Consider the following 144,179-nt stretch of genomic DNA (forward strand, 5'->3'; position numbering starts at 1 on the left):
CCCCTAAATTCAAAACAAAAAGAACTAACCCCCTATATAATTATGAGATATTTCTAAAAATGTAAATATATCTGAAAAAATTCATTGATTTGGGACCAAAAATGACATTTGATGAAAAATAAAGAAAATATCATAACAGAGACAAATCGAATCAAAATGGTCTAAAAATTGGATTGAGACATCTCAAATGTATCCCCAACTTGCAACGGGAATTTTAGAACTAAAATCAAAGTGGTTTAGGAGATATGATCAAATCTTTGAAAACATAGGGATGTAGGCTTCAAACCAATCTGCACAAGGGTTAGTCTTAAAACCAAAGTGAGAAACCTACAAAACCACTTGATTAGATCTAATATGCTACTGTAAAAAACTAAAAATGATAATTTAAGCAAAATCAAGCAATAAAATAGAGCTAGAAACTTGGTTCTAGCCCCACGGTGGATTCCAAAAATGTACACTTGAATCGTGTCACCCTCTAAACCCTTCTACCCAAGTAATTCCATGAGTTTAAAATGCTTGGATGCTAGCTTAGAGCTCCCTATCCATGGAGTTCAAGAGAATATGATTCAAATATGAAGGATCTTAGCTGAGCCTTAGGAATGCTCTTCTTGCTAGTAAATCATATAATGGAAGGTTCTCTTAGAGACAAGATGCAAGAGTGCAAATGTCTACAAAGAATGCCTCAATAATGCAAATACAAGTGTAAACTAAACTAGTATGAATATGAAAAATGCAGCTATGTTAAGTGTTAGTAAACAGTTTTGTCCTTCAAATAGAAATACAAAAGAATGACCCAATATGTTTCAAAACAAGAACAAAATATACTAACAATTGGATAGATTATCATTTCATTGATAATCTTCCTCCAAATTGAGAGGTACCTGTCCCTCATTTATAAATTTGCAATGAATTTAAATGATAAGATGTACCTTTAACCTGAAGGTACTTAAGGTTTTCTGACATTCATCCATAGACATGAAATGAATGTGATTTCAAGTTTTATATATTGAATAGAAAGAGAAAGAGAAATAAGCAACCACGAGACTACCTAAACAATCTTTCAAATTACTGAAAGGAGAGAGAGGAAGCTTAAAATATGTTTATGAAAAAATGTGAGTACATAATCGCAAGATTAAATACACCACATTCAATGTAGTAATATAGGATTTCATCTAAAATAGAAATAAAAGGACTCAATATCCTTCCAAATAAGAAATATAATTGTACAGATCATAAGACTAAGCACATGTATATTCCTCTTTATTTTAGAAACATGATAAAACAACAATAGTGTTGTCCCATCCCTCTATTACAATCAATATGAATAAAATAGAACTCCTTCTCCTATTACAAAATAGAATTATCTTCTCCCTGAAGCAATTGTAGAACTTGCAAACCAGAAAAGAACCTCGCTACAAATGATTTGCCCTCATTAAATAATTTTGCAACCACCATAACTTCTTGTCCCACTTCCTTTGTCTTCTCAAGCACGTTACTATAATAATTAATTCTTATTAAAGAATTAATTATTATGTTTACATTCTTTTTCAGTTTAACTTATTTCCAGGAATCTCTTCCCATACAAGTTTTTCATAAATGCCTCATCTCATAATAATAATTAATTCTTTTAAAGAATTAATTCTTTTGAATTATTTTTTCACTTTTATCTTACCTCCCTTATCTCTTTTCCCAATAAAATAATAATTAATCCTTATTGAATTAATTATTATTTAAATTCATTTGGTATTTGACTATTTTTTATTTGAATATTTTAATATTTAATTCTTTAAAGAATCAAATATTATATAGTGCAAAATAATAAATCAATTATCTTTAAAAGCTTACCTTTTATTATTATTTTTACATATTTTAATTGGAGGGAAATATTTAGGGTTTCTAATCCCTAGGTAACAATGGCTCTAATTGAGGGCTACTTTCTATGCTAGGATGCAGAGAACTCTAGAATCTTTGTTTGCTATTTTCTAGTGTTGTCCATTGGGTGTAGAGTCATCATTCCATTGTCATTCTAACTAAAATTATGCATTCTCTTGAAAGACAAAGTGCCAACCTTTGGTTTGTCTGCTTCCAATGTCTGCCTATTGGTCCATAGAGTCATCCTCTAATGCATTCTCATTTTATTACTATAGTTGAAAGACAAAACACCAATTTTCATTCTATGTCTTTGATACATATCTCGAGCAGCCAGATAAATTTAGGAACATGAGGATGATGGAATTTTCAAGTGTTTGTATCTTATATATGTCCTTGACTTCCACAAATAATCCATTATATTTTCATTCACAAGCATCTCTCAAACACCATTCTCCCGAGCTCCTCCTTTAGGAAATGAACCTGCAAACTATATTATTGGACAATAATGGATTTGAAATGTATATTGGATCTATCAAAGGATCAAATTGAGGTGCTTTTCATATCTAATCCTTTAGACAAGGGGTTTGAAAAATATTTAATAAATCCAAGAATCACTTCATGAGCCTTTTGATCCCTGATTCAGAGAGGAACATACCAAATGTTGGAAACATCATAGATGTGAGAATATGCCTGGCTTACACATAAAAAACTTGTGAAAGCTTGACTTCAATATTTTCTTCCAAATCATTTGCACTACAGCATACTGGAAAATGAGGTGTCAAACCCAATCCTTAGAATCTCAGACATTATGTTGTATTGGCTTTGTACAAGGCCAACACAATGAGAGAGCTAACACAAAGCCTCAACAAATGACATTGATTCAATTTAGAAAGATTCTAAGCCATTTTTCACTCAAGCCCAGTCTTCAAATAACAACTTTGACACTATCAGCAAGCTCTTGAACATTATGTAAACTTTTTGGGTTACTTTATCAGCTACTTTTGCACATGTATTCTATATTTGAATGGAAAGTTGCACAAATAGATTTCTAACCCTAGAATTATTTGAGTTCAATAATAGTCATTCATTTGTGACAGCATTTTCTATGCTTCATAATGCTAAAATTGGATACCATCCACCCCCCTAGTTTGGTGAGAATCAAATGTCTCAATATTATCCCTCAATCAAGAAATACCTTATTCACCAAACAACATACCTTCCATTGAAATCTCAATATTTTTAATCAGCATCTTCATACTGCACATGCTGACTCTAATGTTCCTAGACCCTCCTCCAAGTCCACAAAGAATGTTCAAAGCTTCAATGACTAGTGCAACCTCATCTATATTGGTTCATTGGAGACTTCTACCATCGAGAACCCTCTTTGATACTATAGTCTGGAAAAAAACTTAAGATTGTAGATAACTAAAATGATCATTACTACTAGCATCCATAACATGTGGCCTAATTACTACCCAAGGTAAATAAATGCATCTATCTTCATTGGAACTACACTCCACATGTTTCTCTAGCTTTAATTAAATCTCTTGAATATGCTACTAATGTTATATTAAAGTTGTATGTGTTCATATAAATAGAGGAGTACCTATCCATCTCTATTCCTTCACAACTTATGGAAATCCTTTAGGGAGCATTTGATAAGCCGATTGGAAGTGTTGTGTCCAGATGGGCACTTTTAGAACGAGAGTCATGACTGCATTCTCACCTTTCACAAACATCACCAACACCTGGTAATGAACATTTAATTCAGCCAGCTGTCTATTAGTCTTTGTCTAGCTGAATCATCATCATCAAATTATGTATTGTTGCATGAAGAGTTTTTTAGATAAACAACTCTTTGCATGGCATCGTTGCACTCTCCACCATATTTTATCTTCATCTCATACTTCATAAACCAAATTAGGGTTCTCATTTTTATGGTGACACCCTACTTTCAACATACATAGTAGCTCAACCTGTGCATTGCTTTGATCATTTGTAATATTGCTCATCATCAAGATAAGCTAAATTGTTTGAGTGAAACCAAATTTCCCATGATTTGCACCGGCAGGTAGGACAATAAAATCTTTTTATATAGACTTCCAGAGCCTTGATTATAAAAATGGTTGGGCACTCTTGTTTGAAAATACAAAAATGGTTGTCATCAAGTATAAATTGCAACCCTATAGTTCATGTTGAGCATACTTCACATTTATCATGGGCATTCTTGAATACATCTTCTTACCATGTGGGTCTATCATTGAATGACATGATTAAAAAAAAATGAAAAAATTCAATATCACTAATGGAGTTGTGTGCACCCACAATTTGGGATTCATTATGAGAGAATACAATGATATATCTGTAGTGCCAAGCTAACTACCAACCATCATTCCCCACCCATAACACTGTTGAGGCATACCCATGCAAGAACAAACAAGAATAGGCATTGCAGAAATATCATAAACAACTCCATTAATAACAACATCTAGATTCTTCTGCTCAATTTTTTGAAACCTTTGTGTTAGCAACAATTATCATCACAATATTCAACATTTTAGTCCCGCACCTTTATTCAACATTTTATCATCACCACTCCCAAATATTTTAACTCTATACAAGCTGCATTTACAAATACCTGATAAAGATGAAGAAGGCATAGTTGCTCCAAATTTTTACTTTGAACCACTCTCATATACTTTCAAATGAAAAAGGTAGGATGGTAACCAACTATAGGTAAAATCTGACACATGATCTTATACAGAATGTTTGCAAGTCTCCAACCAATAGAAATATTTTGTTTTCCAAACAATTGATTCTTTTTATTTTTTAAACATAGTCCAACACCAAATATTTGTCTACATATTTAGCCTTGTAGGGGAGTGAAACTATTGTGTGCAAAATATTGAATAAGGCCCTTGAATACTAATATTGAATATAAATATTAATGAAGGATCCACATATTCACCAACTTCAAAAGGCAAATGTAACTCTGCCATATAGGCTATCCACCATGAACAAAATCTGAAAAACCCTAACCTTTGAGAATACAATGCAAAAGGGAAACTCTAAAGCTTGTCCACTTATATGCCTATACACTCATCATACTCATATTGAACCTAAACTTGAATCTGAATCTTGAACTATGCATCTAAACTATCAAATTTTGAACTAAGTTTTGAAACTGCATGCTGAGATTTGAAATTGAAACTTGGATTTGAACTTGGACAATTTCAAAACATTAATTGACTCAAGGGAATGGAAAGTTGCAAAGATGATGCAAATTTATTGAAAGGAAACACCAACCCAAACAAAACAAAAAACAAACTCAAGCCTAAATTTGCATAATGGAAATGGTTATTTACAATGGAGGACAAAACCTAAAAACTAGATGTGACCATTTACAGGCTGGAAAAAGTATGAGCCTTTCTTAATCAATTCATGGTGATATGGAGGAAGAATAATAAGAAAGAACAATAGTATGTTTTTCATTTCATATACAAGAAATGTATGCAAAGGGGGGAAATGAATATAGATTCAAAAATTTCCTTGACATAATTCAATATCAATGTTTCCTTTCACAAATATAGGTAAAATATAAATAATTTTTATCATACCTTGAGTCCTTTGATTTTTGGATTGCCCATGTGATTTTTCCATTGTAATTTGCTGCACCAATTCTTCCAGAGGAAGAGAAGAGAAATGATTTATAAGACATTGAAAAAAATGTGAATCTTTTTCTTCCTCTTGATTGTTCATTGTGTCCTCTTCAAGAGCATTTTCTTGTCTATGCATCACTTTACCAATTTCTTTTTCTTCAAACATTTTGTCTTCCTTTTCTGCTTCTAGGAAATCATTTGATTCTTTAGGCTATAGTAGTGCTTTATTAGTCTCCAAGAGATCAAAGAAGAGAAATTCATAATCAACTTCATGCTCATAGGAAAAGCTATTCAAGCCTGCCCAAATAACATCATTTGGTGGAATTTCATCAAAAGTCTAAAATTCAAAAGAATTAAATTCTAAAGTTTGAAAATCTCATAATAAATTTTCATTTGATCTTTCACCCTCCGGGCTTTGTTCAATAGGAGATATATCAAGGCCAATCATTGAGTTAGCTAACTGTAAAGAGTATTCATCACCATAATCAACATGTAGATGGTAGGTTCTAGCTACACTACAGGGAGTGCTTTCATTCACAAGAGGGATTAGGTGATCTTCATCATTGAAAATTGTTAGATTCTAACAAAAAAAAATAGTGGGCACTGATTTTACTACTTTGAGAATAGGCCTTTTTTGTTTAGTCTTTACCTTCAAATACTGTTGCTACTCATAGAGACAAATTTTTGCCTAGGAAACTTCTTCACACTTAATTCTACTCGAGATCATGTCATCATCTAATCCAATAGCCTCCCTTTGTGCATCTTGCAATGTTTGTACTTTTAGATGAAGAAGCAAGAATTTAATTTATGTTCGCATGGCAGCAATGAAAATACACAATTGACTATTTTCGGTTGGTCGGATGGTTAGAGTTATCTTACCAATAGTTCTATTGAATCTATCAATGAAATCTCTCACGACTTCCCTTTTTTCCAACTTGATTCAAAAGAAATTAAATAAAAACTTAGCTACTTAGCTACATCAAGTGTGGGCATAAATCTCTAAAGAAATTTCACCTCAAGATCATTCCAATAGGTGATGCAACCGTCCAGTGAATTTTGAAACCATTCAACAGTATTTTTCACAAGGCGTTGAACAAATAGCTTGATGAATATATCTTCTTCCTACACACCAAGTACACCACATGCAACAATGACTTCTTTGATGTGGTCAGTTGGATCCTAAGTCTTGTCTTTGGAAAACTTGGGAAGGTATTCCCATGATCTTTTAGGCAGGGCTAAATACTAGACCAAGGAAAATGGTCCAATCCAAGCCCCCCATGGCTGAGTCGCAACCACATTTATAATATACACTAGACTTCTTCAATCAAATATAATTAGAGTCACCAACCTTCATCCTTGGGCAGCTACTTTCAAATGTCCATGAAAAGAAAAGCACTAGAACTTGCTTTCTTTCCCCAGTAGAGTTGCCAAAAACTGTTAGTAAACAGTTTTGTCCTTTAGATAGAAATGCAAAAAAAATGACTCAATATGTTTCAAAAGAAGAACAAAATATACTAACAATTGGATAGATTATCATTTCATTGATAATCTTCCTCTAAATTGAGAGGTACAGCTCCCTCATTTATAGATTTACAATGAATTTAAATGATAAGATGTACCTTTAACCTGAAGGTACTTAAGATTTTCTGACATTCATCCATAGACATGAAATGAATGCGATTTCAAGATTTATAAACTGAATAGAAAGTGAAAGATGAATAAGCAACCACAAGACTACCTAAACAATCTTTCAAATTATAGAAAGGAGAGAGATAAAGCTAAAAATATGTTTATGCAAAAACACGAGTACATAATCACAAGATTACATACAAAACATTCAATGTAGTAATATAGAACTGCATCTAAAATAGAAATAAAAGGACTCGGTATCCTTCCAAATAACAAATATAAATGTACAAATCAGAAGAATAAGCACATATATAGTCCTCTTTATTTTAGAAACATGATAAAACAACAACAATGTTGTCCTATCCCTCTATTACAATCAATATGCATAAATAAAACTCTTCCCCCTATTACAAAATAGAACTGTCTTCTCCTTGAAGCAGTTGTAGAACCTATAGACCAAAAAAGAAGAACCCCGCTACAAATGATTTGCCCTCATTAAATAATTTTACAACCACCATAACTTCTTACCCCACTTCCTTTGTCTTCTTGGGAACATTACTATAATAATTAATTCTTATTAAAGAATTAATTATTATTTTTACATTCTTTTTCAGTTTAGCTTATTTCCAAGAATCTCTTCTCGTTCAAGTTTTTCATAAATGCCTCGTCTCATAATAATAATTAATTCTTTTGAATTCTTTTTTCACTTTTATCTTACCTCCCTTATCTCTTTTCCCAATACAATAATAATTAATCCTTATTAAATTAATTATTATTTAAATTCATTTGGTGTTTGATTATTTTGCATTTGAATATTTTAATATTTAATTCTTTAAAGAATTAAATATTATATAATGAAAAATAATAAATAAATTATATTTAAAAGCTTACCTTTTATATTTTTTACATATTTGAACGGGAGGGAAATATTTAGGGTTTCCAATCCCTAGGTAACATTAAGCAAGGATGAGAGTGTTACCACCAACCTAGTTAAGATATGTGAGATAAATCATTGCAAAAGAGAAAATAAACTAACATGCAACATGATATTAAGCTAGAATGTGATGGAATGAGAGAATGAAGACAAGAAAATGGAAGTTCTCCACAAAGCTCCAAAGAAACCTGTTAGAAAACTTGCAGCATAACTATATTCAAAAGTTAGATGGATCCTTTGAGGTGCAAAGCTCTCTCTCTCTTTTAAAGTCATATGGATGCTAGAGATCAAGGAAAAGATGATGGAAGATCAATGGTGGAGTTCAAAAATAGAAGTGATCCATGTGCATAAGAATGTCCACCAATAAAATATTTTTTGACTTCCCATATAAGGCAAAAGTCACAAATCCTTTTCTTTTAATTTTTAAATTAGAAAAAGGACTTTATGTGTGCACTTTAAGTGGGTTAGAAGAATGGGTTCTTTTATTTAATTAAAAGGGGACATGTTCTTTCAATCAAATAATGAATTTAGGATAGCATAGTCAAACTATATGTTATAATCAAATTAATTGATTATTAGAAATTTGGTCTAGGTAAATGATTAATTAAATTAGCCAAAATGTTGAGAAGGGGTCTAATAGTCTAGATGACCATTTTTAGGTGATTACACTCCTTATTCTTGATTTCCCATGATGTTGATGTTTGGTAATAATATTGTCTAGTTATCATATTTGTTTGCTTATTTAAACCTTCACTTGGGCAATATGTATCTAATTAGTAACTATATCACTCAATTATCATTCGATTTAGCATTCATACTTCACTTGGTATCTTTCGATACTCAATGACTATATTCTGGCTTAATAACTGTGTTCATCAACCAATATTTCTAGCATTCACCAACTATTGTTTTTTCACTAATGACAACACTTGAATTCTTATAGAAGTAACATTCTCCCCCTTAGGCATTAGTGAAAAATATTTCTATATGTTGACTCAAAAAATGACATAGTAAAAAATTTGTATGTCTCCCCCTACCTCTGTACTCCTCGATTTACCTTGTATTTTTTAAAACCTTTTCCAATACTATTTTTGTGAATAATGTTTTGTGAATCCTTATAAATCCCATTGAATCCTTATATCATATCATATCATAGTCATATCAAGACCTATAGTCCCCCTATCAAAATAGATATATATCCCCCTTTTTTGATAGCGATGCCAAAAAGTAGTCTCAAAAATGAAAATTTTGTAGATAACATACTCACAACTTGTCAAATAAATGTTTTTGGGTCTTTTTGATATTGTTGAATGTGGAGTTATAGGCCTCTTTGAGAGCTTTTAGCTTATGTCTTTAGCATGTAGCTATGAAAAAAGACCTATCATTTATTCAATATTTGATAAATTAGGGGTAGCACTTAGATCTTGGGCCTTCTTCACATGCTTTCGCATAACCTCAATATGAGGTAGTAGCAAGGCTTAGAGTTCATTTAATTTTTATCTCTTCATGTCCTCTTCTTTTCTCAACTCGTGTTGAACATCTAGAAAGTATTTAGCCTTTGAATAGAAAACTTCAAAATAACTTGGGCCAACAACCAGACCATCTACACTATTCTTGAGATCTTCATACTTTTTTCTCATTTTTTCTTTGATATGCTCAGTAAAGTGTGAAAAATTACACAATTTCTAAAATGCAGTAAGTATTACCTTTGTAAGTTCCTCCATCTCAGTAACCAATGATGAGAAATGCACCTATTGGATAGCAATGGACTATCCAACCTTCTCCATTACCTTGTGTGCCAATTTATTTTTTTCTCGAGTAGAAGCAAGGAGTTGGGTCTCAATTCCACAGAAGTCCATGGATTGGGTACCCATTTTAGGCTCGACCACTTGATCCTAGATTTAAAAATGGGCACCCATTTTTTTTTAAATTGGGTACCCATTTTTTATTTTCAAAAAATAGGTACCGATTTTTGAAAACATAAAAAAAAGTGTATTTTTTAGAAATGGATACCCATTTCTTTAAAAAAAAATGTATTTTTTAGAAATGGGTACCCGTTTCTTTAAAAAAAATTAAAAATTTTGGGGGGATTTTGTATACCAATTTGACATTTTCAAAATGGGTACCTGTTTTTTTAATTTCAAATAATGGCTACCTGTTTCTTACAACATTGGGTGGGGTTTCTTTCTCCCACCTTGGATTTTGGTTTGGGATAGGCTTGGTGAGACCAAGCCTATGCCTTGACCTCTCAAGATTTGGCTAAGGCATTGAACTAACAAATTCAGGCCTTGCCATAAGTTGTAGAGGGTCTTCCAGATGAAATTTTTTTATGAAACAAAAACCCATTAGAGCTCTCATTGTCTTGATTTAAGAAATATAAATTTTATAGTGCTATAATTTTATTTACTATTTTTGCATTATATTTTAATGAAATGTGGTACCTAAAAGTAAAATAGTGAAGTTCACTAAAACTTTAATAACTTTTTTACTTTATAATTTTTCTTAAATTAATTTATATGTCATCAATCTACATACAATTCTTTTGAGGTTTAAAAAAATAATTTTTGAAAAAAGTGAAATTTTGATCAAATTATTGTGTTCGTACACGAGAGTTTTTAAAATTTACCTTTATAGCCAATTAATAATTAATAATAAAAAATTATTCTATAAAAAATTAAGAAAAAATGTTGTCATCAATCTTAGGTGTATTAGGTAACTCCCTTTAAAAGTATTTATGAAAATGCATTTATTTGTGTCAAATTATGGTGTCTGTACATGAGATTGGTATGGTCCTGAAACAAGCATTTTGAAAAAGTGGTTTTTAAGAGCTATACCAAAAACAAAATCTATCATATGGGTACATAAATAAATTACATATTCAAAAACTAGATTCTGAACACTAAAAATTTTACTTCTAAATTTTTTTAATATTCAATATCTAAATGCCTCAAATTTTGACATCAATTGACAAAAAATTTCAAAAATAGGAAAAACACTTCCATTTTTTTCCCAAAAGTGAGACCCAACTTCTTGCACTTACCCTCTCTCTCCATTAGTTTTTCTTATGCATCAATATTAGGTGCATCCACCTTCTCTACAAGTAATGTCAATTGATCTAGAATTCATGCTTTTTCATCCAAAGGTGAGTTAGGAATAATTTGTAGTAGAATATCCTTAATATCAATTAACACTTATTTGTTCTTAATGCCTTGTCTAAGTTTGTCTTGTTCAACTTCCCTTGTGCATAGCTCACTATATTCCTTCAAAGCTTTAGGATCAATGTGTGGGGGTTATAGTTAGGAATCACAATTGCTTCATCTAATGTGACTGGATTTTTCTAGTCTTCTTCTTCTTCTTATTATCTTATGAAGTATGGAAGATAACACTCAAGGACACTTTAGATGGAATCAGAGCCTTTTTCTCCTTATTTGTCTTTGTTTGCACATTCTTAGGAGATTGTTCCTCCTTCTAGTCTAAAATGTCTCTTCTACTCAAGGGCTTCATTTTGTGTGTTTTGCTCAGTTTGAACCTAGGTTGTTCCTTGGTTTTTCTTTTTCTTTCTCCTTCTCTCCTAGTTGATCTTTCTCCTTTGATCCCTCGGGATGATGTCCATGAGCATTTGGCCTTGTGCTTATGCTAATATCAGAAGTATCTATTGTATTTTCATTTTTATCTCCTTTATTTTGTAATGTTCCATCATTTCCTTTAGTAGGTTGCTCGATTTCTTTTATTTTCATCTTTTCTAGTATCACCTTGTTGCTTGGTTTGTTGATTTTCTATACTATCTGCATCCATAAGAATGACAATGGAAAAAGAATTAAAAGACTCATTTACATTCATATTACCTTTAGTATTTTATTTGGTGCTATAGGTGCTTTATAATCTTGGGCTTTCTCAATTATAAGTGCATATATGGGTATATTTATTGCGGTTGACTCAATATATGGCTAATCTTCATGAGTTTTCTCAGTACTAGCCATGACATCTTAATCTTTATTAACTTCATCATCTAGGTCTTTACCTTTCACATTTTCAACTAGCATTATCCCATTTGTGCCCTTTACCATGTTAGGTATACCATCAATAACATTTTGAAGTGATACACATTCAAAATCCCCTTCTCTAACAACTAGTTGTATATGGTGTATTAGCTTGGTATAATATACATGAATAGCCTCCTCAATATCCTTAATGTTGAATATTCTCTTCCATATTCGGTACCATCTTAATCAACTTCACAAATTCTTCTAGTTGATACCTTCAATTCTCTATGCTTTTTCTTGAATGTGTCGTGATATTTTTGCTTTGCTTCAATAATTTTTGGTACAATCAAGTTTGGCATAGTGATTGAAAGTACACTTTCTCTCAAAATTCTCTTAGTTTCTAATGCGCATATCAATTTGGTAATAATCATATTGTACAATTTTCTCGAATCATGTTAGCAAATTCACTGGGAACATACTTGAATCTATACATCACATCAATAGTAGCTTCTTAAAGTTTAAATTTATCTTCCTCATTCAATGTATGGTAATTGAAGTTTCTAAATGCATATAGTCCTCTAATTTCCCTTATTGAATCTGCAATCTCATCAATTATCTTAAGCACTTTATTCCTTGCCACTCTAAATTGACTTATGTAATCTGACTCAGTTTTTTCCTTATTATCCTCAACAATTAGCTTCCTTCTTCCCCTTTTTTTTTGGCTGGTGGGTGATTGACCGTCCTTTCTCTTCTAATAGGTTTTTTTTTAATTTCCCACATGTGAGAACTTTTACAACTTCTTTCTTAACATTTGGGGTAGAAATATTAGTATCTCTAGTCCTAGTATGCATAGCTATTAGACTCTAAGGTGTAACAATATTTTTTATTTTATCTTTATTTTCCATTGGTTCTTCCACCTCAACCTCTTTCTCTGCTTCTTCATCACTTCTTTATTTCTATTAGTTGCCACATCACCAACCTTCTTGTATCTTTTTTTCCACTGAATTGACCTTCAGCATATCAGTCATTTTCTTTGATTTCCTAGCAATCTTAGGTCCAAGAATTTACATCTTAATTCTTAGTTTGGATTCCTCATAAGTACCAAAATTTTTGCCTTTCAAATCCTCAGGTTATTTTAATAATCCTTAATCAACCTAATCCCTCAGTCCATATCCAATTCATACTCCATGGGCTTTAACTAGGTAGTTCTCAAGTCCACTACTTTAATCAATGTGGTGTATGTTTCTACCAAGAAACATTTATCATCCTTATATTGTTCAACTAACTTTTAAGGAATTTTATACCTTTTTTACATTCTTTCCTTGAATTGGTTAAATATTTATCCATTACCCTTTCAAAATTATCACCAAGGTTATTGTAGAATTAATTGATTTGATTAATAACTGGTCTCTTAATATTCCACTCAACATTTCCAATGGTGTGAAAATATTTTGAAGATAGAAAAATAAACATGCCAGTAGAGAACCAAATTTTCAAGTATTAGTATTTGCAACCTGAACCATTCTCATGTTCTCTTCCAACTACTTCAACAAGAACTCAACTAGATATAGCTTCAAGCCTTTTTGCACAATTATATAGGCTAGTTCCACTACTCCACATGGTATGTTATTCAGTCTACTAGATTGGAAAATCATGTAAGCCACAACATAGGCTCCAAACCTAGTCTCTGGATCATAAATAGTAGCCACCTTTAAACCGCTACCATCCCATTTAGCTCTAGTATTCTCTTCAATTTCCTTTATCAATGTTTCCCTAATGGCCCTATCTTTCTCAATTTTAGGGTAGCACGTCACCATATGAATTACATCCTTTGTGATTATTACTAGTTCATCTAGCCACATGATTGTCTCATGCACTCATCTAAATACTATTTGAATCCATTCAATTTTGAAAACATTGGGAATGTAGTATACAGGTTGAACCCTTGGTCTCTAGATGTTTATGATCTTCCTTCAATTTCTTATTCATGCATAGTTAATTATATGTCAATTGTAGCTCATAATCTCCAAACTCTCCAATTATGCAGTGTATATATGACTAAGTGTCACAAACTAGAAGGACCCTAGGGGGTATGGATGATATTACCTCTTTCTCATCATTTTACACTATGACTTCAAGATATAACTTGTAGTGCTGCTCCTTACAATCTCCTTCCTCACCAACTTGATCTTCTCAACATTATTTTCCTTAATTTGAATGAAGCTAGATGTAATTATAGGTGCAATATTGGTTTCCATTATTATTGTACAATTAGAGATTTTTAGGGTTTCACTTAACCTCACCTAGTATCTCATAAATCATTCAAAGAATTACTTAACATAAGTGAAAAATTAGTTGTTTGAGCATGTATTTATAGGTAAAGTCACTTACCATGGTAGGTAGGGTATAATAAATGCTTCATATCCCAAACTCACTTGGTATATCGACCACCATACACTTAACACGGTTACATCATAATACTCGATTTCTTTAACACTCATCACCAATTGACTACTCAACTTAGTTCACACTTCTTTTTAAATCAATAAATACCCAATTAGCCGAAGAGATTTATAATATTTATTAATTTATTATAATCACTAAATTTATCAACTCATATATTACAATTTTGTCTACAAAATAAAAAAAATTAAATAATTAAGAGATCTTTCCTTTTATGTTTAGATGCATTTTTTATGTAATTAAAATATTATGAGCTAAAAATGTGTGTGTGTGTGTGTGTGTGTGTGTGTGTGTGTGTGTGTGTGTGTGTGTGTGTGTGTGTGTGTGTGTGTGTGTGTGTGTGTGTGTGTGTGTGTTGTTGGAAATATTATGATAGGCTAGGTTACTAAGAGGGAAGGGGTGAATTAGTAACTTATAAAACTTAATCCTTAATTAGCAATTAATCCTTCATGTGTATTCTGATCTAATTGCATGCATGAGAAACTGAAAAAAATAAAACATTCATAACACTTTGAAACACAATTTGGTGACCCAGAAACCTTCCAAATAGAAATTAAAACTAGGGTGGAGATGATACCCACAAGCTTTAGTACTACAATATAAAGTTGGCTTGTTAAGGCTTACAATGATCACTTCTGATGATCTACCCTATTAGGAGCAATAAGGACTGCTAGGTCCACCTTGCAAAGGATTTACAAACATACAATGAAGTATGCACTCGGTAAAGAGATTTACACAAGACTGTTAGATCTACCTTGTTAAAAGATTTGATTGATCCACCTATTAGGATGAAATAGTAGCTAATCTCTTGTCTGTAGCTTGGTTTGCTAAATGGGATTCCTTTGAGTATAGTAATCACCTTTCTGTGATAGATAAATGTTTGATACTTCTTATACTATTATAGCCTTTGTAATTTTCTCTTCTCTATTCTTTTCTTGTTATATTACATCATACCATCATATTGGATGTGATACAATACATTACATATATACCAATTCAATCTACAACTTAAAAAGTCAACCACAATACAAGTTTACACTAAAATCACAAAGTCGGCCCAACTGTAGGAACTTAGGTTCTGAAGACTAGCTCGGTGAGGTTATGATACTTGGCATCCACTATCAATGCTCAAGATCATCATGCACTTAGTAGATGTAGAACCTCAGTCCATACTGATCACTTCTAAGTTTTTTTGAACTCAGTCTACACTGGTGACTTGGTGAATACTATGAAACTCAACATATAAACTAGATCACTTGATTCACACTGCATAGCTCAGTCAATGCTATCACTACAAGCTTGGTATAAACTAACTCACTTGGTTAATACTAAATACCTTGATTAACACTGGACTCTCATCACAATAACCGCAAACTCGGTAAGCACTACACACCTTGGTTTGCACTGATAAACTTGGCATACACTGTGATGCTCAGTTTACACTACTAATGAACAACCTTGTAGTAACTGCTCAGCACAAACTGAATATTGTCCAAGAGACTCGGTAGCAACTAAAATGCTTGGCTAACACTGTTAATTGTACAATATGCTCAGTAGATACTTACAATCTGAATAAGTATGTGTCACTAATAACAGACATGACTGAACTATCAACAATCTTCCCCTTTGGCATTAGTGAGGAAAACACGTATCATTCAAAACTAAATTCAAAATTTTCAAGAACACCTTTATCCATCACCTTATGTCTCCAACTTGGTAGAGTATGTTATTTTTGAGATTTTTCAAAATTGGTTTTGTAAGAGATGTATTTATGTACATGAATAATATAGTAATGTTCCCCCATACATAATATACAGTATACTTTACATCTTTTCACATCTAATATATACATTTTCTCTTCTTTTCTATACATCTTGTCCTTTTTCACAATACATCTATATACATCTTCTCCCCCATTATACAATATACATCTTTTCTATAATCTTCAATCTTCTCCCCCTTTTGACTAATGCCAAAGATTTATGCTATATATATTATACAGTAATGCCAAAATGTAACAAGAAATATGAATATACCTTTAAGATAAGTGCCAAAATCTTGCCCCAATTTTCTTGAAACACCTTGCATGTGTGTAATGTAATCTACACTTCTGCTAACAGTTATATTATATGTTTACAATGGAGAAGTTGTTGTCATGGATGAGTGTTTTAGCATGTGCAATGTATTTTTGCAATGCATCCATGTTTGGGAGAATCATATTTTGTATATCTATCAATGTAGCTCTTATTCTTGCCTCTTCTCTCAGCAATTCTACCTGCATATCAGTCAGGAATCTAATCTTGGTATAATGCGTAGAGCTATAGTTCGGGTCAAGTTGCAACTATTGTGCACTTGCCTTCAGATCCTCATCAATCTTTAATAGTTTATCTTTTATTTCCTTAGTGAAAATTGATATATCACAAACTTTACTGAATAGTAAAGACACATTGTTGCAAGAGGTCTCCAGTGAACCTAGAATAGTAGATAATTCTACTTGATGGATAGCAATTTGTTGAACAATAAGTTCCAAAACCTTATTCTCAAACTTCTTCTCAGCTCTCTGCAACAAATTTTCTTATCTATTCAAATTAGTATTGAACTTTTGGACTACCTCTACTAACTGGTTCAAAATTGGTTGAGAAGTATCAACCTCTACATTTAATGCCTCTGCAAGGATATTCTTTGCATCTTGTATTATTTGGAATTCCTTGTTCCTTTCTTTTCCAAGCCTTTGTTGCTTAGCTTTCTTCTAAAAAATTTCTCCAAAAACATGCATCTAATCAAGATTGAGATTTGAGATGTCCCAATTAGGAATAACAATCTCCTCATCAAGATATATGTCTTCTTTCTTCTCTTTTCCTTTACCCAAAAATCGTATGCTCAGTTGAGGCTTGGTTTCAACTATCTTTGCACTTATTAATTGCATGCTAGGAATGGAAACAATTGTAGAAGTGGTAGGAACGATTGAAAACATAGATATTGCACTTATTGCCAAAATATCAATAGTATAAATACTTGGAATTACCAAAACTGATGTAGAGGGAAGTGTTGGCTACTCAATAAATGAAGTGCTTGTCACTTTTGTCAATGGGGTGTTGAGACAGATGGGTGTTGATGGAGACACAACCCAACAACTAGAATAGACACAATAGAAAGGGGAAATATATTAACTGAGAAAATAAGCTGGTACAAGTAGTGCAGAGAAAATAAACTCAAAACATGCCCTGTGGGCTTACAATAGCATAAATCTGGAGAATATTTCTCCTTTTAGCACCGCCTCTCAAGCTCCAATCCGAACTGCCTTTTACAATGCCAAAAATCTCCTTAAATAGACCCCGGAGGGTTAAGGACTAGGAGTACATTCTAGAAAGTGCTAGTAGGCATCCACCGACAAAATAGAAGGTTTCGGAAGCTGTGTTAGAAGTCGGTGCAATTCTAGAAGAATCCAGAAATGGTAGTCGAACTTCCGGGAGGCATAACTTTTGAACCGTAACTCCGATTGACGAACCGTTTACATTTTCGGAAAGCTCTTGAAGCGCTCTATAGCCCTATGGACCAGCTTCGCTCGTCCCCCATTTTTTGACCTTTTTTGAGGTCATTTAATGCCCCAAACCTGACTTTGAAGCATTCTTAGGGAATCTCCGAAACCCAAAAAATTGCAATAACTTTCAAACCGTGGGGCCTTTTGACCTGATTCTTTTTCTGGAATGCTCTAAATCTCGATTACATTCATCTGGCCAAGTCACACCTTCTAGGTCACCAAAATGATGGTCAAATTGCATGCTCCTATTTTTTCGGGATTTTTAAATGCACTGATAGTTGAACTATGAGAGTTGGAACCTTTATTTGAGCCAAATGGGTATCCAAAAATGCAAAGACATAAAATAGAAACTAAGTCTAAGTACATTTTTTTGGGTGACATAGGATTGCCCTTATACCTCTGGATGCTCCTGCATCAGACACCCAGGGTAGATTGAAAAGTGACCCTATCACTTTATGGATGGTAGAGGAAATCCCAAATGGGAAACCTCAGCTGCTGAAATCCAAGTTGAGTCTTCGATCGATCGTCCTTTCCATTTGACCAAATACTCTTCATACTGCCTGTTTCTGGTACTCCTACCCACACGATGATCTAGAATGTCTTCTATCTCCTCCTTCTTAGAAGCAGGAATTGGACATGGCTCTAAAACCAGCTCCTCATCAGTACCATCATCATGATACTCTCTCAAATCTGCAATGTTGAAAATGGGAGAAATGTGAATACCATCTGGCAGCTCCACCTCATATGCATTTCCTGAGTTATGTTTCTTCAAAATTTTGCAAGGGCCAAATTTCTTCATTTTTAGCTTGTTGTAAGTACCAACTGGAAATCTTTCTTTTCGTAAGTGCACCATGACTAGATCCCCTACTTGGAATTCCTTATGTCTTCTCCTTGCATCAGCCCTAGCTTTATACTCTTGATTCATCTTGATAATGTGTGCTTGAACCTCCTCATGTAGACGCTTGATGTGTTCAACAAATTCCTCAGCTTCAACACTTGTTCTCTCCCCTTGTTCTATCTTCCTCAATTCTAGTGCAGTCCTTGGGCTATTCCCATATACAATTTGAAATGGTGATTTTCCAGTACTCCTATTTACAGAGTTATTATAAGCAAACTCTGCCTGTGGTAGAATCAAATCCCATCCCTTGGGCTTATCCCCAACTAAACATCTCAGCAAATTGCCCAAACTTCTATTTACCACTTCTGTTTGGCCATCAGTCTGTGGGTGATGCGTGGAACTGAATTTCAAGTCTGTTCTCAACTTCTTCCACAATGTCCTCCAGAAATACCCCACAAATTTAGTATCTCGGTCAGAAACTATACTTCTTGGAAGACCATGTAGTCTTACCACCTCTTTGAAAAACAAGTCTGCAATATGGACAACATCATGAGTTTTGTGGCATGGAATGAAATGTGCCATTTTGGAGAACCTATCAACCACCACGAATACTGAGTCATTACCCCTTTGGGTCCTTGGCAATCCAAGAACAAAATCCATACTTATGTCCTCCCATGGCCTTGATGGAACAGGCAATGGCTGATATAGGCCAGTATTTTGACTAAACCCCTTGGCCACTTGACAAACCTGGCAACTCTGTACAAACTTCTTCACATCCTGTGTAATTTGAGGCCAAAAATAATGTTCTCTAAGAATGGCAATGGTCTTATCCCGACCAAAATGTCCTGCCATCCCTCCACTATGTTTCTCCTTAATCAAATTTTCCCTCATGGAACTCCTTGGAATGCACAATTGACTACCTTTGAACAACATGCCATCCTGAATCAAATAGTCTAACCACTTGGTTCTATCTACAGCAACAGGTTCTTTACAAGCTTTCCATGCTTCAGCAAAATCAGGATCCTCAGGGTACAAATTCTTGAGTTCATCAAACCCAACTACTTCAACCTGCATTGTTGTAAGCAACAATTGTCTCCTACTTAGTGCATCTGCAACCCTGTTAGATTTTCCACTTCTATGCTTTAACACAAATGTATAACTCTGCAAGAATTCTACCCACTTCATATGCCTCTGATTCAATTTACCTTGGCTATTTAGGTACTGTAATGCCTGATGATCAGTATACAAAACAAATTCCTTTGGCAATAAATAATGCCTCCATTTCTTTAAGGCCTGAACTATTGCATAGAACTCTTGATCATAAACAGAATACTTCTTCTTTGCATCATTCAATTTTTCACTAAAATATGCAATAGGCTTACCTTCTTGGCTTAATACAGCCCCAATAGCACTACCACTAGCATCACAGTCCACCTGGAATACTTTTCTGAAATCTAGAAGTGCCAACACAGGCTGTTCAGTCACCTTCTTCTTCAGCAATTCAAAACTTCTCGCAGCTGATGCAGTCCATTTGAACTCTTTTCTATCCCCTCTTATTGTATCAGTTAGAGGTGCACATATGCCACTGAAATTCTTAATAAACTTTCTGTAAAAACTAACCAGACCATGAAATGATCTTACCTCAGTAGCAGACCTTGGAGTAGGCCATTCCAAGATGGCTTTTACCTTCTCTGGATCCATTTTGAGACCTTCAGGTGATATAACAAATCCCAAATAGACTAACTCCCTTTTTGCAAAGACACACTTTTTTAGATTAATTAACAGTTTCTCTTCCCTTAGCCTTTCAAGGACACTACGAATATGCAGTAAATGTTCTTCCAAAGTCTTCCTGAAAATTAAAATATCATCCAAATAGACAATAACAAATTTTCCCAAGAACTTCTTAAGTACCTCATTCATGAGCCGCATGAAGGTGCTTGGGGCATTCGTCAATCCAAAGGGCATGACTAACCACTCATAAAGACCCTCCTTGGTCTTGAAGGCTGTTTTCCACTCATCTCCTTCTCGTATCCGTATCTGATGATAGCCACTCTTCAGATCTATCTTTGTGAAGTACTGAGCTCCACTCAAGCAGTCCATAAGATCATCCATCCTTGGTAAAGGAAACCGGTACTTGATGGTTATCCTATTTATAGCTCGAGAATCTGTACACATCCTCCACTCTCCATCCTTCTTTGGTGCAAGTACTGCAGGTACTGCACATGGACTCAGGCTCTCTCGAATCAAGCCCTTCCTCAACAGCTCCTGAACCTGTCTATTTAGCTCCTCTATTTCAGTAGGAGTCATCCTATGAGCAGCCTTGTTAGGCAAACTAGCTCTTGGAATCAGATCTATCTGATGACTGATTTGCCTTACTGGTGGCAATCCATCTGGAACATTATCAGAGATAATATCTCCAAATTCTCCTAGTAAATCTGAAACTTCCAATGGTATTTCACTACTACCTTCTTTATCTTTCTTAGGAATCAAAGCATAGCACATACGCTGATGTTTCATGCCATCTAAAAACTTCCTTCCATCAACAAGACAAATCCTAGCACTGCTACATACCTTTTCACCTTCCTTTTTCATGGGCTTCAATTTGTGGCGAACTCCATCCTTTGTCAGAGAGTATGTGTTTGCATGTCCATCATGTATTGCATGTCTATCAAACTGCCATGGTCTACCCAACAATAGATGGCAAACATCCATCGAAATAACATCACAGAGGACTTCATCATGGTAACTACCAATTTTGAATTTTACTAAACATTGTTCACTTACCAGGACCTTATGATCATCTTTTACCCAAGAAATCCGATAGGGCTGGGGATGTTTCTCCCTCTTGAGCTTCAGCTTAGAGACCATCTCTTCGGATACCAAGTTATCAGTGCTACCACCATCAATGATCACATCACAACATTTATCCTCACACTTGCATCTGGTACGGAACAAACTCCTTCGTTGTCCTGGTTCATTTTCACCACTTAGTAGGACTCTTTCATTTACCAAGGTCTCTCCTCTTTCTGCATCCTCTGAATGTGATGATTGTGCATCCTCATCCACATGAGCAACCCTAGCTTGGCCCTCAGCTCTCCTATCTGTCCTTCCTTGTCGTTGAGGGCATTCAAAGGCACGATGACCTTCTTCATTGCAATGGAAACAGGTACCACGAAAGCCTCCTCTTCCTTGTCCACGTCCTCTACCTCTTCCTCTTTGATTTCCAAAGTCTTGATCACGGGAGCGGTTGAAACCCTCATTCCTCTGGTTCCTGCTAGTACCCTCATCTTCATTTTTCTTTTGAGTTTCATTGCGGCCTCCAGATGATCTACCGCTTCCCCTTCCTCCTTGACCGCGCCCTCTTTGTCTTCCTTCAAACCTTTTACTCAGCTTCTCTTCAACTCGTAGGGCAAACTGGTATGCTTCTTCAACACTGGTCATTCTTACTAGACTTAGTTCCTCCTGGATGCTAGGTCATAACCCACTGATATAATGAGCAACCTTCTCCTTATTTTCTTCTGCATGCCCTGCTCTAATCAGGAGTCGGTAAAACTCTTCTATATATTCTTGGACTGACCTTCCTGCTTACTTTAACCCATGCATCTTCTTAAACAGATCAAGCTCGTAGTCCACAGGGATGAACTGCTTCTTCAATTTGTCCACCATGCGATCCCATCTTGTGATCTTCTCCTTTCCTCTTCTAAGTCTTTCCAGTTGAACCTCTTGCCACCAGATTTTGGCATGGCCTTTTAGTTTGGCCTTTGCAAACTTAACCCTATCTGGGTCCCTTATATCCTCATACTCAAAGTATTCGTCCAGTTCATTGATCCAATTGATCAACTCATCTGGTTTCAAATTTCTCGAAAATATACCCACTTCAATTGTAGGTCTTTTCCCAAACCTAGAAATGGCCCTAAAAAGCCTTTCCTCTACAAGATTCAGAACTTCCCTGTCAACTTCCATTACTTCCTCTTCATTGTCATCCTCACTATTGTCATCTGCAGCAATATTTGCTCCTCTACGAAGCTCCTCTTGCAATGCTTGTACCTATCTCTGGAGGGCTCTAACCTCCTCAGGATCAATAGCTCTGGCCCTTCCACCAAGCTCTCTTCATGGAGGCATCTTCTAACTTGAACCCACAACCACACAGTCCTGGTGCAAACTGCCTCACAGTCGGCGCTCTGTCTGCACACTCAGGAAAACCCGCTCTGATACCACTTGATGGAGACACAACCCAACAACCAGAATAGACACAATAGAAAGGGGAAATATATTAACTGAGAAAATAAGCTGGTGCAAGTAGTGCAGAGAAAATAAACTCAAAACATGCCCTGCGGGCTTACAATAGCATAAATCTGGAGAATATTTCTCCTTTTAGCACCTCCTCTCAAGCTCCAATCCGAACTGCCTTTTACAATGCCAGAAATCTCCTTAAATAGACCCCGGAGGGTTAAGGACTAGGAGTACATTCTAGAAAGTGCTAGTAGGCATCCACCGACAAAATAGAAGGTTTCGGAAGCTGTGTTAGAAGTCGGTGCAATTCTAGAAGAATCCAGAAACGGTAGTCGAACTTCCGGGAGGCATAACTTTTGAACCGTAACTCCGATTGACGAACCGTTTACATTTTCGGAAAGCTCTCGAAGCGCTCTATAGCCCTATGGACAAGCTTTGCTCATCCCCCATTTTTTGACCCTTTTCGAGGTCATTTAATGCCCCAAACCTGACTTTGAAGCATTCTTAGGGGATCTCCGAAACCCGAAAAACTGCAATAACTTTCAAACCGTGGGGCCTTTTGACCTGATTCTTTTTCTGGAATGCTCTAAATCTTGATTACATTCATCTGGCCAAGTCACACCTTCTAGGTCACCAAAATGATGGTCAAATTGCATGCTCCTATTTTTTTGGGATTTTTAAATGCACTGATAGTTGAACTATGAGAGTTGGAACCTTTATTTGAGCCAAATGGGTATCCAAAAATGCAAAGACATAAAATAGAAACTAAGTCTAAGTACATTTTTTTGGGTGACACAGGATTGGCCTTATACCTCTGGATGCTCCTGCATCAGGTGTAGAAATTGATTGAGTGCTTGTGCTAATTGTGTTTGTCACAATTAATCCTAATGAAGCTTTCTCTGAGCTTGATGTTTTCCAAACTTTTCTTGGAGAATGAGGAAGTGAAGCTATGACTACTACAACAATTTTCATTGGGTCGGTCTCCTTAGTATCTTATGCATCTTCCTTAGTATCTTCTTGCCCCTGTTCCTCTTCATCATCATCTACATTATCAAAATGGGTAACTTCTTCAGCATCAATTTCTTCATCCTTTTCTAGTTCATCATCATCATCATCTTTGTCATTGACACTAACTACAAAATCACTCGACTTTTTAAGAAGATAAACATTATTCCATGTGTTTGTAGCATTCTTCACTACATGCTCAATGTCATTCAATAGTACAAGACAAGTGTTGAATCTCAAAGTAAGCTTTTCTTCATTTTTCTTCAGAGATTCATTTACCTTCTTGTCATCCAAATTTGGCATGGGTTGCCTTAGGGTCTACTCATATATGTCTTTTTTAGTCTTCATGGAATTCTTCCATCTTGGCTTCATCTTTCTCCATTAGAACATATGGAATCATCTGAGCAAGCTGGTCTAGGGAGTATTTCCACTTATCCATTTTAGTTATTAACATATCTTCTATTTTCTTTTGCTCTTTTGCAGTCCTAGACTCATACTTCAGTACCTTGAATTTTTTTATGCCAAATCCTTATCCTAATTCTTTCATCCTTTCCTCAAAAGTAGGTTGAGGCCTCTTTATTCTAATTGTCTTCTTTCCTTTGTTGACTACCTGAGGAAGTTTGATTTCAAGCTCAATTCTAGCCTTTGCCTCATCATAAGTGCCAAACTATGCAGCTTTAGGATCAACAAGCTCATTAATCAATGCTTCAATAATGTACTTGGTTTCATCAATGTTTACCTCATAACCAAGATATTTTACCCATACTATCCTTGGTCTTACTACCTAAATGTACACTTTTTCATTATCAACCATAAAAAAAATCATTTCTATAGTCTTCAACTAGTTTCTTAGGAATCCTAAATATATTATTTATCTTCTCTTTGAATGCATCAAAGTAGTTATCCATAATACTTGCATAGTTCTCTCCCATTTCAACAATATACTCATTAATATGATAAAGAACATGTACATCTTTTCTCCAAACTACTGTACTTTTGGATGGGAAAAACTTTTGAACATAGAAAAATAAACAAGTCAAAAGTGAACCAAACTTACATGGATTATTCTTGGAAATTCTTATACTTTCCATGTTCTTGTTGAACTGGTTCAACATCAACTCAGCAAGGTCAAGTGACAGGTTATTTTTGACCACCATGTATGCCAAATCCATTATTTCACATGATATGTTATTTAATCTGCTCAAACTATAAATCTTGTGAGCAATGACATGTATCCCAAACTTGAGTTCCATATCAGTAACACAACTGATCTTCATTCCCCTTCCATCCCACTCGACAAGAATTTTCTTTTCCAGTTCAATCGGACTTAGGGTTTTAGTCATTTTTTCTTTTGTCAACATGGGAAGACCAGTGATCTTGTGGATCATCTTCTTAGTTATCTTCTTATGAAAAAGCGTCTACATGAGGAGGTTCAAGCACACATTACCAAGATGAATTAAGAGTATAAAGCTAGGGCTGATCAAAGGAGAAGACATAAGGAATTCCAAGTAGGGGATCTAGTCATGGTGCACTTACGAAAAGAAATATTTCCAGTCAGTACTTACAACAAGCTGAAAATGAAGAAATTTGGCCCCTGCAAAATTCTGAAGAAACATGACTCAGGAAATGCATATGAGGTGGAGCTGCTAGATGATATTCACATTTCTCCTATTTTCAACATTGCAGATTTAACAAAGTATCATGATGATGGTGCAGATGACGAGCCAGTGTTAGAACCATGTCCAATTCCTGCTTCTAAGAAGGAGGAGATAGAAGACATTCTAGATCATCATGTGGGTAGGAGTACCAGAAATAGGCAATATGAAGAGTATTTGGTCAAATGGAAAGGACGATCGATTGAGGACTCAACTTGGATTTCAGCAGCTGAGGTTTCCCATTTGGGATTTCCTCTACCATTCATAAAGTAACAGGGTCACTTTTCAATCTACCCTAGGTGTCACCCAAAAAAATGTACTTAGACTTAGTTTCTGTTTCATGTGTTTTCATTTTTGGATACCCATTTGGGCCAAATAAAGGTTCCAACTCTCACAGTTCCACTATCAGTGAGCTAAAAAATCCCAAAAAAATAGGAGCATGCAATTTGGCCATCATTTTGGTGACCTAGAAGGTGTGAATTGGCTAGATGAATGTAATTGTGATTTAGAGCATTCCAAAAAAAGAATCAGGTCAAAAGGCCCCACGGTTTGAAAGTTATCGCAGTTTTTTGGGTTTTGGAGACCTCCTAAGAATGCTTCAAAGTCAGGTTAGGGGCATTAAATGACCTTGAAAAGGGCCAAAAAATGGGGGACGAGAAAAGCTAATCCATAGGGCTATAGAGTACTGCAAGAGCTTTCTGAAAATGTAAACGGTTCGTCAATCGGAGCTACGGTTCAAAAGTTATGTCTCCCAGAAGTTTGGTTATCATTTTTGGATTCTTCTAAATTTGCACCGACTTCTAATGCAGCTTCTGGAACCTTCTATTTGGTCGGTGGATGCCTACTAGCACTTTTTAGAATTTACTCCTAGTCCTTAACCCTCCGAGGTCTATTTAAGGAGATTTCTAGCATTGTAAAAGGCAGTTCGGAGTGGAGTTTGAGAGGAGGTACTGAAAGGAGAAATTATCTCCAGATTTATGCTATTGTAAGCCCTTAGGGCATGTTTTGAAGTTTACTTTCTCTGTACTATTTGTACTAGCTTATTTTCTTAGTTAATACAATTTCCCTTTTCTGTTGTGTCCATTTTGTTCTTGGGTTGTGTCTCCATCAAGTGGTATCAGAGCTGGTTTTCCTGAGTGTGTAGACAAAGCGCCGACTATGAGACAGTTTGCACCAGGACTGTGTGGTTGTGGGTTTGAATTAAGAAGATGCCTCCATGAAGAGAGCGTGGTGGAAGGGCTAGACCTTTTAATCTTGAGGAGGTTAGAGCCCTCCAAAGGAAAGTCCAGGCATTGCAAGAGGAGCTCCGTAGAGGAGCAAATGTTGTCGCAGGTGATGACAGTGAGGATAACAATGAAGAAGAAGTAATGGAACCAGAAGGGGAATTTGATGGGGAAGTTCTGAATCATGCAGAGGAAAGGCTTTTTAGGGCCATTACTAAGTTTGGGAAAAGACCTACAATTGAAGTGGGTGTATTTTCAAGAAATCTGAAACCAGATGAGTTGATCGATTGGATCAATGAACTGGAAGAATACTTTGAGTATGAGGATATCAGGGACCCAGATAGGGTTAAGTTTGCAAAGGCCAAACTGAAAGGCCATGCCAAAATCTAGTGGCAAGAGGTTTAATTGGAAAGAAATAGAAGAGGAAAGGAGAAGATCACAAGATGGGATCACATGGTGGACAAATTGAACAAGCAGTTCATTCCTGTCGACTACGAGCTTGATTTGTTTAAGAAGATGCATGGATTAAAGCAAGCAGGAAGATCAGTCCAAGAATATATAGAGGAATTTTACTGACTCTTGATTAGAGCAAGGCATGTAGAAGCAAATAAGGAGAAGGTTGCTCGTTATATCAGTAGGTTATGACCTAGCATCCAAGAGGAATTAAGTCTGGTAAGAATGACCAGCGTTGAAGAGGCATACCAGTTTTCCCTATGAGTTGAAGAGAAGCTGAATAAAAGGTTTGAAGGAAGACAAAGAGGGCACAGTCAAGGAGGAAGGGGAAGTGGTAGATCATCTGGAGGCCGCAATGAAACCCAAAAGAAAAATTAAGATGTGGATACTAGCAAGAACCAGAGGAATGAGGGTTCCAACCGCTCCCATGATCAAGACTTTGGAAATTAGAGAGGAAGAGGTAGAGGATCTAGACAAGGAAGAGGAGGCTTTCATGGTACCTATTTCCATTTCAATGAAGAAGGTCATCGTGCCTTTGAATGCCCTCAATGACAAGGAAGGACAGATAGGAGAGCTGAGGGTCAAGCAAGGGTTGCTCATGTGGATGAGGATGCACAATCATCACATTCAGAGGATGCAGAAAGAGGAGAGACCTTGGTAAATGAAAGAGTCTTACTAAGTGGTGAGATTGAACTAGGACAACGGAGCAATTTGTTTCGTACCAGATGCAAGTGTGAGGATAAATGTTGTGACGTGATCATTGATGGTGGTAGCACTAATAACTTGGTATCAGAAGAGATGGTCTCTAAGCTGAAGCTCAAGAGGGAGAAACATCCCCAGCCCTATCGGATTGCTTGGGTAAAAGATGATCATAAGGTCCTGGTAAGTGAAAAATGTTTAGTAAAATTCAAATTTGGGATTTACCATGATGAAGTTCTTTGTGATGTTATTTCGATGGATGTTTTCCATCTATTGTTGGGTAGACCATGGCAGTTTGATAGACATGCAGTGCATGATGGACATGCAAACAAATACTCTCTAACAAAGGATGGAGTTCACCACAAATTGAAGCCCATGAAAAAGGAAGGTAAAAAGGTATGTAGCAGTGCTAGGATTTGTCTTGTTGATGGAAGGAAGTTTTTAGATGGCATGAAACATCAGCATATGTGCTATGCTTTGATTCCTAGGAAAGATAAAGAAGGTAGTAGTGAAATACCAGTTGAAGTTTTAGATTTACTAGGAGAATTTGGAGATATTATCTCTGATATTGTTCCAGATGGATTGCCACTAGTAAGGTAAATTAGTCATCAGATAGATCTGATTCCAGGAGCTAGTTTACCTAACAAGGCTGCTCACAGGATGACTCCTACTGAGACAGAGGAGTTAAATAGATAGGTTCAGGAGCTATTGAGGAAGGGCTTGATTCGAGAGAGCCTGAGTCCATGTGTAGTACCTGCAGTACTTGCACCAAAGAAGGATGGAGAGTGGAGGATGTGTATAGATTCTTGAGCTATAAATAGGATAACCATCAAGTACCAGTTTCCTTTGCCAAGGATGGATGATCTTATGGACTGCTTGAGTGGAGCTCAGTACTTCACAAAGATAGATCTCAAGAGTGGCTATCATCAGATACGGATTCGAGAAGGAGATGAGTTGAAAATAGCCTTCAAGACCAAGGAGGGTCTTTATGAGTGGTTAGTCATGCCCTTTGGATTGACGAATGCCCCAAGCACCTTCATGTGGCTCATGAATGAGGTACTTAAGAAGTTCTTAGAAAAATTTGTTATTGTCTATTTGGATGATATTTTAATTTTCAGCAAAATTTTGGAAGAGCATTTACTGCATATTCGTAGTGTCCTTGAAAGGCTAAGGGAAGAGAAACTATTAATTAATCTGAAGAAGTGTAACTTTGCAAAAAGGGAGTTAGTCTATTTGGGGTTTGTTATATCACCTGAAGGTCTCAAAATGGATCCGGAGAAGGTAAAAGCCATCTTGGAATGGCCTACTCCAAGGACTACTATTGAGGTAAGATCATTTCATGGTTTGGTTAGTTTTTACAGGAAGTTTATTAAGAATTTCAGTAGCATATGTGTACCCCTAATTGATACAATAAGAGGGGATAGAAAAGAGTTCAAATGGACTACAGCAGCTACGAGAAGTTTTGAATTGCTGAAGAAGAAGGTGACAGAACAGCCTGTGTTGGCACTTCTAGATTTTAGAAAAGTGTTCCAGGTGGATTGTGATGCTAGTGGTAGTGCTATTGGGGCTGTATTAAGCCAAGAAGGTAAGCCTATTGCATATTTTAGTGAAAAATTGAATGATGCAAAGAAGAAGTATTCTGTTTATGATCAAGAGTTCTATGCAATAGTTCAAGCCTTAAAGAAATGGAGGCATTATTTATTGCCAAAGGAATTTTTTATGTATACTGATCATTAGGCATTACAGTACCTAAATAGTCAAGGTAAATTGAATCAGAGGCATATGAAGTGGGTAGAGTTCTTGCAACGCTATACATTTGTGTTGAAGCATAGAAGTGGAAAATCTAACAAGGTTGCAGATGCACTAAGTAGGAGACAGTTGTTGCTTACAACAATGCAAGTTGAAGTAGTTGGGTTTGATGAACTCAAGAATTTGTACCTCGAGGATCCTAGTTTTGCTAAAGCATGGAAAGCTTGTAAAGAACCTGTTGTTGTAGATAGAACCAAGTGGTTAGACTATTTGATTCAGGATGGCATGTTGTTCAAGGGTAGTCAATTGTGCATTCCAAGGAGTTCCATGAGGGAAAATTTGATTAAGGAGAAACACAGTGGACGGATGGCAGGACATTTTGGTCGAGATAAGACCATTTCCATTCTTAGAGAACATTATTTTTGGCCTCAAATTTCACAGGATATGAAGAAGTTCGTACAGAGTTGCCAAGTTTGTCAAGTTGCCAAGGGGTTTAGTCACAATACTGGCCTATATCAGCCATTGCCTATTCCATCAAGGCCATGGGAGGACATAAGTATGGATTTTGTTCTTGGATTGCCAAGGACACAAAGGGGTAATGACTCAATATTCATGGTGGTTAATAGGTTCTCCAAAATGGCACATTTCATTCCATGCCACAAAACTCATGATGTTGTCCATATTGTAGACTTTTTCTTCAGAGAGGTGGTAAGACTACATGGTCTTCTAAGGAGTATAGTTTCTAATAGAGATATTAAATTTGTGAGGTATTTCTGGAGGACATTGTGGAAAAAGTTGAGAACAGACTTGAAATTCAGTTCCACGCATCACCCACAAACTGATGGCCAAACAGAAGTGGTATACAGAAGTCTAGGCAATTTGCTAAGATGTTTAGTTGGGGATAAGCCCAAGGGATGGGATTTGATTCTACCACAAGCAGAGTTTGCTTACCATAACTCTATAAATAGGAATACTAGAAAATCACCATTCCAAATTGTATATGGGAGTAGCCCAAGGACTACACCAGAATTGAGGAAGATAGAACAAGGGGAGAGGACAAGTGCTGAAGCTGAGGAATTTGCTAAACATATCAAGCATCTACATGAGGAGGTTCAAGCACACATTACCAAGATGAATCAAGAGTATAAAGCTAGGGCTGATCAAAGGAGAAGACATAAGGAATTCCAAGTAGGGGATCTAGTCATGGTGCACTTACAAAAAGAAAGATTTCTAGTCGGTACTTACAACAAGCTGAAAATGAAGAAATTTGGCCCCTGCAAAATTTTGAAGAAACATGACTCAGGAAATGCATATGAGGTGGAGCTACCAGATGATATTCACATTTCTCCTAGTTTCAACATTGCAGATTTAATAGAGTATCATGATGATGGTGCAGATGACGAGCCAGTGTTAGAGCCATGTCCAATTCCTGCTTCTAAGAAGGAGGAGATAGAAGACATTCTAGATCATCATGTGGGTAGGAGTACCAAAAATAGGCAGTATGAAGAGTATTTGGTCAAATGGAAAGGACGATCGATCGAGGACTCAACTTGGATTTCAGCAGCCGAGGTTTCCCATTTGGGATTTCCTCTACCATTCATAAAGTGACAGGGTCACTTTTCAATCTACCTTGGATGTCTGATGCGGGAGCATCCAAAGGTATAAGGGCAATCCTTTGTCACCAAAAAAAATGTACTTAGACTTAGTTTCTGTTTCATGTGTTTTCATTTTTGGATACCCATTTGGGCCAAATAAAGGTTCCAACTCTCACAGTTCCACTATCAGTGAACTAGAAAATCTTGAAAAAATAGGAGCATCTAATTTGGCCATCATTTTGGTGACCTAGAAGGTGCAAATTTTTCAGATGAATTTAGTTGTGATTTAGAGCATTCCAGAAAAAGAATCAAGTCAAAAGGCCCCACGGTTTGAAAGTTATCGCAGTTTTTTGAGTTTTGGAGACCTCCTAAGAATGCTTCAAAGTCAGGTTAGGGGGATTAAATGACCTCAAAAAGGGCCAAAAAATGGGGGACGAGTGAAGCTAGTCCATAGGGCTATAGAGCACTTCGAGAGCTTTCTGAAAATGTAAACAGTTCGTCAATCAGAGCTACGGTTCAAAAGTTATGCCTCCCGGAAGTTCGGTTACCGTTTCTGGATTCTTCTAGATTTGCACCGACTTCTAACGTAGCTTCTGGAACCTTCTATTTGGTCGGTGGACACCTACTAGCACTTTCTAGAATGTACTCCTAGTCCTTAACCCTCTAGGGTCTATTTAAGGAGATTTCTGGCATTGTAAAAGGCAGTTCGGAGTGGAGTTTGAGAGGAGGTACTGAAAGGAGAATTTAACTCCAAATTTATGCTATTATAAGCCCTTAGGGCATGTTTTGAAGTTTACTTTCTCTGTATTGTTTGTACTAGCTTATTTTCTTAGTTAATACAATTTCCCTTTTCTATTGTGTCCATTCTGTTCTTGGGTTGTGTCTCCATCACCTCTTCAATCTTTGAATGTTTCATCCTTTAACTCATTGTGGAAAATTAGTTATATAGCCTGAAATAGACACCAAATTCTAAGACCATGCTGAGCAACTAAAGACCATGTCGAGCTCCAAAGACCATGCCAAGGTCCCAAGACCATGCCGAGGTCGCAAGACCATGCTGAGCTACATAGATCATGTCGAGCTCCCTAGACCATGTCGAGCTCCCTAGACCATGTCGAGCTCCATAGACCATGTCAAGCTCCAATTCTTCTTCGATCGAGTACCAGTCCAAACACCCTACAAAGAAACTACTGAGCCTCCTCCCATGAACTCCAAAGTAGTCACCAAGTAAATCCAAGATGCTCCTGCATCAGACTCCCCAAGTAAATAGAAAAGTGTGTCCCACACTTTGATGCCCAAAGAAAGAGCAACAACCAACTTCATCTTCACCAAAGGATTCCACTCCAACAGGGATAAGAAAACCAATCTACACATCATCCACATCCCTATCATTCAGTCAAACACTAGAATCTCATCCAACCAATCATCATGCTCACTCCTAGGAACAAACTAAACATAATGCTTTATCAAAAAACCCTCATCCATATCAACAACTAGTGAATCCATACCAACAACAACCAACTCCACATCAGTGACAATATGAAGATCTCCATCAACACATGCCAAACTCTCAACACCAACAATCTCATTGCTCACAACAAGATGCTCTGCAACACACAACTCACCACCAACAGCAACCAAATCATCCACGACCAAGCACTCTGCAATTTCCATGTTAGACTCAACCAACTGATCATGAAAACCAACCTCTATCTTAGCATCAACAAGGTTAGGAATATATTTAGCAACAACTTCCAACTATTCTGCAGGTTCTGTATCAAACTCCACAAACTGATCAAAAAAACCAAACTCTTCCACCTCGACCTTGTTATGTCATCTTCTCTCACAAAAAAGTCTCCTAAATGGCCAAACGACTCTCTTCCATATCGGTAGACTCCAACTCCACAAATAGCTATAGAATTCCTTCCTTATCCCATCCTTAACATGATCAGCCAAGCTAGCTTCAAATCGAGTAGTCATCTCAGAAAACCTCCTCTCCACCACATCAAACCTCCTCTCCACCACATCATGGAGATTTGCAAGCGTCTTAGGGTCCAATCCTCTCAAATCCATCTTCCAAGATCTTCAAAAACCATCTGCAACAAATCCTTCCCACGCTCCTTATGACAACCTTGAATTGTTTGAAAGTCAGATCACAAACTACCACCTTGCATGAACAATCAGGAACCACATCACAAGTCTAGGACCACAAATCCCATAATCCACAAACTCTCTATGACCATGCCTCAACAAGATCAAACTTCCATCTTCACATCCATCGATCAATTTGCATGTCCTCCCAAGGTCCTAGTGTAAATTGCCTCAGCTTCGATGATCTATCTACACACTCAGGAACAACCTTTGCTCTGATACCACCTGACGCAGTGCAAGGCAAGAGCATTCCCAAAGGAGATGTCCTAGCCCCCTACTATAAAACCACACAGAAAAAACACAATAACAAGAAGCAATAATACAATATCTGATACCAAATCACAATAATATATTCATAAAATATAACTAATTACATGCAATGTGTCGGGCTATAAGGCCTTCTCAGTTATGGCCAAATACAAAGCAAGTTATAGTTCTGCAAGATCCCTCAAGATCCAATCCCAAACCCTAGCTAGTCTAGATCCACACTCTGGTAGAAACCCACAAGGGAGATCTCAACTTGTGCTCACAAGCCCACCAAGCTATCTCCTTATTTTCCAAGCCACGGCTACTAGCTCTGCTCCAACTTCATCCAAGTGTAAACTGCCTCACATTCGGTGCTCTATTCATAGACTCAAGACAACTCACTCTTCAGCTACTTCTCACACCCACTCCTCTTTTGAGTGAATGAATAATGACTAAAGACTTCCCCACAACCTATACTTATAAAAATATAAGCCACAAGTCAGCCCAAAACACAAATTAAATGCAAATACATAAATTAAATGCTAAAGTCAGCCTCCTACAACAATTAAATTCCCAAAATTGATTTTTTAGTAAAATTGTGATATCTCCTAGCTCTAAATGAATTAGAACTTGAGCTTCAAACCATAGGTACAAGTCAAGGCCCTCTTCAATATTTGAAAGTTTCATCCTTTAACTCATTACAAAAAATTAGTTATACATCCTGAAATAGACACAAAATTCTTAAACCATATCGAGCAACCAAAGACCATGCTGAGCTCCATAGGTCATGCTTAGTTCCAAAGACCATGTCGAGCTCCCAAGACCATGCTAAGCTTCATAGACCATGCCAAGCTCCATAGACCATGTCGAGCTCCATAGACCATGCTAAGCTCCCAAGACCATGTCAAGCTTCATAGACCATGTCGAGCTCCCTACACCATGCCAAGCTCCAATTCTTCTTTGACCGAGTACCAATCCAAACACCCTCCAAAGAAACTACTGAGCCTCCTCCCATGAACTCCAAAGTATTCACCAAGTAAATCCAAGATTCTCCTGCATCACAAATATAGCTTTTACAATTTTCTCTATTGGGTTCAATATCTTAGTTTTACATTCTGATGACTTGTGCCCATGCTTCTTACAATTGTGACATTTTCCTTCAAATTTAGGTTTCTCTTTTCATTAATTTTCCCCTTATCCATACTAATTGCAATTGTAGCATTTTCCATCAAATTTTTCTTTCTTGTTGCTCCAACATTTTTTTGATGTATGACCTATCTTACCACAATGACTACAAGTGGGTCTTTGATTCTTTTGAGCTCCTTGCTTGGATGATTCACCTTCTTCAATATATCCAATTCTTGTTTTTCCCTTAGGTATGTAATGGTTGTGCTCATTCAACTAATTCTAGTACGCTTAAGATTTCATCATCCTCTCATTGGTTTTCTTTTGAATATTTAGATCATTCTGTAGTCTTTCATTCTCTAATCTTAAATTCATGATTTCTTCATTTGCATTGGTGAGTTGATCAATAAACTTTTTTTGTTGAAGGAATATGTGAGGCCTCACCAAGACCCATTGTAGCATAGTTGATACATTATTATTTTTATACTCATGACTCAATATGTCGAGACATTATCATTATGTTATTTCATGTTGTGTGATGTTTACTTTCAGATATTTGATTTCATCATTTAATGCTTTATGAACATGTATGTTGATGAAGTAAGTGAATGCAGAATTAACACTTTGATTATGCAATTTTAATGATTGAGAATATGAGTAGAACGAGTTAAACAACTGATTATTTGAAAGATGAATGTTTTAATTTATGAAATTTCTATAATACGTTATATAAATATGTGCATGTGATTTTCTTGAGCTACTGATGTGTGCAATGAGTGTGTAGGATATTTTAGCCAAGAAAATTTAATAGAGGAATGAAATAGAACCCTATGTGCCATTTGTGGAAACTCCATTGTTCATATTTTATTTGTATCGTGAGATGTATGAATGTATCATTCTGTAATCAGTAAATGTTAACATTTTGTAACAGTGTTTTTATAGTGTCGCTTGACACTCATGAATTGTTTATGCATTCCAGCATGATAGTTAGGGTTAACCATGTAACCTAAGATTTAAGTCGAACTACGTTAGTGACCTTATTGCTAATCAACTTATAATTGAGATTAATTACCCCTAATCTATATTAGTGTTTAATCTACTTTTTGAAGGTTGTTAGATAGTCCTAATTTTTCCTAGCATTGGTTAGGTCCCTAATTAATCCCTAAGGCCTAAAATCATGAAATCTAAGTACCCAAGGCATATGGGTATGGGTTGGGGACATTTTCTACCCCCCTAGCCCCTTTTTTTGACGTTTATGGTCACTCAAAAACCCAATTTTTTCTTTATTGCAAAAATTGATAGTTTTCATCATGAGTTGAATGACTTTAAATCCAACCTGAGGTTAGCCTTAGGTCTAGTTGTGTAATAAGCCTCTAGAACTTTTGGGCAAGTGGGGGAAGTTATTACTTTTAGAGGTGGTTGAGTTTAGGATCTTATTTAGAGGCAATTTTGAGAGGGTTTTGGGTGTTCACCCAACCTCTAGTTTTAGAGGGATTTTCAGAATTGAAGGAGGAGAGGAAAGAAAGCTCATCTCAAACTAGTTCATTTGCCATAACTTGATTCTTGAAGGTAGGAATACTTCACCTCATTTTGTTCATGTTGTGTTTCATGTTTTAGTTTTATTGCATATGTATGTATGTGTGTGTGTTGAGTATGTTTGGGAGGGAGGGGAAACTGGCTTTCTTAGATGTCTTTTCTTTGTGTTTTGTTTTGAATTTTCAAAGGGATTGTATGGGTGTATTGGCATTACTCACCCTTAGATAGGGCAGAAGTGGCCATTTACGAGGGAAGGTCTTCAGTTGGACTACACCAATGTAGAGTTTCTTCTCAGTACGAGAAGAGGGAGAGAGGGTAGGGTGTTATGGGCCCCTACTCATCAGCACAAACCACGTATGAGTTTTGGCATGTAAGAATGGGAAAATAGAAGTTATTGAGTTATAGCCTTGATAGGGCACCAGTTTTGGTGTTGTGTCTAACATCTCATGTTGGAAAAATCCACCTTCTCCCTAGTTTGGTTCAATGTTGAACTTCTTGTGTAAACTCGGATTGGGAGTGAATGTCTGATTTTTTCTTCATGACATGTTTGGTTGTCTCCCGGTCAATTTTTGTTCTCTCCACGATCACCATAATATATTGCAAAATTCAAAATGGATCCCTTGTTAAGGGCCAAGAAGGAAATTCAACTTGTTTTTGAAATTCAATTATGTTGAGGAGATTTCTCCTCAGGATTGCAAATCCTGTGTAAAATGTATTTTAAACTTATTGTTGAAGTGGCAACTGTCATGTCCCACCCCAACCATCATAGCACTATTGACATTTTGTTTCTTTTGGACTTTGATAGTTAGACTCTAGATGACACATTATTACCCCCTATGGACATTGATATTTTGATCCTTAGACTATTTGATTTCATGTTATGTTATTGGGACATTGATACCTATATCATTAGGCTATATGATGATTCCTTATGATGTTACTAGGACACTAATATTCTAAGTAGTTTTTATGATGTTATTCAGATATGCTTACTTACCTTCTTGATGATCCATATGTCATGATTAGAGCTTGTGTTATACTTAAGTGAATGTTTGATTTTTGAATTGTGGTCTCCATATGGTGCTAGATTATCATGTCTTAGCATATTTAGAGTAACATTAAGAATTCATGTATCATTTGAATAAACTAGAATTGTATACTTATATTATATTTGATGCATTGCTTAAGGTAGATTAATTCCATAATTTTTTGTAAGAATAAATGATCATAATGTTTTACTATCTAGATTAGAGAATTGCTACAAATGTGAAGTGTGTAATGTGATATGAATGGAAATACATATTTCATATTAGTTATGCTATTTATTGATGATAGAATCTATGTGATTTATATTTACGTTATCATTTTATCACCTTATTCTTGGACTACTGATATTTGTAATAAGTGTGCAGGAAAGAAGCCCATGGATTTATGGAGAACCTTGCTAGGTGTTTGGAAAAACCAAGGTTAACCCTAAGGAGGGTATAACCTTTTTACCCTTGTATTTTATTTGTAAAACCAATTTGTGTGTATTATTGTGATTCTATAAAAGTAAATTTGTTTTTCTTGATGGCTTGCCAAGTGTGTTGTGTGTATTGTGGTGTCACTTGACACATGTTCTCCTCTGTAGCATGCTTAGTGGGATGGTAGGTGGTTGAGTGAACCAAGGAGTGGTTTGGTAGGATTTATTTTCCCTAGGTGTATTTATGGGTCCAAGAGGGATTCTTTCCATGCTAGGTCGAATGCACACCTTTTGTGAATTTCTAGGAGGTTTACACCATCCCTAGGGGTAGTTTGAGGTCTTATTTTAAAGCCCATATGATATACCTAGGGGGTAGGGGCATTTTTAAGTATTATAAGCTTCCCTAGGCATTGAAAAGAGCACCCAAAAATTGTGGATTCCCAAGTTGGCCGAATTTGGAAACTTAAGCATCAAAAGAAAACATTCTTTAGAGGGAGTTGGTTGGAGAGTTCTTGGGGGGGAGAATTTTTGGATAGATCTGGAAAAAAAGAATCTAAGTGGGGTAAATTTTGGAAAAGGGAAAAAAAAAAAGGAGAAGAAGATAGCTTAGGAGGAGGATTGCTGGTAAAAAGAGAGGGAGCTCAAATTTTCTCGGAAACCAGGTTGGTAACCTTATGTACCCTTGCTATGAAAGCTTGTTGTTAAGTAGATTATTTTTATTGTGTTATGCATGTGAGTTTTTTGTAATGTAGTTGTAATATGGTGTGTTGTAATGTTGTGTTGTGTAAGGTTGAGGGATCATGTTTCAGTTTTGGTGTATGTGTGTATTGTGATTTACTTTGTGTTGTGAATTCATATGTTCTTGTTGCAATTTTCTGTTTTGGGTGTGACAAGGTGAGTCTCATCTCTTGGGAGGGAAAGAGAGCCTTGTGAGGGTAAGGGGTGCATAGGGAATGTGTTGGGTGAGAGTCTCTCCTAGTGTAGGAGAGGGATGCCATATGGGTGTTATGGTCCCCATATGCCACCTTGCTGGAGTTATAAGTATTGTAAAGATGCCATGTGAGGGCATGTATGTGGTGTTGGGTTGCCTTGTGAAGGCATGTGTATAAAATGTATAGCCTAATGAAGGCATAGTTGTAGGTGGAGTCTCCTCAACATTCATTTTCCACCCTTACCCCTTGAGATGGATCTACATGTGATCCTAAGTGGTCTACCTTGGTTGGGAATTTTTGTGGTTTTATTTGTCAACTATAAAATGTGTGAATAGTTTTGTAATGTGAGCATTGTGTTGTAAATGGTTGTTAGTAATGTATGTCCACCTAGTCAAGGTTCTCCCTACTCGGGGGTGGCCTTTAAAAGGCCTAAGATTGGGAGGAGAGTACCATGGGCTTGTTGGTGTGTGTTGTACTGCAAGTTGTGATCTATGGATTGAAGACTTGAAGAGAAGAAAGATGTTGTCTTATTTTCATGTGCAGCAAAAACATACTTCCAAGTGAATTCTTATTGTATTAGGGAGAGTCACCCTTGGGTAACTCCCAATCTTTTGTTTTATGACAGCTTGTAAGCTGGAAAATTGTATAAGTGGACTGTATAAGTGGACTATACTTGTTGATATGTTGCTACATTCAGTGAGTAAAGAAATTTATATATATCATGCACTATTCTATAGTATATAGAAATGAGTAAAGTTGTTATGTTTTTGTTTCTAAAATGATTCTAAGAGAAAATGTGTGTCTCCATTTGAAATTGATACATTTGGTTATAAAGACATTTTGTTAGAATTTCAAATAATGTTCTGGTTGGAAGGAACTAAAGTGGTTAGTGAAGTTAGTTAAATGTATCGCAGTAATGTACATCGCTACTGTAGATAAAGGAAAATAAATTAAAATAAATAAATTAAAATAAAAATTCTTTCATTGAAAAAGAAAAATATATTTATATTTGCTGGTTCCTTTGACTGTAATATTGGTGCACTACACTTGGTATCAGAGCCCAGGTTTCCAAAACTAGGACCTAAGCTCATTATGTTTCCAGTTTTAAGTATTTTGTTTGCTGAAAAAGAAAACTTAATATTTTTTTTAGTTTTGAGTATTTTGTTGGTTTGAAAAGGAAATTTAAGTAGTAGATCTTAAACTCTTTTCAACTGTATTCAAATACTAGACATTAGAAATATGAATATGTGATAACACAAAAAAATAAAAATATATATATAACCATGAATCCGAAAAACTACAGGTTATAATACAATAAGGAAGTTGTGTATATATGCATGTTGATATAGACCATTTTATGAAGGGATCAATGCATGGTTGTGCATAGCCCTTGATCTTGCCTTCAAAACCCAATTTTGAAATGAATAAAGATAATATGCTATAAACTAAAGAAAATGATGCTTTTATTAAAGACTTGTAACTCTGTGTGCGTTCAACTTTTGTGGATTTTGCTCATGAGAGACCTGAATAGACCCCTTCTGGAGAAAACTCAGAAAGTGTTTGGAAATATTTGATTTCATCTCTCTAAAAATGCTAACGCAATAAGACTGACTCTTAAATGACAGAATTTGTTTTTCTCTTGTGTGCTCATCACTAACTACAGGCAAGGCCAGGGACAACCCCCTCTCACACAAGAAATTAATAATAAAATTCTCATCTTTATATCCATGAAATTAAAAAAAAAACTTCCAACAAATTATGGGCATAATAATGCCATAGGATATATCAGAGAACTCACGCATGGCTGAACATGGATCCCTCTACAAATATTGAGCTCTATCCATCTCAAACATATATCCACAGAAGGATATGTGTGTGTATATCAAAGATAAACATATACACATCATTTATCCTCCATGGAAGCTTGCTTCCATCTCCAATAGCATTCAAGTACCTGTACAAAACAAAAACAAAAACAAGAAAAAACAGAAACATACACATAATAACAAGAGGGAAAAAAACAAAGAAATGCATAAGGGTTTGAAACCCTATGGAAGAAACATGAAAAATAACATAAGAAAGAGTGAAAAATAACTTTTATACTTTTTCATAGCCCTTATTTCGAATTAGGGTTAGGGTTGGAAGAGAAAGATAAATAAATGAATTTCAAATTGATAATAAGTTGAATTTTTGACCCAAATTCAAATGGGATCCCCCTTATTAAATGTTTTCTATTTCAAAACATGAAGTAAAAGAGGGAAAGTTGGTTAGTGGGGTGGGTGAAAAAGGTGGAATTCAAGAGGTCATGTGTTCAAATCCCACTCCCACCATGCCATCTTCCTCTTTTACACAAATTTAAAATGCACTTATTTTATTTGCCCACATGAGTTTTATTTTTTATTGAAACTACTTAAGAGATAATTATTTAAATAAGTTTGTGATAATGAAGCAACTAAGTGGTAATGTGTTAGTAATCATGAATAAGTGCTATTATAATTTGATGTCCATGAAGTTACCTATTAATGATAATTTAATAAAATAATAATAAGAAATAAATAAATAAATTTAAAAATATTAAAATAATAATAATAATAATAAATTTAAAAATGAATAAATAAATAAATATACATATATGCATATGCAATGGAAGATAACACTTTCATATATCTAACCAATGTGGGACATTGGCTAAGCAACTATGGTGGCAGGACACCCACCTTAAGTTGACTTTGGCCATGATTCCTCACCAAAAAAAGAAAAAAAGAAAAAAAAGAGGAATTACTTTGTCTTAGTTGTTTGAGACTCCAGTAATGAACTTTAAAGCTTCTTGACCCTGACTCTTAAACTCTCTTTTTTTGTGTAGGATGCCAGTGGTCACTCGTAACGCCCGCAGGTGTGGACAAGGTGGTAGACGTGCACGAGATGCACAGGTAGAGCAAGATGCCAGTGCAGAGCATGGTGCTAGTGTGGCACAAGAAGCTAGGGTTGGACTAGAGATAGAGATTGGATAGGGGGAATAGCCCCGGAACCCCAACTAGGACATTCTAGATGCTATCCAAAATCTTATTGGTGTAGTACAACAGAGGTTTCCTGCAACAGTAGCTCACCCTAGTCAACAAATGTCAGAGGAGCATAGGACTGTTATCAGAGAGAGGACGAGGAGTCCTCCACCTAGTCGTATTGGGAGTGATGCTAAGCTCGATGGGGAATTTGTCCACAGACTTGAGTCTCCAGTAGGGGTAGAACTTTGACCTATACCGAGAGCACCCCGGGATATAGGAGATGAGATTAAAGAATTGCTTCATCTTTAGACACCCCCTTTTCATGGGTCCATAGATGGTTCAGAGGCAGAATCCTTCTTGTTATGTTTCGAGAGATGTAATGGGTTGCGTCCTTTTGGGAGCAATGTAAGGGCCTATTTTGCTATACACCTTTTGCGAGGACCAGCCTCCAAATGGTGGGATGAGGAGAAGGCTATGGGGGATATTGATATGGAGACTCTCACTTGGGATACCTTCCTACAAAGGTTCAGAGAGAGATATTTATCAGAGCATTACAGGCAGCGAAAGATTGATGAGTTCCATGACTTACAGCAGAGGGGATTGACAGTAACACAGTATGAGAATAAGTTTTTAGAGCTCCTCCCTTATGTTGACTATATGAGAGATGAGAAGCTTCAGATTAATCATTTCATTAGAGGTCTTAATCCCTCGATTGCAGGACAAGTTCGCATGGCAGCACCAGTAGGCTTCAGAGCTACAGTGGAGAGGGCTCTTATTGCAGAGGATATACGCAATAAGGCTCGGGATACTCATGATAGATCTCAGCATCGGGGTACTACCCCCTTTCCACCTAGGTCATAGTGGAAGGGAAATTAGCGACACTCTTTAGGATCTTTTAGAGGCCCCCAGTCACAGCAGGATCAGAGGCAGAAGCCTCCACAGGGATACTAGGGCACTAAGCCCAAGCAGAGGCAGGCACAGGGTTCTCATCAGGATCATAGATCACAAGCTTCTCATATACCTCTAGCATGGACTCAGCAGCCCACTAGAGGTGGTTTTAGTGGATCTACTCAGACAGGGGAACACCAACAGCCCCGATCTACAGGTTTACAGACTTAGACCCGCAGACCTTGTTATTCTTGTGGTGGCATGGGTCACATTACTAGGGATTGTCCACATAGACAGAGGGTAGCTGCATCCAAACCAATAGTGGGTGACATGGGATGTTCTCATAGGGTATTTGCAGCAATAGATGACAGACAGGCTGAGCATCAGGCTATCGTGATAGAGGCTACAGGTATTATTGGTGGTAGTAGTATATCTATATTTTTTGATCTAGGAGCTACTGATTCTTTTGTATTACCCTTAGTTGTGGAGCATTGTAGGATGGTGGCAGTTAAGCAAGATGTTAGCTGGGATGTAGAGTTAGCCTTAGGTGCTAAGGTATTGGTTAGATCCATGGTCAAGAATTGTCCTATTCAGATTGGGGATATCACTACTTGTGCAGATCTACATATCACCCCCTTAGGATCATATGATGTAGTCCTTGGTATGGATTGGCTATGTGCTCACCATGCCAAGGTGGATTGTAGGAAGAAGGAGGTGGAGTGTAATGATGATCACACTACACCTATAGTGATTTTAGGCATTCAAAGACCTGTGTCCCTCCGCATGATCTCCGTTATGCAACTTAAGTGATGTATGAGAAAAGGGTGTCAATTGTATGCTATTACCATTAATGATCTTGAGGGAGAGGAGAATGGGCCATGTCTCAAGGATTACCCAATGTTACAAGAGTTTAGAGATGTATTTCCTTCTAAATTACCAGGTATGCCTCCACTCAGGACAGTGGATTTCCATATTGATTTTGTTCTAGGGGCCCAACCAGTATCTAGAGCTCCATATAGGATGACTACTAATGAGCTCAATGAGCTCAAGATTTAGCTAGAAGAACTCTTGGAGAAGGGGCACATTCGTCCTAGTGTCTCACCATGGGGAGCACCAGTTGTCTTTGTCAAGAAGAAGGATGGATCCTTGAGGTTGTGCATAGACTACCACCAACTTAATAAGCTAACCATTAAGAACCGTTATCCACTTCCTAGAATTGATGACTTATTTGACCAGCTTCAAGGTGCTCGACTATTTTCAAAGATTGATCTGAAGTTAGGATATCACTAGTTGAGGATTGTGGAGAGTGACATCCATAAGACTACTTTTCGCACAAGATATGGGCATTATGAGTTTACAGTGGTTCCTTTTGGTCTCACTAATGCCCCATCTGTATTCATGAGCCTTATGAATGGAGTATTTCATACATTCTTGGATAGATTTGTGGTGATATTCCTGGATGATATATTGGACTATTCACAAAATGAACAGGAGCATGAAGAATATTTGAGACAAGTCCTTCAGTGCTTGAGAGATAATCAATTATATGCCAATTTGCCGAAGTGTTCTTTCTTCTGCACAGAGATCAACTACCTAGGTCATGTGATATCAGGTGATGGGATCTCAGTTGACCCATCAAAGATTAGAGCCATTATAGACTGGCCAGCACCGATGACAGTTACAGAAGTTAGGAGCTTTATGGGGTTGGCTGGTTACTACAGGCATTTTGTGGAGGGTTTCTCAAGGATAGCACATCCTATTACTTCTCTCTAGAGAAAAGGGAAGAAATTTGAGTGGACAGAAAAATGTGAGAGAGCTTTTCAAGTGCTGAAGAAGGCCCTCACTAGTGCTCCTATTCTTGTAGTACTTGATCCCTCTGCAGACTTTGTAGTGTGTACTAACGTGTCATTGGATGCGTTAGGGGCAGTACTCATGCAGAATGGGTGAGTTATAGCCTATGATTCTAGGAAACTTAAGACTCATGAACATAATTATCCTACCCATGATCTTGAGCTCGTAGTAGTAGTACATGCCTTGGTTAGATGGTGCCACTTCCTTTTGGGACACCATTTTGAACTCCACTCAGATCATCATAGCCTTCAATATATTTTCTCTCAACCGAACCTTAATGCTTGGCAAAGGAGATGGATGGAGTTTTTATGTGAGTATGACTTTGATGTACACTACATCAAGGGGAAGGAGAATGTGGTTGCAGATGCCTTAAGTCAGAGACACCATGAGTTGTCATCCATGGTCACCAGCACAGATTTGAGGGGGAGAATAATGCAGCACTTACCAGAGGATGATTTTTATAGGGATGTGTGTCAGATGATTAGATCTTAGAGGCCTCTTCAAGGGAGGTTCTCCAACTATGTGTTAGAGTCTGATGGACTTCTACATCACCGAGGGTGCATTTATGTACCTTCTACTGGAGGATTGCATGATTTTATTGTGCTTGAGGCTCATAGGGCACCTTATGCAGCACATCCAAGGGTTAGGAAGTTGCATGCAGACTTAAGATGACTCTTTCATTGGCCCGGTATGAGGATGCATATTGCAGGGATAGTTGCTAGATGCCTAGAGTGCCAGAGAGTTAAGGCAGAACATGGACATCCTGGTGGGTTACTTTATCCTCATGAGATTCCAGAGTGGAAGTGGGATGTTATTTCTATAGATTTTTTTGTGGGTCTTCCTATGTCTTCTCATCATCATGATGCCATCATGGTGACAGTTGACACATTGACCAAGGCGGCCCACTTCTCACCTATACATACCACTTTCACTGCTCCTACAGTAGCACAAGTATTCATGAGAGACATTGTGAGACTCCATGGCATTCCTCACAAGATTATTTCTGATAGAGACTCTATATTTACCTCCTCCTTTTGGAGAGAGTTATAGGGAGCCCTAGGGACTAAGCTTAACTTGAGCACAATATACCACTCTCAGACAGATGGGCAGACTGAGAGAGTTAACCAGGTATTAGAGGACATGTTGCGCATGTATGTGATGGATAATCAAGTTAAATGGGAGGAGTATTTGCATCCAGTAGATTTTGCCTATAATAATGGGCACCATTCTTCTTTGGGCATGCCACCTTATCAGGCCCTATATGGCAGACCTTGCAGGACACCATTAAGTTGGGATAGGATTGAAGACAGGGTAACAGTTGGACCACAGATTGTCAAAGAGATGGAGCAGCAAGTCTTTTTTATTAGGCAACATCTCAGGGAAGCTCAAGACCAACAAAAGAAGTATGCTAATGCCCATAGGATAGATCGAGCCTTTATGGTGGGAGATAGAGTATTTTTGAGAGTGTGTCTGCACAAGAGTTGAATCCATTTTGGAAAGGGCTCTAGGCTTGCTCCTCGATTCGTTGGGCCATTTGAGATTTTGGAGAGGATAGGACCAGTTGCTTATTGCTTAGCCTTGCCACCTAGCCTATCACGCATCCACAATGTTTTTCATGTCTCTTCCTTCAGGAAGTATATTTATGATGCATCTCATGTTATAGATTGAGGCTCTATGTAGGTAGCACCAGATGGCCAGCTGTCCCTAGAGCCCATTCGCATATTGGCCCGCAGGACCCTTCAACTTTGAGGCAGAGAAGTGGACCAAGTTAAGGTCCAATGGGACTGCTATGATGAGGTCATAGCCACATGGGAGGACACGATGCAGATGAGACATAACTACCCCTATCTATTTGATGAACTCCAAGAGGAAGTTCATGCCTAGAGGGGGAGGATGTCATATCCCGCCCCGACCATCATAGCACTATTGAAATTTTGTTTCTTTTGGACTTTGATAGTTAGACTCTAGATGACACATTATTACCCCCTATGGACATTGATATTTTGATCCTTAGACTATTTGATTTCATGTTATGTTATTGGGACATTGATACCTATATCATTAGGCTATATGATGATTCCTTATGATGTTACTAGGACACTAATATTCTAAGTAGTTTTTATGATGTTATTCAAATATGCTTACTTACCTTCTTGATGATCCATATGTCATGATTAAAGCTTGTGTTATACTTAAGTGAATGTTTGATTTTTGAATTGTGGTCTCCATATGGTGCTAGATTATCATGTCTTAGCATATTTAGAGTAACATTAAGAATTCATGTATCATTTGAATAAACTAGAATTGTATACTTATATTATATTTGATGCATTGCTTAAGGTAGATTAATTCCATAATTTTCTGTAAGAATAAATGATCATAATGTTTTACTATCTAGATTAGAGAATTGCTACAAATGTGAAGTGTGTAATGTGATATGAATGGAAATACATATTTCATATTAGTTATGCTATTCATTGATGATAGAATCTATGTGATTTATATTTACGTTATCATTTTATCACCTTATTCTTGGACTACTGATATTTGCAATAAGTGTGCAGGAAAGAAGCCCATGGATTTATGGAGAACCTTGCTAGGTGTTTGGAAAAACCAAGGTTAACCCTAAGGAGGGTATAACCTTTTTACCCTTGTATTTTATTTGTAAAACCAATTTGTGTGTATTATTGTGATTCTATAAAAGTAAATTTGTTTTTCTTGATGGCTTGCCAAGTGTGTTGTGTGTATTGTGGTGTCACTTGACACATGTTCTCCTTTATAGCATGCTTAGTGGGATGGTAGGTGGTTGAGTGAACCAAGGAGTGGTTTGGTAGGATTTATTTTCCCTAGGTGTATTTATGGGTCCAAGAGGGATTCTTTCCATGCTAGGTCGAATGCACACCTTTTGTGAATTTTTAGGAGGTTTACACCATCCCTAGGGGTAGTTTGAGGTCTTATTTTAAAGCCCATATGATATACCTAGGGGGTAGGGGCATTTTTAAGTATTATAAGCTTCCCTAGGCATTGAAAAGAGCACCCAAAAATTGTGGATTCCCAAGTTGGCCGAATTTGGAAACTTAAGCATCAAAAGAAAACATTCTTTAGAGGGAGTTGGTTGGAGAGTTCTTGGGGGGGAGAATTTTTGGATAGATCTGGAAAAAAAGAATCTAAGAGGGGTAAATTTTGGAAAAGGGAAAAAAAAACAAGGAGAAGAAGATAGCTTAGGAGGAGGATTGCTGGTAAAAAGAGAGGGAGCTCAAATTTTCTTGGAAACCAGGTTGGTAACCTTATGTACCCTTGCTATGAAAGCTTGTTGTTAAGTAGATTATTTTTATTGTGTTATGCATGTGAGTTTTCTTTAATGTAGTTGTAATATGGTGTGTTGTAATGTTGTGTTGTGTAAGGTTGAGGGATCATGTTTCAGTTTTGGTGTATGTGTGTATTGTGATTTACTTTGTGTTGTGAATTCATATGTTCTTGTTGCAGTTTTCTGTTTTGGGTGTGACAAGGTGAGTCTCATCTCTTGGGAGGGAAAGAGAGCCTTGTGAGGGTAAGGGGTGCATAGGGAATGTGTTGGGTGAGAGTCTCTCCTAGTGTAGGAGAGGGATGCCATATGGGTGTTATGGTCCCCATATGCCACCTTGCTGGAGTTATAAGTATTGTAAAGATGTCATGTGAGGGCATGTATGTGGTGTTGGGTTGCCTTGTGAAGGCATGTGTATAAAATGTATAGCCTAATGAAGGCATAGTTGTAGGTGGAGTCTCCTCAACATTCATTTTCCACCCTTACCCCTTGGGATGGATCTACATGTGATCCTAAGTGGTCGACCTTGGTTGGGAATTTTTGTGGTTTTATTTGTCAACTGTAAAATGTGTGAAAAGTTTTGTAATGTGAGCATTGTGTTGTAAATGGTTGTTAGTAATGTATGTCCACCTATTCAAGGTTCTCCCTACTCGGGGGTGGCCTTTAAAAGGCCTAAGGTTGGGAGGAGAGTACCATGGGCTTGTTGGTGTGTGTTGTACTGCAAGTTGTGATCTATGGATTGAAGACTTGAAGAGAAGAAGGATTTGTTGTCTTATTTTCATGTGCATCAAAAACATACTTCCAAGTGAATTCTTATTGTATTAGGGAGAGTCACCCTTGGGTAACTCCCAATCTTGTGTTTTATGACAGCTTGTAAGCTGAAAAATTGTATAAGTGGATTGTACTTGTTGATATGTTGCTACATTCAGTGAGTAAAGAAATTTATATATATCATGCACTATTCTATAGTATATAGAAATGAGTAAAGTTGTTATGTTTTTGTTTCTAAAATGATTCTAAGAGAAAATGTGTGTCTCCATTTGAAATTGATACATTTGGTTATAAAGACATTTTGTTAGAATTTCAAATAATGTTCTGGTTGGAAAGAACTAAAGTGGTTAGTGAAGTTAGTTAAATGTATCGAAGTAATGTACATCGATACTGTAGATAAAGAAAAATAAATAAAAATAAATAAAGTAAAATAAAAATTCTTTCATTGAAAAAGAAAAATATATTTATATTTGTTGGTTCCTTTGACTGTAATATTGGTGCACTACAGCAACGAAGTCGAGTTTTCTTACCGGTTCTTTCCCGGCTCAGTCTTTGAACCAAGTGGGTTAATAGAAAAAGAGATTGACAAATATGCTTTTATTCGAGTCTTATAGCATTTCAATTTATGCACATGTGTATTGGATATTAGATAAAATGGTGACATGCAATTTATGCAATTTCTAAGTTCAATTATGTTTTAAAAAAATGGATATGGTTGAAATTTCATTTCAATTTCGTGCTTATTAGAAGATAAAATAAATCTTGCATTATCGTGAAACAAACTATTGGACTCTAAGTTATAAACTCATTTAGAAAAAAGAAATATGACCCTTGTTATAAAAATAAATTGTTTGGAAAATTCTATACTTAGACAAAATAAACTTAGAAAAAAATATATGTGTTTTCAAGAGAAAAAAGCCCTTTGGATTTTGTATGGTCAAATGTTTTAATCTTTTGGTAGCAACAAAGAATATTCCTCTATGATTCTTTTTTTTTTAAATCATTGTTAAATTTTTTTAAAAAACATAGTAATTAAATAAACAAAGAAAATGCATAAAGTAAATAAGCTAAATATCTTAAGTATCCTAGATTTTACCTAACTAACTTTTTAACATTAACACCTTACTCCTAAAATGGGCGCATGAAATTCTAAAGTAGGGAGTAAGTACCCATGCCTTGTCATGACTGACATATTTATTAGGATTGGAGGATAGATTTTGTATTAAACCCAAGTCAATGCAATGAATGGGGATAAAATCCTTGTACCCCCCATAGAATTCGCAGCCTCCTTAGTTGACCACGTGATTTGGCTTGGGATGACATGGTTTTAGGTGGGCATTAAAGCCAATGCATCCAAATATGTTTAAACCTTTTTTTTCCCATACTTTTTCCATCGCCTAGTTTGGGCTAGTGCATGTACGTGACTAAGGGAACTATACCTGCACTTTGGCAGTTTTGGTCAGCGCTTAGGTGTGATGGACAACATGTCTCATCTTTTAAAAAAAAGCTTGGGAAGTGCTGAAGTATGGGAGAGTTAGAGGTTAGTGGGGTGGGTTAGATTATAGGTTAGTTTTAAAATTTACTTAAGTTAGAATGTTAGTTTAGTTTATATGCTAGTTTAGTTTAAATGTTAGTTAGTTTGTATTAAAATTTAGTTTAGTGTATGTTTAAGTTAATTTAGGTATGGTTAGTGTTTTAGTTTTATTTTTGTTAAGTTTAGTTTTAGTTTTTTAAAATATTAATTAGTTTTCAATATGTTAGTGTTTTACTATTTTAATAAGTTAGCATTATTTTTTTTAAGTGATTTTTTAAAAAAATATTAGTTATTAGGATGTTTTTTTTATATTAAGTTTTTTTTAAAATTTAGGTGGTTTAAATTATTAAATAGCACTTGTTTAAGTAGATTAGGGTAATTTAGATTTAGTTAAGTATGTTTTTGTATTAGTATATAATTTTAAAAAGAAGTGACCATTTTGTTTTTTTTGAGAAAAATAGAAAGTTGATTATTATGATTTTAAAAATAAATTCTTTTTAGTATGTTTAGTTCAAATTTTAGTTTATTTAACTTTAGTTGTATTATTATTTTAGAATAGATCATAGATTCAAACAAAACTATTATTAGAATAAAGATTAAATAAAGTTTACTCAATTATATAAGAGACATTTTTTTAGTTAAGTAAGTCCTTTTAATTAAATGTTTCGAATAATTTAGTTTATATTATTTAATTGGACTTTCAAATCAATCGGTTATATTGTTAATTGATGATTGTCTAATAGATCAATAATTGATCAAAATTAATAGGACTTAAATTTATGGTAAATTATGTTTTAATATTGTTCTAAGGATGTAATACTTAAAGAGTATTTAAAAATATTAAAGTGTTAGATCTTTTAATTAATTAAAATTAGTTGGTTTAATTTAATTAATTGATTTAACAATAAACGTTTAAGATTAACAATCTATTCCTACATGATATTTTTCAACTAAGTTGTAATCCTTTAGTTTTCATAGGTAACTGCATTGTTGTCTAAATAATACCTATGTCTTAACTAATTTAAACTTATCAAACTTAGTAAACTTAATTATTATTACTTTTTTTTAAAAAATACGTATATTTTTGCCCCATATTTTGGGCATAACAGGGTAGGTGTTGAATTTCATTATTCTTTTCTTCTATCTCTTCTTTTATCTTGTTTCTCTCTTCCATGACTTCACACAACCTTTTTGATTGAATTTCTTGCTCTCTTCTTAGTTTTTTTACCTCTTCTTGAAGAGTACTATTCTTTTCAAATAGTTCTTTGATTATTTGATCAACTTCATCTGAATTGCTAAATAGATGTCTTCAATTCTTTCTTCAATGTAGAGTTGGTCATTCATTTGGATTGCAAGTTCTTTTCTTCTTTTCAAGGATTGAGAGAGTTGCTCTTTTTCTTTCTTTAGTTGTCCAATAGTCAATTCCAAATCTAGCTTCTCATTGTTAATAGCCTTGTGAAGTCTGAATACCTCCATAGCCTTTGATCTTTGCTCAAGTTGTTAGAGAACCACAAAGCTCTTGATACTAATTGTTGGAAATGTTATGGTATGCTAGGTTATTGAGAGGCAAGGGGTGAATTAGTAACTTATAGAACTTAATCCTTAATTAGAAATTGATCCTTCATGTGTATTCTAATTTAATTGCATGCATGAGAAACTGAAAATATTAAAACATTCACAACACTATGACACATAATTTGGTGACCTAGAAACCTTCCAAAAAGAAAGTAAAACTTGGGTGGGGATGATACCCACAAGCTTTAGTACTACAGTATAAATGTCATGCCCCAAATACAAGGGCAAAAACACACTTTTTTTTTTAATTTTTTAAAAGCCATAATAATTAAACTCATTAAGCTGATTAGTTTAATTCAGTTAAGACATAGGTACAATGCAAGACAACAACACAGTTCCCCTAACATTGTCCCGACATTTCCATTTAAGTTTAAAGTCAAAGTGTAGGAGTAGATCGTTAAATTTAAACTTTCATTTAACCAATTAATTAATTTAAACAATCAAAATTAAATTAATTAAAAGATCTAGCTCATTATTACTTTTATAAACCTTTAAAATGTTTCACTCATAAGACAATAGTATACTAAACCCAACACATAATACCAATCAATTATTTAAACCAATTACATCATCTAACATCTATCATATTTTAACACACAACTTGTCTACATTATTACATATAAATTTGAGTTTAGTTGTCTATTCAACACTCTGAGTTTAATCTAATAATCTAATTATTTTAAAATTAAATAAATTAACTAATCATAGCTTAACCTACATATTAAAACATGTCATAATTTTAACTTAACTTTATAACCACTACTAAACTCAAATGTTTTAAAAATAAGATAACACTAACTTACAATTTAGAACAATACGATCACTACATTCAAATAAACAAATTAATTAATCTCTACTATTAACTTTCATTAATTCTAAAATTCAAAATGACAAACACTAAAATAAATTCTAACATTAGCATATACTAATTAATTTATATTTAAAACGTATGGACTAAATTACTAAACATAAAACTAACTAATTTTAAAACTTTACTTAATACTAAAAAAACTAAAATTATTAAATACTAACAACACTTAATTTTAAAGCTACAAATAAATTATAATATTAAATTATGCTAATATTGTTTATATACAAATTAAATTACTCAAAACTAATTTAAATAAAAACTAACTAAAGAAATCCTAAACTAACATAATATTAATAACTTAAATTAATACTAACTACACAAAATAATAAAAGTAACTAACATCTAAAAAATTTTACTATCTTACTAACTAATTCTTTTACTAACTAAATTTCCCTCCCCTTCCCCTCATGGGCCCAAGGCAAAGTGGAAGAGAAAGCAATAAAGTTTAAAAGTATGTTAAGAAATAAATTGTAATACAAACCTGCACTTAATTTTCTCATTCAATTCCATGGTCATGTCACGTGGGTCAAAGACATTGTGCTAGGCAAAATTTGCCAAAATTTGGAGGCATGGTGGGGGGAAAAGTGGAATTTAATTCCATGTCACATCAATTTTTTTTTTAAACAAGACCCCACTTTTTTATCATAACCAAAATTTATGCAATTTTTTTAAAAACAAAATTAATGTCACTTTGTCAAGTCACATGGGCCTTTAGGCTACAAAATTTATGTGAATGCAGGGGTGATGCCATCCCCCTTAAATGCACATTTTGTCAAATTAGTGTGCCCCATCTCTAGAAAATAGGAGTAATGATAAAGTTTTGTTGTTGGGACTTTTAGGATATTTAGAAAATATCTTTTCCTTTTTTAGTTAATTTTAAGTTTTGAATTTAAATTTAAAAAGAGTATCAATCAGAGAATATTCCCTGTTACCAAAAGGAATTTAATTCTTTTTGCCCATACAAAATCTAGAGGGCTTTTTTGGTTTTTTTTGTTTTTTTTATCGATAAACGGCCAAGGCCTTGATGTATTTTATTAATTAGAATGAAATAAAGTACAAAGCTTATCTCCATTCAAATGGGCATTGGTAGGAAAGAACGGAGAAGAAAACCTCCAGTCTTGCCCGGGACAAAGGTCCTATATTTTTACATGTTAAAAGGGGCATACCCCAATGAGTTCTTTTATATAATTTTATATACAACAAAGAGGGGCATACCCCAGATAATTACATCTGTTTAATATCAATCAAACTCTTTGCTAGCATTGGAGCATCTACTAGTTGACGATTTGTCCTTGCAGAGAATTACCATCCAACAAGCTAATCACTTAGAGGTTAGTATTCATAAGCAAAAAACATTCAGCCCAATAGATCTAAGAGGTTAGGATACCAATCTTGATAACATAAGGTTAGTATAAACAAGCTGGTAATTTTGCAATAGAATAAAGAAATTTAAAATCACCCTAGAAAACAATGAGAAATGGCTACTAAAAGAGTACTATATCTAAATGAATAATACCACTAGAACCAAAATGCAGTTAAATAATTAATGTGGAAAACATTACTTAAACACTTAGCAAAAAAGAAACTCTAGGATAGGCTCACAAATGGGGCCTAGATATGAGGCCCGCTCCATGTGACCAAGCCAAGCCCACAAATCATAAGCAAATAAACAAAGCCATGCCAATTATTAACAATCCAGATTAGTATGGTACATGGAACATCAAGATCTTATAGACACAAAGCTAAATCTTGTATATTAATAAAGCAAATTGGCCTAACATAATACCAGTCACCATAAATTTAAATCGAATGACATCATTGTGGAATGAAAACTATACAACTTTATCAAAGCATTTGAAATCAGCAAATATCACAAACTAGTGGGTTCAGCAGCCTTCAAACTTAAAAAATTACCAATCCAGCTTGGCAAAACCATACCATTTATCCCAATATATCAAACCAACTTAAATGGTTCCAATTTGTAATGAAACCTTTTGTGTCCTTATCGAAAAGGCCAAAGAGATTTCCTAAATAAAGAATGCCATATACGAATTTGATAGAGTACAAAATCTAAACTGCCTACAAGGAAACTTTAAAATCCTCCTTTATGGTGATATCAATCCATAGCTAGCCCCAGACAAAATCCAAATTCCCAAACAAGAGCTATATAACCAAATTGTAAATAAACAGAGAATTTATGAGATTTAATTTACATATATTTTAGGGTCATAATGATGAAATTCTCGTACATTTATCATATGAAGAAAAAATAACAGTGCTACCTTAGCAGACCAGAAACAAAGGCATCCCAAAATATGCCATGAATCGAACCCTAAAATAATGCTTCAATACTAAATACTGATCGTAGCTAGAAAGGAACTATCTCAGCAAGCATCCCTCATTAGGAACATGAGGGTAAGAACCAAACCCTCGGGATAAGCATAATACAAACAATTGAATAGATCATAGTCAAATACCATACATTATATATAGATTCCAAATTATCCACATTATCAAAATAGATAATTCTAGGAGATTAAAACAATACTTAATAGAAATTATACGTGTATAATAAGTTGAGAGTCTAAAACAGAGCATCTTTAAGCATACTAACAAAATCGCTATATATGCATAACCATGAAACCCTAAGTTACTAATTCTAACATGCAGAAGCTGACAATTTCAAGCTGGACCTCTGCCTTCCTTCTAGAGAACCATGATCACATCCGTGATATCACTAAGCTGCTCCACATGATAATTGGGGGGGAACACAAAGTTAGATTTCTCTCTTCTTGTCTTTTCTGCATTTGGGGTGCAGAAATCCAAATCATCCAAATTGTCGAATGTCACTCCTAGCTTGATGTATGCACTAAAGAGGCGAAGGTAATTGGTGAACCACTCCACATTTTCCTCTGCTATGATTCCCCTCCAATGAAGGAGAAATTGCAAACTGGCCTCCATTTTAGGCCATTCATGATAGAATGCTATGTTCTCTCAGATGACTAGGGATTGGCGACGAGGAGCGGTGTCAAAATCTAGGTGGTCCAAAGGAAGATTCATGTACTTTTCAGGGAAGGGAATCCTAAATTTACTATCTATACTATATACTGCTTTTTCTAATCCCTTTCTTTAGCAAGGGACAAATAGATCACGAAAAAGCCTTACAATGTCATCTGCTCCCACTTTGGCTCTTACCAAGCAGCCAATAAACGACTCAATAATGTCACTGTTTGTTCTCCAAGTATATTGGTAGTCAAACACTCCCTCACTAAGAGATTTTTTAATAGCAAGTCAAGTCATGTCATCCACGAGGTATAAAATCCTATTCCATCTCTCTGGTTTCATTGCCCACAGAAGGCCATAGTACAATTCTCAAAGGCATGGAACAGAACAACATTGGACTCCATACTAAGTGGTGGCAATGAAAACAAAAGCCCCAAAAGATAACGCCCCTAAATAATGCAAGGAAACTTTTGGACTTGATCATGTAAACTATAGCCTCCAAATCGCAAAAGCAGGACAACAATTTTCGATTAAATGTGAAGTACCAAAGCTCATGAGATACCATGATGGAAGGCATGATTACAAGAAGCTCTGGGTGAGCTGAAATATGTGGCTAATGCATTAATAATGAGAAAGGTATCGATGCCATTTATCTAATATAAATAATGCATATATGTTAAATCGAAGGTGATCCTATTTAGAGATCATAAGATTTAGGAGCTATATGTGAGAGATCAAGCTAGATGCATGTGAAGTGACACAAAGGAAAACTCAAACTTGGAAACTACTATTCAAGAAAAGAAAGAAATTAAATAAAATAAAATAAATAAAGGATAATTGTAAAATTAAAGTGAAAGAGAGAAACCATTGTTTAATAATAGAGAGTTAACCCCATCTGCCCCTGCATTTACTAATTGATCTACAAGTTGATTGCCTTCCCTATAAATGTGACAAATACTATAATCGTCTAGCTTATCGATTAGGGAGAGAACCACTTCTATATGAGAGTTAAGGACCCAATTAGGAGTTGACCTTTTTCTAATAGCGTTTACAATAATTTAAGAATCACCTTCAATGATTACTTTAGGTAGATTAAGCTTATGACATAACTTGATCCCTTGACAAAGAGCCTCAAGTTCTACTAGATTGTTAGAGGTAGGATGAATTGAGATTGCTTCCTTGGAAATCAAAAGCCCATCCTCATTGTAGATTATGCATCCAATACCGGCTATACCTGGATTACCCCGAGCTGCTCCATCAAAATTTATTTTTACCCAACCAGTAGGTGGTGGCTCCCATTTTCAATTATTCCTAGCTTCTTTATTGAACTTTGAATAATATAAGGGTGGATTAATCAAATTAGGCAATAGTTTCTTCATGAGGCCATTCCAATTTGAGAATGAACCTTCCTCTAGTCTTGAGTTCCTTAAATGTGAGTTGATTATTTCAGGTTTGAGTTCCAAATCAGGAAAAATACGGTGATTGCTTCCCTTCTAGATTTCTCAGATCAGGATAGAAGGGGAGATATTCCAAAGTTTACTATAAACACCCTTAACGATATTCAAGGGCCATCCCAAAAGAAAATCAATCAAAGATTTTTGGAAGGGGGAAGACCATCCCAACATCTACCTAAGCCACTCCCAATAGCTTTGGGAGTAAGGACAGGGATACAAAAGATGATCCGCATTTTCAAAGCTTTGTTGACAAAGAACACATCTAGAGGGGCCCTAAATGCCAAGGATGTTTAATTTATCCATAGATAGAATCCTATTTTGTATAGCTATCCATAGAAAGAAACCAGCTTTCTGTAGGCAAGCAGAATCCCAGCAAAGCTTTAATGGGATATCCACTTATTTTAGTTTATTAGCTTCTAGAATGGCCCTATAACCACTTTTGACATTATATTTCCCATCATTAGATGCAGTCCAAATTAAAGTATCTCTTTTGTTTGACGGCTTAAGTTCCCTATTTTATAAAATCTTCTTGAAGAAATTAACTAACTTATCATCAAAACCTAAACCTCTGAGAGATTTCCATTTCCATACTGGAGGGCCTTCTAAATCCGTCAGAGTTTTATAATCCTTAACTTTGTTACCCCACAAATTAGTTAATCTATTTTTAAGTGTCAGAGGAACATTGTAGGAAGAAAGTGGGTGTTTTCCATCCCAGGAGTCTTCCTAGAATAGAGCCTCATCACCCAACCCAACAGCCCATGTTAGGAATTTACAAATCAAATTATGACATTTGATCATAAAGTTCCAACATTCTGAGCCTTTAGGAGGGGAGATAATTCTAAAGATCGAAAGTGGATCATCCACACTTAGATATTTATTATAGAGAATTTTAGCCCATTTATGGTTACTTTCATGGTATAGGCACCAAATGAGCTTTGCTCCTAGGGCTTCATTTTGCCACTGAAGGTTTTTAATCCCTAAGCCTCCTAATATTTTAGGTTTATAAATATTCTCCCACTTGATGAGAGTTGATTTATTGTCATCATCCTGATCATTCCACAGAAAATTTCTCATCTTGGATTCAAATTTTTTAAGATACTACTTAGAAAGAGGAAGGCACGAAGAGGGTAAGTCAGAATGGTTGATAGGACTACACGGATCTTAATGCATTTCCCAGCCTTTGTGAGCCATCTATCCTTCCAAGAACATAGCTTAGAATCCAATTTTTCAAGGGTATTTTCCCAAACCTTTCCTGATTTTAGACCTTTATCTAGAGTTATACCAAGATATTTGCAAGGTAAGAATACTTTCTTATAACCCATAATCCTACAAATTTGTTGTTCACTCTCTGACTTAGTGTTTATGAAGAAAATTGCAGACTTAAGATCATTAACCTTTTGACCTGAGGCTTCCATATAAGTGTTTATAATGCTTTTGAGAGAGCGAGCTTCTAAGGCCATACTTTTCCCAAGAAGAATAATGTCATCAACAAACTATTGGTGGGTGATGTTAGGCAGATTTTTAGAGACAGTGATGCCAAAAATTCTCTGATTGTTATATGTATCTTTCATGGCTCTCCCAAAGGCTTCAACCATGATGATGAAAAGAGAGGGGGATAAGGGTTCCCCCTACTAGATGCCTCTCAATATATCAAAAAATCCTTCTGGAGTACTATTGATGAGAACCGAGATTTTAGGTGTTGAGATAAATTTGAAGATTAGATTAATCCATTGATAAGTGAATCCAAAGGCTTCTAGCATCTTGCACAGAAACCTCCAATCAACCATATCATATGCTTTTTGGATGTCTAGTTTCATGAGAATACAGGCTTCCTTATTAAGACTTGCAGAGTGAATAGTCTCTTGAATGGTGATAATGCCATCAAGAATGGATTTGCTCGACATGAAGCTAGTTCATTCCTTAGAGATAATCTTTGGGAGGATCTCTTTTAGTTTGTTTGCTATAACTTTGGAGACTATTTTATAAACTGTATTACACAAGGATATCGGTCTATAGTCTCTAGGCAATTCAAGATCAGATTTCTTTTGAATCAAAGTGATAAAAGAATGATTAATTTCAGTAAGAAGAGAGCCTCCATTTTTGGATGCTTCAATCACTCTCCAAAGGTCAATATCTATAATGTCCCAGCATTTTTGGAAGAAGAAAGCCTAGAATCCATCTGGTCTAAGAGATTTATCTAGATTCATGTCGAAGACCACTTTCCTAACTTCTTATAAAGTGATGGGTTTGGTTAGTTTTTTGTTGTCTTCTTGAGTAACAACTTTAGGGATAACTTTCAGGAGATTGGATTATGTGGCATAATTTGAACCTTTAAGGTTGTTTAATATATACTAGAAATATTTAACAAAGGTGTCTACTAGTTCTCCTAGTTTTTTAGTTAAGATTCCTTGTTGATTTTTTATATGTGTGATTCTGCTCTTAGCTCTATTATAAAAGGTAGAGTAATGAAAAAAATTTGTATTGTGATCACCTTTTGTTAGCCATCTTTCTTTGGATTTCTATCTCCAGAATATCACTTCTTTGGAAAGAATATCTTCTTGCTTAGCGAGCAGTTCCTTTTCAAGAAGATGGCTCCTATTATCCATGCTCTTGTTGATAACATATGCGTTCAAATCTTTAAGTTGGTTTTCTATGTCTATTTTTTCTTTGAAGATGTTGTTAAATTGTTCTCTGTTCCACCTAAGGATATGTTCCTTAAGCATTCTTAATTTGTTAATGAAGACAAACATTTTGGACCCTTCACAACTATCTTGTGCCCACCAAAGTTTGATGTTATTAAGAAAGTTTGGGTCTTGGAACCACATCTTCTCACACTTAAATGGGTTTCCAACTATTTTGAGGGGTTTAATGAATTCAAATTTGACTAGGAAGTGATCAGATCCAACTATGGGTAAGATAGAACACTAAATATTTAAATTGTTGATATCCAGCTCACCCTTTATCATAAATTTGTCTAATTTTTTAGCAATGTAAGAAAAGTCATTTCTCCTATTGTTCCAAGTATAAATGCCATTATTGGTGGGTGTATCAATTAAATTATTCATAGAACACCACTCTTTAAAGTCTTTGGATGCTTTTGATAGCACCTAAGTACCTCCTACCTTTTCATTAATATCTAAAATAGTATTAAAATCACCTCCTAGTAGAAAAAAATCATTCTTTTGGCTATCCAAGAATTGACCAATTTCATTCCAGACTAATTTTTTATTAGTATTATTAACCGGGCCATACGCATTTATGACTATGAAATTAAGATCCGATTTTAGATTTTGAACTTTACCACTTATCTAATTATTAGAACTATTGAGAATATTAATACTAACCTTCATTGGATCCCAAAGGATGCCCAAACCTCTGGATGCTCATGAGGATTCCTAAAATGTAGAACACCATACTCCAAGCGACCTACTTAACTTATTTATTTCTAATGCATTTAGTTTAGATTCTTGGATTAAAACAACATCAGAATTATAAGATTTGAGGTTATGTTTTAATAAACATTTTTTTCTAGGGGCATTGAGGCCCCTAGCATTCCAATTAGTGAGCTTCATACCTGATCGGGAAGGCCCTTCCCCTTCCCATTGTAGAAAATTTGATCTATCTTTTTTTGTTCCTTACTGAGACCCTCTGCTTCTCTGAGTTCCTTTAGGGACTTCCTACCTCTTTTGCTTTTTATCTTTCCACAACATGGGGACTTAGGCCCTTCTTGAAACATGTAGATGCCTAGCTAACCTAGATTAACTTCTGTTGTCTGTACTATATCAATCTTTTTTGATAGAAAGTGTTCTTGAACCTCTAGATCAACTTCTGAAATAATTTTTTTAGCAAGATTAGATTGTTTGGAGAATGTTGAATCCATATCTTCCATCTGAATTTTTAATATATCTCTTCTAAGATCTTTACAAGAGTATTTTTCCCTCCAAATTGGATGACCCTCTGAATAAGTTCTTCCTTCTGAGCCACCGAAGATTCCTCAATATTGTCAAGACAGAATGCTTGGGCTAAATCATCAGCTAGTCGATCCATCTTCAATCTCTCTATCTCCGTCATATCTAGTTTGGCATTTAAAAGATCTAGTGAGCTATCCTTATTCAAAAAATCTTGAAATTCCTTGACTAGTAATTCAGTTGTTTGTACACTATCTTCGACTTCCTGTTGAAGCTTACTACATGGAGTGAATGTTGAACTATTGGTAGCAGTTGGAGTCTACCAAAACTTATTAAGTTTGATAGGGGAATCCACCATATTGTCTTCCACCCAAGGTAGATTTTATTGTGGAGAGATTGGGTCCTTATGAAGTACTATTTTTTTGCTTGTCCTACATGAAGTGAACAACATGAGGTTTTCAAGCTCCTCTAGTTGTCCTCCTTGATTATCCTCTGAAGAACCTGCTTGTTGAGGGGCTGGATGAGAATCTTCACTTGTTGGATATACTAAACTTTCTAAACCCTTCTCATAAGATGTTTCTACTGGTCTCTTTTGAGAGAGGGAATTGGCCTTTGGTGTTTCCTCCCTATTAGCAGAAGGCTCTTGGCCCTGAGATGTCTATATTGATTTGTCTCTATTTTTAGTTCTCTTATTTTTCCTTCCATTCTTAGTATCTTTCCTATTGTCCACAATGGTGCCCAATAACCTAGGCCTATTGGAAGAGCTATGATATTTATTACCCTGACTATCCTTATCCCTAGAAATAATATCTTGGGAAGAAATGTCCTTGATGCCCATTGGACTCTTATCCAAAGCGGAGAAGTTATCTACTTTATTTGTTGATTTTTTTGCTCTGCCTTTGTGGCCCTTTACTCTTTGTCTTGTCCTTTGCTTTTCCTTGAAGGGAGTCGAATCAAACAAATCTGTACCAATTCTTACGAAGCATTCCTTGGGTGTCTAATCTCCTTGAAGCATCTTGAGATGTTTGCTTCTGATTAGAGTAAGGGACTCACAAAGATCCATAGTTACATCCATCATATCGAAAGACTAACTTCTTTCATCATCCAATCTGATGATATCCAATATTTTTCCTTCATATTTGATAAATTTCAGATCATATTTTGATCTATTTGTAATGATTTTTAAATGTTTGGTCTTGGATTCATTTATTTGGCCACTAATTAGGAGTTTCACATTATTACATGTTTCATATGCTAAATCCACACCGATAAGGTTTCCTAAACATCTACCCATTCTTTTTAAAATGTTGATCTACTTTTCTGGGGGTAATGAGTGAACTACATACCATGTAAGAATTGTAAAATCTAAATTGCTTACGTTGAAGTTAGGAATCCAATCAAAAAAATGAACAACATGGCCTTTGAACATGCATTTAGAGGCATTAATGAAATCTTTCTTAACTAATTCATCATAGCAACAAATATAAATAATTCTATCAAAAAAATTAGAGATACATACCTGGGTGCCACAGAACTCATCAAGCCAATCAATCAATCTTTGTAAGTCCAAAGCAGGGTCATTCCAATAGGCGAAAATGCCTACCTCTTGACATTCTTCCCATTGTTCTTCACTGACTTGATCGTTGATGATGAGGACCACGTCATTGAGTTTTGTCGAGGAATGATGGATGGAAATTGAGAGTTTAGGGTTTAGATGGTAGTTTTTTTAGCTTTGCGATGCAGAGGGATGTAGGGTGGAGACGAAACCAAGTGGGAGCAGGTTGGTGAATGAGATGGCATGGCTAAATCAAGAGGATGGGAAGAACACTCAATCCCTGGGCAAGGCAAGATTTGGTTTATCTTGGCATACTTAGTTAGTTCAATATTTTGATTTGCTTGTCTAAGTCTGAGATGGAGAAGATTTTGGGAGGAATATCTCGACAAGTTTTTCTTGTCGTATGCTCCTCCTTCTCTAAATGCCAATCTGCCAAAGGTGCATAGAAGTTTGAAGTGTGAATCTTCTCTATGACATGGTAGCCGAGATCTCCTACCTTGCTTCGAGCCTGAAGGTTGAGTGAGGACTTGCCAGACCACTTTGATGTTTGATGGTAGCACCCTAAATATTTCCTAGTATTGATCGAAGTGAAGGGCTTAGGGTTTTTTGCCTGATGTCTTCTTTTTGCATTTTTCATAGTGTTTTTTTTGCTCACCATTTTTTAATGTCTACATGAAAAATTTTGACAAAATGTTCATGGAGAAAAATGCAATCCAGAGGGCTTTTTTACTCCTAGGATGTAACTCTTTTTTTTTTTCCAAGTTCATAATTTTTCTAAGTGTAGATTTTTAAGACAAGGAAGTATTTTTTTTTTTGTTCTTTATTTTTTTCTTTTAAGTGTTAAATTTGAAAGAAAAATATATTATCATGGCAAGGGGACTATTTGTGTGTGTGTGTGTGTGTGTGTGTGTGTGTGTGTGTGTGTGTGTGTGTGTGTGTGTGTGTGTGTGTGTGTGTGTGTGTGTGTGTGTGTGTGTGTGTGTGTGTGTGTGTGTATAAAGTCCTTTATTTTATTTTATTCAAACTATTAAATTATCTAATGTACTTAATTGGCCAAGGGGATATATTAATTTTCTTTCTAACGTTGATTATATTCATTGAGTTCAAATATTTTGTTTTAAACATTGACATAGGATTACTTGCTTTCTAATAATTAAAAAAATACAATGAAGTGCAAATTAAGCATCAAATTTTCTTTAACATACTTTAAATCTTAATTTGCATAATTGTATATCATCACATCTAATTTCAAGTAAACATATGCAAAATTGAAATATGAAAATTTCATATGCAAAAATATTACTCAATCATTTTTTTATTGACCACCTGATTCAAAGGTTCCATCAAAAAAGAACTAGGAAGAAAACCTGACATCATTTCCATTTCCACAATAAGTTAAAAATAACATTTTTACACAGCATTTCAATCCCAAGTAAAAATCTCCCAACATAACTGAATTTCAATAACCATTCTAAATTTCCTTCTTGGTCCTTAACAAGGGATCCATTACGAATTCTATAATACATCACGGTGATCATGGAGAGAATGAAAATTGACCAGGAGACAACCAATCATAACATGAAGACAAAATCAAACATTCACTCACATCCCAATTTTACACAACAAGTTTGACATTGAACTAGACTAGGGAGAAGGTGAATTTTTTTAACAGGAGATGTCAGACACAACACCAAAATAGGTTCCCTTTTGGGGCTATAAACTGAAGAACTTTTGTTCTTCCATTCTTACATTCCAAAACTCATATGTGGTTTATGCTGACGAGTAGGGGCACATAACACCCTACCCTCTCTCCCTCTTCTCATCCTAAGAAGAGACTCTACATTGTTGGAGTCCAACTAAAGACCTTCCCCCATACATGGCCACTTTTCCCTATCTGAGGGTGAGTAATTCCAATACACCCATAAAATCCTTTCAAAATTCAAAGCAAAACACAAAGGAAAGACATTTAAGAAAACTTGTTTCAATCCCTCCCAACATACTCAACACACACACAAACATACATAAGCAATAAAATTGAAACATGAAGCATAACATGAACAAAATGAGGTGAAGTGTTCCTACTTTGAAAATTGGGTTATGGCAATTGAACAAGTTTGAGATGAGCATTCCCTTCCTTCTCCTTCTCCTTCAATCCTGATTTTCAGTCTAAAACTAGAGTTTGGGTGAACACTCAAACCCTCTCAAATCTGTCTTTAAATAAGATCCTAAACTCAACCAACTCCCAAAATGCAATAACTCCCCCACTTGCCTAAAAGTTCTAGATTCTTCTAACTCAACTAGACATAAGGCTAACCTCTAGGTGGAGTTAAAGTTATCCAACTCATGATGAAACACTCAATTTTTGCAATAAAGCAAAAATGGGGTTTTTGAGTGGCCATAAAAGTCAACAAAAGTGGCTAGGGGGTGGAAAATTCCCCCAACCAATACCCATACCCCTTGAGTACTTAGATTTCATGATTTTAGGCCTTTAGGATTAATTAGGGACCTATCAAAAGCTACGAATTTTTAGGACTTTATAACAACTTTCAAAAATATAGATTACTCACTAATCCTAATTAGGGTAATTAACCTCAATTACTAGCTGATTAGCAAAAAGGTCACTAACTTAGTCTGACTTGGATCTTTAGGTTGCTCGATTAACCCTAACTATCATGCTAGAATGCATATACAATTCATGAGTGTTAAGCGACACTGAAAAATCACTGTTACAAAACATTAACACTTAATGATTACAAAATGATACATTCATTCAATCCACAACACAAATAAAATATGAACAATGGGGTTTGCGCCTTTTGTTAGACTCAACCCTAATTTTCACAGTTTGTACATAGGGTTCAGTTCCATTTCTTCGTTAGATTTTCCAACTAAAGTATCATGCACACTCATTGTACACATCAGTAGCTCAAGAAAATCACATCCATATATTTAAACCTTAGTTGGATAGTTGCATAAATCTTTCATTTAAATAACCCTTTCTAATTTTGGCACACACATTTAGTCATCAGTAATTACATAATCAATAAAACATAACTTTATTCATTAATTTTGATTAAAATACTAGAATAATCATCATTAAGCATGCATATAATTAAACATCATAAATATCATTAATAAGGCATACGAACTATTTGAAAGCATAAAACCTAATTATTGAGGTACCAAAATCAACACCCTCGTCATCAAGTGAAAACACCTCGTATCATTGTTAGTGAAATTTTAATGTTTAAACACTTGAGATGATGTAGTAGTTCTCGAATCATTGAGTATTAAAATATGGATGTATCAACTGATCTCAATTTCATTAGGACATTCACAACATAAAACATTACTTCATATCTGATTCAATCTCCTATAATGGTTTTAACAGAGGATTCATATATTATTAACCCTTAATAGAGTAACTTTTTTGGCTGGGCTTTCATGCTTATTATTAGCCTTTTTTTGTATTAACTATTGGGTTTCAAGTTCCCTGTAAAACCTGTTTATCTAATAAAAAATAGAGGATTCATATATGATAAGTACATACGAGGAGGGTCCTTACAATAAAGTTGGCCTATTAAGGTTTACAATGATCACTTATGATGATCTGCCCTATTAGGAGCAATAAGGACTACTAGGTCCACCTTGCAAAAGGATTTACAAACATACAATAAAGTATGCACTCAATAAAGAGATTTACAGAAGACTGTTAGGTCTACCTTGTTAAAGGATTTGATTGATCCACCTATTAGGATGAAATAGTAGCTAATCTCTAATCTGCAACTTGATTTGCTAACTGAGATTCCTTAGAGTATAGGAATCACATTATTGTGATAGATAAATCTTTGTTATTCCTTATACTGTTGTAGCCTTTGTAATTCACTCTACTCTCTTATTTGCTTGTTATATTACATCATACCATCATATTAGATGCGATACAATATGTTACATATATAACAATCCAATTTAGAAATTACAAAGTTGGCCATAATACAAGTTTACACAAAAATCATAAAGTTGGCCCAACTATAGGATCTCAGGTTCTGAAGACTAGCTCAGTGAGGTTCTAATACTCAACATCCATTGTCAATGCTCGGCATTATCATGCACTTAGTAGACATAGAAGCTCAGTCCATACTGATCACTTCCAAGTAGTCTTGAACGTAGTTTGTATTGGTGACTTGGTGAATACTGTGAAACTTAGCATATAAACTGAATCACTTGATTCACACTACATAGCTCGGTCAATGCTATCACTACAAGCTTGGTATAAACTGAGTCACTTGGTTAACACTGAGTAACTTAGTTAATACTAGACTCTTATAATAGTAACTATAAACTCAGTAAGCACTACATAACTCAGTTTGTACTGATAAACTTGGCATATAGTGTGATGCTTAGTTTACACTACTAATCAACAACTTTGTAGTAACTGCTCGATGCAAACTGAATATTGTCCAAGGGGCTCTGTAGCAACTAAAATGCTTGGTTAACACTATTAACTGTACAATATGCTTTATAGATACTTACAATCTGAATAAGTGTATGTCACTAATAACCAACATGACTAAAATGTAAACATATTTATGTATGTATATGTATAAATATATATATGAATATGTATATATCTATATATATATACATATAAATATACACATATAGTATATATAGTATATATACATGTATATGCTATACACACATATATACATGCATATGTATATACATATATGGATATATACATATACATATACAATGTACATATATATATACAAGTGTATATATACACACACAAAAAAATCTATAAATTAAGAATTATCTAGCTATTTATATAAAGAATATATTTTAAGCATATGTTAAAATTATATGTGCATGGTCTAATGGCTAGATATTTTATGTATATCTCCTAATCATAGTGAAATCATCATTATATATTAATATTTGTAATGTATTTAAGATTATAATACTTATCCAACTTAATTCTTTATCACACACTATATGACTAAGCAAATGGGGAGTTCATGAGATGAGTGATAGAGTATTTGGTCATAGTGAGAAGAAGGTTCCCAAAATGGGATTTATTCATGAGGGAGCCTCTTAGAGACTGATTTTGTGCCTCGGTCATGGTAATTATACGATCTGTCTTAGGATTAGTGGTTAGGAGATGAGTAATGAATTAAGGCTTAAGTATATATTGGAAGTTAATTATTATATATGATGATGATGAAGAGTTGGAGTTCTCTTAGAATGAAATAAATTTAATCTAAATATTAATTAGGAATTTTAAGAAAAGATTAAGATCGACCCTATTTCGGGTCATTACAAGTGGTATCAGAACATTATATTTCCATCCTGTAGGGAAAGTGTATATAAAAATAGGGAACAAAAATGAAAATGAAGATAAATTAATGATTATCCAAGTTTTAAAAATGTATAATTCAATTGAGGTTCAACATTTAACCACCATGTATGAAGATCTACATACCCCTAAGTCTTATAGTGAATAGGGAGTTTGTTAAGGGAGAGGGGAGTAATATGGTCACATTAAGGAAAGAAATTCTCTAGATAACATTTATTCATGAAGGAACCTCAAGTAAACTTTTTCAATGCAATAAATTGATATGTTGAGTAATTGATTATGTCAGGTTGTAACAATTTTCTACTTGTAGTGATGATGCTTTAATTGCTCTTAGTTAATAAAATTACTTTTATGATGTCATAGGGCTTGTCTTAGAAAGATGTTTATTATGTTCTTACGATGATGAGATATTCATGTTAGAATATGATGTTATTTATATTTAAGATTTACTATTATACTTACCCAATACTTTCATGTGTATCGTATGTGTGTGTGTATGTTTTATATTTATGTTTGACATGCCTGAGATGGTTGAGGGAGAGAGTCCTAGTCACCTACTAGTCAGGATCAACATGATGTGCCACTCTTCTCCATTATTTTTTTAGCTTAGATATATATGCACATGTACATGCTCATCTTTAATATATATTTGCAGGTCCCGACCATCAACTTCCCTAAATTACCAAGATGAGTGTGTCATATTACAATAACTCAATGATACGAATGAGGAGATAATGTTCAAGTCCAATCCCAGCCATCGCCTAATTACTTGTCTTGAGGAGGACATGTATCTAACTTTCCACACTTTTCAAACCCATGAGTTTATCTTTGCCTTTGTTGTTTAATTTTGAGTTTTGGTCAGTTTTGGTAATGTTATTTTTATGTGGATTTGGCTATGTCACTTATTTGGTAAATGGTTTAATTATAATATCTGGGTTGATCATATAATATTGAGAATGATTAAAATTTATTTGATTAAAAGGAAAATAGTAAAATATAAGAATATTTAATTAATTAAAAACTAATTAAATATGTGTTTTAATTGAAAAGACTTAATTTGGAAGTCTAATTTAGAAAACTAGTTAAAGAGAAATTAAAATATGATGATATTTAATTAATTAAATATGTGCTTTAGTTTAAAAGATTTAATTTAAAAGTTTAATTTGAAAAATTACATTAAAAAGGAATTAAAATATTAAAAGGTTAAAGATTTAATATTATTTTATTATAACTATTTATTTAATAATAATTAAATTAGAGCTTCATTTAAATATTGAATTTTAATTATTATTAATAATTTAAATAATAAACTATGTTTTAAATAGTGCTTGCACTATTTAATAAAGTGGAGGAAAATAAAATAAAATAAAATTTTAATTAAAAAGTTCTTTAAGTATGAATGAAAGGATTAAATAATTACAGTAATTATTATTTAATAAAGTTAGCGGTTTTTAAAATATTGGAGATTAGAAACCCTATTTAGGGTTATGGTACTTTATTTGGGTTGGTAGTTAATTTGAGGGGCACATAGGTTTTGGGAAGCAAATTTGGGAATTGGAGAAAAATAATTGTTGAAAGTCTCAAAGGGTTTGGATTTGCATGCATTTATAGATTGTCTCATATTTTAGTTGTTTTGAAGTAGGGTTTGAAAATCCATTGTAGAATTTTATTAAAAGATCTGTCTACTTTGCATCTTCTTGGATGCTTGCATAATGCTTATTAACTTATTGTATTTGTCTTTGGATAAAGAATTATGTTATAGGTTTTGAAAAGAAAAACTTATTGATCAAAAAAACTTGACTGAGGAAAATTGTAGAAAAATCTATAAAAAATTATCATGATTTTATTCTTTTAAAACCCTTTCAAATATTGAAAATATTAAAATATAGAAAATTGGAAGAACACAACAAATTGAATAGCTAGGGTTTCAACTTTAAATTTGTCATTAGAACCATGTGAATATCGTGAATTTTCTAAATAAAGATAAATATTCTCCTTATATCTAAAATAATTTGGTTACAAAATTTATTAGAAAAACAAAGGATTACTTGAGAGGAAAGCATGTTGTAACTAAACTTATACATGAATGTGAAAACAAATATATTAAAGATAGAAAACTAAGTATAATGTGGTTGCATGATGTGAGAGATCAAATGCATGTGAAAATACTAATTGCACATTTATTTTTATTTTATAGAAATATAATTTATTTTTTAGATTTATTTTTTTTAAATATAATTAAATATTAATCTCAAAAATTAAAAATTAATTTTAAAAAATTATTATTTATTTATTTTAGAAATTAAATAAATAAATACTACTTTTTTTTTATAAATGAGTTTTTAATATTAATTCTCTTTAAAACTCTTACTTTGTTATAACTAATTATATATTTTTTAAATGCAAGTGGAGTTACAATTTAATAAATATATAATTGTGATTTAGTTATATTTTAAGAGAAGTTATAGTGGAGTTTGTAATTACCTAAAAATGGTCATCTAGCATATTAGCCCCCCCTTCTCAACATTTTGGCTAAATTATTTAATCATTTATTTAGGCTAAATTGTTGAAAATCAATTTATTTAATTTTAACCTATAGTTTGACTATAATATCCTAAGTACACATTTGATTAAAAGAACATGTCCCATTTTTAATTAAATAAAAGACCCCATTCTTCCAACCCACTCTAATGTGCACACATAAAGTCTTTTCCTATTTACAAATTAAAAGAAAAGACTTTTGTAATACCCCTAAATTGGCACATTGTCATTCTAAACCAATTTCGGTCTATTGATCTTACTCAAAGTTCTATTATACTAGGCAATTCTAATTTCAACAATCTCTACTTGACCTAAGTGTCAAATGTAGAAAATCATTAATCTGCATTAATCACATACTTTATTTAATTCCTAAATCAAAATTGAATTAGCTAAGTTAAACCTATTGATTTAATTAATTTAATTACAAGTCCAAGTACTTTAATTAAATGGAATTCACCCCTTCAACTAATATACATGAGGAATTAAATGTATTTGATTAAATTAAATACCTTCATTTTAATTATTGAATTTAATTATTCAATTAATTAGATTATTCATTTATGAGGCCATATTTAACTTTTTAATCAAATATCTTCTCCAATATTCTCTCTTCAGTTTAGAATTAGAAATATTGAGTGGACTGAAATCAGAAAAGGAATTAAATCAGTTAATTCCTTATTACACTCAGAAGTGATCAGTTAACTTCCTTTTCATAACGGAATTTTCTATTCTAACTGAATCTCACTCTCAATCTTGACCATTCGTTCTATTTGATATTGGTCGTTGATCAATTTCTAGGATTCTATTTAAGAAACCCTCAATATCTCATTTGAAAGGTGCACATGAATAGTATCGAACTAATCCCAAATAGTTCACTCACATTTTTGCATTAATAGTTTATTTACTTTCATACTTGCTTTCTCATATAGATTAATCATGCATACATTTAAATTAATTTGTTTTTTATATTCTTAGAATAACTTGCATACATTTTAGCTTAACATTGCATATCATCTAGAACTAAAAATCCGTTGTACTAGTGGTTTGGTTAACGATCTTGCAAATCTGAGAGTGCATAGCAAAATCCAATTAGTTAGAAGGCAACAAATCGACTTGTTGGGTTATTTCAGATGGACAACCTCATGTGCATTCTGGGATGATTCTAACATATAATGATCATGTTGGAGTTTGGTTAATTAATAGGCCATTATTAGCACTCACATTTGATGCAGTGCAAGGTAGGAGAATCACCAAAGGAGATGTCATATCCCTTACCAAATAATCATACAACAAAGACAATAATAATGCAATATTTGATACCAAATTACAATAATTTATTCATAAAATAACTGTTACATGCAATGTGCCAAGCTATAAGGCCTTCCCAGTTACAACCAAATACAAAGCAATTAGAATAATAGTTTTGCAAGATTCCTCAAGATCCAACCCAATCGCTAGCTAGTCCACATCTACACTCTAGTAGAAACCTCCAAGGAAGATCTCAACTTGTGCTCGCAAGCCCACCAAGTAATCTCCTTGTTTTCCAAGTCGCAGCCCTAGCTTTGCTCCAACTTTATCCAAGATCCAAGTGTAAGCTACCTCACATTTAGCGCTCTATCCACACACTCACAACTTCATCACAATCTTGTTGTAAACTACCTCACATTTGGTGCTATGTCCACAGACTCTAGAAAACTTTCCCTTCAGCTGCTCCCATACCCACTCCTCCTCTGAATGAATGAATCATTCCCTAAATGAATGACTAAAAGACTCCACAAAGCCCCCTACTTATACCAATCTAAGACACAAGTCATCCTAGAATGCCAAAAACTAACATTAAATATTTGAAGAGCCACAAGTTGGCCTCCAACATAAATTAAATGTCTAAAAATTGATACACTAGCAAAATAATGATATCTCCTAGCTCCAATTGAATTAAAACTCATGCTTAAAACTAAAGGTAGTACTTTAGGTTCTCTACAACCCCTTAAGTTTTTCAAGGCTAATTCATTAAAGATATCTTCACATTCATCTTGGAAGTCGTAGACAGAAACTCATCATGCAAACTACCAAAAATTGATACCTTAGGAGAATTGCCATATCTCCCAACTTATAATGAATTACAACTAGTGACCTTAAAAAACGATAGTACTCTAGGCCCTCTTTCATCTCTAAACTTTATAGCCTCTAACTCATTTCATAAAATTAGTTATATCGCTCACAATAGGCACCTAGAAACCAAAAAACACAGTTCCAGCAACAAGGTAAAATGGCTCAAACTTCAACTCAATCCATTCAATCTTTATGCAATCATGAGGAAAGGTTCTCCAATGTGTCTCCAACACATGCCTAACCATGAAAATCATAACTCCACCAAATTCAAGCTCAATGCTCCTTCATCAAACTCCCTAGGTAAATAGAAAAGTATGTCTTATACTTTGATGCCCAAAGAAAGATTTGCAACCAACTTCATCTTTACCAAAGGTTTCCACTTCATTAAAATCAATAAAACAAATCTAAAAATCAACCATCTATGCTTCATCCACTGAAACATTAGAATCAAATACATATCAGCAACTCAATCAGCATGCTCACACCCAAGAACAAACTGAACATAATGCTTCATCAGCAAATCCTCATCCACATCAGCAACTAGTGAATCCACACTAGCAACAACAAACTCTACATCAGAAATAATACATAGATCTTCATCAGCACATGCCAAAATCACAACACCAATAATCTCATTGCTCACAACAAGATGCTTTGCAACATACAAGTCACCACCAAAAGAAACCAGATCATCCACGACCAAGTGCTCTACAATTTCCATGTCAGACTTAGCCAACTGATCATGAAAAGCAACCTCCATCCAACATCAACAAGGTTAGGAATATCCTTGGAAAAAACCTCAAGTTTATCTATAGGTTCTACATTAGACTCCACAAACTGATCATAAAAAGAAACCTCTTCCACCTCGACCTTGCCATGCCATCTTCTCTTATGAACAAGTCTCTAAACCGGCCAAACAACTCTCTTCTGGATCAATAGATTCTATCTCTACAAACATCTATAGAATGCCTTCCTCATTCTATCCTTATCTTTATTAGCCAAACTAGTTTCAAACTGAGCATCTACCTCCTTATCTCGATCAGCCAAACTAGCTTCAAACTGAGAAGACATCTCAGAAAACCTCCTCTCCACCACATCACAGAGATTCACAATCACCTTAGGGTCCAATCCTCTTGGAGCCATCTCCCAAGATCTTTGTAAACCCTCTGCGAAAAATCCTTCCTACATTCCTTGTGACGAAACCAAATTGTTTCCAAGTTAGATCACAACCTGCCACCTCACATGAAAAATAAAGAACCACATCACAAGTCTAGGACCACGGATCTGTAATCCACAAAATCTCTATGATCATGCCTCAACAAGATTAGTCTTCCATCATTGCGTCCATTGATCCATCTACAAGCCCTCTATAATTGCAAGCCAAAACCATGATTTTCCACCTCACAACCAAGAGATCTAAGACTCTAGAATGAAAATCCATCACCAGATCAAGATTAACTTGGATCTACTTCTCCAACCCAAGTCCTAGTGCAAAATACCACAACTTTGGTGATCTATCTACACACTCAAGAAAAACCCTCACTCTGATACCACCTAACATAGCACAAGGTAGGAGAATCCCCAAAGGAGATTTCCTAGCCCCCAACAAATAATCACACAGCGAACACAAAATAATAATGCAAGATCTGATACCAAATTACAATAATTTATTCATAAAATAACTGTTACCTACAATGTTTTGGGCTATAAGGCCTTCCTAGTTATGGCCAAATAAAAAGCAATTACAATAAAGGTTCTACAAGATCCCTCAAGATCCAACTCAAACACTAGCTAGCCTAGATCTGCACTCTGGTAGAAACCTCCAAGAAAGATCTCAACTTGTGCTCCCAAGCCCACCAAGAAATCTCCTTCTTTTCCAATCCATAGCCCTAGCTCTACTCAAACTTTATCCAAGATCCAACTATAAACTACCTCACATTCGGTGCTCTATTCACACACTCACAACTTCATCACAATCCTATTGTAAATTGCCTCACATTTGGCACTCTGTCCACAAACTCAGCAAAACTCACCCTTTAGCTACTCCCATACTCACTTCTCCTCTAAATGAATGAATGACTAAAATATGCCACAAGACCTCCTACTTATACCAATCTAAGCCAAAGTTGGCCTAGAATGCCAAAAACTAACATTAAATACTTGAAGAGCCACAAGTCAACCTCCAACATAAATTAAATGTCCAAAAATTAATACCTGAGAAATATTGCAATACCTCCTAGCTCTAATTGAATTATAACTCATGATTCAAAATAAAGGTATTACTTTAGGTCCTATACAACCCCTTAAGTTTTTCAAGGATGATTCATTAAGGATATCTTCACATTCATCATAGAAGTCACGCACAGAAACTTGTCGTGCAAACTGCCAGAAATTGATGCTCTAAGAGAATTGCCATATCTCCCAACTTATAATGAATTAGGACTAGTAAACTTAACTAGAGATTTTAATCTAGGCCCTTTTTCATCCTTGAACTTTATAACCTCTAACTCATTGCAGAAAATTATTTATATGGCTCACAATAGGCACCCAGAAACCAGAAAACACAATTCTAGCAACAAGGTAAAACGGCAAAAAACTTCAACTCAATCCATCGAATCTTTATACAATCATGAGGAAAGGTTCTCCAATGTGTCTCCAATACATCCCTAATCATGAAAATTATAAATCCACCAAAATCCAAGCTCGATTCTCCTACATCAACACTTATGGTGCCCACCATGGGCTGGAGAAATCAATTTTCTAGCCTCATTTGCTGATTATTTTTCAAAATTTTGATGTTTTGTTATTTCTATCCTTAAAATTCCTTGGTTTTTCACACAAAAATTCAATTCTCGGGCAAAGAAACTAAACTTTCACTTACAGTATTGCACTTTCTTGTGTGAAATAGTGTATAATTGCATGTTTTCTCATGTGGTACAGAGTATATTCTCGTGCATGTCTATGTGAAATATTGCGCAAAACTTGACACTAGTAAATGCAAATTTTAGTTTTCAAATTCTATTTTCATAATGTTATTTATTTTGACATTTGTTTATGAAACATTTGATTTTTGATTTTTGATTTTTGACAACCTAATAGTGGTGTGCAGATCATTTGTCAAAGATACCTTATCATAAACTCAAAAATAGTACTGATGATTTATTGTATGTGGTTTGGTCAAAGATTTGCATGTCAAACAATTTATTCAAACCCACTCAAACATTGTTTCTTTTTAATGCTTTCTTTCATACATAGTTTAATAGGGCTTGTGAACTTTGTAGGGCTCTAAACAAAGGAATAGGGGAGTATGCTCTTTGCTGCTTGGAGGCGATGCCCAAGAGTAAATTAGAAACCTAGACACCTTTGGAAGATGGTACCCAAGGGAGGCAAGAAAGTTAGTGGTTCTCTCATACAAATATTTTATTATGAAGGGATGATGACTTCCTTTTAGGAAGATCAAAATCTTGAGAAAAGATGCATTGGGATTGATAAAATAACTATGTGATGAACATGTTTTATGTATTTGGGTAACGTGACGAGGTAGAGGATTATGTTCTTTTCCCCTCAGGAAAATTAGAAATGTTGACCCTTAAATCTGAACCACCAGTTTGATTCAACCTTTAGAGGGCCTACTAGAGTGATCAAACCTCCAAGAACAACCCAAGTGAGCACACACCTTTTGTTGGTGATTCCAACTCACTATAATAAAGAAGCTTTGTAGAGCAAAAGACTCCAAAGACATGTTAATTTCTTCTTCTTGATCCTGATATCGCATATCAAGAAGAGGCTATATCTTTTGCACTAGGTGGCACCACCCCTAGTCTTTCTTGTTAAGTGTGTGCACTTTTAGATGTTGGTGTGGGTTGATAACCTCAACTTCATTCACAAAGCCACCAAAGATTAATGTGAACAGAAGCCAAGTAAAAACTTTTTAGATAGTTGCTAATCGGTTCACCTCTGAAAGGGGGCATAATCTTTGTGCAAGGAAGAGAAAGAATCTCTCCTATAGATCCTCACCATAGGCCTGCATGTACCTAGATGTTGGAAGGTGGTATATTCCCTTGACCACTACAAGGGTGCTTATTGAGTGTATATGTTATTGAGTCCTTGGAATACACCAAAAACATGGGTGCCCTCTAGTGGGATGGCATGGTTGAGTGAGGTGAACACATGCACATAAGTTGTGAGACAAAGGTTTTACTACCTCTATCATTTTTGGTTATAGGGATAAAGAGTGTCATTTTTGAGTCTATAAACTATCCAAGTCATCAAAATAAACAAAATTTCAAGACTCCCCTATCCTTTTGAGTTGCTTTGTCCTCAGTTTGATTGTTTGAGATTACTGCTTTTGTCCCTTGTCTAGAAAATAATTGTCTACTTTCAAACCAACATGATGTACAAAAAATTGAAAAAAATGCTCAGATCTACCTGAAACTTGTAAATATTTTGGTTCTTTGTTCAAAAACTGTCAAAATCACTGAAAATCTTCAAGTACAATCAAACCTGTCAGTTTGGTCCCTTTCTTGCATGCAGTTCTATAAATCTCTGTGTGAGAAAACTATCAATTTGCATTTCCTCGCAAGGTTCTCTCCAATTACTTACATAGTTGTTGACAAATCCTTGAATGAAGATTTGTCAATATGTTGCATTATTTAGTCAAAAACCTATCTTTTTTGGTCAAATTTTCCTTTCCTTGCATGGCTTTGTGCAAACTCTCATGCGAGAAAACAAGTCTAAAATTATTCTTCCAAATCTTCACTTGGTTCATTGTGTTCTCTTGCATAGTTCTCTATGAATCTTCATGTGAGCTTTTGTCCTAAAACTATCAACATTACTCTGCTAGAAGTGTTTTCTCACCTCATTGTCTACATTTCCTCTCCTAGGAGTCATTTTCTTGTGTGAGTTTGTCTAAATTTGTTCAAAATAGTGAGCTATTCTGAGCTCCCTTGTAAAAACTTGATCAAAGTCTAATCTTTCTCTGAAACATTTAGTCATTGTTCTATATACAACAACATCAAACTCTAATTTATTTCTTAGTTGACAACTTGTGATTTACACACAAACTAGTCTCCTTACTTGGTTGTCCTAGTATGTTCTCTTTTGCTCATTATACTTTACGTCACAATAGTCACAACTCTCGATTGTTTTAGCCATTTCTCTAACTATTCATAACTAGATATACAACACGCTCGCTCACTTTGAGACAATGTTCTAGTGTGATCCTTGTTTAAACTTGGCTTTTAGTCATTGTCCACGACTATTGCCACAAGGAGTGGAAACTTGTTTACTCCCTACAGACCATGACATGGTAAATCTAGAGGTAGGAATCACAGCAAGGGTCACTCCCAAGTTTACACATAGTATGAATTTAGTGAAGAGTCCTCACGATCTCTTTCAACTGTTAGTCCACCTAGTCTTCAAAGAACATTTTCCATAGACTTTCAGCAAACTAGGAATCCATTATATCAAGAGAATCCTAAAATTGACACAATACCTACATCTTCAAACAAAACTGATGAATTCTTGTTCAAAACAACTTTTCAATAGACACGCACTAAAATCTTCTACACTCCTAAAATGATAAATCAAGATCAAGAAATAGGAGACCATAGTAGAAGACAAGACTACCAAAGAAATGAAAGATTGAAAGAACCTTACAACTACACAAATGAGTATGAATATATTGAAGACATACCTCCCAAAGACATATAAAAATGTCATAAGGATAAAAAAATTCAAAAACTAATGGAGATCATACTCAATGAAGAGAAAGAGAAATACTTTCTCAAACTCACTCAAGAAGGAGCAAAAATACCTCAAAGCTTTAATGTTGAAATAATCGTCACACAAGAAGAAGAAACTAAAACATCCAAGTTACAAAAAAAATTGAAGGCCATGCAAGAAAAATTAGCCCAAATGATGTGTGACAAGGATAAACCAACAAAAACATACACCTTAGACACTCTTTGTCCATTTCCTTTTGACAAGAGTTTAGACATTCCTTCTTTTTCAAGAGGATTTGAGTTGCCCAAGTATGAAAAATACTTCAGAACATCTAATCCCCAAGATCATTTCAGGGTATTTGGTGCTTTGCCTATAGAATTAATATATGATCAAACATATCTCATGCATATATTCTCACAAAGTCTAGGTGGTCAAGCGATCGAATGGTTTTCAAGGTTGCCTACTCATATTAAAACATTTGATGAGATTGATAATTTGTTTTTTCAAAAATACTCACATAACATACAACATCTACTTAACATACGCAACCTATGTAACCTCAAACAAAAGGTTGGAGAACTTTTCCTCACATTTCTTCAAAGGTGGCAACAATTGTATACCAAGTATTCATGAAAAGTTCCTAAGACTGAGAAATAGAGAAACTTGTAATCTTCATGAATAATCTTTTATCTAACTTTGGGTATAAGATACAGCTTCAAGGTCCACACACCTTTGAAGATATGATTACACAAGCTATATGTATAGAGGAATTCATGGTCAAAAAGGGTAAAATAACCTTTCAAAAGGACATTAAACAAGGATCTACCTCTAGTAAGGATAAATACAAGTGTATGAACAAGAATCAAGAGGTAGTAAATGATGGAGTAGTTGATAACATCACTCCTAAACCTGATAAAGCAATTTTCAATCTCGTAGACAATATCAATGCATCTAAAAATGCTAACAAATCTCCTCCTGATAACAAAGCATTTGGAAACAAAACAAAGAACTCATATTGTGTTACACATCAAAAATGAGAATACACACCTCTTGGTGAACCCCTAGATGTGGTTTACAAGATCTTGCTTCAAAATAAAATCATTACTCCGCTAGACAATTCTCATCCTTAGGATCCACAACCATGATCCACATGGTGGAATGAGAATGCATTTTGCAAATACCATCAAAACAAGGGTCACAAAATGAATAGTTGTATCAACCTACATCATAAGGTCCAAGACTTGATTGACAATGATGAAATCATTGTAGATGGACATAACAAGAATTCAAACCACAAGGCCTTACAGAGCCATTTCTTCATTATGAGAAAAGAGAAAACTCTAAATAGAAAACCAATAACAAGGTCAATTATACATACACTAATAACGATAATGTGATCAACATGATTGATCCTATGGACTTTGACCATTGTGATGTTATCACAATCAAAGGAAAACATGACAACATGAAATCTAAAATTTCATTTGTCTTAAGAGGTGCTACATCTACTACATTTAACAAAGAACAATCACAATCTTGTGTCAATGTTGTTACGCATTCTCATACCAAGATAGTACTTTTAAACCCTACACCTTTTGTTCCTAAGGTAGAAAAAGATAAAGACAAACCTATTGCTGGTCCATCTAGCAAAGGTACAAAAATTGCAACATCTTTCGTGGCTACAAACTATAGTATTCTTGACCAATTGCAATGGACAAATGCTCAAAAAATGATCTTCAAATTACTTAAAGTCTCACCGGCTCATAGGAAAATTCTTGACAAGGCCCTCAATGAGGCAAGCATACCTTAAGATCTTGATCTTGATAGGTCCCAATCTATGGTGGGTCACCTAACCTTGCCTCACTATTTTTCCTTTTTTGAAGAGGACAATAATTCATTGAGTCGCACTCATAATCAACCATTGCACATTAAAGTTATGATACATGAAAAGTATGTCCATCGCATGCTCATTGACAATTGAGCAGATCTCAACATCTATTTTGCTACTTTTCTCAAGCAATTGGGTTATTCTGAAGAGTCTATTGACCCTCATCACAAAATTACCATCAAGATATATGATGAATTTGAGGGTAATTCCTTAGGTATTGTGGTATTGCCTCTTTGAGTTGGTCCAATAGAAAAAGATGTCACTTGTCAAGTCCTTGACATTCCATTAGCATACAATATCCTATTAGGGAGACCATGGATACACAAAATGCAAGTTGTGCCTTAAACTTACCATTAATGTGTCAAGTTTATATTCCAAGGCTCTGAAGTTACCATATCTTCTAATACTAGTTACACCTATAACATATGGAAATCTACTGAAAGCTTTGTACCTACTAATAGGGAATCTGCAGACCATCATGCTGATAAGCTGAAAGAAATGGAGAAGTCACTCAAGCTAACAAAAATTTGGATGGGAGAGTATCACATTGAACCTATTCTATCTTTGACATCTCTTCTTGAGTATTCCCATCATTATGGGAGGCCATCTAAAGTGAAGAGACCTTTTGTTGTCACCTCAGACTAAGTTCAATGGTACCTTTGTCAAAGCTATTGTACCTTTGGAAGAGGAAGATGAAGACAGAGCCATCACTGCATGCATATATAGAGAGAGGGAACTCCACTTGATCTCATAGAATAGTCTCATGAGATTACTTCTAAAAAGTTTGGTCCAGGTCTTAAGCTCGTGAAATGCTTTGGGTACAAAGGAAATGGTATAATTAGATGTAACAAAAATGGCTTGATTGATCTTGTTAAAGCAATATATTGACAGTCTCAAGATAGAATAGGTCTAGGTTTTAGGAAGATTCCCTTCCATTTAGGGATTAATAAATTCATACCATAATCTAAGAGTTCATCTGAACATGACTCACAAACTAAGTGAGATAATCATGAGGGTAGCTCTAATGATGAGAATACCTATCCTTATCAAATTCCTTTTGATCTTGCTAAGTTCTTTACAAAACCAAATGACTTTATACCACGTGTTAGCACTATGGATGTTGACAGTGATTCTTCTAACAATACTACTAATCCTCCTCATATTCAATAGGAACAAGAAGAGTCTATTCATAGTTGTTGAACACCTTTGTAAAAATCAAGATGATAATAAAAGTGGAGAATAGATTCCCACCATTGCTAGGAAATTCTATAGTATGTCTCTATATAGCTTAGATTATTGAGAGTGTGAATTTGACTTTCTCTTAGAAGAAACTATAGACAAGGATGTAGATCAAGTTCACACATATGAAAACCAAATTGAAATAGGTGGACCATCTAAGGTTAGGTATAATAAGTCTCCTCCTACTAGTTTTAATGAGTCTTTGATTAATGTTGTTAAAACTTAAAGGTATTTGAAAGCACCTTTGGACAAAGTTGCTCTAGGTCTTGACTTACTTTTTGAAGCATTTGATGAACATACCATGTATGCCATCCAACCTATCACATCTCTCTCACTCACCTATCTCGAGCTCATAGACTAGAATTCCAATACATCTAGTGAAGTCCCTACATTCTAGAATGACTATGCTCTTGCCTACTCTCTAAACACTGTCAAACTAGTAATGTCCTCCACCAATAAAAAGAGCATCAATATGGCTAAATTTGACATCAAATGTCTTAGTTGCACAATAAAAAAGAAAAGAAATAGGTCTTATGGTGAAAACCACATTGTGGCAATAGTAGAACCCAAAATAGTAAAAATAAAAGATGTATCCAAAGGTGAAAACCTCTCTAAGGCGCCTAAGGATGAGATATTTGATGTGCTTCCTAGTCATTTTCAAGAAAGATTATTAGTTTTGATAGAGCCAACACAACCAATCAACTTGAGAATAGGGGAAGAGCCTCATATGATACACATTGCACAATCCTTATCTATAGTAGTAAAAGAGGAATTTATTGCCTTCTTCCAAGAGAAAAAGATAAATTTTGCATGTACCTACTTGGATATGCCAGGCTTAGATCATGATCTCATTATGCATCATTTATCTATTGCATCAGGGGTAAAACTAGTCAAACAAAAGCTCAGGAAGATACACCCTCATTTGTCGTTACTTGTTAAAGCTAAATTGGAAAAGCTTCTAAAAGTTGGTTTTGTTTGTACTATCGACTATGTTGAATGGATTTCAAACATTGTTCTAGTCTCCAAACACGACAAATCTATCTGAGTTTCTATAGATTTCTGAGATCTGAACTTAGCATGTCCAAAGGATAATTTTCCACTCCCCAAAATTGATATAATAGTGGATATGATAGCAAGATATGAAATGTACTCACTAATGGATGGTTTTTATAATTATAATTAGATTAAAATTGCACCAAAAGACCAAGAGAAAACTTCTTTCATTTGTGCATGGGGAACCTTCTATTGGAATGTGATGCCATTTGGTCTGGAAAATGTTGGTGCCACTTATCAAAGAGCGGTTACAACAATCTTCCATGATCTAATGCATAAGATAATGGAGGACTATGTCAATGACATCTTGGTCAAGAGTACATAACACAACATTCATATGCAATATTTGGGTCCTATACTAGATTATATGAAGAAGTTCAGTCTCAGACTAAACCCCAAGAAATGTGCATTTGGTGTGGCTTCCAAGAAATTACTTGGTTGTATTTTCTCTGCAAAAGGAATCAAGGTGGATCTATAAATAGTTCAAGGAATTATGGAAATGCCTCCACCCCATAATATTAGTCAAATGAGGGGCTTGCAAGGGAGACTTTAATCTATTCGCAAGTTCATTTCACCGTTGGCAAATAGGTCACAACCTTTACAAAGACTCTACATAAAGGTATAAAATATGGCTGGAAAAAAGACTATGATGAGAGCTTAATGCACATAAAATATCTTGATAATCCACTAATTCTAATGCCACCTATTTTTGGGAAGCCTCTCATTCTGTATATCTCAGTAATAGATTCACCTCTCTATATCCTGCTAGCTCAAGAGGACAAGGATAACAAGGAACAAGCTATCTATTATCTCAGCCACATGTTGATTTCTTATGAAATGAACTACAGCATCATTGAAAAATCCTAATTGGTAGTTTTTTTACTTCTTAAAAGTTGAGACACTACATGCCCCCTCATACTATGCAACTATTTACCAAAATTGATCCACTAAAATACTTACTTAGCAAGGAAACTTTAACAAGAAGATTAGCTATGTGGGTCATGATACTGAGTGAGTTTGATATTGCATATGTTGAAATAAATGCTATCAAAGGACAAGTGATTATGGATCAATTAGCAGAAGTACAAATGCAAATTCTAATACCACTAAATATCAAATTCCTCAATGAATCGATCCTAATGCTAAAACATTAAACTTGGGTGATGTTCTTTGATGGTTCCTTCATACAATAAGGATCTAATGTTGGGCTCTTAATCATAACACCACAAAATTATTCATTTCCTAAGGTGTGCAAGATTGTATTTCCTTGTACAAACAATATTATAGAATATGAAGTCTTAATCAATGGCACAAAGATTGCAGTCAAATGAAGAGTAGATGAATTGAATATCTTTGGTGATTCTCAACTCGTAATCAACCAGGTCAATGATGTGTATCAAACAAAGGATGATAAATTAATACCTTATAAATGAATGGTGGATGATCTAAAGAAATAATTTTCTCATATCACTTTTCAAAAAATTCTTTGTGCATTCAACAAAGCAGTTGATGTAATGGCTACACTCGCCTCCATGCTCCAAATGCTTGAGAATGATTTTTTACATGAGTTCTTGGTGGAGACATTACTCTACCCTGCCTATAATTCCCTTGAATCCTAGATGATCTATTCTATTTTAGGATATGTCTCATCCCACTACCAACATATCTATTCTTACCTGCTTGACCAAACAATTCCAGACAATCTAACCCAAAATGAAAAACGTCACCTTATTCGTAGTGCTTCATGGTATGTTATTATTGTTGATGAATTTTTTAGGAGAGGTCTTGATGGAACACTTCTTAGGTGTCTAGAATTTGATGATTCCAAGTGTTCATTAATTGATGTACATAAGGGAATTTGTGGATCTCACTCTAACGGGTTGTCTTAGCTCGTAAACTTATCAGAGCTGGTTACTATTGGTCAAACATGGAGCAAGAGGCAATCAAATATGCCAAGTTCTACAAACAATGCCAACTCCATGGAAATATGATTCATGCCAAGGAGCTAATTCCACCTATCACACTATGGCCATTTCAACAATAGGCCTTTGATCTAGTGAGTCAGATTCATCCATCTTCTTCAAATGGACACAGTTTCATTATTACAACTATGGACTACTTCACTAAATGGGTAGAGGCAATCCCTCTCTTTGCAAAAAATAGCAAAATTGTAGCTTTGTTCATTATGAATTACATCATATGTAGGTATGGTGTACCACCCTCCATCATTACTAAAAATGGAGGATAGTTTAAAAACATGGATCGTAAAGAGTAGTGCAAAAAGTTCAGAATCACACAACATTGGTCTTCTATTTATTACACCTAGCGTAATGGTCAAGTGGAAGCACCCAAAAAGGCTATCCTTAAGATCTTACATTGCAAAATTAATAAATCAGGAAGGGACTAATACATTCAAATTAATCTAGCTTTATGGGCTTACAAAACAAGCATCAGAACTCCAATGAGAACAACGCCCTTTACTTTAGTATATAGAGTGGATATTGCACTTCCAATTGAGGTCCAGATTCCTACTTTGAGAATCTCTATGAAACACCTCATCACTGATGATGATTATAGAATATCTTGGCTTCAAGAGCTAGAATTGTTAGATGAACATTGACAAGTGGTGTATGATCATCTTCAAGCTTACCAAAAGCACATGTCTAAGAGCTACACTAAGAAAGTCAAGCCACATGACTTCCAAGTGGGTGATCTCATCTTGAGGGAGAACCCTAAGAATCAACAACAATAGGTACAAAAAGGGAAGTTTGAACCCAACTAGCTTGGTCCATACATAATTATTGTGGTGTTTAGATCTAGTGCTTACCAATTTTCAACAACTGAGGGAGAATCACTCAAGGAGCCAATCAAAACTCTTCATCTCAAGAGCTTCTATAGATGACATGCATTACAAAGATCTTTGTACATACTTAAAAGTCCTGAAAAAAATCATTATCTTGGTGAAAACCTAGCAATAGGCACCTTGGTAATACCAAAAAAAATGAAAAAAATCAAAAATACAAGAAAAAAGAGAAAAAAAGAAAAAGACCAAAAAAAATTGAAAAAGAAGAAAAGTGTCATTGATGAAAACCTGGCAAACAAGTATCATGGTAGCAAAAATAGAATGTCTTCCAAGAAGGTGGAAACCTATCAAACAAATGCCTCTACATCTTGCAGCGCATCTTCTGGCTCTTGTGTACTTGCTTTCCTACTTTAGTTTAATGCTTTTGCTCCTATAGCCATGGATTGAATATTATCAAAGTCTTAGGGGAAACATCCTATAGTGTCATAGAAAATCTCTTTCACATCAGTCACTAGTTGTTCTAAATGTGTTTTCCTACTGTCACTTGCTTCACCACAAAGATTCCTCTTGAAGAAGATATCTTAAGCTTCAATTACCAATTATTCTATTTGCATCTACCTACTGTTGCTTTCTTCACCACAAAGATTCCTCTCAAAGAAGATACCTTAAGCTTCAGTCACTAGTTGTTCTAATTGCATCTACCTATTGTTGCTTGTTTCACTACAGAAATTCCTCTTGAAGAAGATCTCTTTTGTGTTAGTCACCAATTCTTCTAATTTTATCTACCTATTGTCACTTAATTTCTTACTAAGATTCTTTTCTCTCAAGATCTCTCTATGATGTTAGCCATTTGTCCTAACTGAGTCTGTATGCTATCATCATCCTAATAAAGAGATTTCTTACACATATGTAATGAATATTGATACTTGACATCAATCCTATAACACAGAAAAATGAACTAAAAACATTGAATTTGTTGGAGATATGTTGAGCTTTTTCTTTGCTTTTTTTTCTTTTCTACTTTATCATTTCCCTTTGAGCAACTCAAGGATATCTCTTTTGACTAGAGAAGAGAGGACTAGGGGCATGAACTTTTCTTCACTTTCTTTTTGATAGTTTAGTTATAATGATCTAAAACATCCTATAAAAGGGGTGTCCACTATAAGAGCCTCTATCTAGTATTAGATGGTGTTGAGCTGTCATTTTGCATGATGCTTAATGGCAGGAATCCTTTTGAACTCTTGTCTTGAAAAGTTGATCTGGGATCAACTCCAAGGTTCTACATGATCTTGTGACCTACTGGAATCTACTCAGTTGAAGATAAATGTGAATGTTCATGAGGAGGCCTTTACTAGTTCAAATAACTTTGGATAAGATATAAAATCTATTCGTTGCTTCAAAATAATAAAACACACCAAAAAAAACTATGCTTTTGTATTTTCTATTTTAATGATGGATGCAATATAGCAATGCAACTATATGAATTCCTAGTTTAACCAAGGGGTTAGTAAAGCAAATAACGAAGATAGAGTGACAAGAAGTTTAAGCAAATAACATGAAAGGGAAATCCTAACAAACATAAGCTACAGAATCAATGTGTCTATGAGTTAAGTCTTTGAAGAAATTGGTAGGTAACCAATGAAATTAGGAGCAGCACTTTTTTAATTCCATTGGTCTAATCGTCGATGGGAATTTTAGCAACCATAAAATGTTTCACTTTTCATAAAATCACAAGGCCACAGAAAGTGCACTCATGTGAGACAAAAAATCATGCAGGAACAAAATGGATGATCTCTTCTTGAACTAGATACATCAATGGAATTTTTAGAACCATAGCAAACACCAGAATTAAAAGATTTGCACAACTAGAAATAACGCAATAAACTTTTGGCTCAATTACATTCCATGAATATACATTCACAAAACATAAAACACTTAGGCAAGAATCACTACACTCCAAATGTGAGCACCAAAAACATATATTATTGCAAAATAATGAAGGCACTGATTACATATTACAATCTTGTATTTATAAGAAATCATCTCCTCAATTTGTGTTGAGAGTGAGAGATATCTTCATGCAATCATATGCTTCTAAATTAATAAAACAAAAAAAATTATGTGCAAACTATCTATATAACTGGTGCTAAGTAGGACTCCATCTATTTCATATCATTAATTGGATACATGAGCCTTTACATGTCATAAAACAAAGAAATTATGAGAAAATAAGAAGATGAAAGCCTTCAATTGGTATAGAAGTGTCTGGATGTGCCAAAAATAGAAGCTCCATCTTTACTAGGTGTCTGTCAAAGTTAAACTATTGTTAGAATGTGTTTTCAATGCATGGAAAGCTCTAATTTTGGAACTAGCAGTTAACTGTCAGTGCACCTTAGAATTTAGCATACCTGGCGTAGTAGCACACCTCTAACTTCTTCAAAAAAAATCTAAAACACTTTTCAAAAAGCATAGAAACATACCTAGCACACTTGGCACAACAACACACCTCGGAGACCAAAAAATGCAAAATTTTACCAAGTGTCAAAATTTGAAATTCTAGCATCTAGGTTTTGTTCCCCTTATTCCAGAGCTATGTTTAGATTTTTGTCCTTGAATTTATCTATTATCTTGGTAACCTACACTACATCTATTAAGTCTAAGGTATTATATTTATCCTTCACCTTTTTCCTATAATTGTCCACCTCTATATAGGTTTTTGTAAAATCGTCGAGTTTCGTATCAATCTCTAGCAAAGTTTTCTCTGTCCTAAATGTCTGTTGGATGTCATCATCATTCAAAACTTCATCAAAATTTGTTTGGAATCTCTCACCTACAACCTATATTAGTATTAATTTCTCCCATGCATCATCCTCAAAAATGTCCACGCATGCATCACTGTACTGTTTCTTAGCTTCCAAAATTTGCTCTTGGGCTTTGTCCTTGATCTTGTGGATCTCTACATGTAATGATTCCATTACTTTATTACTATCCGCTATCTTCTCAATCCATTCATCTAATTTATCAAACTCCTCAATTGTATATACATCCATTAACATTCAATACCTTTGGCTTTCAATCGCCTGTAATTCTTATAGATCCTTTCCCTAGGTATGCACCTCATCCATTAAGCCAAAATCTTGATTCAAAATTGTTGCTAACTTATCCACATTATCCTTCATGACACGTAATAACTTTAAATTCCCGTGGATGATCAAAATTCCTTTCTCCTCAAAAATTTCTTGCATTGCTGACAGGCACTCAAAAATGGGTCTAATTGCACTACTCCCCTATCTATCCTTTGAATTATAGCATTTAGAGTCTCCTCGGGGTTAGCGGGATCCAGAGGGCCAAAAAATTTGCTCAAATATCCTTGTAGATCTTCATTCTATCACCAAAGTGTTATCAATTCTACCCCAAATGTTCTAGGCTTCTGAAAACCTCCTTCATCCCTATAGTAACCATTAGCTTTGTAGTTTCCAAGGTTGGTTTCCCAAGAAAAACTTCCTAGATCTAATAATCCCTAGGAGTCAGTTCTTCAACATATGATTCTAGAGAAAGGATAGCTACATGAGGAAAAAGGTCTTGACTCTAATCACTCATAATGAAGGCTAATGCTCTTGCATCCTTAGGAGGTGAATCAGGCTTCCTTAGTATTTCTATTAATTCCATCCTATCCTCCTTCTCAGTAGTGAACTATTGCTTCTTGTTTCTAATCACTTCTTTTTGAAGCCACCTTGGAACATGTTGCATTGAGCACTTTCCTTCAGAGGATGAAGGAGTTTTTTCAGCTATATCCGTGCCCTTATCGGTCCTCTTTGGGGTCTTCTCCCTTTCTGATGGCTCTTCATCCGCAGTCCCTATATCTGTGGAGCCCACAGTTCTCACCTCTATGTCCTAGGAAGTTTGTTGAGGTTGTTCACCTATTTGTCCTTCTCCTAACACTTCATCAATGGATACTTGTTGTGGCTCTTCTTCAAGTTCTATCTGGACCTATTCAATTTCTATATTAAGAGGTAGAGGGGTGGCCAATCCCTTGTCAACACACAATGTGACTTGTAGCTAAGATTGTAGAACTATCTTAGGTCCTTGTGATTCTGGGGGCATTTGACTCCATTCCTCTTATTGAGGTTGATTGGCTGGTGTATCTCTAATCTTATCCCCAACCAACTCATTACCCATGGGCATAAAGTCAAAATCTAACATCTTAAAGAAAGCAGTGCCCTCTACATATTGTTCATCTATCCATTGTTACATATCATCCTTTGATGTAGTGGTTTGTAGAGGCTCATCCGGGATAGATGGTGGTACAATTGTGGAGCTTCTTCTTCGTTCTTACTCTATAGCCCTGGCTAGCTGAGTCCTTTGACTCAAGGGTAGATTATCTTCTTCATCCTCTTCTTCAACTTCTTCTAGAATAGGTTCAAGAATTGATGGAAAAGGGATCACCTTTTGTCTTCTTTTCACAGGAGTCTTAATCTTTCTTCTTTTTGGCATTGAGGGGGAGGCTTGTTCTACTTGCCAAGGTGGGGAAACCTCTTGTATCTCAGTTTCTTCCTATATTTGGCTTGGTGCAACTAGTGGTACTTGAGGATCATCCTGGGCTTGTACGGCTACAGTATTCTCTAACACTTGAATGTTTTCTTCTCCTTTTTGTGGAGGTATCAAAATTTCTCCTTCTTCAGGCTCAACTCTTTGAGGAGAACTTCTTTTCCTCTTACCCCTTCATTTTCCCTTCTGAGCTCTATAATAAGCAACTAGCCTGTCAAGTTGGTGTATCATTTCTGGCCTTACTGGTGACTGAGCTAAAAAAGTGGGGATAGTGACCTTTTTCCCTCTACCTTTGGCTACTTAGGCTTGTGCATGAAAGATAACCATTTTAGGAATTGGATCAAGCTTAAATGGTTTCTTGATCCGATCCTACATCATTTTAATGATGTGCCCTGCCCTATGGTTGATATTAGAATTTTCTTCTCTGTCAACCTCAGCATTCATAATGGACCTTTTGCCAATCTTATCCCTGTTGAAAAAAGGATCAAGTAACTCCTCTGAGTCTTTTTGTTGTATCTTCAATGAAATCTTTATTTTTAAGGCTTTCTCTGCCAAATACAAAGTCATCCTACAATAATCCCTGATGTGAACATCGTAGTCATTTTTTGCGTTCATCCAATGATCCTCAATGGCTTCCTCATGGTTAAAATGCTTTTTCTACTAGCACTCTCCCAATATTGTCAAAATATGGCCATGAAGAAGTGTACTCATCCAAGGGATATTGATCCCATTAACATTCAAAAGATGGAATGTCTTGTCTTCAATCCACCTGAAAAGGTCCTATAGTCATAGGCCATGTCCAACATATCTTATGCTTCCAAACTTTGTCATATGTAGAAAAGATTTGTTGGGAGATATCTAGGAGGATAAGTCTATCACTAGGATATCTAGGGAGCTTCTTGGGGTTAATAGTGTTACACACTACCCTCAAATATGTGAATGTACAGAACTAGATGTAGTAGGCTCTGACTAGTGAAATTTGTGTGGCTGCCTCCTCTAATATTCTCTTTACATAATCTCCTTTTATGAATCAGATTATAGCAAATATGAAGGCATCATTAAAAATTGTGTATTCCTTGCTCTACTCTAAGAGCCTCTTCTTTACCAACTGAGGGTACACAATTTATAGCCATGCATTTGCATCATGTATGTTGCCCCTCCTATAAAGCCCTAGATAGTCTATTGCTCTTGTGGCCAATAAGTATACCAGGTATGAAGTCATGTAGAATTTCCTTTGATTCTTCATCGTCACCAATTGTTCACACAAGTTCTCACAGAGAGTGGAGGCCCAATCCAGTGGCATCTCTACTTTGCTTATTATTTCAACAAAGTGCACCATGAAGATATTCAAATTCCTAGCTACCGGCAAACCCATAACTCTACTCAAGAGTATGATTGAGTATCTAATGTCTTCTTTCATGTATCCTCAGGTCATGTCCATTTTTCTAGTTTTCTTTTCCAAAGGAGTATTTTCTATAAGGTAGGAAGATTAAATGATTTCAGAGGCTTCCTTAATATGTTCACTATACCACCTTTCTACCTACTCATAGGTAAGTCTAATGAATTGATCTGCCCATGGGAGATGGAATACTTTCTCAATATTCCTCAATCAGAGATCTAGAACAATCTTTCCTATTATGCTCTTTACAACCCTCTCCTTAGGGACAAAGTGTTTTGCAGGTGTCATAATGAGTTTAAAAGATTACACAACACCGAATATGATGCTACATTTACAAGTCCCGATCAAATGAGTGCAGAGATCATCTGGGACCTCTCAGTCAGTTTATTGCAAATCTACAAGAATTCCCACAAGTCTATATATCCCAAATTTGTATCTCTAATCTCTAAGTTGTCATCTTGAAACCTTGATTTTGTCAGAATGCCTTGGAATTTGAATGCTACAAGTTTCAGTGTTATTTTCTTGCCAAGGGTGGCTGAGGAAGATGTCATTGTATCTGCACCAAAAGGACACTCATTAGTTCATAATCAATGCTCTAAAACTGATTTGTATGAAACACTAGAAACCAAACACTTAAATAAAAAACCAAAAACCAAGTTAAAACCCTTAAGAAAAAGAAAACCAAAAAAATGGCACATCAAGCGCACCAAGAAGGTGTGCTTGATGCACAACACCTTTTTTGGAGTGTTTTAAGTGTTTTCGCACACAAAGATAGGTGCACATTAGCACACCTAATCGTGTGCCTTTTTTTTCTTTTTTAGTTTTCTAGTTTTCTTCTTTTTAAAGTGAATAGTGGTTGGGTGTGCATTAGTGCACCTGGGTAGATGCATTGATGCACACTCAACTTAGGGTGTTTTGCAAAATTTTAAAAAAATTTAAGTTTTTTGGTAGAGGGATTGGTGTACATCAGCACACCCAGGGAGGTGCACTGATGCACACAATCCTTACTAATGTTGTGTAGGCAGAGCAAGGAGGGAGTAGACCTAGCTCGATGTGTAGATGTAGACGAGGACTTTGGCTAGTGCAAAGGAGGAAAAAATGAAGACAAGGTGAGAAGGGAAGGGACCTCCCCTCTATAAAGACCCAACGACTCTTGGCGCAGCTATGCATGTATATATACCAAGCTACCTCATAAGGTTTTGGCACACTAGGCGCATCTAGTAGGTGCGTCTGTTGCACGGTTCTTCTAAAATTTTGGTTTATTCTTTATCAAAATTTTGTCTTTTGATAATTGGGCTTCCCAAACAGGACTTGGACATAAACTAGGGCTCTAGGTGAGACCTCAAAATGACTCAAATGCCAAACTAGGGCCTTGAAAAAGCCAAAAATAATAAAGTAGGGGTTCCCCATTTTTTATAGCAATGGGGCATGCATTGTGGAACCACAAAAAATGGTTGTGTGTACCTTGACTCATTTTATAAGGATAGCTCAGTGAGGTTAGTTCTTTTCCTTGCTTGTTTGAATGAATTCACTATGCTATAATAAATACTAGTACTCATCTTATTAAGTGAACGTATGAGTCACTGTGTGTATACTTAATATAGTTTTGTCTCAGGTTATGAACGCAAGGGTTCTTGCATATAGAATCTTTAATAAATACTTAGCATAAGAAGGACCTCTTGTGTGTCTAGTGTGTATGCATGCAAGAAACATTTTGGTCATCCTAACATTTATGCTCTAATGCTTAAGTTAGCTTGCTACATTAAAAGGGACATATGTTCTCATCATTCTAGCTTCTTTTGCTTTAATGCTTACATTTAATCCTGACAAAACTAAGACATATGTTATATTAATATTCTCATGATTACAATGTTAGTGTGAATTGTATGACATTTGTTGGTTTAACTAAACAATCGATGATGACAATTTTATGAGTTTAGTAACTAGACCTAGGGTTGCATCTAGCATATGGTTGCATTTCATACTCCACTTGCATAAGGGTGCAATTCGATCATTGTTTTACTTACATCTTTTGACATGAGAAGTTATTAGTTTCTTCAAAGGATCATGTTTCTTCATGGCTGCACAAGCATCCAACTCCTTGGTTTGTCAATTTGACTTTCATGGGATACTTGTCATTAGCAACAAACTTGTAACCTACATGAGATGTTACTTCATTCACATTTTGCATTACATACATATTTTCATATTCATCTCATCTATGCTACATTCATACATCATATCAATTTACATTCAATCAATCATAGCATTAACATCTTATGTATGACAAAATGTAAGAGAAAATATGACACATGCAAAGATACTTGAATTAAAGATCTCATATATATATGAAGTCAACTATATAATAATACAAAAATGAGCATTACTCAAGCACTATCAATCTCAAAATGGTACAAAATGATGTTGGCACACCAATCAATACATAGCTAGAAAAAATTTAAATAAAGGTATCTAATTGTTCCCTTCTCTAGGTGGAGGAGGAGGAGGAGGAGGAGCATCGGATCTCACTGGCCATCATACACCATCTGATGCTCTAACATACTTTGAAAATCTAGTCATCTGTTTTAAAATCTTAGGTACTACCGCAATATAACTTGCATAATAGTAAGTTGCTCAGGCACTCTATAGTTGAGTCTCCTCTCATTGCTGCTCTAACTCTACAAGTAGATCTTGAATCTCTCGCTCCCCATCTCCTAAGTTCATACCTCACACTATTAGTTGTATCTGCATCTCTGCTACCTTTCATTGTGTTGCTCTTAGTCGCTCTTGGGTCCTCCTCAGGGCATCCTAGTGTGTCTGGCACAGGTTGATCATGCATCTCCTCATTGTCCAATCAAGGCTCAGCCTGCTCTATTGGTTGGTCATCTACCCATTGCCTCTACTCATCTCCTCCAATGGCACCCAAAGTGCCCATCTCTCCTTGAGGATGTCTACATCATGTCCACTCCCACTAGCACCCTGATCATCTCCCATATGTCAAGGAGGAATATGCACCTATGTTGTGCATTGTATCAGTCTCTGTTGTGGTGAATGTTGTTGTGGTTGCTTTGATGGCTGATGTCACTACTGCTATGGTGCCTACATTGGTTGTATAGGTATTTTCATCCCCACTAGGTTTGTAAATCAAGGGAAGGGATGACTTACAAAGTGCTCCTTGTATGCAGGAGCCATCCCCCCATCTGCAACTACTGCCATGTTATTCCACTAAGTCATAGCAATGGAACACACATCAATCATGGACCTTCCATAGTCTAGTCTAACTGACCACCCTCTCTCCACATCTAAGGCAAGGTGAGCATATGTGTAGTACTCCTATGAGATATCATGTGGCTAGTTGTACTACTAACAAACATGAGTCAATTGAAATATCTCGATCACCTCAATTGAGTGACCAATTAGTGGTTGAGAGGAAAAAATGTGTCCTAACTCCACACATCCATCATCCCATACCTCAGTCTCTCTCCATGGTCACCATACCACTACTACTAGGTCATCTAGCTAACCTCTCCACTACTCAATCTTACCCAGAGTTGTCTCAGTCATCTACCCCAGTATCTGCATATATAAGGCTTATGGTTATGCCTCATGTCTACATAGATAAGCCTTGTAATAGGCAAGTGCTCCTATGCCCACACCTATAGAACATACAATGTCATGCTCTTCTTCTCACGATATACTACCTCATGCATCTCATGGTACATTTGGGCCAACAATCACTAACCCCATTCGAAACATGTTGGTTGTTCAAGCATCCTCTGCAACATCCATCTCCATCCACACTCTAATTCATGTTAACCTCTATATGGCATTAGAAAGAAAATGATGAATATCCCAAGTACTACTACCAACTTGTGAGTCAGGTCATATGTCTACACCAGCTCCTCCCATGCGATGGCTCTGCCCATGATGAGATCCTCCTGGAAGATGTCCCTCAATACCAATGTTCCTGGTCTCAGCTAAATATTATACTCAACACATGGTGTTTAGAATGGTATCTAGAGTATCCTATAAATGTCCTTCAGTGTGATGGTTATCTCTCCCAGGGGCAAGTGGAAAGTGTTTGCCTCCAAATGGAAACACTCTACTAGTGTTATTAGTAGCCCATGATTCACCTGCAGATCGAGGATATCACATAGATGAGATAGGTCGAGGGAGTCAATATGTACCATATTTGCAACATCCAACTGGAAAATCAGTGCTCTGAAAGGGGATAGTGTGATCTGAATGAGATGTTTGGAAAGATAACCTGCAAATACAAAAACAACAAGAACACAATCAATATCAGACATGTGAAACATCATACTATCCATAAATGTGCTATGCATTACTATAGGCATGAGCAAATGACTAACAAAAGTGTGAAATGATGACGATAAAAATCAAGTTTTTGACAAAAAAATTTGTAAAAAGCACCAGATTTTTGTGTGAGATTCCACTTTCTCACGTGCAATTACACTTTTTGTGTGTGATTTCAAACCTTCGCACTAGAAAAGTCAATAGAGCAAGTAAAAAATGAGCATTTTTTAGGGTCTCTTGCATGAGAGATGGGTACCTCCCACGTGAGGAAACCTAGTACTTGACATGAAGAAGTGTAATTTTGGTACTTTCTTGCATGAGAAAGCTTACAGACTTGCATCAAAAATGATGTTTCCATGTGAGACCTGATGGCAGGAAACTTTAAAATGACCTGAAAACATGGAAAAATTCATTAAAATGCATGAAATTTTCAATGACAAAGAGGTCGATTGATCACTCACTGGAGGTTCGTAGTCTGCTAGCTGACTATGTCACCTCGAATGCTCGAATTGATGATTATGCAAGGGGACCACCATCTTTCTCCTCAAAGCTCTCTTCTTCACAAAAGACAAAAGCACAAATGAGTGGAAAATGACCTTTTGGGCCCTTATATAGGTTTTGACATATTTTTTCAAAGTGCTCTGATTGACATGAAAACCATCCCCCTAACTAATTTGGCTGCTCTAAACTCACTTTTGGGATTGAATTTGAAATTTGACACACTTAAACTACTCAATATATGCATTTTAAAATTTTGGGACCGACACAATCAAATGCTTGTGCAATCCATTTTACTAATACTTTGTCAATCTTGGAATATTCTCAAATCATATTTCTTCAAAAAAATAACTTTTCCAGAAAAGTCAACTCTAGTCAACTTTGGTCAACCAAAGTCAAACTTGGTCTTTTGGAACTCGTGATCAAATGCTTGTGCAATCCATTTTACTGATACTTTGTGAATCTTGGAATATTCTCAAATCATATTTCTTCAAAAAAATTAACTTTTCTAGAAAAGTCAACTCTAGTCAACCAAAGTCAAACTTGGTCTTTTGGACCTCGAAATCACTCTGAATCAACTCCAATTTTCTTCATGCTCTCTTGCTATATTCTACATTCTTTTGATTCTCTAATCACTTTAACATCTTCCAATATACTACTTTGCATCACTGTTCTTGGTGTGTCATCTTTCGATTTCGCTCCTGAGGGGGTAGGATGATTGCATCATTGAATCTTTCAAATTTGGTTTCAACTCAATTTGAACATTATGTCTTGACCGCTAAGGGCCTCTCATCACTCAAGGCATCTTTTCTCCCCCAATATGGCATCATATGTCATCTATCTCATATTTTGATCAACTGATCAATCTTATAATAGTTCATATCATAGTTCGATGGATAGGTATCGGGACAATCTAACCCTAAATCCTGATGACCAAGCCTCATTTTGGGGATGATTCTACAACTCATGATTGAATATTTTTATCTTTTATGGACCAATATTTAGGTGTTCTATCTAAACTCTAGAGGATTAAGCTTCATTCTGGAGATAATTCTATTTCTTGCTAAGGATTAAGCTTCGTTCTGGAGATAATTCCATTTCTTGCTGAGGATGAAGTTGTCTTCTAAAGATAATTATATTCCTTATTGAGGATTAATCTTCGTCTTGAAGATAATTCTATTCCATGCTAACAATTAAGCTTTGTTCTAGAAATAATTCTAATTCTTACTAAGAATTAAGCTTCGTTCTGGAGATAATTCCAAACTCTCACTTTCAATCACTATTTAATGGATAGGTATCGGGACAGTCTAACCCTGACTTCTGAGGATTAAGCCTCATTATGGGGATAGTTCTATAAATTTTGATTAATCCCATCATCTTCTAATGGATAGGTATTGGGGCAATCTAACCTTGACTCTTGAGAATTTAATTTCATTTTGGGAACAATTCTATGAAGTTTGATAATCTTTATTCTTTCATATTGGTATCTAGCTGTTCTATCTAGATCCCCTAAGGCTAAGATTTTCTCTAGAGATAACCTTAAAAATCTCATCAATCGACTTCTATGTCATCAATCTCAAAACCAATCTCACTTCTTGGTTTATATTCTCAAACTTTTGATTTCTTTGAAGCAATGTATAGCTCGTACATTCATTCAAAGAGCACAAAATGCAATATCCCTAAATTGGAACATTGTCATTCCAAACCAATTTTGGTCTATTGATCTTACTCAAAGTCCTATTGTACTAGGCAATTCTGATTTCAACAATCTCTACTTGACCCAAGTGTCAAATGCAGAAAATCATTAATTTGCATTAATCACATACTTTAATTAATTCCTAAATTGAAATTGAATTAGCTAAGTTAAACCTATTAATTTAATTAATTTAATTATAAGTCTGGGTACTATAATTAATTTGATTTAATTATAAGTCTTGGTACTTTAATTAATTTGAATTCACCCCTTTAGCTAATATACATGAGAAATTAAATGTATTTGATTTAACTAAATACCCTCATTTTAATTATTGAATTTAATTATTCAATTAATTAGATTATTTATTTATGAGGTCATATTTAACTTTTTAAATCAAATATCTTCTCTAATATTCTCTCTTTAGTTTAAAATTCGAAATATTGAGTAGACTAAAATCAAAAAAGAAATTAGATCAGTTAACTCCTTATTACACTCAAAAGTGATCAGTTAACTTCCTTTTCATAAGGGAATTTTCTATTCTAATTGAATCCTACTCTCAATCTCGACCATTTATTCTATTTGATCTTGGTCATTGATCAAATTCTAGGATTCTATTTAAGAAACCTTCAATTTCTCATTTGAAAGGTGCACATGAATATTATCGAACTAAGGCCAAATTGTCCACTCACATATTTGCATTAATAGTTTAATTACTTTCATACTTGCTTTCTCGTATAGATTAATCATGCATACATTTAGATTAATTTGTTCTTTATATTCTTATAATAACTTGCATACATTTTAGCTTAAAATTGCATATCATCTAGACTAAAAATCCTTCGTAGTAGTGGTCTGGTTGCTAATCTTTTAGATCTGAGAGTGCATAGAAAAATTCAATTAGTTAGAAGGAAAAATATCATCTTGTTGGGTTATTTTAGGTGGACAACCTCGTGTCCATTATAGGATGATTCTAACATATAATGATCATGTTGAAGTGTGGTTAATTTATAGGCAATAATTAGCACTCACAACTTTGTTTTGCATGAAAAATGAGCTCTTTCTTATTGGCTAACATGATCTTGCACATTGATCATTCTAAAATTCAACTCCCACCCTTGATTATCCACTTCTTTATCTTGATCTCAAACATTCTTACACCTTTATAAGGGAGATCTCTCTCCTTCTCAAGGATCCCATTTTTGAGCTATTGTTATGCTGTAAGTTTCTTGACAAGCTTTCTTGGAGCACTTGTGGACAACTTCTTGCTTCTTGTCTCATTCTTGCATTCTCATCCTAGTGGAGAAATATCACATGTGAAAATTATTGCCTAACTATAGAAAAGTCTATCATACGATAATTGTTGTTGATCTTGTATCGACTACTCTTTTAAGAAATATTGCCTAGTCTCTATTGCTTGCAAAACATAGTCATAATTACATCATATCTGATTTAGGGGTGTCATCACTTCACCCTACTCAAGTATGGTCTAAAATCTTCATGTTAGGTATTCTTCTAAGTTGAAAAGGTGGGTCTAGTTTGCCAGATCTAAGATAAAAATGTCACTAATGATCAATTGTCAAAATACGGTTACCTCTCTATTCTAGCTACTTGTTATCGAGCTTCTTTCTCACCCTCTTGGCTTGAGTTGTTAGTGTTTTAAGTTCTTGAGAACTCTTACAAGTCACTCACTCATCTTTCTCTTTGACAAGCGATAGTTCTTGACCATACACGCTCCAAATCTGAAAAGCTTTATGACATCCTATTAGGAAAATACATATCCTTACATGTCGATTATGACTAGGTTCCAATTCGGTCGAGGAAGTCATCCTTCTTTCAAGAGGAATGACCCAAGTGGGCACAAGAGAACTTGGCTATTTCAACCCACTATAAACACAAGTCTATCAAGGATACAAAACCTTGGTAGACATAGTTTTTTTCTTCACTTAGTGTGAGTACTTGTGGGATTGGAACCACAAGGAAAATGCTAGGGAAGAATGCTTAAGGTACTCTTGCGGTCATGAGGTCCATTACTTGCCACAATGTAAGGTGTCATGTATTGGGAGAAAGGGGAGTGCTATAAATAGAATCCCTTTCTAAACACCATAGTTTAGAAGCTACCTTATTTTGTCGCTCAACATCTTGGTGCAAGGACCTACCTTAGTGGATTATCCAGATCATCCCAAGATTTTACACTCACCATTTGTGTCCCCTTGGTTATGCCATTGGCATCTCCATGACAAAGCCAATATTTCTCATGGGCAACCACTTAGTGTGACATGAAGGGGCATCAAGCATCGACCAAGGTGTTAAGTATGAATCGTGGCCTTAGGTAATATTGTTTGGCATGTGCCTTTAAATATGAAAAAACATGTGTAATTGCTCTTGAATATAAAACATCTTGTTAAATTTGGTAGGACTTTTTCTTTTGGATATCCCAATTCCTTTAGTTGGCAAGGTTGCTTGGTCCCTTGTCCAACTATTTGAGATGTGTGAATTTCCCCTTACTATTTTCAAACCATGTTATTTTCTGCTGCAAATTGAAGTCCTAGACTATCAATACTACATTCTGGTATGAAAGGTTCAAAGAAACCAAACTAAAACATAGGATTTTCAAGCCTTAAATTACATTTTTCATACGTCATTTCCCCTTTATCACATGACCTTTTGAGAAATATCGTGTGATATTTTTCACTTGTCGAAGTATTATGCACCATTTTTATAAATAATATCACATGCTCCTTGTAAATTCTATCGTACTACTTAATGAAAACTATCACATGTGAAAAGTATTGCCTAACTATAGAAAATTCTACCGTATGATAATTGTTGTTAATCTTGTATCAACTACTCTTCTAAGAAATATTGCCTAGTCTCTATTACTTGCAAAACTTAGTCATAATTACATCATACCTGATTCAGGGGTGTCATCACTTTGTCCTACCCAACTCTAGTCTAAAATCTTCATGTTAGGTATTCTTCTAAGTTAAAAAGGTGGGTCAAGTTTTCCAAATCTAAGATAAAAATGTCAATAATGATCAATTGTTAAAATACGGTTACCTCTCTATTCTAGCTACTTTCTATCGAGCTTCTTTCTTACCCTCTTGGCTTGAGTTATTAGTGTTGTAAGTTCTTGAGCACTCTTGACAAGTCACTCACTTATTTTTCTCTTTGACAAGTGATCGTTCTTGACCATACATGCTCCAAATTTGAAAAGCTTTATGACATCCTATTAGGCAAATACATATCCTTACATGTCAGTTGTGACTAGGTTCCAATTCAATCAAGGAAGTTGTCCTTCTTTTAAGAGGAATGACCTAGGTGGGCACAAGAGAACTCAGCTACTTCAACCCACTATAAACACAAGTCTATCAAGAACACAAAACCTTGGTAGACATAGTTCTTTTCTTCAGTTAGTGTGAGCACTTGTGAGCTTGGGACCATAAGGAAAATGCTATGGAAGAATGCTTAAGGTACTCTTACAGCCGCAAGGTCCATTACTTGCCATAATGTAAGGTGTCATGTATTGGGAGAAAGGGGAGTGCTACGAACAAAATCCCTTTCTAAACACCATAGGTTAGAACCTACCTTATTTTGTCACTCAACATCTTGGTGCAAGGACCTATCTTAGTGGATTATCCAAATCAGCCCAAGATTTTACACTCACCATTTGTGTCAGACCCTCAATTATGCCATTGGCATCTCCATGACAAAGCCAATTTCTCTCATGGGCAACCACTTGGTGTGACGTGAAGGGGCATCGAGCATGGGCCAAGGTGTTAAGTATGAATCGTGACCTTAGGTAATATTGTTTGGCATGTGTCTTCAAATGTGAACAAACATGTGTAATCGCTCTTGAACATCAAACATCTTATTAAATTTGGTAGGACTTTTTCTGTTGGATATCCAAATTGCTTTCACTAGCAAGGTTTCTTGGTCTCTTGTCCAACTATTTGAGACATGTGAATTTTTCCTTACTATCTTCAAACTGTGTTATTTTCTGCTACAAATTGAGGTCCTAGACTGTCAATACTACATTTTGTTCTGAAAGGTTCAAAGAAACCAAACTAAAACATAGGATTTTCAAGCCTTTAATTATATTTTTTATACTTCATTGCCCCTTTATCACATGACCTTTTTAGAAATATCATGTGATATTTTGCACTTGTCAAAGTATCGCACCATTGTTATAAATACTATCAGATGCTCCTTGTAAAGTCTATCGTACTACTTAATGAAAACTATCACATTTGAAAAGTATTGCCCAACTATAGAAAAGTCTATTGTACAATAATTATTGTTGATCTTGTATTCGCTAGTCTTCTAAGAAATATTGCCTAGTCTCTGTTGCTTGCAAAACATAGTCATAATTACATCATACCTTATTTAGGGGTCTCATCACTTTGTCCTACCTGAGTCTAGTCTAAAATATTCATGTTAGGTGTTCTTCTAACTTGAAAAGGTGGGTCTAGTTTGCCAGATCTAAGATAAAAATGTCACTAATGATCAATTTGTCAAAATACGCTTACCTCTCTATTCTAGCTACTTTCTATCGAGCTTCTTTCTCACCCTATTGACTTGAGTTGTTAGTGGTGTAAGCTCTTGAGAACTCTTAAAAAGTCACTCGCTCATTTTTCTCTTTGACAAGTGATTTTTCTTGACCATACATGCTCCAAATCTGAAAAGCTTTATGACATCCTATTAGGCAAATACATATCCTTACATGTTAGTTGTGACTAGGTTCCAATTTGGTCAAGGAAGTCATCCTTGTTTCACCTTTGAACAATTATTAACTCCAACTAGGCATCCCCGTGGACAACCTTGTGGGAAGGAACCTATCTCTAATAAGCCACAAGAGACTAAAACTTGGCATAATCCACTCTATAGCTTTGAGAACCTATTCAATATGCCTTTTGATACACTGAGGGTTGAAGACAATGTGTCACTAACCATGCATCCTGAAGAGATGAAATGTTTCCTAAAAGAACAAGAGTGCTAAGAAAAAGAAAAACTAAAAGAGGCTATACACATGGCTGCTAGGGAGAGATCCTATCATCAAGCTAGGTTTGATGATCATGCATGTAACATTGACAATAGACATGTTTATGGTTACTAGAGAAATCCTTTTGATAACATTCTTCTTGGTGGAAATGATGGAAACAACACACCACCTAGATCTCCTAGAATAAATGTAGGAGCATGTCCATCACCACCTAGACACTCACAGTCACATCATGAAAGTGAGGTCAATGATGAAATCACTAGTGAAGATCTTATGAGCTTTCAACAATATGAGGTTTCCCAAAGGCTGATACTAAAAGCCTTAGAACAAAATATTGATCAATATTTTCAATATATGACAACTAAGGGATGGAAATTCCCTTATGACTTTTATGTACAAAGAATCATCCAAAGATGAGAACCTACTGAAGTTGAAATCTTGAGAGAAGAAATATGAGAACTTAAGAATCAACTTTCTCATTTTAATGTTTTCGAGGAACAACCCAAGACTTTACAATATGTGCTCTTCCATTTGATAGAAGTCTTTACATGGTCTCATTTCCTAGGGATATAGAGGTTCCTAAATATGAAAAATATGATGGAAATGGTTATCCTCATGATCATGTAAGACACTTATATGCTCTTAGCATGGACTTTATGTGTGAAGACACTTATGAGGTTTTTTCCTAGGAGCTTGAGGGGCCAAGCTATGGAATTGTTTACAAAGTTGTCACCTCCTCTCAAGTCATTTGAAAAACTTGCACAACAACACATTTAGCAATATTCTTATAGCATTCAACATTCTATCACTATGTTGGACTTGTGCAATATCAAGAAAAAATAGGGTGAACCCTTTGCTGCATACCTCCAACAATGGAGATCTTTACACTCAAGGCACCATCAAAAGATTCATGAGAATGAGAAAATAGACATTTTTGTCAACACACTTGTTCCTAAACTCTATTACGACCTTAGAAAACAATTGTTCACATCCTTCAATGACATGATCCAAAGTGTATACTATATTAAGGACGTTGTTGTTAAGAAAGATGACATTGTGCTAAACAAAGACAAAAACAAAAATGGGAATGGTAAGGATAAGAAAAAATGTTGGAACAAGAACAAGTATGTTGTCAATGATGGAGTAGTGTATGCTCCTAAGACCAAGGAATAAGTCTTCAATATCTCCAATTCCATCTATTTTGCTAAACAACAAGAGATTTCAAAGTCTAAAACCTTTGACAAAATTTAAAAAAACATCTAAACCAAAGTGTAACTATACACCAATCGTAGAATCCTACGAGGTGATCTTAAAGACCTTGCTCACAAATAAGCTTGTCACACTTCCTGATTACTCTTGACCCTATGACCCACCTATCAAGCCTACTTGGTGGAGGGATGATCATTTTTTCAATTATCATAAGAGCAAGGGACATAACACCAAAAATTGCTTCAAACTCAAGTATGTTATTCATGACATCATTGATGGAGGCAAAGTCATAATAGATGGCTTAGTTAAAAATTCTAATCATAAATCCTTCAAGAAATCGTTACTTGAATATGAAAAAAGGGAATCATCTCATGCTAAAAAGAAAAACCATGATGCAAAGATCAATTACACTTATACTGATGCAGACAATGTCATAAACATGCTAGAACCTATTGAACATATTTGCATGATGGGTCCTAAATTTGACAAGCAACCCAACTATGACACTAACGATGAAAAATCTAAGGTAGTCTTAAGAACATACAATGCTAAATAAAATCATAGGGATACTAGGCTTGAGGTAGTTCTTAAGGTGGTGGAACCTTCCTCTTCACATGGTGAGACACTCAATGCTATCACTAGGGGAAATCTAAGGTTGTCAAAGTTACAAATGATCCTAAGAATGTCTCCTCATCAAAAAAAGTGACTACTCTAGCCATATCCAGCTATGATCTTCTCATTCAGTTGCAATGAACCCCTACGAAAATCTCCATTTTTGAGTTGCTAGAATTATCCTCTTTGCACAAGGAGATTCTTGAAAAGTCTTTACACGTATCCAATGTTCCCATGGATATTGATGTTGATGATTCCAAGCTATGGTCAACTATATTTCATCACTTTACTATCTCACATTCTCTAAAGAAGATGAAAAGTCACTTAGTCACAACCTTCTAAAGGCCCAATTGTGTTGCTTATTCATGTGGGTCCTATGGAAAAAGATGTGGTCTTTCAAGTCTTAGACATCTTGTTGGCATATAATTTGTTGCTTAGAAGACCATGGATCCATGACATGCAAGTTTTGTTATCAACATACCATCAGTGTATAGAATTCCCATTCAATGGTACTGAGATAGTTATTCCATGGGACAATTCAATGTCCATCAACATGCTCATTGTTGTTGAAATGAAATCCCCCATAATCATTCTTCTTATGAGCTCAAACCATCCCTCTAGGAATGTGAACAAAAATTGAAAATGATGAGCCTTGGTATGGGAAGGTACACTCTAGACTCTATTGTTGCTTTTCTAGTTTCTCCTAGATCTTATGAGAAACCTTCTAAGAAACTAAAGTCCTTAGCTTCTACTATGACCATTTTTGGAACCTTTTTTTGGTTCTCTATTCCCTTAGAAGCAAAAAAAGAAGATCAAGCCATAAGAGATTAGATTTAAAGGGAAGAAGAAGATGTTGAGGAGGTTACAATCATTACAGCTCCTATTTCTCCCAAGTGCTATGGAAAAGGATACAAATTCTTGAAAAACATGGGCTATCATGGCCAAGGGTCCCTAACTAGTGATAAGAAATCTCTTGTAGGACCCTTAAGTCATAATAAAAGATGCAAAAATAGAGATACCATTGGTTTAGGATTTGGGATAGAAGATGAATTACCAAGATTTGATAAAAGGGCCCCCGTGATTAGTGAATCAGATGATGATGATCCACCTATTACTATCTCTTCTGCACAAGAAGAGGACTTCATGAATCCTACTTTCCTATTTTAGGGAGAATATCCAATAATCACCTATAATGATCCTAAAGCTTCCACTTCTATACCATGAATCTGATGAATCTAACCATGAAGATCCTAACAAATGAAGGTTAGACAAAACATTTCTCACTTGCTAGCCCAAAACCAAAGTAAAAATTCTAGTGAATATGAATGAAAATCTCTCTCAAATGTTTCTTGCGAGTTAGATGCAGATTTCATGCACACCTATGTCACCCAACCAAATGAGTTGATGAGTCTAGTCTACAGTCTAATGAGTTAGGCTCTTAGTTTGCTTTAGTGGCTCATGTTCATCCCTCTAGGCCTATTCTTGGTTTGGATTCCTTAGGGGATTTCCCTATAGTCTTGACCTCTCATGTCACCAAAGATAATTCCTTCCATGCCAATAGACTTGAAGCTTCCACTTACCTCTCATTGATCCACCCTGACCTCATAGACTAGTATGTTTGGCACCAAAGACCATAGCTACCATCTTTTCACAATGACTATGAGATCACTTACTACCTAAATGTCATTGAACATGGGGTGTCTTCCACTAGTGAACCAAAAATTAACATGATGGAAACATGTATCAAGTACCTGAATCAAAGAATTAAGAGAAAAAGGAAAAACAAGCATTCAGGCAGCAAAAACCACTTTGTGACGATTTCTAAACCTCAAAAAAGTAAAAATAAAGACATATCCAAGGGTGAAAACCTCTTTGAGACACCTAAGGATGAGGTTCTTGTTAGTTTTTCAAGTTATTTCTAAGACAAATATTTGGTTCTAATTGAACCTACACAACTTATAAATCTATGTACAGATGAGTCTCCTAAGATCATCCATGTTGCTCAATCACTATCAGCTAAGGAAAAGGAGAACTTCACTAAGTTCTTTCAATAAAATAAGATAAAATTCACATGGACCTATTCAAATATGCCTCACTTAGATACATATCTTGTCATGTATCACCTATCCATTTCTCTTGATGTTAAGCCTTTTAAGAAAAAATTGAGAAAAATGCACCCTTATGTAGTATTACTAGTAAAAGTTAAGCTTGAGAAACTATTAAGTGCAAACTTCATCCGAACAATTGACTATGTAGAGTAGATATCCAACATTATACCCATGTCCAAACATGATAAGGCCATTCATGTGTGCACAAATTTTAGATATTTGAACAAAGCATGCCCTAACAATGATTTTCTACTTCCTAACGTTGAGATGATAGTCAATATGACTACGGGTTATGAAATTTATTCCTTAATGGATGGTTTCTTTGGATATGATCAAATTATAATTTCTCCTATAGATCAAGAGAAAATGGATTTTACATGTGCATGGGGTACTTTCTATTGGAATGTCATGTCATTTGGGTTAAAGAATGCAGGATCCACTTACCAAAGAGCCTTGACTATTATCTTCTATGATATGTTGCATAAGAATATGGAAGATTATGTTGATGACACATTAGCTAAATTCAAGAAAAGAGATATGCACCTTGATGATTTGAGTTTGATATTGGACTACATGGAATAGTTTCAACTCAGGATAAATCCCAAAAAGTCTGCTTTTGGTGTCACATCAAAAAAGTTGTGAGGATACATCATATCTGCAAATGGCATAGAATTTAATCCAAATAAAGTGCAAACCATTATGAAAATTCCTCCTCCTAAGAAAATTAGTCAATTAAGAAGTCTTCAAGGACATCTAATTCAATCTATTGGGAAGTTTATATCTCAGTTAGCAGATAGAGCACAATCCCTCAACAAAAACTTGTAGAAAGGCTCCACATGTATTCAGAATGAGAAATGTCAAAAGAGCTTAGATGAAATCAAAGGATACTTGGCTAAACCTCTAATATTTATGCCACCTATACTATAGAAACCTTTGATCTTATACATATCGGCTAGAGATTCATCCTTAGGAGCATTACTAGCACAAAGTGATGAGAATGCAAAGGAATGAGCTATATACTACATAAGTCGCATTTTGGTGGCTTATGAAGTAAATTACAATAACATTGATAAATCTTGTGTCATAGTGGTATTTGCATTGTAGAAGATTAGACACTAAAGGCTTGCTCACAAAGTGCATCTTATTACAAAAATTGATCCCCTCAAATATCTACTAGGTAAAGTTGCACTCACTGGATGACTTGCTAAATGGATGATGATTCTTTCAAATTTGGCATTTAGTATGTCAAACACAAAGCCATTAAGGACAAGCTATAGTAGATCAACTTGTTGAGTTTTCATTACAAGATAGTGCTTTAATGTAGATTGATTTTCCTAATGCCTCCATCATGTATGTCATTGAGAGGATGTGGAAAATGTTCTTTGATGGCTCACACACCTAAAATGGAGCAGGTGTAGGAATCTTGTTTGTCACATGTCATGGTTATACAATCCCAAATTCTTAAAACTCTTGTTTCCATGCACCAACAATATAGCAAAGTATAAGGCTTTAACTAATGGGATTAAAATGGCTCTAGAATGAAGGATTACAAAATTGCACATTTATGGAGACTCTCAACTTGCCATTAATCATGTAAATAATGATTATCAAACTAAAGATGACAAGCTTGTACCTTACAAGAAATTGATAGATGCCTTAAGGAACTACTTCACATTTATGACATTCCAGTAGATTCCTAGTGTAGAAAACAAGGTTGTGAATGCTATGGCCACATTATCATTTATTCTACAATTACAAGAACATGAATCTCACTTTGAGCTCCTAGTGGAAGAATTATGACACCCTACATATGAATCCCCTAACAATCATGTAATCTACATAGTTGTCAATCATGACTCCTCTTGCTACTCCACCATCTTCTCCAACCTATGTGATCAAATAATTTTTGAAAATCTCACACGCAATTGAAAATGCCAACTCCTTTGTAATGCCTCACACTATACCCTTGTCTTTGGTGACTTGTATAGGAAGGGTCTAGATAGAATGCTTCTTAGGTGTCTAGAACTAGAAGAGTTTGAAAATGCATTGGTTGAATTCCACGATGGCATTTGTAGGGCACACTCTAATGGCCTTGCACTTTCTTGAAAACTGCTTAGGGTGGATTACTATTAGCCAACTATATAGGTTGAAATTGTTACATATGTTAAATCTTGCAAAAGGTGTCAGTTACATGGTGACCTAATTCATTCTCCTAGATGTGAGCTTATCCCTTCTATCACATATTGGCCTTTTAAGTAGTGGATCTTTGATTTGGTGGGAAAAAATCATCCAAGCTCATCCATTAGACACAAGTTTATCATTACAATGACTAAATACTTCACAAAATGGATTGAAATTGTACCCTTATCTACTACTACAGAAAGCATGTTTCCTTATTCATTCTCAACCATATCATTTGTTGCTATGGTATCACATCCTCCATCATCACTAATAATGGAGGACACTTCAAAAGTAAGGACCTTGAGAAAGTCTACAAGAAATTCAAAATCAAACAACATTGGTCATCTATATACTAACCTCAAGGGAACGACCAAGCTAAGGCCTCTAATAAGGCATTTCTAAAGATCATACATAGAATGGTCCAAAAATTATGTAGATATTGGCATTAGAAGATTAATCTAGCACTTTGGGCTTATAGGACCACTATACGCACTCCTATAGGAACTACACCTTTTTCACTAGCATATGGTTTTGAAGTTGTCCTACCTTTAGAAGTTGAGATTCCCTCACTACGAGTCTCTCTACTTAGATTGATCATTAATGAAGACCATAGAGCTATGAGGTTAGATAAACTAGAAACCTTTGATGAGTGATGCAAGGCCACTTTTGATCACATGAGAGCTTATCAAAAAAGGATGTCTACTAGATATAACAAAAAGGTCCATCCTCATGAGTTCCAAGTGGATGAACTTGTTCTTCAAGAGAACCCTAAGAATCTAAAAAAATAAGGAACAAAAGGAAAAACTTGAGCCTAATGCGTTGGGTCCTTACATCATCACAATATTGTTTGAAATATGGGGCCTATTAGCTTTCTAATCCTGGAGGGGAACAACTCACTGAGCCTATCAATAATCTACATCTGAAGAATTTATATGCTTAAAGATCTCTTGGCTCAGCTATCTATACATATCTTATGATCCTGAAAATATCTTTAAATATCTAAAATGTACTTAAAAAATGATCATCTTAGTGAAAGACTAGCAATAGGCACTTTCTTTATCACCAAAAAATCAAAAAATACAAAAAATGCAAAAAGTCCTAAAAGAATCTACCTAGTGGTGAAAACTTGGAAACCTGGAAACCCTCGAACCTATGTCTATCAGTCTCACTTCACTTTCATTCATTTCACAATATATTTTCTAGCTTGGATTTGACTCTTGTGCTCCTCTCAAGGTCATGATTACTTATCTTATCAATGTCTTCTTGTGTATTAGGGTTAATTTGGCAACTCATCCAAAACAATATTTCTCAACACTTCCCCCTTGACATTGAGTATTTCTCAACACATTTTAGATATCTTACCTATAGTCTAGGATGATACGATATTTCTTATTATCAGATGTGAGTACTAAAGAAATGTCCATGTGACATACACACACACTTAAACATTAAACTTGTTAAGACATGATGAATTTTATCTTCTTTTTGTTTCTATGCCAATTTCTTTGTTGAGTGTTCCCTCCCTAATAGTCTTTCAAGAATTTCATGGACTAGAAGACTGGGGGCACGGGGCATGTTTTACTTTTTTTCTACTTGTGGGTGTACTTTGTTAGTCTAAAGTGTTGAAAGCCTTTGTGCTTTTCCTACTTGACACATTGGACCTACAATGTATCATTCTTGTCTATTTTTTCAAGACTACACTCAGGAGTTATCTTGGTGCTCATGCCTTGATACAACTATAATCTTTCTATAATAAATTTAGGGAATCTAACTACATTAGTCATCTTGACTTATATGTTTTTGATTCTTAGGTTGGATTCCCACATACCTATTTGATATAGATCATATTCATGTCCTCGTAGTTATACTAGTGAGAATTGTATGATCTTTAGATGTCCCTAATAATGCTTAATGATGAAATTGGAGTCTTTTCATCCTTTGCAAGGAAACCATTTTACATAATAGTTTTCATTTTAGGATCATTCTAGATTAGTCTTGCATTCTACATATGAAGAGAGCCCTCTCTTCATCTTTCATGGACATGTTAGCTAACTGCATTCATCTCTTCTTAAATATTTCTCTTGATCATGTCTTTCGCTCCTTATCAATCATATCCACTTTCTTGCTTCTTTTATACCTGTCATCATAAGGGGTTATTCTAATCATTACGTCTAAGCTACCCAAGTATCACATTTTCAAAACATGAGTCTACATCACAAACATGAGAGCTAAAAGCATGAGAGAGATCCATAAGAATATAAATATGAACATAAAACTGAGCATAATCAATATGAACATAAAATTGATCATAATCAACATGAACATCAAAACTAAGCATACATAAACATGAGCATGAGAAAAACATCACATGGAAATGAATACACAAGGGCTGAAACATCCATGAAAAAATCCATCATATGAACATAAAAATGATACAAGTACACAACAAAGATCAATTGAATCTAGTGTCTCATATATATATATATATATATATATATATATATATATATATATATATATATATATATATAATGAACAAGAGTACATGTACAGGTGAGATCCAAAATCTGGATAACTGTCTCAAAATACATATGATACAATAAAAGTGTCACAAGTACATAAGCTTAGACCTACTTCTAGACCTATAACTGACTCCCACCCTCTTAGGTTGGTGGTGGTCATGGAGGAGGTTCTTGTCTCCTGCCTTGCAATTGTATCACACCCTCTAATCACCCTACTCAATCAGAATAGTTAGACAATCCCTATCCTGATGGGACTACACCCCTATATGCAGCATAGTAGTAAGCCCCCTATGCTCCATGATGCTTAGACTCTCACCTCGCTGCATCCCACTCCCTATGGAGCTCCTCACTCCCTACTTGCTCATCAATGAGTTGTTGATCTAGTATGACAATAGTAATTCATGTCTCCTATACCTCTACCGCTAATGCTTATATCCAAGTATCTATAGGGTCCACTCCATCCCTTCTTGTAGGCTACTTCTGTTATGACCCTAGCTTCTCCAGCCTCCTTCACCTCAATGACTATGTCTCCTCCTCTTCCTCCTCATCTTCCTCTCTTACAACCTAGGCTCACATCCATCTCACTATTAGTCCTTGGGAATTTCTCCCGACCTCCTTCTCTATCTCAAATCTCTTCCTCTACCTCCTCCACCATCCTAGCCATCTCCTCTCAATCCCACTACCATAGGTAGTGCATCTGGCAATGAAAACCATGGAAAGGGATGCCTTTGCATATCATAGAAATAAGCTAGATGGCACATCCATCTACCAAATATGGTCAATAATCCTAGGGCTCTTGCATCAAGGTAGTTGTATCTCTAATTACTATCTCATAGTCCAACATAGGTAACCACCCTTGGTCCTCCTCTCTGTGGAAGTGGGCATATGTGGTGGTCTCCATAGAAATTACCTAACTCTAAAAAATTATCTCCATACATAGCTAATGACAAAATACTCTACTATATCATAGTACTACCTGTACACTCGAAAGTGTCCCACTCTAAACCCTTCTATCCAAACGATTCCATGAGTTCGAAATGCTTGGATGTCGGCTTAGAGCTCCCTATCCATAGAGTGCAAGAGAGTATATTTCAAGAATAAGAAGGCTCTCAGATGAGCCTTAGAGATACTCTTCTTGCTAGTAAACCATGCAATGGGAGGTTCCAAAGACAAGATGCAAGAATGCAAATGTCCCAAGGAGTTTCTCAAGAATGCAATGCAAATAAAAATTAAGCTAGAATGAGATGCAAAGTGGAGCTATGCTAGAATGTGAATGAGAGTATTACAATACCATTATTTAAACTATGTGAGATTATTGCAAGAATCAAAGCTAAACTAACATGCAACTATGCTAAGAATGCCATATGATCTTATGCTAATATGATGGAATGAGAGAATGAGACAAGAAATGAGAAGTTCTCCACAAAGCTCCAAAGAAACCTGTTAGAAAACCTGTAGCATAACAATATTCAAAAGATGGATGATTTGAGGGGGAAAGCTCTCTCCCTTTTAAATTTGTATGGATGGTAGAGATCAAGATGAAGATGGTGGATGATCAATGGTGGAATTTGAAAAGAGGAGTGATCCATGTGCACACACAAGTCAACCAATAGAATATAAGTTGACTTGTCATATAAGACAAAAGTCACAAAGCCTTTTCTTTTAAATGCAAAATAGAAAAAGGACTTTATGTGTGCACTTTAAGTGGGTTAGAAGAATGGGGTCTTTTATTTAATTAAAAGGGGACATGTTCTTTTAATCAAATAATGAACTTAGGATAGCATAGTCAAACTATAGGTTATAATCAAATAAATTAATTATTAGCAATTTGGTCTAGGTAAATGATTAAATTAATTTAGCCAAAATGTTGAAAAGGGGGCTAATAGTCTAGATGACCATTTTTAGGTGATTGCACTACCAGACAAGTGGCCTACTATAATGTATGTACTCGAGCTCTCAAGAATCTTCCCATCTAGCACACTGTCAATATGGTCTCCACACAAAGGATGCTAGCCCATCAAATAATTTCCTATAGTATGTAATATGCTTGTTGTGTTTTTGAGGGATGAACCTTGTATATCTATATACGAAGGGGTTGCTCTACTATCGTGGCTGCACCCAAGGCCATATCACCACTATGTGCTTCCATGTCCAAATTTGGGCCAAAACTACACCACATTCCCAAGTCCTCCCCTCATAGTATGCTATCTTATGTAACTCATGGTACATGTCTACAAAAAAATTTGGTCCCCATGCCATCGTCTAGGGCTGTCCAATCAAGTTTGCTACCAAATGGCCCCAACCTAAAGGGAAGCCCTTTTGGCTCTTGTCTATGACAAGGGCTTGGGCAATGAGTAAACAAATGAGGCAAGGCAAGGGATATTGATCCCCATTCTCTTCTATGAATCTCTCCTAACTAAGATATTAGTCTAGGATGGTCACATCCTTGTTGGACTTCCAATCTCCCCTTTGTCGGGGTCTGATCATAGTAAAATTGTGACACACAAAAGCTTATATTAGCACACCTCATATGGAAATTAGAAACTTAAATGAACAAACATCAAGACATATCAATCATACTTACAAGATATCCATGACATGGCACATGAAGGATGCGATACACATCCTTAAGAGTGCTAGTAGCCTTATCAGTGGGCAAATGAAATGTATTATGCTCACTATGCCACTTCTCATCTAATGTTGTCAATAATCCATGGTTCACCTGAATATGGGGCATGCATAGTAGCCAACTGAATTTGTTGCTCTCTATAGTAGCCTACTCGTCATCATCGAAGTGAAATTTTTGAAGACCCACTAGGCCCTTGTACTTGGGTGCCCAGTTGTGCTCAAAATAGTGTATGTAGGTCAAAATCCCTGCTCAAGCCATCATTCTCTATCAAACCACTCAAAAATATCTCATATTCACAAAATAAAAATGAATTGAAAATGACCCTTGGACCCCTCATATAGTCCTCCAACCTAATTTTGACCCATTTTTCAAACTCCTCAAAATTCCATGAAAATTGCATCCCTGGCTAACTTTGATATCGTGGATCTATTTTTAGGATCAAAATATATATCCGAGTTCATCTTGATAGTAAAAATCACATTTTAAAAATTTGTCTTCTTCTATGCAGTTAGCTAACATTTTCAGGTCTAATCTTTGAATCTTCGTCAGGGCATCTTAATTTTTTCATGTCTTCATAATTTCTACACTTCAACCCACTTCATTTTTTATTTCAAACTATCTCTCTACTTTATTTGACCTAATTTTCATACTATATCTTTCTTGGTCAACTCTAGTCAAACTGGGGCATTCTATCACTTGCTTATGGTTACTCTTTGGTTTAATCACGTATCTATGATCATGGACTTTTCTCTATCTCAATTTGATCACATCTTCCTCAATTCTGCATTCTATTTACCTCATTTCAATTTTGATCCTGAGGGGGCATAGATATTATAGCATTGCTTGCTTTCTATAGCTATCTATTTCTCAAGAGAATATGCTTGACCTTTCCATTTTCTCTCGATCTATCTGCTTTTCTTGATGTTATTACTCCTCTTGATTCCTAATATCATCCCTTTCTCCTAGTATTTAGTACTAGCGCTATCAGGATGAGTAGTCAAGACTTGTTATCTTGCTTTGCATTTTGTTCTTCAGAATCAAATCTCTTTATCTATTGTTGTCTACTTGGCTTTTCTATTCTTTGATGTAATATGTTCATAGATCAATCACATGTTAGTCAAAGAGGGGAAAATTTAATCACCTAAAAATGGTCATCTAGACTATTAGCGCCCTTCTCAACATTTTGGCTAAATTATTTAATTATTTATCTAGTTCAAATTGCTAAAAATTAATCTATTTAATTTTAACCTATAGTTTGACTATAATATCCTAAGTACACATTTGATTAAAAGAACATGTCCCCTTTTAATTAAGTAAAAGATCCCATTCTTCCAACCCACTCTAATGTGCACACATAAAGTCTTTTTCCTATTTACAAATTAAAAGAAAATTTTTTGTCTCAAATGAAAACTCAACTCTTTCTCTTTGGTTGACATGATCTTGCACATGGATCATGCTAAAAGTCAACTCCTTCCCTTTATTATCCACTTCTTGATCTTGATCTCAACCATCCATACATATTTAAAAGGGAGATCTCTCTCCTTCTCTAAGACCCCCATTTTTGAGCTATTGTTATGTTGCAGGTTTCTTGACAGGTTTTCTTGGAGTGCTTATGGAGAACATCTTGCTTCTTGTATCATTCCTGCATTCTCATCCTATTTTAGATTCATTTGAAATATTTTATCTTTTCTTTGGTATTAGCTTAGATCACTTAGCTTAATTAAAATGGTTGTAATACTCTCATTTTTTGCTTAGTTTAGTTGCATTCTTCCATTTCATTCTAGCATAGTTTATTTCTTGCATTACATGTTTGAGAGCTCTTTGAAATTGGAACTCTTTCTCTTGTCTAAATAATCTCCTATTGCAATATAGTGCCTCTCCCATTTGACTTCTTTAAGTTACCTCAATGGATGCAACCTTATTGGTATCTCCTTGAGAAGGGATCATGATTGGGACCATGAGTGGTCTACACCCTTGATTTGATTGGATTTAGGTTACTGTATCAGTTGCTTTGATTATGCTTATGGCTAATTTATGAGATTATGATGTGATTTATGGTTCATTGAGGTTTGTGCCATTGGTTACTAGGATCAATGTGGTATCATGATGTTGTTTCATGATTATCTAAAGACGTGTGTAGAGATTGCACTATGTACTATTACCTACTAACCAGACTAGGTTCCTGTAGCAGTGGTTAGTCATGTTTATGACTATGTTTGCTTATGTGTTTTAAGTGTCTTTTTAATGTTGTTTAAACAACCATTAGTAATGCTTAAATAATTAGAAATGGTTTGTCCATGTTGGATTGATTGGTTGTGTGTTGCGGATATTTACCTTGTTATATTTTGATCTGAGAGATATTTGTTAATCATGTTATGTTTTACATTTGAGATGACCTAAGGGTCAGGTATTACACTTTGATTTTAGCATCATAGATGTTAGACTTCTATGTTGTTCAGTTGATCATATTTGCATGATGATGCCATTTTGAGATGACAGTATGTTTTAGGATGATATATGGTTATCCAATATTTGGACATATCTCTAATTATGTTATGTGATGGATTTAAGGCTATGGTTATTTACTTCATTATTGCTTCATTATGATATATGTGAATGTGAGTGATGTAAATAGATTATTTTAGTATCATTGAATAAATGGCTAAATTAGATGATTTAATGTATTTATTGCTTCGGCTATGTTATTATATGCAATTGCACTTGATCACTTGTTTTAGTGTATAGGATTTATATCCCTAGCAGTGGCATATGGAGTTAGTGATCCAGTTGTTCATATTTACCAATATCATCCCTGTATGGTTGGCATATCTTTTTAAATGTTTAAATCAAACCTTTTGGTGATTTGATTAAATCTACACTCATTTACATTATGTGAATAGACCTGTGAGCATGTCTATGCATTTAGAGGTTCGCATTATCGTGAAGATTGTTAAGGAAATTATGTGATTTTAGGGTTTTTAGGCTTTATTTTATTTTATTTTATTTTCTAGTAGCTTTTCCATAGATGAACTCCTATTACCAAGAATATCTTGTTTTCGTTTGGGTCAATTTAGGGTTGAACTAGGTTGGTTGGTTCTTTGCCCTAATCAATTGTTCACTTGAAAAGTGAATAAGTATTGAAAAAGGAATTTAATTCCTCACTTCTCACTTTTGAATTACAAAGTTTGAGAGTGAAACCCAAAATCCTCTTCATGAGCAATTAATGTTATGTTCATTGTGGAAGCTATAGGCATGGGATCGTTGCGAGGTTGGTCTCGTTGGATCCAGCTCGGGGAGACCTTTGATTGACACAAGTTTTGGCTACTTCTGTAGGATTTTTATTTTATGGTTTAGATTCTCATTTTTCCCTTTTAGCTATGAGGTGGGGCTCTCCCATTTTATTTTTTTAGCTTCATTTCTACTTTTTTTTTTGGTAGCCATTTGTTAGGAGGCTGAGAATTAGTGTTCCCCTCCTTGTCTATATGCTAGCTCTACCCGATTGAGCAGGTATAAACATTTCCCTATTTTTTGGGATGAGGGTTTGGGGTTTTACACGGTTATGCTGGCCATTTTTTCATACAAACTCCAAACCTAGATTTTATTAGATATTTGTGGCTTTTGTGCTCTAAGACCAAATGGGTTTTAATTTCAAAGTTTTTGAGTTTTGAGGTTTTTTGCCTCCATTTTCATACTGCCTATTTTTCTTGGCATGATGTTGATTGTGCACTTGGATTATCCATAGGATGTCAATCAGCCCACTTTTGCACCTTTTATGTTGCATTGGGATGTGTGCCACATCCATACTCCTAACTTTGTGTTTGGTTGAGTGATTTTATACCTGGTGATATTATTTCTTTTGGACCCTTGTTATTATTTTGTGGACACTAGGTTTCATGTAGAATCCATACTCCTGAATTGAGGCCAATTGAGTGAGTTCATGATGTTTGGTCTTGTTGCATCATTGAGTTTAGTTGAGTGACTTCATGATGTATGGTTTTATTTTCTTTGGGACTCGTGTAGAATCTATCCTCCTAAGTTATTTTTGGTTGAGTGATATTTTGCTTGTGTTCTCATCCAGTCCTTATGTTATGATCTTCATGATGGTGGTGCACCACACATGAGTACATGCACGTACATTTATCAGGTGACTTGCAAGGCCCGATCTTCTATGGTAATTTTTGGAATTATGATCATTAGGGTTGGGTTGGGAATATGCATGTCTATAAGCACTCATCGTTGGATGAGCATGGGTAGGGTAGGGTACCATATGGAGGAGGCTTCTTTTATGTAGCCTAGTATCTATTTCTCAAGGGTGTACTAAAGTTTTAATCAAGTGATAACTAAAGAAAATACTAGGTGGTAATAAAGCTTAAGATAATAAAACATATGTGTGAGGCCCTTAATTGAGGATTTGAAATGCATGATCTGAGCTTGGGCTTATAAATGCCAAGTGACTCTTCATGATGTCAACCCCTATATAGTAGCCCATTGAGTGTCTAACCAAGACCTATAGTTTATGCATTGTCTATGATCTTGATTTCAATCATCATACTATCTAGCATGAGTGTTAGCCATGGACATTTTCTTTATGTGTGTTTTTGGTTGGATCATTCTCTCCATCAGCATGGTAAGAGTGGACCAACAGGTTCCATGTGGTTGGGAGGTGTAGCTACCTTCACCACTATTGGGGACCGGTGCATAGAGATGGTCTATTGTCTTAGTGTGATCGTTGCTAGATGTTTTCACTTGGTACTTTGGGTTCTAGAGTATGCTTTCTTGTGATTTATGCTTTCATTGGAATGCTTGGATATCATGTTTAGATGATGCTAGTTTATTTGATGCATCCCTATATTATGATGTTTAACATATAATTAAATGATGTGAATTGCTTTGTTGATGTATCTATTGCTTATTGGATTAGCATGTTAGATTTCTTATTCATATGATGTTAGCATATGATGGATGATGTAGTTGATTTATTGGATTACCTAATGCTTTACTTTTAGCACGTTAGATTTCTTTATTCTTATGTTGTAGTACATTTTAGTAGTGGTGTCCTCATAAGATAGCTCTGATGATCTGGTTGGTGGTTTGGGATATTACACATGGGAGATGGCTAGGACCTTCAAGGTCTCGTGATTCTATTATGGTTGGGAGGAAATGCACATGAGTTTTGTTATTCTTGTACACTATGATGTTTCTTCTATACACTATGATGTTTCTTTCAACATGTTCTTTTACTATTATGGTTTATATGTCTAGATGTTCCTCTTTCTTGTTTAATGGCATCTTGTTGTTTATGCACTCGAGTGTTTCTTCCTCAATCTAAGTGGATATGGTACTCCCTGATGTGGAGGAAAATTGTTTCCTATCTTTTTAACTTGATTTTTTCTGGCTTCTTGATTTGTATCCTCACGTGAAATTGTACTTTCTTGCACAAGAATGCAAATGTTTGCGTGGTGTGTTGGGTTTCATTGCGCAAGTTGGGGTGAATCCTTGTGTGAAACCCCAAAACAATTTTGGGTAGTTTGGCTGCTTGGTCAAGCATGTCCTCATAGGAGATGGTGTTTCCTCATGTGGCTGAGTGTACATTCTCACATGAAGAGGTGCTTCCTTGTGTGAGACTATTAATTGTTATTCTCTCACGCAAAAAATAGGGGGCCTCTCTGTTATTTCTCAAAGAATGCAATTTGGACTTTTGAGTACCCTTTAGGATTGCTTATGGTTCCATGATTTGATAGATTGGAGTTTTTGTATTTGTATCTCATCTTTGGCTTTTGTTCTTCAATTTAGTCATGTCAATTAGGTTGTGGCATTTAGAGATCCGTTGGTTACTAGGATTGTTGGTGAAGTCTTTTGTTGCAATCTTTATGATCCCTATATGATGTTGTCATGTACATTCATACTTGGAAAAGAAAATCTTGGCTTGTATTGAATCTTTGTACCAAGGATCTTTGGGTGGGGCATTACATGCGTGGTTTACTAGTAAGGGTTGCATCTCTAAGGCTCAGCTGAGAGACATTTCTATGCTTATGCATAAACCTTTGCACTCCATGTATAGGGAGCTCTAAGCCAGCATTCAAGCATTTCAATCTATAGAATACCTTGGATAGAAGGGTTTGAGGAGGTGCACAATTTTAGTGTACAATGTTCACTATATAATCATCTAGTTATGAATATTTAATATTATGAGAGAATTTGTAAATAACCTAATTAAAATTATAATTTCAAGTTTGAGTTCTCTCTAGTTGCATTATGAATTAAAGGAAAAGCAAATATTAATATTGGACTTAAATATAAGTCAAATTAATATTTTAGAAATGAAATTGATATTAATATTTAATCTAATAATATACATCTATGTTATTAATCAAATCATTTATGATTTAAAATTATTTAAATTAATAACATGGTAATGTTGCACAATATTTTATATGCACAAAGAGATTTGACATTTAAATACTTATTGATTTAAATAAGTATATTAGCATAACAATTTACATTAACATATATATTCTTACTTCATCTCTAAACACATTCTTATGACCCAAACTAAACAAGAGAAATTGATGGAATTAAATCATATGGTTGAAAACTATATGTTTTCTTATATTCTATTAATAGTCTTGTGATGTTTATTTTTGTGACAATTTTCTTTGTGGGTTGTTTAGTTGACCAAGTTAAAATGTGCACCAGAGGATTTTTTTAGATTTCTTTTATAATTATTTGATTAGATGTCATGATGTATTTTATGATTCAAATTGAAATTTATTTTATGAGATACTTTTGATGAGCAATTATGAGAAATTGAGTTTGAGAGTCAATGTTATTTCAGCTTGCCTATTAAGGAACCAAATTTAATCAATATTACTTTTTTTTTATGGGACACAATTATGGTTTGTAAGCTTTGGGAAGGTAGTCTAGGGGGATCCCTATGGGAGTGGCTTGTAATGGGGGTCGAAGCCCAAAGTGGTTGCCAGGATAACTCATTGTAGGTTATGTAATAAGTGATAATCTAGTTATTAATATTTGGGAAACACACTAAAAAGATAAGTTAGAGATATTGTCTCACCCATGCCCTGAGTGCTTGTATAGGCTACAAATGGTAATGTGATGATACCTAGTGAGAGGTATGACTATTTGTTCCTCATCTTCATGAGAAGATTTTTTACTTCTGCATGGGTCAAATTAAAGGTCTAGGATCTAGGGTGACCAGTCTAGGGTAACTCAAGTAGTTTAGCCATGTGATGAGTGATGGGTCCCTAAAAGGCCATTGTTTTAAGATCTTTTTATCTTGTTTTTAAGTAGTTATCTTGCAAAAATAATCATGACTTTATGTTTTAAGAAAATGAACTTATATTTTCATGTATATGCTCTATATATGATGAGACATTAAGTAGAAGTATGAATAGTTCAAATATGTCATAATTGCTTGAATCTATGGACAAAATGGTATAATGAAGTAATGTTGCATGCTAATAAATGTTTCCTCATTCATGTTATGTCTTGGGTAGTTTTCCTCCTATAGCCATAGGATTTGCAAGAGTGGTAATTTGAACTTACACCTTTTCTAATATTGATGATAAAATAAATATATGTATACAAAAGTGGTGTGCATTGAATGTTTTTTAGGTACTTCCCATGGATATTCAAAGAGTTGGCACCTTGGCATTAAAGACAAAGCCAACCAGGTTGTTGAATCATCACGAGAAGATCAAGTCATTAATGCTTTTTGGTTGGAATAATGCATGAATGTAGCTTCCACAACCTGCTATATTCCTAGAGAGTTTATTCATGGTTAATGACAATTTAGTTTCAAATTTTATGAGTCTATAATTGATCCTCACTAATGGAGTGCTAGTAGAGTTAGGGAGTAGTTGAAGTTTCCTTTAAATAACGTTTTTTGTAGCTTCAAGGGTAGTTTTTGAAAAAAAAAGAAAAAAAGTCAGGTTTATTTTCATAGCAATTGAGTGTGATTCATTTTTTAGTCAAATGTAATTCCTTCACCATGAATGAATAGAATGATTAGTTTAAGTCTATTTCCCTTGTCTTGATTGTCTTTTATGTTCACTCATCCAAGGGGGCTCACTTGGTGAGTGAACTATTATGTTAAGATAGAATTAATTTCCTTGTTCATTTCCTTGCAAGATAGAATTGTGTTGCTCCTACAGCTATTGATAATAGAATCAATGAATTGTTCCTACAGCATAGATAAATAGATAGGTTTATTGTTGCAGCATTACTTTCAAGATTTATGTTAAGTCATTATTTCAGTTGCTAGCATAGATTTCCTTCAGTGTTTCCTTCGTATTAGTCGTAATGACTTGAAGGAGAATTAGAGCATAGTCTTTGTAGCCATCCTCTCAAGTTTACACTCCTAATTTGACAAATTAATGAAGTTAGCTTACTATTTTAAGTAAACACATGATGTTGTTTGACCATGAAATCATTATGAAAGGGTGTCCAATCCTTTGTTATTAAAGTAATAAGTTGACCGAACAATGACACTCCCTAGTATGTAGTTTGAGTCTCTTTTGTAGATTTTATTTTTCCTGCGGTGGTGTACTTATTATTGGATGTATTTATTGTTGATGTTTACTTTCATTGATGGTAATTGGTGATTCATGGTTGATGTACTTTAGACATGTGGCTTTTGACCTAAGGTGGATATCTTTCATTGACTTTATCTTTATTTGATATGGTATTACATTTGGTATATGGATGTTGATTTGGTGTGTGATGTTAGTATTGGAATGAGTGTCATTTTGATTTTGATTATCTCTTCTTCTTGAGTAGTTTGTGTTACCCTTGAGTTAGTTTTGGCTATTAGGATTCCTTTCCAACAATTTTTTAATATTTATTAGCCATTTGTGGATCATTCATTATCTTCCCTATATGATGGGAGTGGAAGCTTGACTAGGTGACCACACGATCGAGAGGTAGTGTCTTCTAACCATTTGGGTCCCCCTCAATTTGATAGATGTTGGATATTCATGGATGAAATTGTACCATTATCATTCTTATTCTTGTCTTAGATAATTCTATTTGATTGATGTATGCACATTATCATATATCTTGTATTCTAATGTGCTTGTATCTATTCTTCCATACCCTACCACATGTGTAGTGTATGTTATTCAATGGATGTATTTTCATTGTATCAGTTGTACTTATGCATTTGCTAATGAGATAATGTATATGTTATTTCCTTTTGATTCATGAACATGTATAGAAGACTTAAAATAATTTTATAAACTTCTTAAGCATGGCTCAACGTAAAAGAATCCTTGAGGAATGAAAAAAATTATTTTTAATTGCTTATGTGTACTTGATGTGTATGTGTATATTTCTTCCACATTGTTATCTTGTGTTGTTTAAATTTTAAAAGAAAATAGTTCAATAAACATTGAATCAGGTTAGGTTATTCCTCTTGGGTTCTTGAGTGGGGCATTACATATGAAAATGTAGGTGAATAGTAAGTATATTGTTGTTTCCAAGTTATCATTTTCTTAATTGTTCATACTTCGATCAATACCTTCTTGTACTCGGTGACTATAGTCTAGCTTCATAACTATGTTCACTAAACAATCTTTATAACATTCGCCGACCATACTTTTTTTAGTAATGACAACAATTGAATTCGTATAGGAGTAACATGCTCTTGGTATTGAGACCAATTGAGTTACCATGTCTTTTATAGTTTTTGTGACTTTTGAGTATTTCTTGATTTAAGCCTTGTTGCATTATTTTGGGTTATGTCTCACTATTGTTAATGAAATGAGCCATTGGTGTTGATTAGTGGAGTAGAGTGGCTCTCCAAGGTAGGCTAGGACACAAATGGGTCCTAGGGTAACCCTTGGTAGAGTTTTTAATAAGTGAGAACTAATTAAGGAATGAGGTTAATACTTGATGAAAACATGTAATGAGACTACCTTGCCATTGTTTGAGGATGTTGATGTGGTGATTCCTTTCCTTGTCATCCATGGATGTTGATATGGCTTAGTATAGTTTTCTTGATGATAAAAGGATTCCTTGAGGCCACATGGGCCATCATGTGCCATGTGATAACACTCCCACTCCCAAGTCTTTTCACTCGACCTTTGCTAGTACTAAGTAGTGACCTTGATGTTATTTTGAGTGTACTTGGTATACGCTTTGTTGTTGGTCCACATGTTGAGTATCCTCCATGTTTTACTATTATTTTCACTTATGTGTATTGCATTGGGTCATGGTACCCTCCCTCGAGGTTATGCATTTTCTCGACATGTGTGTTATCTACCCCTTGCTTTAGTGTTTTTCTTATTCTTGTGGTTGGGCTACTATCTCCACAAGAATGAGGGTTGGGTCTATGGGTTCCATATGGTTGGGAGATAGTGCTAACTATACCATTTCTAGGGACTGGTTGATGCAGGAACATCCAGAGGTATAAGGGCAATCCTGTGTCACCCAAAAAAACATACTTAGACTTAGTTTCTGTTTCATGTGTTTTCATTTTTGGACACCCATTTGGGTCAAATAAAGGTTTCAACTCTCACAGTTCCACTATCAGTGAGCTAAAAAATCTTGAAAAAATAGGAGCATGTAATTGGGCCATCATTTTGGCAAACTAGAAGGTGTGAATTGGCCAGATGAATGTAGTTGTGATTTAGAGCACTCCAGAAAAAGAATCGGGTCAAAAGGCCCCACAGTTTGAAAGTTATTGCAGTTTTTTGAGTTTTGGAGACCTCCTAAGAATGCTTCAAAGTCAGGTTAGGGGCATTAAATGACCTCAAAAAGGGCCAAAAAATGGGGGATGAGTGAAGCTGGTCCATAGGGCTATAGAGCGCTTCAAGAGCTTTCCAAAAATGTAAACGGTTCATCAATCAGAGCTACAGTTCAAAAGTTATGTCTCCTGGAAGTTTGATTACCATTTCTAGATTCTTCTAGATTTGTACCGACTTCTAACGTAGCTTCTAGAACCTTCTATTTGGTCGGTGCATGCCTACTAGCACTTTCTAGAATGTACTCCTAGTCCTTAACCCTTCGGGGTCTATTTAAGGAGATTTCTAGCATTGTAACAGACAGTTCAGAGTGGAGTTTGAGAGGAGGTACTAAAAGGAGAAATTATCTCCAGATTTATGCTATTGTAAGCCCTTAGGGCATGTTTTGAAGTTTATTTTCCCTATACTATTTGTACTAGCTTATTTTCTTAGTTAATACAATTTCCCTTTTCTGTTGTGTCCATTCTGTTCTTGGGTTGTGTCCCCATCACTAGTGAATAGGTACAAAATTTCTCTAGCTACAAGACTTGGAGCTTGTATGCTCTCACTTTCATTATAGAGTTACTTGATGGCATATAGGTACATTTATGTTGTAGATTATTGATACTTAGTTCTATCTTGTAAGTTTATTTTATCATTTATGCATTGATTCAATTGAGTGAATATTACCTTGATTTGTATGTAGTCACTACTCCCTAGTGTAAAGGTTATTATCTTTCAGTTATGCCTTGGTTGCATCATAGTTTTAGCTCTTACTTCATGCACTTTTACCTTAAGTTGTTGAATTTGCCATCTCTAGTTAAGGAATGACATCTATGTTGCCTCTCAGATGAGAATTTGGATGCATTTCAATAGATTGTTGTTTTCATTTTGGTGTCTACATATTTTTTGTCTCTGTTTTATCATTTGCATAGGTTAGCATCTGTGTCTATGATTTTTCATCTTCAACCTCACTAGACTATGTCATTTGGTGTTTAAAAGTTTTTTTGGCATCTGCATGTTTTGGTATTTCTACACTTTATCATCAACATTTTGGCATCTATGTAGTTTGGTGTCTCCACCTGTACTTTGTTGTCTCTACTTTTGGGATGGTAGATGGTGTATTTGAGTTGTTTGAGTTATTTCTTAGGGTTTTTAGAGTGCCTTGAAAACCCTATTCAGGATCTTGTCTATGTATAAAATATTCATTTAAGTGGCATACTCTTCTTTCTTATACTTAAGATATATCTTATAGATGATGATTCATTTGAGAGGGGTTCCAACCCTCTAGGAGTTATAATAAAGATTCCATATTCTAGAAATTTTCAAATTTTGTCAGGTTTTATGATTTTAGGATTTTAGGCTTAGTCAGATTTCATGGTATTAGTTTTTTTATATTCAGGATGGTTTCTTCTAGCTTATACATGATCATTTAAGGGTTGTATAAGATAACTAAGATAGGGGGTGAATCAGCTATAACCAGTTATCCTACAAGCCTTAAAAACACTTTTTGCCAACTTAAAAAGTTTAAACTTTTAGATTATTAACTTGGTAACCAATTCTAACTTCAAAATCTAAAATGATATAAACTTTACAATAAATTGTCAACTTAATATACTGAGTATTGGAGTTATCTTCCAGCTTCTAATGAGTTGTGAAAATTAACAATAAATATGAAATAAACTCACAACATCATAAGCATCTACACAAATTAACACAAGTATTTAACATGGAAACCCTATAAAGGGAGAAACCACTTGAGAATTGACAACCTAAAATTTTCACTTTTATGAAGTGAGCTATGCTAGGAACCAACACTATTAAAGATAAAATCAATATTGTTAATATGACCTTGTTAGAGGAATTTTACCAAGATAATCTATAGCTTGTTCATTCTTTAAAACTTCTAAAGAATGGACTTCTCTAAAGGACTTACAATATACTCAATAGAATGTTACCATATAGGATTTCAAAAGACTATTAGTTCCACTCGATTAAGAGATTTTTCTACTATAATAATTAGAGAGTAAAAATGAATTGATCTGTTAGCACTACCTTTCTTGTTCAAATATTTTCTTGGCTCAATCTCTATCTTTTGATCTCTTATCGATTGATTCATACACCTCACAAATCAACTTAGAGCTTCCCTTGTTTGAACTTCTTAGCTCTCCTTACTTCTTCATTATCCTAATCATAAACAATCAACAATAATTAACATTGTATTCATCCTTTAAATAGATTTTTTTTGTTCCTCTAGAATCTTCTAGGTTTTTCTAATTAATCACAATCATTTGATCTTCATCAGGTTCATGTTCATTCAATCTACATGCTCAAGAAATAAACTTCCACCTTGAACTTTGTGCTCCATTTCTAATTATTAAATCTCCTTCACAAGATCTTCTTTGAATTTCTCCAGTCGTTGAACTTACATCAAACTACATCCTTATCTTTGAAACTTATTAAACAATATTTATTTTTTCAAATATCAACCTCAGATTTAATGTTTTCTTAAACTTTCCTTTTTATGCTTGGTTAATATTACATCTTGCTCGGTCAACACTAAACATGGATAATATTGAAATTTCTCAAGTGACACTAAACTTTCTCCATTTCTTCTTCAAGTGTTTGGTGACAACCATAGTAGCTCAGTTAATATTGTGTTCCTTCATTCACTGACTAAACTATCTTTCTTATACATGATTCCAACACATATCAAATCATGTAAAATAATCAAATTGATATTATATTATCAAATTCTAACACATTCAAGTGTCCAATGAATACCATACACTAATGAACTCTAACATCATCATAATTTCTTCAAATCCTCTTCATCAATCAAATTATATGGCACTCTACTAAATCAGCATAATGTCTAACCAAGGCTTGACATCGATGTCAACATAACAACTGATATGAGTCTTTCACATACATTAACAACATTGTCAATTGGGGATAACATGTTATTGCTATTGGTATTGATTATGTTAGGGTTAGTTGGAAATAAACTTTTGTGTTTAACCATGTTAGGAATATTTACTTTGGGCTTAAAAAGAACATCTTTTTTGGGTCAGATAGTGTAGTATCTCCCTCTTGTGATTTGGAGATGTTTATCTTTATTATTGTAGTACTTAAGAATATGTGTGCTCTTCTTTTTGAGTACTTGGTTAGTGGCTTGGAAATCTTTGAAAGTGTTGGAAAGAATTTTGCTTATCTTTTTGAACATGTTGCTATGTAATGTTCCTTAAGATTCTCATCTTGTGTTGATGCTTATTATTGCTCTTGGTTACTCTACATTGTAGTAACTTACACTAATTTTTATTTTATTTAGTGCATGTTCAACCTTGTGCTCCAAGGATTCATAGGCTGAGGCATGACATTTGGTATCAGATCCCATGTTCAGACATTGGGATCTCTGTGTATATGTTGCCCAAATAATCAAGGTTATATTTTTTATGAATGAAGTGTAGTTGTGCTTCCTTATGATGGTTATATTTTCTTTCTTATATGCATTATCTTGGTGGTAGATAGACTTGTTTATGCTTTAATATTCTTGTGGGAAGTTATGATGATTTTTAGATAGCCTTGATATGCCTACTTTGTACATTATTTTCTCAGATTAAAGATGATAATTAATTTGGTTTTATAGTTGTTTACTTCATGTTCTATACCTTGATGTTGCAAGTAAATTTTTATTTGATATCATGTGACATTGGATTGGTTATAATTCATGTTTCTTAATGGATGCAAGAGGTAGAAATTGAATATATTAATGATAATTTTTTGTGTGATCTATACATGTCTAATGTTATGGATGTACCATGTTTATAAATAAGTACACAAATTAAGTTATCTCTTCTCTTCTCTCCTATTGTTTTAGATGTGATCAATAAGAATGATGTCATAAGTATGGTAAAATGTCATGCATTTCATGATTAATTTATATGAATTTGAGACATATACTTTATCTTCTTGTGAGTGGGAAGTTGGAATGCCCTAAAATTGACCAAGCTACTATGTTTTCCTTGATTTGAAATGAAATGAGAAAATATAAATTTTGTGTAATGTTGCTTGGTAATGAATTTTGATGGATGCTAGGGAGTGCTTGATTTTGTTGTTATGATGCTTATTTTCTTGTTGAGAAGAAATGGGATTTATATTATAGACTCAATGTTTCTTGTTGGAAAAGTACTCCCTGTGCATGTGAACATCTAGTACCAGTTCATTATTATGTGTTGTGTATAACTAGTACTTTCTTTATGTTTCTGTGAGGTGGTGAGCATATATACCTATCCATAGAGGTTCTATTACATTTTGGTATGGGAGAATCATACTATAATTCTATTATTTATGTTGACCCTACTGAGAGCCAACCCATATGTTGTTGGTAAGCTAGTATGTGGAGGGGTAGTAGCATTATCTTTTCCTTCAGTAGTTTTATTTAGAATATGTGTAATGGAGACACAAAGTGACTTTAGATTCAACTTCTTGAGGAAAAAGGTAATCAATACTTTGCCCTATCATGGACTCGAATATGTGGTTCATATGTGTATGTTTTTAATCCACATAGTTTGTGAGAATGGTATTTATATTGATGTGAGATTGTATGGATAGATTTATTATCACTATTGCTTCATGTATTTGTATATACACTTGTGATCTAGCATGAGGAGGGATATTTTTCCATATTGCACATTTTTTGATATGATGCATTAGATACGATGTCACACCCATTGATGTCCTAATATAGTGTTAATGATGATATCATGTTACTGATGGTACCAAGCCAAGCTTGAGGGAATGATGTCACATACCTCGATACCTAAAGACATAGATTATGTATATATATTGTATTCCCACTTGATACAAAATGATAGGTAGGAACTTGCATGCTTTTAGAGGGGGTCTCATGGTTTCTCTATTATTGAAAATTGGTAGGCATATGGGAGTATCCTAGCCATGTATAGCTCTGACTACGATGATCACCTATTTAAGAGGTATTGTTATGCAGGATGTAACTTATATATGCTTTCTCTATGACATAAATTACCATGTAACATATAGCCAATGTGCCCTTTTTTCTTGGTGTATGGTCATGCTAGGTATGTGATGAGTCCATTCCATACCACCTATTGCACAGTGTAGTCGAGATATACACTCCATGCCATGTGATCAACATGATTATTCCATGATACATGTAGGGTTATCATGATAGTCAGATGAGTCATTCCTTTTTCCTCATTGGGTGGATAGATGTAGTCACATAGTGGTATAATTTGTAATTTCTGACTTTAAAAAATATTTTATTGAGCATAAAAACAATTTTTTTTAATGTTATTTGTGAGGGTTTAGCCACAAATTTTGAGATTTTATTGCATGTAGCTCTTGGGGTTACATTGGATTTATTATTGCAAATTCCATGGACTTTCTTATTATTGAAATTGATTATTTACTCTCTTATTGGTGAAATTTGGTGGCTAAGCTATTCTCTCCTTATTGTTTTTAAGAGTTGGTTTTGTGTTGTAATATGATTCCTCTCCAAATGTATATGAGATGCACTTAGTGAGTGTGTACAAAAAATTTGACATATGGTGTCCCCAGTGTATGGAAATACATGAGTTTGTTATGTAGTTATGACCCACAAATTACCGTATAGTGCCAAGTCTCCCTTGGAGGTCAAATACCTTACTCCAAGCAAGGGATATAGGTCACATGGTCTTTCTATGGGAGGTTACACAATATGGTGTGAGACCTATCACCATAAAGCCACTAAGATTTGAGGCATAAGATAGAGATATGTGTTATGGATCCAAAGAAGATCATGATGTTTTAACTAGAGCATTGGCACATGCCTACTCTTGAGCCTTATGTTATTTTAAATGCATATATATTTATTGGTGTATTTCCATGATAGAGGTGGATCCTCATGTGGTTATGTTTCTATATTGTCATGTTTTGTGTGTTTGATGCTAACCTTACTATGCAAATTGTGAAATAGATGAAACTGAGATTGGTTATTAAGGAGCTCTTATTGAAATAATTAAAATTGTTGAAAATGAGTAATTGAGTTATTCCCTTTTTAGAGAGATGATAGAATGGTGGTAATCCTATTATTATTTTGCAATTTGGGCATATTTGCTAAATGTGAAAGGGTGAAAAATAATGTATTTGGTTGATTGTTTTAAATCATGTATGAATTCTACATGGAAATAGAGTAGAAATCTCTTTCGATTCTCTTATGTTGAGGTTGTGTATGTATGTATGTATATATATATATATATATATATATATATATATGTATGTATGTATGTATGTATGTATGTATGTATGTATGTATGTATGTATGTATGTATGTATGTATGTATGTATGTATGTATGTATGTATGTATGTATGTATGTATGTATGTATGTATGTTAGTCCAAAATATCTTTTTACCAACACCAAAATGTGATACTCCTTAGAGCCAAGCATTGATATAAGATAATCCTTATGAATATGGTTCAACATAATAAATTTCAATTTACCAACATTAATTTAAATTCTCACCAACCTTTGATATTTCAACCTCAACTCCCATGGTAGCATTGGTGTAACTTTTCCTTTTTTCATAAGTAGTCCAAAAACCCATGCATCTCAATCATGTATGAATTCTACATGGAAATAGAGTAGAAATCTCTTTCGATTCTCTTATGTTGAGGTTGTGTATGTATGTATGTATGTATATATATATATATATATATATATATATATATGTATGTATGTATGTATGTATGTATGTATGTATGTATGTATGTATGTATGTATGTATGTATGCATGCATGCATGCATGCATGCATGTATGTATGTATGTATGTATGTTAATGGTAATAAGCTGCAAAGGAAAAGAATTTTGCGACCTTAAAAGAATTCTTCTTCATGATTACTTGATCTATATTATTGTTTATATTGAGATGCATGGGTTTTTGGACTACTTATGAAAAAAGGAAAAGTTACACCAATGCTACCATGGGAGTTGAGGTTGAAATATCAAAGGTTGGTGAGAATTTAAATTAATGTTGGTAAATTGAAATTTATTATGTTGAACCATATTCATAAGGATTATCTTATATCAATGCTTGGCTCTAAGGAGTATCACATTTTGGTGTTGGTAAAAAGATATTTTGGACTAATGTGTGGTATATTTCTACCTTATCTTTTGTGAAGTCTTGGAGTAAGTTGAGTTTTAGGGGAGGAGGATATAGGGCCTCTCCAACCCATTCCTTACTAGGAGGTATTAAAGCCTCAAACCTTGGATTTCAGCATAATGAAGTAAGTATACTTGATGATTGAATATTTATTGATGTGGCTAGAAAGATATATAGGTTTAATTATGTAAAATAATATGATATAAAATAATGAGGTTGTTAACCAGCTAGATAATCTTGGAATTTTTTAGAATAACTAAGAGGGGGAGTGAATTAGTTATCCAAGGTCCAGATGTACAAATAAAATTTTTCAAAGCTCAGTGAACCCATATCCATAAAACATATTCATCATGCATGCATCCATTAGATCATACAATCACTTAAACTTGTAGGTTATTGTCCTAGGTCAAAATAACTTCTTAGTAATGTAAACATAAAACATAACAGATTCAATAACACAAAAAGATTTTACGTGGAAACCCAATTTGGGAAAAAGCACCAGTAACATGCTACTAATTCTCGCTCTTCTGAAGTGATGCCCTATGAAAGGCCAACCCTGTTAAAGGTTACAATACACACTATTAAATGTCACCCAGTTAAAGGATTGAGCCTTGTTAGAGGACTTTAGATCATTCACTTGGAATGTCACCTAATTAAAGGATTTAAAAATGACTGTTAGGTCAACCTTAATCCAAAGGATTTACCCTAGACTGATATAATGATTAGAAAGTAAATTGTAAGGTTTGATCTAATAACAAATTACAACTCACTTTTAGATTATAGATCTTTGTTTTAGTACTCCATTCTGCTTGGCTTTCACACTTCAGCTTTGATAGCTTGTTTACCCTTCAAGCATTCATACTCTTAAGCCTTATTTCTTTGCTTTCCAATAATAGTCTCTTCTTGTTCGACCACTAAATGAAGCAATACCCTAGACCTCTTGTCTAACTTACATTCTCGAACATTACCAACCTTACTTCTAACTAGCCATCTCTATAAATATAAAATTAAGATCTTTTGTTTTTCATCCTCCATCGTCCATTTTAGGGTTAGGTAGGATTAGGTAGGATTCAATGAATCTACCCATCTTTTCATTTTAATCCTTCTAGAAACATCTTCTTGAATCCAATTTGAATTCACCTCAAAATGGTTTAGTGTGAATTATATGCCACCAACTCATCATAGATGTATTCCACACGCTTCACAAAATTCAATAAAGTAAAATAGTTGGCTTAGATCATCAAATCTATGATTTAACATGAATACTAGCACTTGGCATCAATATGTTGTCACTCGACTTCCATATTGTTCTTTCACTCAGCTTCAACTAGATAACTCGACACATATTAAAGTTTACTAGTGCTCGACATCAACTAAACTTTGCACGACTTACACTATATTACTTAGCATACACTGAAATTTCACTTTTCTTGGTTTCAACTGCTTTTCTACTCAACTTGCACTAACTTTTCTTGGCACCTACTATCCACTTGGTCAAGCTTGGCAGATTCAATTCTTCTTTCTTGTTCTTTGAAGACTTAGTCAGTGTATCCAACCTTTGCAACCTTAAGTAGATATTCAATGCACTATAATATTAGTGTCTTAACCGGTCTTTGGTACTTTCTTTTTCTTATTATAACTCAACCTTTCCTCTAGATGCTCTCATCTTCTCATTTGATCAAATCCCCTTCATCAATAAAATAGATGATAATACTCAAATCATCTAAGAAGTTTTCTTATCAACAAGTAGTAGGTTTGAGATCAATAACAAAACAATGATTGAAAAATATTTTCATATTTGTATCAATTTGTTTTCAACAATCTTCCTCTTTGGCATTGATGGCAAACCATACCAACAACAATACCAAAAAGAAAATAATTCCCTGTATTGAAATATCTCCCTCTATCATCAACTTTCAACTTCTATATAGGGTGCAAAACTATGTTCTAGTCAACAAACAATCAACTCTTCCTTATGACTCCCTTTATCAGTCATCTTGCAGTACTTCTAACTTTGTTGATCACTCCCTCTTTCTAATATTTAGGTAGTTGTATCTCTGTATCTATTATTATATATCTCTCAACACTTTTTCCCTCTTACTAGGTAGATTAGTAGGTTCTTTCTCATTTCTCCCTCAATAGATTAGTTCTTACACTATTTGCTATCCTTTTATTATCTCCCTCTTTGACAACAATGCCAAAGACTTGTCATCTCAATATAAAAATATGAACATTGTCAGTTTCTCCCTTTGTCACCTCACATTGTCACTAATATTTTGTTTCAACTCTTTGATTACTTTAGGTGGCTCCTAAAGTAAGATCCACTACATCAAGTTGTAAGATACACCATTCAGCTGTAGTTGATGCAGGGCACTTCTCATGCTTCTTAAATAGCTTTGGATAGGGGTATCACCCCTAGTTTACCTCGTAGATACTCATGAGAATCCTTAGGTAATACTTTTCCAAAGATATCATCTATCTTCTCTTTTTTATTCATATATTTCATCTTCACCTCTTTGTCTTGAACTAACTCTCTCAAGTAATGATACTTGATTGCAATGTACTTAGTCTTTGTGTGCATCATAGGGTTCTTTGATATATTTATAACACTTGTGCTATCACAATAAAGTATCACAAGTTCAATGATTTCTTCCTTAATTCCTTTGAGTATTTGTTTGATCTATATAATGTTTGTACAATTTATTATAGTAGCAACATACTTTGCTTCAATATTCGATTGAGATATGAAATTTTGTTTCTTGTTGGTCCATGTGACTAGTCTCTTTCCTAAGAAAAATGATCCTCCACTAGTGCTCTTTCTGTCATCAATATTTCCAACCCAATCAGCATCAGTACAGGCCTTCAATTCAAATTTCTCATTTTTCTTATAGTATAGACCATAGTCTTTTGTTCCTTTCAGATATCTCATTATCCTCTTAATAGTCATCAAATGATTCTCCCTAGGATTAGCATATAATCTTGCAACTATCCCAACAAATAATGTAATATTAGGTTTGATATGCACTACATATTAGAATTTTCCAATCATAGACCTATACAATGTTTGATTCACCTCAGCTAAATCATCATTCTTTAGCAATTTGTGTCCTAACACCATAAGTGTGCTTACTGGCTTGGAATCTTCCAACCCAAAAGTTTTTAATATCTCCTTTACATACTTAGATTGAGTGATGTATGTACCATATTTCATCTGATGTACTTGCAAACCTGCAAAGAACTTGATCTCTCCAAACATAGACATCTCAAATTCTTTCTTCATTTCATTTGCAAAAGCTTTACATAAAGTAAGTTGACCTCCAAATATGAGATCATCTACAAAAATTTAGATAGTAAAATACCTTTTTCTTTTTTTGTCTTCAAGTACAGAATGTTGTTATCATTAGTCCTCTCAAATCCAATTTTCACAAGGTAATTATGCATCCTTTCATACCGTGCTCTTGGTGCTTGCTTTAATCCATATAAAGCTTTGTGTAGTCTACATACCATGTTCTTTTTGTTAGCATCAAGAAATTCTTCTAGTTGTTCAATATAAACCTCTTTTTCTAATATACCATTCAAGAATGTAGATTTAAAATCCATTTGATAAACTTTGAAACCTTTATACATAGAGTAATAAAGCAGTGTTCTTACTCCTTCCAATCTTGCAACAGGATAAACTATTTCACCACAGTCTATCCCTTATTCTTGTGCATATCTCATTCAAACTAATCTTGTTTTATTTCTTGTGACTTCACCATTTTCATCTAGCTTGTTTCTGAACACCCACTTGGTACCAATCACATTTTTATCTTATAGTCTAGGAACTAGAGTCCATGTCTTGTTTTTCTCAATTTGTTCAATCTCTTCTTTCATGGCTTTACTCCAGTCCTCATTGTCTAAGGCATCTTTCACTGTTTTAGGTTCACACATGCTCAGCAAACATGTATCACTTCTCAATTTGTTCCTTGTCATTGGTTTAGCATTTTTGTCTCCAATAATTTGTTTAGTAGGGTGATCTCTCTTAACATACTTTGACAATCTTGGTTTTGCTCTATTTTCTTCATTAGATTTGTCAACTTTTGAATCATTATGTGCTTCTCTATTAGGTAATTTAGCATCTCTTTCATGTACACTAATCTTAGAATCAGAATGTGCCTCAACTTCATTTTCAATGCAACATTTGACTATAGCTTGATTCTTGAATGCAACTCAACATTCATAGTATGTGACTCGACAATCACTGAAACTTGTTGTTGATTTGCAACTTGGTTTATAGCATCTTCATCTGTAGTCATAATTTTATAAAAGTATATAAATGATTTCTATTCCTCTAGTTCCTTCATAGTTTTATATTCATCAAAGTTCACATTTGCACTTTCCACAATTTTTTTAGTGTTAGTATTTGAACACTTATAAGCTTTACTTCTTGTGGAATAGGCAAGGAATATATCTTATTCACTCCTAGCATCAAATTTTACATTCCTACTATCTTTGAGAATATAACAATTGCTTCTAAATACCTTAAGATATTTTACATTGGGTGAGTATCCATACCATAGTTCAAAAGGTGTTGACTTGCACACAGTTCAAGGTATAGAAAACTATACTTACAATCTCTCTCTATTATTTTAAAGCAACATTCTTTTCCATCATGAGTGTCCTAGCATAGTCCACTATAGATCTATTTCTCCTTTTAGCAATTCTATTTTGTGGAGGGGTCCTTGGTGCAGATGTTTATCATTTGATTCCTTTGTCATTACAAAAAATCTCAAACTCATTTGATGTAAATTCTCCTCCTCTATTAGATCTTAGACATTTTAGACTATTAACTATTTCCTTCTCAAGTTTGGCTAAGTACCACTTAAACATTTGAAAAGCATCAAGTTTCTATTTCAGAAATGTGATAGTCATCATCCTAGAATAGTCATCTACAAATAGCATAATGTACTTATCTCCTTTGTAGCTTTTCACTTCAATTGGTCCACACAAGTTAGTATGATAAATCTCCAAAATTCCTTTAGAGGTGCGAGTCTTACTCTTAAAACTAGAATTTGTCCTTTTGCCTAACTAACATTATTTGCAAATTATATTATCAGGTTTCTTCAATTTAGGCAAACCTCTTACTCTTTTCATGTTACTAATATTAACCAAGCTATCAAAATTAACATGACATAACCTCTTGTGTCATAACCACACATCATCAAATTCTAAAACTAGACAAGTAACATCATTCATATCAAGCTAGAATAGATTACCTCTAGTTTGATCACCTTTTCCAATTAGCTTTCCATTAGTGTCATTTATCTTAGCTATCTTGTTCTCAAACTCAACCTTGTAGCCTAAACTATTTAGTTGTGATACATTCAACAAATTATAGTTAAGTCCTTCAATAAGTAAGCATTGTCACATAAAATCTTTTATGTGAGTTTGATAGATCCTTTTCCTTTTATCTGATAGGGTGTATCATTACCAAACCTTACACTATCTCCATCATAATAGTTCAAGGTAATGAACTTACTTTTATCTCTAGTCATGTGATGTGAACACCCACTATCAATAATCTATCTGTCATTCTTGTTTACACAAGATACTAGTGTAGTTGCCTCATCCTCATCAAATTCATCCTTCATTGCAACATACACCACTTCATCATTATGATTGTCAGATTCATCTTTGGTTTCCTCTTCTACAATATAGCAAGACTTCTTACCTTTGTCTTTGTAATCTATGTTGTCTTCATCTCTTTTACTTTTGTATTTGTCTCCACCTCTATTGTTCTTCTTCTCTGGACATCTAGCAACAATATGACCAACCTCATTGCAGTTAAAACACATGATATGTAAGTTACCTTTAAATTTTTCTTTACCTCTGTGAAATCTCCTTGCAAGCAGTTCTTCAAGCTATTCTACATCCTCCTGATCTATGTCACTAACACTAGAAACATATACATTGTTAGATTTGAAGTTGCCAAAACTAGATAGCTCAAAAGCAGTGAGTCTACCTACTAGAACTTCAAGAGTTAGATTGGAATTTGGTATACATCTCAATTTTTGTATGGTAGAAAATCTAATAGCATAAATGGGCAGTAGTTTTCTCAAAACTTTACCCATCACAGTATCATCATCTATCTTATCATTAGCTCCTCTAATTACATTAACAACATCTTTTATTCTAGAGCAATATTGAGCAATATTCTCACCTTCTTGCATTATCATGTCATCAAACCTCTAAGACTTTCAAATTTGGTTCTCAAAACATTTATATCTCCTCCATAAATGGTGTGAAGAGTATCCCACATCTTCTTTGTAGAGTCACAACCCTTGATATCATTGTATTCAACATAACTTAGGGTAGAGGCAATCTCCAACATTGTCTGATTGTGTTCTTTCTTCTTCTTTAGATCATCAGTAATTAGAGCTCCAACAGGATTGGCATGCTTAATGGTGATGGTAGATTGTGCATGATCTCTAAGACCTCCTAGGTGTAGCTTCATCAGACTTTTCCATGTAGGGAATTTGTCCTTGTTAATCTTGGGTACCTCTCTTTTTGATATCTTAAGCAGATAGCTCTGATGCCAATTTTTGGAATTCTTTAGAATAACTGAGAGGGGAGGGGGGTGAATCAATTATCCAAGGTCTACATGTAGAAATAAAACTTTTCATAGCTTAGTGAACCCATATCCATAAAACATATTCACCATGCCTATATCCATTAGATCATACAATCACTTAAACTTATAGGTTACTATCCTAGGTCAAAATAACTTTACAATAATGTAACATGAAACATAATGGATTCAATAACACATTTGCCACAAGGATTTTATGTGGAAACCTAGTTTAGGAAAAACAACTAGTAACATGCTACTAATTCTCACTCTTCTGAAGTGATGCCCTATGAAAGGCCAACCCTATTAAAGGTTACAATGCAAGTTGTTAATCGATCACCTTGTTAGGAGTGAGCCTTGTTAGAGGATTTTAGATCATTCACTTGGAATATCACCTGGTTAAAGGATTCACAAATGACTATTAGGTTAACCTTAATCCAAATAATTTACCCTAGATTAATACAATGATTAGAAAGTAACAACAAGGTTTGATCTGATAACAAATTACAACTCACTTACAGATTACAAATCTTTATTTCAGTCCTCCATTCTGCTTGGCTTTCACACACTTCAACTCTAATAGCTTGTTCACCCTTCAAGCATTCATACTCTTAAGCCTTCTTGCTTTGCTTGCCAATAGTAGTATCTTCTTCTTTGGCCACTAAATGAAGCAATACCTAGACCTCTTGTCTAACTTAGGTTCTCAAACATTACAAACCTTGCTTCTAACCAATCATCTCTATAAATAGAGAATTAAGATCTTTTGTCATTCATCCTCCATCATCCATTTTAATGTTAGGTAGGATTAGGTAGGATTCAATGAATCTACCCATCTTTTCATTTTAGTCTCTCTAGAAATTTCTTTTTAAATCCACTTTGAATTTGCCTCAAAATGGTTTATCATGAATTCTGTACCAACAATTCATCATATATGCATTCCACACACTTGAAAAAATTCAAGAAAACAAAATAGTTAGCTCAGGTTCATCAAATCTATGATTGAATATGAATATTGGCATTCGACATCAATGTGTTGTCACTCAACTTCCATACTATTCTTTCACTCGACTTCAACTAGATAACTCAGCACATACTAAAGTTTACTAGTGCTCTCCATTAACTAAACTTTACTCGGCTTACATTGTATTACTTGGTATATGCTAAAATTTCACTTTGTTTGGCTCCAACTGATTTTCGACTTGGCTTGCACTAAATTTTCTTGGCACCTACTATCCACTCAATCAAGCTTGGCAGACTCAATTCTTCTTTCTTGTTCTTCAAGACTTAGTCAGTGTATCCAATCTTTGCAACCTTAAGTAGATATTCAATGCACTATAATATTACTATCTTAACTAATCTTTGTACTTCCTTTTTCTTACCATAATTCAACTTTTCCTCTAGGTACTCTTGTTATTTCATTTGATCAAATCCTCTTCATCAATCAAACAAATGATAGTACTCAAATCATCTAAGTAGTTGTCTTACCAACAAGTAGCAGGTTTGACATCAATGACAAAACAGTGACTGAAACACATTTTCATATTTGTATCAATCTATTTTCAATAGATAATATATTCATGATGATGCCTTATGATGAAATCTAAGACATTTTTCATGATTCAAGAAGATTGGGCCAATTTGTTAGGATGATTTCCAATAATCCCTAGACATTGTGCCTTATATGTTGATGGGAATCTTATAGAGATTTAAATTGACATATGCTCATATTGCTAGAAATGATTTAAATTCCTTTATTTTAAATGAAATATTAATGTGATATGTTGTTATGTTGAACTACACACATGCTACATGTAGATTGTTTGTGGGTGCTAGTATGAAGTGAGACGAAGTCATAGTTGCTTGCTAGATCTACACAGTGTACCGCTCTCCTTCATTATGATTATTTGTGTTATATATGCTTCAAATATTTATATATTATGAGAATATTCTCTTGATGTTTATATGTTTGTTGAATACACACCAAGTAGATTCATCTTGAGTATTAGGAATTGAGTGTGTACATATATCCCCAACTGTGGAAACTAGAGATAGTAGTTTTGACCTTTTGTACTAAGCTAATATCATTCCTATATGGATGATGTATCTATAATTGATTATTATATTATCCCCCTAGTACATGGTTGGTAAATTCATATTCGTTATGCATTTGTGAAAGACTAGTGTTTTTTCTATGCATTAGAGTTCTCACAGTTGTTGCGGAAGAAGACTTTAATTAATAATACTAAACTTATCTATTTTATAATTATTTTATATTTCCCATATTTTTTTCCGTTAAGTTATTCTATTTAATTGGAACTGATTAAATTAACCCAAGCTAAGTTTGTACTAATTTTTGGGGTTTTAATTTAATTGCCTTAAACTGGTTTTATTTTACCTTTTTTTGGTTTTGGGAGGAAAACAATGACTTTTAATGAGAAATTAGAATTAATTTCTCTCACTTTTAAGTTTGGAGAGAAAAATTTCTTGAACTCTCTTGTGAGGAATTTGAAGTTTTTCTTGTTGGGTTCGATCCATTTGTTGGATTCCTGTGTGGAGCAGCTCATTGGATTCATGTTGAGAATGCTTCCCTTTGCCAAACATGTCAATCAATTTGGTGGTGATTGTATTTATTCCTCTTCATTTCATGTTTTTCTCCATTTTAGAGATAAGGCTCTTCATTCCTCTCTTGTTTCTTTGTGCATTTGCAACTAGTTTATTGTTATTGCTATGTTGGATGTATCAATGTTATTTTCTCACTTATTTGAGCTCTTTCTATGTATATTTGGGTATTTGTGAGCTTTATATTTTAAAATGCAAATATTTATGTCGTTATGCTGTTGGAATTCTATGAAGTGTCCAAAAGTATAATTTTATTTGATAAATATATTTTTGGTTATATTTAGACGAATGGGTTCTATTTTCATAGAAAAATTCCAATTTTGATGTTTGATCATTATTTATTGCATCATTTTGTGTACCCTCTTGGATCTTTCATTTGGTATTTTTAGCATGAATTAGACTTTTAGATTGACAATATTTTCTTTTAAGAGCATGTTAGTCAAATTGAAATGTTCATAGGACAATTTGAGTATTTTTAATCTCTTGGGTTGAAAATGCTCTTTGAAGTTAAAATGTCAATTTTTGAAACCTTGTAGGATTTTGCTAGAAATTGATGTTTTTATAATCTTGATCATCTTATTGGATTTTGGGTATTTGGATGTTTTCTTGGATCATTTAGGGATGCCTTTATCCTATTTTTTATGCTAGACCATCATAGGATCCTTTCTCTTAGTGATTAGACCAATAGAGCTTGATTGTGATTTATGTTCTTTCCTTGAGTTCTTGTCAATTTGTTTTCACTTTGGATTTTAGATGCATGGGTTGATATTGCATTATCATAGATTAGTTAATTTACTCCTACTTGATGGGATTTTGAGAGACCCATACTCTTAGGTTGCAAATTTAGTGTCTTCTTGTATTATTTTGGGAATTCGTTTGAGTCTCCTATGTTCTCTTGGTTATTACTTATTTATTTTTCCTTGTGTTGGTACACCTCATGTTTGAGGATGATCCTATATGTGATGCATTGATGTAGGGTTTTTATACCACATCCAAGTATTTAGTTGAGCTATGCTCCTATGTCAAAGTCCAAGTGACCTATACTCTTGGTATTGAGACCAAATGAGTTACCATGTCTTTTATGATTTTTGTGAATTTTGAATCTTTCTTGATTTAAGCCTTGTTGCATTATTTTGGTTTATCCATCATTGTTGTAATTATATGAGCATGGTTGGTGTTGAGTAGTGGAGTGGAGTAACTCTCCATGATAGGCTAAGACACAAAGGGGTCTTAGGGTAACCCTTGGTAGAGTTATTAATAAGTGAGAACTAATTAAGGAATGAGATTATTAATTGATGAAAATTTGAATGAGACTATTGTTGGCCATTTTTGCCCCCCATTCAACCCATCACTAATAACTGATCTGAGAGATCTTCAATGGGTCGGATTCTTTGATGTAGGTTAACACGCTTTTCAGTCAGGTTAACATCTTGTGTTAACAAGGTCTTTTCATGTGTTGATCTAACTCATTTCCTTCATGTGCCAAGCTAGTTCAACTTCGTCATGTGCTGAGTTGCTTCATTTTTCCTTCATGTGCTAAGTTGCAGGTTAGCACGTGTTTTTGCTCTAGGTTAACATTTTGCATGAACATTTTTGCCATTTCAGAGAATGACTTTGTTGCCCTTTCTGAAATTGTGAAATTGCTACTGCCTCTTCAACCAAACATTCAAGAAATGTGCCAACCAGTAGTTTCATGCCATGTGGCAGATCTTTCTTATGTTGGGCTTAATTTTTTTTGGATATTTTCCAGACACATCTAGGCTATCCATTCTTTTGAAGAAAGATCTTGATCTATGGTTTGGTTTTATTCATTAGTTGGGGAGATTTTTGTAGCACTTGAGCCATTCATATTTAAAATAGGATCTACAACAACAACTCACCTTATTGGGGCAAATTAGATCTATTCCACACAGGTCAACTCTAAATTTTTCATGGTGGGTTAACTTACGTGTTATCCATTCTCCTTTTTCTTTTATAGAGGTGCAAATTTATTTGTGGTGGTCATGGCACGTTGCAAGGATCATTTCTTCAAGGCAAACTAGAATTTTGGGGCTTGTTTCATGGCGTTAATGCATCTCCATGCCTCTTTATTACATGTAATGATCAAATCTTTTAGATTTGATCTCTCACGGCTGGATGTGTTGGTTTTGCCCTTCCTGTCACACTTCTTTACTACATATTGTATTTCATGATCATATTTAGTTCTGATATTTTTTATTGTTGTTTTCTGCAACTTGACTCCACCTTTAGTTGGGGTTTGAACTCTATAGTTTAGATATGAGTTATGCCTGAACTCTATAAAAGGAAATTGTAAATATGTTTCAAGGGTTCTAGTTTTTTGCAAAAAAAAGTAGTTCTATCATGATCTCTTAGGAGTCCTTCATACTTTTATGCATCTTATTTGTAACCACTCTGGATGAATGTTGTTCAATGGCCTTTAGAATCTAAATGAAGGAACAATCTTAGAACACTTTTTTGTGTCTGATTGTTGCTTAAACTTATGATTTGATAAAATTTCTTGGGATTTACTCTTCGAATCCCTAGGTTTTGTCTCAGTTTTAACTATAGGTGAGATTGGATTGCTCATGTAGGTTGCAAGTCGAGATATTCTACTCTTTTTCAAGTTGTGACATTGTGAATGCTAGCATTCTCTTCAACTCCTTGCCCAAGTACATCCTTCTTGTAAAATATTTATATGTGAATGATTCTTGGAAATATTGTTTTCTTACTAGCTATCCAAATTTATTTCATCAAGTCAGGCTAGCAATATCTTCATCCTACCATCCAATGTATCACCCCATTTTTACTTTTTTAGTATTTATTTCCAAGCAATCCCTCTATCCCTTTTCCCCTTCAAGTTTATTTTCCTGTCTGAAGAAGTAAATCAATGAAA

The sequence above is a fragment of the Cupressus sempervirens genome, chromosome 9 (assembly GCF_028749045.1).
Source record: "Cupressus sempervirens isolate cs-2001-9-10 chromosome 9, ASM2874904v1, whole genome shotgun sequence".
NCBI classification, from domain to species: Eukaryota; Viridiplantae; Streptophyta; class Pinopsida; order Cupressales; family Cupressaceae; genus Cupressus; species Cupressus sempervirens.